This window comes from Panthera pardus, unplaced genomic scaffold (genome assembly GCF_024362965.1).
Source record: "Panthera pardus isolate Hobbes unplaced genomic scaffold, ASM2436296v1 HiC_scaffold_27, whole genome shotgun sequence".
Lineage (NCBI taxonomy): Eukaryota > Metazoa > Chordata > Mammalia > Carnivora > Felidae > Panthera > Panthera pardus.
The window spans coordinates 15509744-15653922 of NW_026526843.1; the positions used below are offsets into that span (position 1 = coordinate 15509744).

The 144179-nt window shown below is 39.9% G+C and overlaps 1 protein-coding gene and 2 pseudogenes across 1 annotated transcript; 1 reads left to right on the forward strand and 2 right to left on the reverse strand.

Annotated features, from left to right (window-relative positions):
- The first annotated feature begins 5324 nt into the window (after positions 1 to 5324).
- LOC109250432 (tRNA pseudouridine(38/39) synthase-like) lies at positions 5325 to 97784 on the forward strand (annotated as a pseudogene).
- LOC128774032 (U2 spliceosomal RNA) lies at positions 79358 to 79520 on the reverse strand (annotated as a pseudogene).
- Positions 97785 to 100187: 2403 nt separating the features above from the next.
- LOC109250451 (uncharacterized protein CXorf51A-like) lies at positions 100188 to 100951 on the reverse strand. The gene is made up of 2 exons (XM_019421480.2): positions 100782 to 100951; positions 100188 to 100591 (listed from the first exon to the last, which is right to left on the reverse strand). The coding sequence occupies exons 1-2, from the start codon at positions 100902 to 100904 to the stop codon at positions 100334 to 100336; spliced, it is 381 nt and encodes a 126-aa protein (XP_019277025.2). The 5' UTR covers positions 100905 to 100951; the 3' UTR covers positions 100188 to 100333.
- Between the last annotated feature and the right edge of the window lie 43228 nt (positions 100952 to 144179).

A 144179-nucleotide genomic window follows, 5' to 3' on the forward strand; every position in this document is an offset into this window, starting at 1 on the left:
CAGAAACATGTCTCTCAAGATATTCAAAACACACGCCAAAATGCCTAACAGATATGCCTCAAAGAGAACACATATTTTGGAAGCAACCCATTGGTAAACATTTAAACTGTATTTAGAAGCTCAATTGATGAGATTCTTTACATTCAAATCTGATTACAAGTACAGACCAGACTTACAACTCAAAAACAAAACAACAAAAATTTGGACGCTAATTGGGGAAAAGAGTAGTCATCTCTCACTACCGATGATGACTATAATTGGGACAGAGAACTGCCCAAATCTTACAAAGATACTGAGCCTTGCCCCCACCCTCCTTCCCCCAGCTACCAATTTTGGCTGTAAAAGATGTTTCTTCACCGAAACCCGTGGCAACTATCAGTTGATTCCAGATCACTATTCACTTGGATTCTTCAGATCCATAATGACCTGCTCCCCGTGCCCTTCAGAATGAGCCTCAGCTGGCCCCTGAGTAATGCAAGACATAGTGGGTTTCAATCTGGTTATCCACTGATATCCGAGGAGTTAAAAAAAAAAAAATCCCAATGGCTCAGCTCTACCCCAGACCGATTCAATGAAAACCCGAGTGTAGGACAGGCACAAGCATTCGTGAAAGCTCTTCAGGTGATTGTGATATGTAGCCAGAGTTGAGAATCTCTATAACCGTGTACCTTCTACGAGCCCCTGCGGCTTCAGATACTTGGAGGAATACGTCTTGCTCCCCACCATCTCCAACCGCACCGACCCCAAATCCTCGAACCAAAGAAGTCTCCGGAAGTCTCCGAAGTGCATGGTACCTTTTCCTGCTGTTTTAATGTTCTGCCACCATTAGTGCCAAATGAACAAGAACAGCTGAGTGGTCACAGGACACAGACCAGGACATAGACTCCAACACATGGAATACAGCCGGTGCTAGAGCAGATGCATATGGACGGAAGCCAAAACTTTCTCCAAAAGCGACAGCTCGGGGCAGATTTGAGAATCATCCAGCTCTGGTTACTAGAACGATAACTAGAGGAGCTCACAGATGATGATAAGCCTCCTCCGTCTCTAGGGGACAAAGTCAGGGACAGGATTAGGATGAGGCAAAGGAGGCACTCAAACCAGGCACGAAATTGTAGGGGCCATCAAAAAAACTCAATAAATCGAGATGCACATGGTTTTGATGTACCATTTTAAGAATTCTAAATCAATGAAAAAAATCCATGATGAAAACAATTTTAAATCAATACAGGATCCAATCCTGCCCTCGCATAACTCATTCATTTCCTTCATCCTAACCCAGGCCTTTCAGATACTCTCACCCTAGTCCTGGCTCGGGGACAAATTCCATCCAGGACCCATATTCACCTATAACCCAGAAGAGGAAGATGCTCCTCATACTCCTATTCAGGAAAAAGGTGATGGGACTCCTACCCCATTTTTTTTGTGAGATGACTAGGCATGAAATAACTTATACCTTAAGCTTCTTACCTATAGCAGGTCAGGAAAGCAACCCCCGTTTACCCCCAAATAAACCTCATGAAATTTCACCAATATAAAATTTAAAAGCTGTAAACAAGAAGAAAAGATGACGGACTCCAGAAACGGAATTTTCCCCAAATCCCTGCCTGGTGTATTGGAGAGGAGTGGAAAAATGGGGTGAAATGGATAGAAGGAGGCAACTATTGGTCTGTTGCTTGACCTTGCAGTCGAAACTCTTGACGGCTCTGTCCCCAGATCGATCATTCCTAAAATGATTCTCTGGTGGTTAAATTTCATGCATCCAGCAGATTTGGGAGAGAGGTAGAGATGGAAAATTTCCAAGTTCTCCCTATGGGGCACTCATTAAAATAATAGACTTAAGAATGAACAAATGAGTGAATGGATGAATGGGTGGGCACCTGCTGTCTCCGCATTAGAATAAAATCTGTTCTCTACATTTTCAAGGTCAAACAAAAAGATATGGTGGAGTTTGCAGTAAGAACCCTGGTCTATCAATTCGCTGAGGATTATTGTTCAAAAAATGTTACGTGAATAAAATTGCAGTATCGAGAAAAATGTTAATAGTAGATACACATGGGGAAAGGGGATTTTTGCTTTATATACTACGTGGTTGGAAATTTTAGGAGTATCTATTATTTTATGATTAGACCTATTTAGATATTAATAAGAAAATGGAGATGCTGATTTAATGAGTAGGGACTAAAAAGTCATGGCCATATCAAAACGTAGAAACTGAAATGATAAAATAAACATTGAAAATGATTTAAAAATAAAATGAAGCAGTGACGATATGCCATGTGTCATCTATTAAGTTATAAAAACTAACAAACCATAATGATGCTCAATGACGGTGAGGTACTATGAAACAAGCATCAAGTATTGCTGGGGCAAGTGTAACTTAGTACACATTTTGTGACTTTATGGAAAGAAACAGCAACGGACAGCAACCTTCAAACATTTTCAAGCATTATGCCAGAGAAATTACACTTTGAGGTCTATATCAAACAGAAAATCAGAAACGGGGATATATATCAGTGAATGACCACGGTCCTCCCAGAATCATTGAATAATAAGAAAAAGCTGAGGAAAATGGGAAAGATTTAACTGCAGGGGAATGGGATAAAATAAGTTACAGCACATTCACGTGATCACGTCAAATGTAGGCCTTACATTTTATTTGGGAAAATATGGGGAAATGTCGATCATGTGATGTAAATGGGAATAACGCAGAATACAGAATTGTATATCCAATTTTAGGATCTACGCTGCCAAGACGAGTCCCAGAACTGTGTATCCAATTGGCTCTAAAAGGAAGACCGAAGGGGTGCCTGGCCGGCTCAGTTAGTAGAGTGTGCGACTCTTGATCTCAGGGTTGTGAGTTGAAGCCTCACGTTGGGGGTAGAGATTACTTAAAAATAAAATCATTAAAAAAAAAATTCTTAACGGTTATCCATTTTTGAGAGACAGAGCCTGAGCGAGGGAGGGGCAGAGAGAGAGGGAGACCCAGAATCCGAAGCCGGCTCCGGGCTCCGAGCCGTCAGCCCAGAGCCCGACACGGGGCTCGAACTTTCGAACCTCGAGATCATGACCCGCGCCGAAGTCGGACGCTTAACCGGCTGAGCCACCCAGGCGCCCCTAAAAATAAAATCTTTGACAAAAGAAAAAAAAGACAGGCTGGGAAATAGTGACCCCTGGTAAAAAAGTTATCTCTGATAGTATAAATATATATTCTAAAGTGTCAACAATGAGCTTATTTAATTTTTATAATCAAACAGGTAAATAATATATAATTTTTTAAAAGTTTTAGGGGCGCCTGGGTGGCTCAGTGGGTTGAGCGTCCGACTTCAGCTCAGGTCACGATCTTGCCGTCCGTGAGTTTGAGCCCCGCGTTGGGCTCTGGGCTGATGGCTCAGAGCCTGGAGCCTGCTTCTGATTCTGTGTCTCCCTCTCTCTCTGCCCCTCCCCTGTTCATGCTCTGTCTCTCTCTGTCTCAAAAATAAATAAACGTTAAAAAAAAATTTTAAAAAAAAAGTTTTTTTCTTTGTTTTTGAGAGAGAGAGAAAGAGAGAGAGTGGGGGAGGGGCAGAAAGAGAGATAGAGAGAGAGAGAGGGAGAGGGGCAGAGAGAGAGAGAGAGGGAGAGAAAGAGAATCCCAAGCAGGCTCCACACTATCACCACAGAGCCCAATGCGGGGCTCAAACTCACAACTGTGAGCTCATGACCTGAGCCGAAATCGAGTCAGATGTTCAACCAACTGAGCCACCCAGGCGCCCCTAAATAGAATGTAATTTAATTGGATCCTCATAAGGGAATGGATTCCTAGATTATTATACCTCTGTCCTTGTTCTCTCCATACACCCTACTTTTACCCATGAAAATGTCTTCTGAATTTTGGATTTACTGCCTCTATGAAAGATAAAATATAAAGCCATAGCTGAACTACTATCTATGCTATTCTCCAATATCCTTTATCAAAATTATATCCACATGCCATAACATTGCTATTTTTTTTAGGTAAAATGGTTTTGTTCAGGCAAACATTTCTTTTGTTAGATAGTGACAGAATTTACTCAGTAAGAAGTGTTTTTTAGGGCGCTTGGGTGTCTCAGTCGGTTAAGTGTCTGACTTCACCTCAGGTCATGATGTCACGTTCCTGAGTTCGAGCCCCGCATCAGGCTCTGTGCCGAGAGCTCGGAGCCGGGAGCCTGCTTCGGATTCTGTGTCTCCCTCTCTCTCTCTCTGCCCTTCCGCCGCTCACACTTTGTCTCTCAAAAATAAATAAACATTAAAAGAAATTTAAAAAAAAGAAATGGAAATGAGAGAAGTAGGTGGATTTAAGGTACAGTTTGGAGGGAAATCCAACCGTGCCTGCTGATGGAACGGAAGTAATCGGGGCCAGGTTTGGGGTGAGCGGGGAGTCAACGTGCCTTCAGCTATCTTCTCAGCAGGCCTTGGTGGCTTACCTGGTAAAGTGACCCAAACCTTCATTCTTGAGCTCTTGGAGAACCTTTTGGTCGGGGATTGCTGCACTTGTCCATTCACAGTGACAAGGCGGGGGGCGAGAGGGTACCAGGAAGTACCAGGAGATACCAGGAGGCCACCTGGGACCCACACATAACCCTCCTGGCCCCAGTGGAGAAAAAGCAGCCCTGCGTCCACTTGGTGATCAGGACCAGTTACACATATGTGCAAGTATATGGCTGTTCCTCTCACCTGCTGGTCCTTGGACATAAGAAATACAAAAGGCCCTGGGGGCAGCCATAACTTGCCATTACTCATGTCCCCTGGCAAGAGTGTGGGCTCTTTGTAAACTAGACTTCCCAACCCTGCAGAGCCCAGGACTGCGAGGGCAGGCAGCACAAAATTCCCCAGGGGGTTATGGGGAGTGTCAGTGTGGGACCAATTCGACTGCCAATCCTTGGTTCCCAGCCACATGGACCTTCATAAGCGAGACACAGTGCCGTATAGAGCCCTATGATTTAATAAATACACTCTTTTTTTTGAATGTTTTTATTTATTTTTGAGAGAGAGAGAGAGAGAGCAGGGGAGGGGCAGAGAGAGAGGGAGACAGAGGATCCGAAGTGGGCTCCGTGCTAAGACTGGACATCCCCATGTGGGGCTCGAACTCGTGAGCTGTGAGATCATGACCTGAGCCAAAGTCAGACGCTTAACGGACTGAGCCCCCCAGGCACCCCGGTAAATACACTCTTGTACACTGCATCTCAGTGTATAAGATGACACCCCATCCCATCCTTTCAGAGCATGTCTTTTGATCTGGCACTTTGGTTGTGTCTTTAGAAGACAGTTCCAGCGTTCTATGAGGCCAGCTGCTTCTGCACGGCATGGCGTGGGGTATGGCTAGTGGAACCCCACTCCTGCACCTGCTCTTATGTGAAGTGGGTCCTCCGGTGAGATGCTACGTCCTGTGGCCCACAGTCCAGGAGTTCCATAAGCCCACAGACAGTGTCACTGACGAAGGCTCGACAAGCAGGAAAAATGAACTCCTGCCTGGATAAGTATCTGTCCCTGTGAAAATGAAATGCAGGCCCTTCCAGAATAGACGGGCCCAGAGTAGTCGCCGGGGTGGCGTGTGGCCAACGGGTCTCCCTGTGGGACGGTGTCATGCCAGGGGCTCAGCCTTGGTCCGGGTTGCTGACATTTGGCACATTCAGAAGTAGCAGTAGCTAGATCAGTGAAAGTCCATGCTGTTGGGCCCACACGGAGCCTCCGTCTCTGTCGCCATGGACACTCCATTCAAATGCCCGTTACGGCCTTCTGGGATGGCTGAGGAGAAAAGCTGGCAACGTCAACTGGCTGAGTCATTCTGTCAACATCGTCTCGGGGACTCTCCGTGATGAACGCTTTCTGGTGAGCACTGACATGTGATATAAATGTTTTCACACTTCATGCCTACTCCCATATGTCTATCCACATGCCACTTCCTTAGACCTCTTTGTCTTTGCCTTCCAGTCCTTGTCTTTTCAGGCCCTAGGTTAGAAGGCCAGGCCATTGACCACTGCCCAGGAATCTATTCTTTTCTCACCTCAGGCTCTTTCTCCCTCTACACGAAGTAGATAGCCAGGTGCACGACTGGGAGCTCTTGCCATTGGGGAGATTTTGCTCCCCGCTATCTTATAAGGTTGCCCCTGACTGTGACTATAACGCAGCCAGTGCCCAGTTTTGCTTTGCATTCCCATAGCATGCCAATCCATCCATAAATCAAGTTCAGGGTTTTTCCTCATTTTTCGGTCAGTCACACAGGGACCCCCATAGGTCCATAGGTGCAAGCCATGGAAGGGCTCTGGTGCGACTTTTTGGCGACAGGAGTTCTAGGCTTCCAGCTCACGTAGTTTACTTGTTCCCTCTTGTCTTGCTCAGGTTCAATTCGAGATGTACATTTCCATTTCACGATAGACTGCTGTTAGGCATGTCTGACCGTATAACTCGGGGCATCCGACAGAGGATACAGTTCTGGATGCATGTGTACTTGACACGTGGTGAGATGTTGTCTTTCGACTACAGCACAGTAATACTTAAGAAGCTGTTTCTTAGAAGTCATAAAATGTCTGCTATGAATGACATAGCCTTGTGACAGAATCCCCAGGACTTACACTGTGAGTATTCCACTGGAGCATATGCTCCAAACTGGATTCTTTTCCAACACTGTAGGGTTTATTGACTTCTATGGCCCACGTGACAAGGATGATGGAATTGTGGCTTGAACCTGCTCCCATTGCCTTTTCCTGCTTGAGCCCTAAAAAGCTGGCGGATTTCTATGGCAGCAGGTATATGTGAAGCAATATTTCCAGCTATGGAAGTCTAAGCCTCCAGAATCCAAAGATGGCTACCAGATGCTATGCTTCCTTTTTTGTGATGAGGGATTCATGATAGATCTAGCAACGCGTCTTTTGCTTTAAAGGGAATATCCCGGCATGCCCCTGACTACTGGAAACCTAAAAATTTCACTGAAGTTGCAGGTCCCAATAACTTAATAGGCTTTATCTTCTACCTTCTGGAATGTGTCATAACAAGACCTCCACTCTGGCTGTCGCTATTTGCCTGCCCTGTCAAGCCAGCACAATGTTATCAATGCAATGGATCAGTGTGAAGTTCTGTGGGTTGTCCAGGTGGTCCGGAGATTTCCAGACTACATTATGACAGAGGGAAAGAAAGCTAATATAGCCACGACACGTTATAAATGAATACTATTGATCCCACGTGAAAGAACGATTTCTTACACTCTTTGCTAATTAGAACGGAAAAGAATGCATCCACGAAATCACTGGTGACGTGCGATGCTTCAGATGGCTTATTCCTAGGCCCTACCAATCACGCCGTGCACAGCAAAGTATTTGCAATCGGGACTGTCACTATATACACGGTGGTGGTATATAGTCGTTCTTCGGGATTCATCCATTTTCTGCAGGGGCCAAATTGGAAAATTAGAGACGTAAGGACTACCACTCCGGCATCCTTTAGATATTTAATGGCGACACTGACCTCCACCATACCCTCCCTCGTGATGATATTATTTTGATTTAGTGTCATTTTCAGGTGGTTTCAGGGGTTTTCATTTGGTCTTCCTGAATATGATACCTCTTACTTCACAGACAAAAGGCCCAATGTGAGGTTCATTCCAACTTTCAACTATATCAATTTCAATTGTTCAAGTGGAGCCTGGAGAAATGACCCTGGGTGTGTTTGTAGACCAGTGGGCCCAGTATTAGCCGCATGTTAGCCAATACTCCATTTAGCGCCTGGCTTCTAAGTTAACCACTCCAGTGGGAGAGGGGATTGTGAAGACACTGTGAGTCTCTTGTATCAATGTCAACTATGATTAACAGTCCTAGACATGTCTTATTATTCCCCTTTCCTCACTGTATAGTCACCTAAGTCAATGACCCACAGTCCTTTAGGGGAAGGACTTTGGGAACCATCATGAAATATACTTGACATGGTGTTTAAGGGGTCTTCTTCCTAGAGACCTGGCCATCTCATCAGTCATGGATTCCAGATCTGAAAACTCATTCATGTCTAAGAACTGAGCAAGAGACATGACTTTTTAAAAATTTTTTTGAAGTGTTTTTATTTATTTTTGAGCCAGAGAGAGACAGAGCACGAGGAGGGGAGGTGCAGAGAGAGAGGGAGACACGGAATCCGAAGCAGGTTCCAGGCTCCGAGCTGTCAGGACAGAGCCTGACGTGGGGCTCGAACTCACGGAGTGTGACAGCATGACCTGAGCTGAAGTCGGACGCTTCACCGACTGAGCCACCCAGGCACCCCAAGACATGACTTTTTATTGTGTCAACCACCCTCTGCTGTAACTTGGTCTCTGTTATTTTGGGGCCCCGTCATCTTCATGGATATTAACAACTTAGCTCCATGACTGCCTTTCTTATCATCGGTCCTGGCCTGCAGAAGAAAAAAACCCACTGAATTCCTTAGTGATGCTGGGGCCCCTCTCACCAGCACATTCCTGATGGCTTTGTCTTCTTTTGTCCTTTTTGCCTTCTTTTTGTCCTGATGGTATGTCTTCTTGATCCTTCCCTGGATCCTAAGCCTCTGGCCTTCCAGATTCACACAGTCGGTTTTAACAGTCTCTTTTTCCTTCTGCTACTGTTTTCCAGAGTTAATCAAGCATTTCCATTAAGTATTGACCATCAATTTTTCTGACTTCCAAGAGCCACGCCAACAGTGAATTTGTTCCATCCTCTGGGCCCTTGCTAGGGTGTCCCATGTCCTAGTAATTATTCTCAGTTGATAAATTATTACTGATCCAGTCTTGCATTCTGGCCTCCTTGATCAAGTACCTTCAAAATCCAATCCTAGGATACATCCCTGAGCCTGCCAGTACTTACCAGCTAATTATTATAATTCTTTACATGTATGATACCTTCTCTTTCTTATATAGACTTAGCAAAATATCAGTCAGGTTATGTCAGGGTTTAAGTCCAGTTATGGGACCAGGAGCCAAGAGAGGAGGTGGGGGCAGATCCTGAGGGGATAGCAGTTGCCCTGTGAATCTTGCACCGTGGGGGCAGTGCTCGCTCTTTTTAGGGAAGGATGAGCTACCTTCCCTAGGTAGCTCCCTGCCTTCCCTGGCTCTAGGATGAGCCAGCCTAGAAGTTCTCAGGGTCAAGCTGTTGTAGAGCCAGCTTCCTCAGGGGGTGTCTCAGTCCCATGTATCAGGGGTCTCTGATCTTTGCATAACCCACCTTTCTTGGCCAAACACTGAAACATTTCTGGATCTCTGGTATTCTGACACCTGGGCCTGCAACCTGCTACTCAGTTATGTCTACTCTTGTCCTATAGGTGATAAGACTGCTTATATACCAGTGACTGTCAGCAACTTACACTGACTGCTTGTTAACATCTTGTTAACATCTTACTAACCGCTTGTTAACATCTTTCGGTCTCTCATTAGCCTTCTACAGTATATGGATACAACTTAGCATTAACTAGCCAACTGCTGCTCTGTAGGCCTTGTACTCCCCATGTCCTTCAAATGCCTACTTCATCGTACCCAACACAAAAGTCTTCTGCAATGGGATAGTTTCCCAGATCATCCCCCGAGAAATCTTTGGCAACTGAGTTATCAACTTGTGCTATGGACCACCCATGCCTTAGCTCCCAAACAGGCCCCACCTTTTCATCTGCTGGGCATGGGTGAGCCAGTACCAAACCCCCATCTTATTACCTGTTTTCTCAGACCACCCTAGTTTTGGTACCGCTGTTATTAATCTGAGTCCTCTAAAAGGCAGACTCCAAGGCAGTACTAAACGTGCATGGATTTTATTAGAGCAAACACTTATGAGAGGAAATGAGGAGGATGCCAGGAAAGGTTGAGAGAGTTATCATATCCAAGTGTAGGTTTGCCCTGGAGTAGAGGACAGAAGGAAGTGTGAGTGAAAGTATATCACACAATCTAGTCTGGGGAGGGTTCGGCAAGGTCACCGGGGAGTCCTTGAGCCAAAGTCGGTTATATATATCCCCACAAATACACATGCCTTCGTATCCGCTGCTCTCAGTCGTTGGTTGGGAGCAGTCTGTGGGAAGTGTAGACTCTCCACAAATGTGTGGGTGGATTTCAGGGTTCAGTATCTGGACACGTGGTCCTCAGGTTACATTACAGTCCCTGTGTTTAGAGGTCTGTGAGGAGCATTCTCGTGGCTGCTCTGATTGAGAAGATTGGGGTGGGGGGGGGGAAGATTTGGTTGGATGAACACCACAAACTGGTGTCCCATGTTGAATGTTGGACGGTTCTTTTGAAATAAACATTAGATATTCAATTGGAGATACAGGTAGACAATGGGATCGTTGACTCTGAAATTCAGAGGAGAGATGTGGACTATATTTATACCTTTGAGATTTTTGGACATAATTGATGCTGAAAACTATGGGAATAAATGAGATCACTTATGGAAAGAAGCACAGATTGGGGAATGTGGCCCAAGATGCAGCTGAGAGGAATTCTAACCTTTATAAGGAGGGGGAAAGTAACAAAGACCGAACAAGAGTCACCAATCAGGTAGGGGGAAAAGCAAGACAGTACATTGTCAAGAACTTGAGAAGAGAGTGTGTCAAAAAAAAGGGGAGGTGATTCCCTCTGTGTCTGGCTCTGAAAGATCAAGTAAGGATACACAGAACAGTGTCTTCAAATTTTATAATTCACTATGGCTCCTTTATTTCTTCACTGTCGAGAAACTTAGGGTCTGTTTTTGTGTCCACTTATAACTGCAAGCGGCTATTTACTAAGTCCTCAGTCCAAGCCAAGCACTTAGCAAGGTCGGTTTACTTGCCACAGAATGAGTAGCATACCCCGAAGCTTCCAGGGGTATCCAACCTTTAAGAGACACGTGCTACTATAGACGGGAGCCTGGGGTCTTATGGAAAGACGAAAGAACAGGTACCTAACTCAACCTTAAGAGCAGAGAGGGAGCAGGGTCAGGGAACACTTCCTGGAAGAGACAAAACGTGAACTGAGTATTAAGACCATCTCCGTTCTAATCTTGTCTCCTTTTGCACTACTTACGTGTGAATGAGACTTAAGGTGCTTTGAAAGTAATCATGACCTTTTATCGAAAAGAACCTCTCCAGCAACCCTTAAAGCGTTGCCGGTTAGTCGGTTTCCTAAGTCGGCACCCAGGTGTTCGATGCTGGCCTGAATCTCGTTTTCGGGAACCATTTTCTCATCAAAAGCTCATTTTCATGCAGCTCAGTCAGTATCCTCATAGTCACTCCCATTGTTTCCTTCAGGAACCTTCCACCTGACCCCGCAGTGGTATGTGTCTTCACCCCTAGCTGTTCCTCCTCAGGGAAGTTAGAAACGAAAAGGGAAGTGATAAGTGATCATTGGGGCAGATTTCATTTTAGGGGAAAAAACACAACAGGATTCCAATAGTGTGAACTGCGTACAACTGGGCATTGCTGTAGTTCCCACAGATGAGGGGCACTTGATAAACGTGCCCAGAGCTCACGGGGAAACGATTTGCTTTGTTTATAAAACGCAATGGGACCTGACCCTCAATTTCCCCTTATGCTTCAAAAGTAGAAAGAAGAAAGAAACTTATTCTCAACAATTCTTGCCACCCTGCCTTAAGACTGCTATAGCTGCTCAGCATTTCTCAGAAGTGACTTTAGGCCTGAAGTCGTTGCGGGCATTATCACCTCCCCCAGCTTTGCAGGGCTGTCGATGGCAAACTTTGGCCTTCATCAGTCCGGTCCGGGTGCCCCTCTCTTGAGCTATCACAGCACTGCTCCCAACACACGCTTCTTCCTGAACGCGATCTTTTTCCTTCCTGATATTGGCCACACAGTTTTACGTCGTGGCACTTGCCACAAGGTTACCCACGAGGGCAGGACGGTTTCTTAGGCAGCTCTATCCCTTGCACCTTGCCCGGTCTGCGTACATATCGTCCATTAAGTGAAGATTTAGTCACTGGAGGAATAGAAGAGAAGAGGAAGAAACTGACGCGGAATTTATCCATTAGGACTTCCTCTCCCTGTCCATACAGAGAGTTGTCTGAATTTTCCACCGGTGGTAGGGGTCTATCTAAGTCTCTCTCCAAGAGTCCTGTCACCTGGTTATTCGATCAAGCGCTAAGCTGGGTCCTGCTCTGAAGAGATTTGGCAGATGTAATGAGGTTAGTAATCAGGTGACCTTAAATTTGGCAAAGGGGGTTTCGATTCTCCAGGTGGGCTCAATGCAATCACATGATACCTTAAAAGCAGAAGAGGCAGGCGCGAAAAAGCCAGAGAAATAAATGCATCAGAAGAAGAGGGAACGGGCGGGAGAGGTACAACAGAAAGGTAAGTGAGAGAGATTGCAAGCGGGAGAAGGATTTGGTGTTTCTTTGCTGGTTCTGAGGTGTAGTGGGCTGTGTGTGAGGAGGAAAGTCCTTATTCCTAATTGGCTGAGTTTTTAAAAAATCATGATAAGCCTTGGCTTTTGTCAAATGTGTATTCTACGTCACTTGATGTGGTCATGTGGTTTTTCTTCCGTACCTAGAGTAAAACCAAATTGCTCATGGTGGTTATTCTTTTTTGCTAGATTCAATTTTCAAATATTTTATTGAGGAATTTGCAACTATGTCGGTTAGAGATACTGGCCTATAGTTTTTTTTTTTTTTTTTTCCTCTGTGTTTGTCTGGTTTGTTATCAAAGTTAACACTAACCTCATAGAGCAGGTTGGAAAGCGATTCTTTCTCTTTAATTTTCTGGGAGAAATTGTATAAATTTGGAGTAATTCCTCTTTAAATATGTGGTGGAAGTCTCCTGCAAACCATCTGGGCCTCGAAACTTCCTTTGCAGGCGCTTTTTTTTTTTTAATTTTGTTTTAACGTTTTATTTATTTTTGAGACAGAGAGAGACAGAGCATGAACGGGGGAGGGGCAGAGAGAGAGGGAGACACAGAATCGGAAGCAGGCACCAGGCTCTGAGCTGTCAGCACAGAACCCGAGGTGGGGCTCGAACTCACAGACTGCGAGATCGTGACCTGAGCCGAAGTCAGACGTTTAACCGACTGAGCCACCCAGGCGCCCTGCAGGCGCTTTTTAAATACAAATTCGATTTCTTTAACGGCCATAAGACTGTTGCAGTCGTCTATTTCATTTTGGGTGAATTTCAGTTCATGGTGTGCAAGGGGTTAGTCCATTTCTTCTGTATGCAATTTGTGTGCACGGAGTTGTTTATAGCATTCCCTTAGCATAATACATAATCCCTTTATATTATCCTTATTATGGCTGCAGGATCTGTAATGATCTGCTTTTTCCATTCTTGATGTTGGAATTTTGTGTTTTCTTCTTTTTTTGGTTGGTCTTTTTATGGGCTTGTCAATGTTACTGATATTTTAAAAAAAAACCTGACCTTATTGGCTTTTGGTGTTCACTTTTACTAACCTGTCCTTAGGGTTAGGGTTTAGTTTGCTCTTATTTTTCTAACTTCTTGAGGCAGGAAATTCTATTGCTAATCTAAGTTTCTAAAGTAAAGATTTAGTGAAATGAATTACAATTATAGTAAATGTATAGCCTAAATCTACCTGCGTTCACTGCTTAACTGCCTCTTGTGTAAACTGATATATTGTATTTTCGTTATCATTGAGTTCCACATATTATTTCTATATTCTTTGAGAATTCCTCTTTGACCCAGGGATTCTCTGGAAGTATGTTATTTACTTTTCAAATCCTTAGAGCTATTTCTCTGTTTGTTGACTTCGGTTCAATTCCATTGTGGTTAGAGGACACACTCTGTATGACTTTGGCATTTATTGATTGGCTTTTCTCATTTGTGTTTTCTTTTCCCCTGGTTTTTGGTATGATGAGTGCCTTTTTTTCTTAACTGTATCCTGGTTCTTTGGGATGATGTTATACACTGTTTGCCTTTCTCCCCAGTTTCATATGTTGAAACCTTATCCCCCCGTATGATGGTATTTGGAGGTGGGAGCTTTTAGGAGGTGATTAGGTTCCCCCTTATAAATGAGGGCTCCGTCCTCATAAAAGAGGCCCCGGAGAGATCCCTTGCTCCTTCCTCCGGGTGAGAAACACCAAAACACTGTCCTCTATGAACGAGGTAAGCAGACCCTCACCAGACAGCAGGTATGCTGGCACTATGCTCTTGGGTTTCCCGGCCTCCAGAATTGTGCGAAATCTCTACCTATACGCCACCTGATCTATGGTATTGTATTACAGCAGTCTGAAAAGACTAAGAAAGATGTTCTACTAGGAGATTGTGGATCCTGTTGAATATTTGCTCTTAGTAGAGAGCGCCCCTGTTCGGGTGTAGTGCAAGGCCCTGGTGGGTACGTGGTTTCAACTTCCCTCGGGGCCTCACTAACACCTCTCTGGCAAAAATGGAGTCCTGACTCCTACGGCTTCGTTACCTATTGGCAGAGTAGAAGTTCAGCTCACCCCTTGGCTTTGCCGATCCCTTCACAGAGGGTACCAACTCCGTTCCCTACCCCTGGCGCAAGGGTATGGAGAAGGAGTACAGTAATGCAGACTTGTACTGCCTTATTCCCGCTTAGACCATATTGCTTAGTCTCTGTTGCTGTCAGTTGGGTATGGATGTTAGCTTCTCTCCAGCGGTGAGGGAAATCACGGTGTCCCTTCTGCTCCTACCACCTTGTTCAGTCTTGTCTCTCCAAATCGAGGATGGAGATTCAGCTATCTTCTGGAACCTGCTGGCACCTGAAGAAGAATGTGGATTTGCTCTGACTTCTGTAGGCTCCCTACATCTCACCGTTGCCAGGTGCGAGCCAAGGCTCCGCTCACTGAATCTTGCTGACTGTTGGAATACTACCCATGTCTCCTGGTGGGGGGTTGAAAGATCAGTGCCCCGCAGGGCCCCGCCTATACCAACATGCCTGGGCATCACCTGCTTTTGCTTAGCACAGGCTGGAAGATCCAATCTGTATTTGGTTTCCTGACGCTGTTCAACCGGGGGAACCAGAACACTGCTGGCTGTGTCTGTGGGGTTGGGGGGAATGTCCACTTCCTATCGGCTTCCTGCTCAGGCCAGCTGACACTAGAGAAGGGCTACGTTTTTGCCCCTGATGTTTGGCTGGAGCCAGATGGATATTTTCAAATATTCTGTTTTTAACTCATTCTTTTTCAAGTCTTTTGGCTTGGAGGAATAGGCTTTTTTTTTCCCCCCTTAAATCTGTTTCTGTTGCTGGATTGGAAGGAATGGGGATACTTCATCTTGGCTAAGACTAGAGGCAAATAGAAATCTCCAATGTTTTAAATTTGTAATTGAGTCATAAAAAGTAAAGTTATTTCTTATGTTATTGTAATTATGTTTAGGATTGCCTTTCTTTCTTGGCATGTTTATATGCCAATTTGCAGATGGCTTGATTTCTATATCCTATATCCTGTGCCTACAATTGTACCTTTCTCCCCTAGGCTTTGAGCCTACTTTCCCTGAGCATGGACGAAGTTTAGTTTCACACCCCGCCCACCCCCCCCCCCCCCCCCAAATAGGAAGCCAGGTTAGACTTGATTATCCTATTCTACAGTGAGAGCTAAAAAAAAAAAAAACAAAACAAAAAAAAACAAATTCCCTCAGCTGTCTTACAGGGAATTTGTTCTAAGCTTTCAGTAACCAGAGTGAGATCAGTGTGGTTTTCCACTGATCTAAACTTCATCTGATGAATAATTTTTAAAAAACGTTTTATTTTTGACAGAAATTGTGAACAGGGGCAGGGCAGAGACAGACACAGAGACAGAGAGACAGAGACAGACAGAGAATCCCAAGCTAGCAGCACAGAGGAGACCGATGAGGGGCTCGAACTCCTGAACTGTGAGATCATGGCCGGAATCCCAAATTAAGAGGCGGAAACTTAATCGACTGAGCCACCCAGGTGCCCCTACAATCTCTACTCTTAAACTCTACCCTATGCAAATTATTTCCCTGTCCTTTGTTCATTAGAAATGGTGCTTTGTGGATAGATTTTTGAATACTAATGAAATTTTAAAATGATTATAGCTTTCATATGGTTTTCTATTTATCTCTGAGTGATTGTTAGTAATTCATCTTTTCAGAAAACCACTCATTCTCTTGCCACTCTTTCCTCGATGTCTCCTTGTTAGGAGGACAAACTATCACAGCTACTCCCGAGAACCCTTTATCCAAGCTACTTTTTTTCTTCCTATTTTCCTCCTATGCTCTCATGACTGAGAGGTCTTTTTAGTTTTCTTTTTACATTTGATCCAAAAAAAATGCCTGTTTATTGCAAATCTGTGTTTTCTAATATTTTATAGAAACTTATTTGAGGAGTTAAAAATTTTCTTATTGGGTTCATCGTGGGTTAATAGAAAAGTTTCCTATCAGACTTAATAGGAGTGGAGTTTTTGGTTTAATAGTAAATGGTATTTGTATTTAAGTTAACCTCTGATATTAGAGAGAGATGTGTGGGTAAGGAAATGATATTTAGATAATTAAACTGAGGTACATGTATATATGTATAGCAGAAAATTTCAGTATCACTGCAGTAACACTATCAATTTGTAGAGTACAGATTAAAATCAAGTTATCTTTTTACTCTGAAACTGGGAAAAATATATTATGTAAACACAGTTAAGCAATCAATTATTTATTGCAATGTACATTCATCTAATGCTTTCAAAAAGCAGTTTATATTTATTAAAACATTTGTTCCAGAAATGTATCTCCCACAATTGACTACAAAAGAATAATTGAGACCATGGGCTAAATGGCTCTGACATTTATACGACAAAACCTGAATAGAAATTAATAGGTAACAATATTCAGTTTTATCTTTTATTTTTATTTAAAATTTTCTAATGTATATTTATTTTTTTGAGAGAGAAAGAGAGAGAATGTGTGCGCATGCGAGGGAAGAGCAGGGAGAGCGAGAGCGAGACAGAATCTGAAGCAGGCTCCAAGCTCTGAGCTGTCAGCACAGAGCCCCACGCGGGGCTCGATCCCACAAACCGTGAGATCAGGGCCTGAGCTGAAGTCGGACGCTTCACTGACTGAGCCACCCAGGTGCCCCACAATATTCAGTTTTAAAATCCTGACCCATTCATGCAGAATGATAGAGAACTGTCAAATTAGTCACTTCAAGGTTTTATATAGAAAATAGGAAAACATTCATGAAATGTTATCTTTTTACAGTGTCTTGTAACTATGTGAAGTCCCTACAGTATATTTGGCATCTATAATCTATATCTAGCATGGGGGTGAAACTAGATGTAAGCCCAAAGAAAAATTTGACGGGAGAGGAGGGATTATAAGTAATTTGTGGGGGGATTGCCGGTTTATTTAATATTCAGGATTGCCTTAATTAAGAGGGCTATTAGCCAAGCAAGAATTTAGATATTTTAATGCAGTCTTTCTTGAGCCTCTAAGAGGTTTCATTTCAGGTAAAAACTGTTTCTATTTTTATTCATTCTACACTTAGAGGAAAGCCTTTTTTCTGTATTGTCTTCAGTCACAGCCATCTGTCCGTCTGTTCCTGGGCCTTAGTTACTGCAGCTTTGTAATAAGTCCTATTGGCTAATAGGGCTGATAGGCCTCATCCCTCCCCTTTCTCAGAATTTTCCTGGATGACCTCTAACGTTTATTTTCCACATCAATTTTACTCTCACTTTGTCAAGTTCTCAAATTGTTTAAATTTCAAGTGCTATTCCGTAAAATTTATAGTTTAATTTGGAAGACTTGACACGATAACTATGTTGTCCATTCCTATCCAAAAGCAAAATGCTTCTCTATTTACTCAGGCCTCCTTTTATGTCCCTTACCTGAGTTTTATAGCTTTTTCTCATATAGTAGCAATGTGTTTCGTAATGAGTTTATTTTTTAATTTCTTAAGTTTTTTATTTATTTTTGAGACCGGGGGGGGGGGGGGGCGTGTGGGGATGGGCAGAGAGAGAGGGAGACCCAGAATCCGAAGTAGGCTCCAGACGCCGGGCTGGAACTCCTGAATTGCGAGATCGTGACCTGAGCCGAAGTCGGGCGCTTAACTGACTCTACCACCCAGGCGCCCCGTAATGAGTTTATTTCTGTTTCACATTTTGTGGCGGTTGGAAATTTCTTTAGTTTTAAGGCTGATTATCTTATCTATGGAAAAGCTATTAATTTCTGCGTATTGGTGAAAGAGCCAGTCACCTCAAACATTTTTGTTAGTTTTAGCAGTTCTTTGGTTTCTTGGGTCTGCTGAAAGACCGATCCTGTCTGAGTGTGATTTTGACTTCCTTCTGATATTCATTTTTTAAGCTTCAATTTTAATTAGTCCTTGACCCCTTGATCTCAGTAAAACCCTGTTGATCACTAAAATCACTGAATTGTAGAACACATGTTGTTATTGATGCAGTAGGCCAGACAGACCTGGGTTTATGGCCAGGGACTTGTGAAACTATACTGCATACAAACTCTAAAACGAATCTTCTGTAATTGCTCAATAGAGATGAAAAGTACACTGGGTATATCAATTTATCACGTACGTATCCTCATTTTCCATTTGGTAAAAACAAAACTTTGGTGAAATATTAGGTCAGAAATGTGCAGTAAAACTTGGATAGGACCCCGACTGTACATGTGACAAAAGCAAAAATAGACTAGTGGGACTATGTCAAACTTAAAACTGTTCAGCATAGGAAAAAACCTAGAGTGAAAAGGCAACTTACAGAATGAGAGAAAATACTCGAAAGGCATATATCTGGTAAGGGCTTAACGTCCAGAATATATAAAGAACTCCCACAACTCAATAGCAAATCAGGTAACCTCATTTAAACAATGGGCCAAGGGCTTGAATAGCTATTTCTCAAAAGATCTACAAATGGCTCACAAGCACATGAAAATAGGAAATCATTCAGCTGACAAAATCTAATTAGGTTCAACATCTTCAAGATGACTAATCATCAAGGAAATATAAATCAAAATTACCGTATCACCTCACACACATTAGGATGGCCACTATTGGGGGGAAAAAAAGCAAATGTTGGTGAGGATGTGGGGAAATTGGAGCCCTGTTGGTGGCATTGCAAAATGGTGCAGTCACCATGGAAAAGAATATGGAGGCTCTTCAAATTAAAAACAGCTATCCTATGATCCAGCAGTCCCGCTTTTTATCCAGAAAAAATCAAAATAAAAAACATTACCTTCCTATGTTCATTGCAGTACTATTCACAATAGCCACGATGTGAAAAACTAAAGGTCCGTTTGAGGGATGAATGAATAAAGAAAATGAGGTCTACGCAAACGTAAGGATCTCCCTCAGCCATAGAAAGTCTTAGGGGGGGTGCCTGAGTGGCTCAGTCAGTTAAGCGTCCAACTTCAGCTCCGGTCATGAACCCCCAGTTTGTGAGTTCGAGCCCCACATCAGGCGCTCTGCTGTCCTCTTGGAACCTGCTTCAGATCCTCTATTCTTCCACTCTCTCTCTGCCCCTCCCCCCACTCATGCTCTGTCTCTCTCAAAAATAAACATTAAAAAAGTCTTATTACATGCCCCACCATAGATGCACCTTCAGAACATTACCTTAAGTGGAATAAGCCCATTACGAAAGTACAAAACCGGTATGAATCTACTTAGATGAGGTGTATAAAGCAGTTGGACTTCTAGAAACAAAGTAGAATAGGGCTTGCTGTGGGGGAAGCTGGGACTTGTTCAGTGGACAGTTTTAGTCGTGCAAGATCAAGTTCTCAAGATCTGTCATAGGATAACGTGAATAGATTTTTTATAATGAGTGAGTTTAGTTGGATCCTCAAAGGTATTTGCAGCACCCAGGCACGCTTAGCATGGCTCTTCTCTGGCACAGAGCTAAAAGAAGTCATAATCTGTGCAGGCAGGCTAAGTTCTAACTGAGCCACTATCAAGAGTGGAATTAACCAGACGCTACAACACTAAGGATTCAAACTTGGATTTTCAGTGTTATCTAGAGTCTGATGTTTCTGATTTAATAGAAGCATAGTTAAACATGGCCAATTGAACATCCGCTTTTAACTCCTATTCGTAGCCAATAAAGTTAGAGTGAAGGAACAAGCATCTACAAATACACAAATAAACAAAATATGGGTAAGAAAATGATTCCAAAAATGGTTAAAAAAAATCTTGCAAGATGGACAAGTGGTAACTTAATTAGCACAATGCAGACAGGCGAAGACCCGCTGTGGCAAGGACTATGAACAAAGTATCTTCTTAGGTTGGTCAGTTTCCCCAGCCACACGAACATGTCCCAGCCTCCTGTTTGGGAGCTAGAAACCCGGGACAAATGGGATTAGGATTTCCTTGATAACTATGCCAATTCTCACGGATGTCGCTCGTCTTCACTGTGTGCAAAGCTGGCTTGCACAGCACATTTGTATCTTGGAAAGGCTCAGAAAATGGAAGGCGCCGGGTACTTCTGGGAGCAGAAGTACACGTGAGGTGTGCTGCGATACTACTGGTCAAAAGTCTATATTAAGGGCCACCAGATGACCCAGATGACCTCCCAAATCCAGCAGCAGAAGATCGTAGTTGGGACCTCTAGAGAGACTGAGGAGGTTGAGCCCAAAGAAATTCTGGACTCGTGGAAACAAGGTACCGTTCCGGGTGAGGTGTCGGACAGAACACGAGGTAATGGACAATAGCATATTTAACCACAAGATCCTAGTCCCGTCTCCCACTTGGAGATCAGAACACTGGCAGCCAGGCTTCTGTACTCCAGGTGAGAGGTAAAGCAGTCTCTTCCCCTACCCCATCCCCACCCGCACATAGAACATCTAATCCACATTTAAATATTTCGCCCTTAAATATAAACTGCCAGTCAAGTGTCGGTAGACATTGAGGAAAGCATTTAACCTAAAAGACAAGATTAAAATTAAAATGATACTCAGAGGAGATAATAACATATGAAGAAACTAGTGATGAAACAGACCTCATACTATTTAAAAAAAAAAAAAAAAAACAGGGGCATCTGGGTGGCTCAGTTGGTTGAGCGTCCAACTTCAGCTCAGGTCACGATCTCGTGCTTCACAAGTTCAACCTCCATGTTGAGCTCTGTGCTGACAGCTCAGAGCCTGGAGCCTGCTTCACATTCTGTGTCTCCCTCTCTCTCTGCCCCTAACCCACTCACACACACACTCTCCCCCTTTCTTTCTCAAAAATAAACCTTACAAAAAAAAATAAAAATAATTCACAGAGTAAGAGCTATTCAAAAATTTTTTGAAAGCCAAATTAAGTTGGTAACTGCAGGGTTAAGGTATAAAGGTGAGAAATCTGTCCTAAAGACCAGCAAAAATGGAAAATTCCATAAATTCAAAGATAAATTAAGAAACTCATAGAATCAATTCAAGAAGTCTGATATCAACTAAGGGGAGGAAATGCTAGAGATAGAGAGGAGAGGATCCCATAAGCTTTTAGAGCTAACATACTTAAAATAGGTCAGATTATATACAAAGGAGTAGGAATTAGAATGACATCAGCATTTTTTTTTAAGAATGAGCGCACAAGTGTGTGCGTAATTGGCAGAGGGACAGAACAATGGCAGGGCGGGGGGTTGGGGGGTGGGGGGGGGGGCGGCGAGACTATCCCAAGCAGGCTCTGTGCCAATGCAGGGCTCAGTCTCACAAACTGAGAGAGAACCAAAATCAAGAGTCAGATGCTTAACCAACTGAGCCACCCAGATACCCCAAGAGCTATGTGACATCCGAATTCTTAAAATTTGAATCTAAAGGCAATGAAGAAAAAATGGACACTTTTTTCCAAACCATAGTTCCATACACAGCCAAACTATTCATCAAATATAATGGCAGGGTGCAGATATTTTTAGGCATTCAAGATCCCAAATCTAATGTTCAAACATCCTTTCTCAGGAAGCTACTGAAGAATGTGCCACACTAAAACAAGGGATTAGACTACTAATGGGGAAGGCTTGGTATCCAGAGAACCAGAGATCCAACATAGGAAGGCTAAGGAAAGGATTTCTCTGGATGAAGTTGTAGAGAAATGCTGTGATGACAGGTTTGCTTCAATTAGATGCAGTCCAGATTGGTATGAGATCTCTGAGGGCACAAGGGGTCACTGAAGGGGAAAAAACTGGAGCTGACAGGTTATCTTACGTGTTTGACTGTAACGAAGGAATTAAACTGACAGATTTTGGGATCAGTTATAAATAGATATGCACATGATAATTAATTCCTTTAAAACAAAATGTTGCAGGGAATGTAAATGTAATTATGGTATAACCCATAGCTCATCTCTGATTATATTATGACAACTATACAGATATTAAAAGCTGACAAGTTATATATCTAAAAATTGGGGGGGGCAACTATCTTTGGGAGATGGCTGAAAAAGCTAGGTTTCCTCCTCTTCCTAGTTGGAATTTTATAGTATATACAGTTGAAAATTTAGGAAATACTAAAACATGTTTATTTAATGATGTTTATTTTTGAGAGACAGAGCGTGAGTGAGGGAGGGGCAGAAAGAGAGAGAGAGAGGGAGTCACAGAATCTGAAACAGGCTCCAGGCTCCAATCTGTCAGCACAGAACCTGACACGAGGCTCGAACTCACAAACTGCGAGATCATGACCTGACTCAAAGTTGGATGCTTAACCGACTGACTCACCCAAGTGCCCCAAGACATGCTTAGAGATAACCCTGAAAACCTTTAAAATTTCAAAGTGGCTACCTCTGGAGAGAGTAAATGAGTTTGGTGCATCATAGAGTAGACCACTGTTTTGTTTTTTGTTTTTTTTTTGACCCTTATGGTAATATTTGACCTTTCAAATTCTATTCATCTTTTAATTTGACCAAAACAACTAGAATTAGATACTTCCTAGTACAGAACAAGGCGCGCACACACACACACACACACACACACACAAATCCAAATTACCTGTGATTTTTTTCCACCCAAAAGGTAATTGGTCAATATTTTGGTCGGCTACTTTTGTGTCCTTATCTTCTGTATGAAATAGTTTTTTTTTTCTGCTATCAAAGCACATTCAAATGACTAGAATCTATTTCATCAAATATTCAGAGTATATTTGGGATGCACTGGTTTAAAATTAAGGCCACATGACACACGAAGTTCATTTGGGACATGAGCGTTTCAAAGAGCTGGGCAGATGGCTAACTAGGCTATAGAACCAAAGACCCTCAACCTCATTAGCTTTTGGGGAAACGCAAATCAAAACCACGATGAGGTACCGTTTCACATGAACTGCAATGGCTGTGATAAAAAGCAGACGATAGCAATTGTTGGTGAGGATATGGAGAATTGGAACCGTCATACCTTGCTGGTGGGAATGTAAGATAGTACAAGCACTTTAGGATACAGTTTAATGGTTCTATAAAAAGCTAGACATAGAGTTAACGTATGACCAAAAGATTCTACTCCTGGGTGCATACAGAATAGAACTGAATACCTCGATCCACACCAAACCTTGCACACGATTGTTGGCAGACACGTTATTCCTACCAGCGAATGTAACGTGTTTTACATTTAAGGTGTTTTGTACTTTTGTTCTCCTATCGTCCTGATTTTTTCTATTTTGCATAGGAGATTCATTCCGATTACAATCACGAGGTAGATTTCTGACCCATTGTTACCTAATCATTGTAACGCTGTTAGTAAATAGCGTATCTTTTTTCCACTTACTATTATTTTTTTTTTAAATCACAGACTAGGTTTGTTTCTGGATGTTCTAGCCTCAGGTTTTGCTTTTTCTAAACACGGATAAGTATGTGCAAATATGTATGTATATTTCTGGAAGAACCTGCTGATGTGATTAGACAGAAGTTCTAAAATAAATACAAATAAACAGAAAGGGAGAAATTAAATTGTTATTTGCCAATGATAGGATGATGTACATACAAAACCAGGACTATTGGAAACTAAGTGTGTCTAAAAAGTTTCCCATAGTTCTTTGGAAAATGGTTGCTTCTAGTACTGTGACAGGGGATATCCAACATGAGCCTGGGGCGTCTTGTGGTGTCAGGAAGTAAACAGATCAAAACAAATACAATCGTGGGGGTACATCCAAGGGGTATAGGAATGAATGAAAACGCCTCCCAATGTCCAAAGCCAGAACAATTTCAGCAAAAATAAAGTAGTATTGGACTAGAAACCAAATTATAAACGTCCACGGGTCCATACGAATATAAATCAATGACTGGATAAATGGGAATGAACAAATCTATGCCGAAGAATATCCTTTTACAGAGATACTCCCTGCATAACTTCCCACCGTTAATTGTGGGCTGTGCATAGTGACTTCCTTCCAAAGGATCAAGTCTGAAAAGGGAGGGTGGAAGGTAACTTTGCAGTGGGGAGACCTGACCAATGCTACCTGAGCCAGGCAACCGCAGTCAACATCAACAGTGATAGGTTCTATTGTCCGGATGTACCTTTGATCTGATAGGCGCCTTATTTCTGTGATCTTCCTCCCCAAATCCATAACTTCAGTCTGATTGTGAGAAATACTTGAGATAAACTCCAACTGAGGGACCTACTACAAAATACCTGAACAGTATTACTCAAAACTCTCCAGGTCATCAAAATCAAAGCTTGGAAAGTTGTCATAACCAAGACGAGTCCAAGGGGACCTGATGATTAAATGTGATATGGTATCCTGGAACAGGGAAAGGACCTTAAGTAAAAACTAAGGAAATCCTGGGGCGCCTGGGTGGCTCGGTCGGTTAAGCGGCCGACTTCGGCTCGGGTCATGATCTCGCGGTCCGTGAGTTCAAGCCCCGCGTCGGGCACTGTGCTGACAGCTCAGAGCCTGGAGCCTGTTTCGGATTCTGTGTCTCCCTCTCCCTCTTTCTGACCCTCCCCCGTTCATGCTCTGTCTCTCTCTGTCTCAAAAATAAAATAAACGTTAAAAAAAAAAAACAACTAAGGAAATCCTAATAAAATGTGGACTTAGTGATAACATATTAATACAGGTTCATTCATTGTGACAAACGTCCTATGATAATGTCAATTGTTAGCGGTAGGGGCAATGGAGTTACATAGGAACTTGCTGTACTATATTTGCAACTTCTCAGTAAACCTAAAACTATTCTAAAAATGAAAAAGGATGTATGATGAAACTGTGCACCAGGGATCAGCTCTGTCTATGGTGTTGAAGGCCTGTCCTGTCCTTTTGTTATTCAGTGTTTCTTTCTTTTCTGTGAGATTTAGTCTTTTTTTAAAAAAAAAAAGTATTTTGAAGTTTATTTATTTATTTTGTGAGACAGAGAAAGTTAACAGGGGAGAGGGAGAGGGAGAATCCCAAGCAGGCTCCGCACTGTCAGCGCAGAGCCCGACGCAGGGCTTGAACTCCTGAAACGTGAGACCGTGATCTGAGCCGAAACCAAGAGTTGGATGCTTAACCAGCTGAGCCACCCAGGCGCCCCTGTGAGAGCTAATCTTCTGGATGGGAGGTTGGGATAAAACCTTGCTCTCAGCTTGTGGCCTTGTAACATAAAAAGCATTTCTTTAGGTCTAAAAATTCTACTTTTAGGTCACAGCTGTAAAACTCCCAAACAGCATTTTCCATTTTCTTCCCATCTACCTTCTCCCTTAAAACTGAGTCGGGAGTTGATATTAAAAATCAAAATGACTGAGTGAGACTGGGTAGTCACTTTTGAGGCCCTATGATTACTGCCAATCTCTAATGGATGATCAGGCTCCAAAATATGGTGGTCCACACCCAACTGGGTCTCTGGCCATCCATTCTTCAAAAGTTCTTCATCTTTTTGTCTGAAGTAAGGTGGCAGACTCTGAAGCAGGAATACTTTTGTTTTGTTTTGTTTTGTTTTGTTTTTTCCCCAGTATGGTCAATTATGCATTTTATTTGACAGATGTTCTTTGAGGTAACTTCCCAGTTTTAGCGTAGGTGTTTTCTCATTTTTTTTGTTTCATTGATTTCAGTTCATTGGAGTTGAGGATTTGGGGGAGAATTGATCGAAAATGTACAACATTCTCCGGTTTGTTGACTCGCGTGGCGTCCCATCACGTGGTTCTAGCACAGTTTACTTGAGCGTTCATGTAACTTTAGACATTGAGACTAAATAAGGCTAGAAATATTCTAAATACCATAATATATAAATAATAAGATGCCCTTATAAACAAATATTTGATCACATTTCAAGGCCTTTATTCCCCTACAGGGTTGCCATATTGCCTTCCAAAATGCTATACTACTTCCAACTCTTATCACGGTATTTTGGAGGCACCTGGCTGGCTTGGACAGTAGAGCGTGGGACTCTTAATTGCGGGATTGTGAGTTCTAGCCCCACATCGGGTGGAGAGTTGACTAGAACAAAACCCCAGCATTTTGGAATTGGATACTTTATTAATAATGTTAGTTCCTCAGACTTGAATGTTACATCACTGATTTGACACTCCCCAGCATAATTTTTGCTCTTTTTTGGCTTTGGATGAAAATTCTTATTCCAGCATTTCTATGTGGCTTACTTATAAAATTCTGATCTCCATTTCCCTTCGACGCTCTGGACGTTGAAATAAGCGACCTTTGTACCTTAGTTTCTTATGGTCTTATTTCATTTTACCATTTGCTTATCTAAGTTTCTTTTCTCTTCATTTTAAGTGAGTGTGCAAAGCAGGTGACTTCTGAAATTTCCTTATTAATTAACGCTGAGTATTTCTCAAGCATACCTGTGCTTTCCTTCTCCCTTGACCATGAAATCTTTTCAAAGGCTCCATATTGTTGTTTCTGTTTCATTAACTTTGAAGTAACGAGTTTTATTTACTTTGAAATAATGAGTTTCACTCACATCTGTGGTTTTCCACTAAACAATGTAGATAATTTTGCTGATTACCCTCAGGTTCTACGTGGGTGCTCTTAGGTCCTTTTCTTTGATATTATGTTGGGGTTTTGCTTATGTATGTAGCCACTTACCATTATTTCTGAAGTCTGGGGTACTTCAATAGTGTGGTACTGCTGGACGGAGGAGGAGAGATCTTATTTCCCTCTAGCGCCTGATTATCTGATTCTACAAAGGGATATTAACTTCTAGGGCCCGGCTATCTGATTCTACAAAGGGATATTAATATCTGGGTACGTTGCAACCTTCTATAATGTTTATCTTGCTCCTCTTCCAGGGTCTGTCTAGTGGTTACATATTTGCAGGACAAGCTTTTAACTTGAGAATGCTGGGAGACCTGTCCTGTAGGTTTTGCTCTCTACCTCACTGCATTCCCAACACATAAAAAAAAATGGAAAATGTTAATGGCCATGATGGAGGCCAGGAGAAAAGCCTTTTACTTCCTCAGAAAGCAGTTGTGATATTAGAGACCGGGGGTCGCCTACTTTGTGTGCAAAGTTTCCTAGCCGGTGGAATCTGTGCTCGACAGAACAGGACTGAGAATCTTTTCCTACCCTTTCTGTTGCCCTGAAATTATGTACTAGTCCCCCATGCCTGTTTTATCTGGGCATTCTTTTTTTCTGGGATACGTCAGGGCCTTGATATTCTTGATTTGGATTTCGAATGCAAATTTAAGTATCTTTTATGTGCTTCTGTAAATGTTTCAGATGAGAATCGGGGGCCTGCCTGTCAACTTTATATGAAAGTTGAATGATTTGAGTCAACACACAGTGCATGAAGTCCTTGCAGATGCCACCACTGTTGTAACATGTTTTCCATAAAAGGTTCTCTGGACCAGAAGCAAGAGAACTAAGTTTATGGAGAAGCAAGTTGATGACTGTAGCCTCACCTATGATCTTAGGATATCTGACATTGTTGTAGAACTTGGAAAGAGGAGAGACCAGTTTTCTTGGGTCCCAGCTAAGACCTATCACAGGTGGTGCCCATTCGCGACTATCCTATTGATAAGGTGTAACAGGATTTTATAGTTTGTAGCCATTAGTCAAGTTACACTTTGATTCCCATTCTTCAGATCAAGAATCCGCTCAAAGTGAAGTCCTGGTTTGTCTGAAAAACATTAAAAAGTACATGTACTGTCTCTTGTAGACGGTTGGGATATTTTTTTAATTTTGGATGTTGGAATTCTCCTTAGTTTTAAGTAGTGCCATTCTCTAACTTGGTATATGTGAATTCTGGAACTTTGGAGACTAAGGAATTGAGTTTAGTTGTTCTGACTCTTAACTCTCTTTTAGAGACATCCACAGCCTTTTAATCACAGTACAAACTAAATCCTAGATTTCATTCAGGGCGTTACAATAAAGAAACACATTCTGGGCTTATAGGTGTAGTACGATTTTACATGAGGGTTTTAGAAATACTGTCTGCAAGAGAGGGCACACACTCTGCAAACATTTTCAAAATCTCCAGAGGGCAGCTAATTCGATTTCTCAAACCTGACCGAGTACTTGAGGATGGAAACAGATGGCCACTTCATTAAATGGCAAATGTGGCCACCAGAGAATACCTTGCACGAGAACATGCAAGGTGTAATCAGTGGTATATATTTCACGAGTGAGCCCTACTGTCCTGTCTGAGCCTTAAGACTTCAACGATGCTGCCAATTTCTCCAGGCCTGTACTTGGAACTACGGAAATGATGAGTTTTTACAGTCAGTTGGTAGCAAATAATAATTATAATTACTTTCTCCTTGATAATGCGAAATAAGACTTATTTCATAGAATAATAAGAATATTATATGTATACACAGATGTAGTTCCAATCTGTGATTTTGAACGTTAATAAAACTAGAATAGCAAAAAGTTCTACAGGACTCACTATGGCCTGGCACTATTCTAAGCACTTTGCCCACGCGAACTCCGAGTCTTTATGGTAACCTTAGTCCGCAGGGGCTGTTTTTCCTCCTGTTACATACAGATGAGAAAAATTGAGGCAGAGAGAATAAGTGGGGGAGGTGAGATTTGAGCCCAGGCACGCTGGATTGAGTTTGTAGTTAAATGTGACCTTTTGCTGCCTCTTAAAATCAAAACGGAGACCCATGGACATAAACTTGTTGAATTCTATTACTGTATCATTATTAATTATAAAAAAAAGTCGGTTTTATATTTGAAGGTACATTTTTCACATTGTACATAACATTCAGTAAACCCCACCAAATCGGCAAGACAGTCATTATCTATTTTATATGGAAGAACATAGAGGGTCCGGACCTAGTACGAAACATAAAGCCTTCACATTGGCTCCATGGCACCCAGGATATTTGACACTGGATGGAGAAATGATTCATTAAAGAGGGATAAAGAAAAAAGACCTACTCGTTATCCTTTTTAAAAATTCTGGCTTGATATCAGAATATTAGCATATATCATTTATTGGGATTTTAATGCATTACTATCAAAGGCATTACTAATAGAGATTTATACAGTGTCTTGGAGAGTTCTTTCATTCCACTTTTCCCACTTTTGTTCTTCATCACAAAGTTAATTTGGTCAAATATGACGTCTTTTTTCAGAGGCAGGCAACGGAGCCAGGATTGGAACCAAGTGTTGGATCAATTTCACTCGCCATATCCTTCCCAGTTAACAGGCAACTCTCATCCCACAGCCTTCCTTTACCTCTTTCCTCGTGGAATAGAATGAAGTAGGCCAGCTTCCTTTCAATGTTAATACTTAAATCTTGGAGGAGATCTAATTGAATTTTTGATTGCATTAATGGTACATCTTAAAGTCCATTTTATTTACAGCAGGCTATTTGGCCACATATCAAAGTGTCTTTTGTGTAGGTAATGTTCATTAAGGGCTTGAATGAATAGATGAATGAATGAATGACCGTTCAAGTTGTTATCATCTAGGCTTTCCAGCTAATGCTAAGGACTAAAGGAGCCCGAACCAGCCTTTCATCTCTTACAGTGTTAGCGCTTCAGCATTTGGCCAGCTACCTCAGTGCTTCCGACTACAGTTAATTAATAGTCATCTGTGAAGGAGGAGAACATGCATAGTTTAAAATGTAACACAAAAGTGCTTCATAGAAAATGCCAGGATTTTAAAAAGTCCTTTCTTGCCTGCAATTGGGGCAAGGGCCAATGTAATGTAGATTTGAATCTAACTTCAAAGTGCTTTTCTGAGAAGGAATTGGAAATGGCAGGTATACATATGATTTTAGACGTAAATTTCTCAACGATTACATATAAATCATGAGGAAATTCTTAACCTTTAGAGTAACAAATCAGAGCATTTAATTTCTGCATTTTGGTTACTGTTAGAATGCAATCAGGGAGTCTGACAGATGCCAACTTTGCTTTCCATCTCCACTATTGTGTAAGATGATTAAGCCTTCCACTCTATTTTCTGTTTTGTATCTGTCTTTCCATTTTTTTTCCCCACCAAATACTTCTAACAAGTCTTGGTGTTGACGTTGTTGGATCAAGGAAACTTAAATACGTCCACGATAAATCCGATTTTTATTTATTTTTATTATATCCTATGCGCTTTTGACACCCTGCCCCCTATACTTAGCCCAGGGGTTCCAGCATTACATTGAATGCCTCTCCAACTTTGTTCTGGGTTTATGATGTGTCCATTTAAAATGAATGAAAAAACACTAGATTTGTAGTAGACGTATCCTGGCACGTTAAGCCAGTTTTCCCAGTTGAAAAGGGGGTCTTTCCTATGTGTATCACAAGATTTTTAGGAGCAATAAATGCCAAGAATAACTTAGCCTCTAAAGTGCTACCAAAGTGTAATACGCAATTATTTTAAGATGAATTGGTAATTAGACGACCTTAACTCATTAAAATAAAGATTTTGTTTTTCAAATTAGTCTTACGTAAGTTTTTGTCATAAAATTAGAACAGCATAAGGAGGGCCCACTTATCCCTGATTCTATAAATCACACTGATTTTGTTTATTTTTAATTTTTAAAAATGTCTTTGTTTTTGAGAGAGAGAGTGCGCGCGTGCGCGACCAAGTGAGCAGGAGCAGGGGAGGGGCAGAGAGAGAGGGAGACAGAATCTGAAGCAGGCTCCAGGCTCTGAGCTGTCAGCACAGAGCCCGATGAGAGGCTCGAACCCACGAACTGCGAGATCATGACCTGAGCCAAAGTTGGAAGCTCAACTGACTGAACCACCCAGAGGCCCCTTAAGTTTATTTATTTTGAGGGAGGGAGGGAGGGAGAGAGAGAGAGAGCGAGCGCGTGCACGAGCCAGGGAGTGTGAGGGTGAGCATGAGCATGCAGGGGAGGGGCAGATAGGGGGAGAGGAGAATCTCAAGCAGGCTCACAAATTGTGAGATCAAGAGTAGGATGCTTAACCTACTGAGCCTCCCAGGTGCACCCACACTAATATTTTCATATTTAGAAGGCAGTGGTAAATCTGGAGCAGCTAAAGAACCACTGCTCTCAGTGCTTACGTATTCACTCCCTAGATGCCAAGAGCACTGTGTTCCAATCCTAACTCTGCACTTCTCATCTTTGTAACCTTGTGTGAGTTGCTGTACCCACCCCGAACCTCAGCTTTTTCATTTGTAAATAAGAGCAGGATTGTAACTAATAGCAGGATTGTTTTATGTCTTAGTTTGCCTGCGTGATGTCAATTCAATGCCCGCGTCATAGGAAATCCTTAATATTAATTTCCTTTTATGTTTGGATTGGCTGGGAGGAAAGTTTTGTATTGCAGTCGATGCAGTTGAGCACAGGGTTCCCCCATTGTTTCAGGATTCGTATTTCTATATTTTTCTGTTTATTCAAGAAAACAAATTCTCTTGCCAAGTATGAGAGAGCTGTGAAGGAAACCAAGATGATCACTTCAAGGAATGAAATGTTCTTTGTGCCTAAAATGTGAAGAAGCCGTTCAAGAAGTTAGTTAACCAATCAGTTGATTCAACACGGGGGATATAGCAGTGGCCAAAACAAGTCCCTGCCTTCAGATCACTTAAATTCTAGTGGTTTGGCACAACCACATAGATGAATAAACATATGGTGAATAAAATGGCGGTAGTTACTAGAACATTTAAGCAGAGTAAGGAGGTTAGAGGATGCTTGGGGCTTGGGAGCGGGGATGCTGGTTTGGGCTGAGTCTAAAAGGAAGTGAGAAAGCCTGTATCGGGGGGAGGGCACTCTAGTTAGAAAAAAACAGCAAACGGGCAGGCTCTGTGTTGAGAATGTGCTTGGGACGCTAGACAGCAAGTGACAGGTGGGCCTGGAGTGGACTGAACAGGGAAGCAGGAACATTCGCAAGTGAGAATAAAGAAATAGCCATTATAGGCCAGTCTTTTCACGTGTATTGTTACACAAGGGAGCAGGGAAGTGAAGGGGTAGCTGGTGAGTGAGTCGAGAGTTCTTTTTAAGTGTTTGTTTTGAGAGACCAAGAGAGAGCCTGTGTGAGCAGGGGAGGGGCAGAGGGCGAGGAAGAGAGAATCCCAAGCAGGCACCACACTGTTGGCACAGAGCCCAACAGCGGGTTCCATCTCGCGAGAACCGTGAGGTCATGGCCTGAGCCCAAATCAAAAGTTGGTCGCTCAACCAAGCCACCCAGGTGCCCCTGAGTTATTTTAGAATAAATAATTTTTGCGTGCTGATGAGACTGCTCCGGTGAAGAGGAAAAATTGATGTGGACAGAGAGGGGAAGCATTGTAGCAAGTCAGGTCTTCACTAAGCAAGCAAAGATGGAGTATAGTGTAGAAGGTGAGGAAGCGGTAAGTAAGTAAAGATTTTTGAAGGTACTAAATAGCTCTAAGAGTTGACGGAGGTCACCTCTGTTGATTATTTTTTTCAATTCTGCAAGCAGCTGGAGATTGGGGCATTATTGACGGCACCTTGAGAGATGAGTAGGAATTTATCATCTGGAAAAACTTTAGAAAGAGTATTCCAGATAAAAGGGACACCACGTAGAAAGACTTGGGGACATGAATGGGCCTCCTGTTTTGGAAGAAATGCAAGCTGGCAACAGATACAACTGTATAGGGAAATAGACATTGTGGGAAGTTTAAAAAGTATGACCTGCTTCTCTTTCAGCAAAATTCATTATTGGAATAAAATAGGTTTCTATTTGCAATGTTATCTTTGGACTCAGCATATTTTTTTTTTCCTGTATCACTGTGCGATTTTTTTTTTTTTGTAGCATAGTAATAGTATGAGCCTTGAGATCAGATAAATAGAGGTTTCAGCTCGAGTTCTATCACTTACTATGAATGAGAACTATGAGCCTCTATTTCCCCATCTGTAAAATTCAAACAATTATAATTCCAATAGGACCTACATTATAGACTTGAAGAATCAATGGGATTCTGCAGGAGGTCTGAGGCAGTTCGTGGCCCATAGGAAGTGATCTATAAATGGTTGTTACTCTTTCTATAGCTGTATTTCAATAGTAGTAAACACACCAATTGCATACTTCTCTTCAATGTAGACTCCTTAGGTGCATTCATTTCACTGGGAATCACCATTTTGTTGATTAAAAAAGGAGATATTACCACCCAAAGACCAGTAAAGCCAACTTGCAGTTCTGCAGTTACACAAAATGAACGGGACATAATGTCTCAAGCTATTCATTTAATTCTCTTTGTTCATGAGTCATGTACTCACAGAGCGCAATGTGTTTAACTAGAGTTGTAACAAGATCAATAAAATTGAGGTTTCAAGAAATCTGGGTCAAGAAAAAAGCTTTGTTTTTACCCAAACTTGCATTGCAAAGGTAGTCATTACGGTAACTTTCTGGCTGCGCTATTTGGGACATGTTTGATATGGTCACAAACACCAGTGATTCAAGCTATGCTACTGAGAGTTGCAAATATTACAGAACTAAATACGGCTGCTAGCATTTGTAGTTTGGTAATTCATCAAAATCGAGTATACTTGCTGTGACGAGTACTGGGTGTTGTATGTAAGTGATGAATCCCTAAATTCTCCTGAGACTAATATTACATTCTATGTTAACTAACTGGAATTTAAATAAAAAGTTGAAACTCCAAAAAAAAAAAAAAAAAATCAAGTACGACTATGATTCATCGGTTAACCTAGGATAGAACTTTTGTCTTGATATTCCAATTTAATAATGAATGACTAGTAAATAGTCAATTAGAAATTCATAAAATAACAGCTTTATTTTTATGTATTTTCGTTATAACCATATTTTACTCGTATGAATCTACATGACCATGAATTTCTTCTAGAATTTTCTCAATTTTCATTGAGGACAACAAGTACTACTTTACACTAGAGTATGGTTAAATAACTTTATCAAAGAATTTAAAGTTGTCAATATATTGAACTTATTTTAAATCAATATGTTATCTTGATACTATATAAGTATTATATGCATATGTCAAAAGCCTCCTGAAAATGAAAATATTATTAATAGGACTTCTGAATAAATTAAGACCTTCTGCTTCTGGTAACTACAAGTCTGATCTTGATCTCTTTTTCCATGAGTTTGTTCTCTTTTGTATTTGAGTCCACAAAGTCCTTTCTAGGAGTTGGTTTTGTTTCGATTCCACATATGTATCCCACATATATAGTCTTTGTCTTTCCGTAACTTAGCATAATGCCTTCGAAGTCCATGCATGCTATCACAAATGGTAGGATTTCTCGTTTTTTTAATGGCTGAATAATAATCCATTGTGTATATATACCACAACTTTTTTTTTTTATACATTCATCCATTGATGGACACTTAGGTTGTTTCCATGTCTTGGCTATTATAAATAATGCTGCTATGAACATGGGGGTGAAGGTCTCTTTTTGAGTTAGTGTTTTTGTTTCCTCTGGATATATTCCCAGGAGTGGAATTGTTGGATCATGTGGTCGTTCTCGGTTTAATTTTTTGAGCATCCTCTAGACTGTTCTCCATAGTGGCTATGTCAGTTTACAACCCACCCACAGTGTACAAGGGCTCCCTTTCTCCACATCCTTGCCAGAATTTATTATCTCTTGTCTTTGTGATGATAGCCATTCTAACAGGTGTGAGGTGATACCTCATTTTGGTTTTAATTTGCATTTCCCTGATTAGTGATGTTGAACGCTTTTTCATGTACTTACTGACCACGTACATGTTGTCTTTGGAGAAATGCCTATTCAGGTCCTTTGCCCATTTTTTAATGGGCTAATTTTTTGCTATTGAGTTGTAGGAGTTATTTATATGTATTTGGGTCTTAATTCCTCATCAGACATATGGTTTGCAAATATCTTTTGCCATTGTGTACGTTTTCTTTTCACTTCGTTGATGGTTTCTTTTGCTGTGGAGAACTTCTTTCATTTGATTTGGTTCCACTTGTTTGTTTCTTGTTTCTTGCGCTTTAGGTATCCAAAAAGTTATCACCAAGAATCACATCAAGTAGCTTTATTCATACATTTTCTTCTAGGAGTTTCATGGTTTCAGGTTGTATTAATATTTATTGATGGTATTGATTGTTATAATTTTAATTTACAGACCATGCTTAAAGTTAGAGTAGGATATTTATTAAATCTAATGTCCAAAATGAGATGCTTTTTTCACTTTGGTGCTTGTATACCATCTCTTTAATCATTCCAGAACCTTTAAGTTTATTTATCGAGAGAGAGAGCGTGCACGCAAGGGAGCACGTGAGTGGAGGAGGGGCAGAGAGAGAGAATCCCAAGCAGGCTCTGTGCTGTCAATGTGGAGCCCAATGCATGGCTTGAACTCCCAAACCATGAGATCATGACATAAGCCAAAATCAAGAGTCAGACACTTAGCTGACTGAGCCACCAGGTTCCCCAAGAAGAGTTTTTTTATTTTTTTTTTTATTTTTTTTATTTTTTTTTGAGAGATAGGGAGCATGTGCGTGCATGCAGGGAAGGAGGAGAGGGAGAGAGAGAGAACCTCAAGCAGCCTCCATGTCCAGTGCAGGGTGAGGTGGGGCTTGATCTCGACCACTAGATGATGACCTGAGCTGAAATTATGAGTCCGATGCTCAACTACCTGAGTCACCCAGGTGCCCCTCCTTCCAGAATCCTGATAGTGTTTAAGGTTGCTAGGGCTGAATTTGGTAGGAATCACATTTGTCCTCCGGAAAGTTAAAATAAGGTATGTCTGTTTCTGACCTTTCAAAATCTCTCATTTTCCCTGATAATTGTTTTTAATGTTTATTTATTTTTGATAGAGAGAGAGATAGAGCATGAGTGGGGGAGGGGCAGAGAGAGAGAGGAAGACACAGAATCTGAAACAGGCTCCAGGCTCTGAACTGTCAGCACAGAGCCCGACGCGGGGCTTGAACTCACAGAGTGAGAGATCATGACCTGAGCTGAAGTCGGACGCTCAACCAACTGAGCCACCCAGGCGCCCCTTCCCTGATAATTAAAATATCACCTATAGTAGTTAGGCAAACTCATAGAGAATAGGCATGGCTGTGGGAGTAAAACTTCACATACAAAGACAGATGGAAGGTTGAATTTGGCCCCTGCCCTATAGTTTGCTGACCTCTAGGGTGACCATGAATGTATACTGATATTACAGAGAAAATGCTAGTTGTCCTTAAATGTATTTTCTCACTACCTTCTTTAGTGGAAGGAGCCCTCTGACTTTTATTTGGGCACATAATTATCCGGAAAGAACATTACATTTCTTAGATGACTTCGGACTCAGGAATTGGCACGTTACTAAGTTCTTGCCAACAGAATGTAAGAATTATTAGGAGCAACTTTCTGGGCATGTCCTTAAATGGAGAAGGCACACTCTTAATTGCCCCACCTTTTCCCTGCTGGCTGCAATGTGGGGACATAATGGCTAGAACTGAAGTGGCCATCTCGAATCATGAGGTCGGATTTATAGGTTTAGATTGGCAGAGTGGCTGATTACCTCCACACTTCATTTATATAGAACAGAGATAAATTTGCTTACGCCATTTTGACTTGTTTGGGTCACTTGCGGCTGAACCTAAACCAGAGTAAATTGGGAACTATAAATGTACTGCGTCATATCTTTCTCATTATACTTCATATGCATTATAAACAGGGTAAATATTTGCCCCAATCCAAAGTTTAGCATGTGTAAAGTAGGCACAGAAGAAGTGTAACAGGAGTAGGGAACTCAAGAGGGTATTTTTGTATACGTATATGCTGTTGAAATCAGAAAAGTTTTCTTACAATGTCTTCTTCGAAATTTTTAATCAACCTACTTTTTTTGCTTCTCCATTTCTATGGTGATCTTAGCTGGCATTTTTCTTCTCTAGCTAGCTTCCTCTTGGGTGTAGGACATATAGGACCAGTTTTTGTTCTATAGGCATCCGTTACGGAATGTTTTCCTCTTAAGGTGTTCCATAGAACATTGCTTGGCTCTAAAAAATTTTTTTTAATGTTTATTTTTGAGAGGGAGAGAGAGAGAGAGAGCGAGCATGACTGGAGCAGGGGCAGAGAGAGTGGGAGACCCAGAACACGAAGTAGGCTCCAGGCTCCCAGCTGGCAGCGCAGAGCCCGACGAGGGGCTCAAATTCATGAGCACTGAGATCATGACCTGAGCCGAAGTCAGAGGCTTAACTGACTGAGCCACCCGGGTGCCCCCTTGCTTTCCTTTTGATATCCAAACTTCATAGAATGGATTTATTTCTCAGTTGAATGTTTTATTTTCCGGCCACAATTTTTACAGGAACTTTAAATTTAGGTCACAAACACTCAAAACAGTATTTTTCACAACTTTCTGACTTCCGTTCCAGACACAGTTTCTAGAATGTCAGAGTGACTTACAGAAGTCTGTAAAATTACACTGTCAACAAAGGGGATATGAGTCACAAAAATTGTTTGCTCAAAGAGCGGCCGTGTCACAGCATACACAGTGGCTGTTCAAAAACATTTTAATTGGTCGGGAAGGCCTATTTTAAGCATTTTACATGCCACATGATAACAGTTACTTCTATGTTTTGCCATTTTTTAATGACTTGAAAGGAAGCTGGTTAGAAGTTTGGGGTTTATATAAAAGACATTATATTGTTTTCTATTGAAAGTGATGGAAAATTAGCTCCTGATTAGTGTTTTCAGGCGAAATGTGTTTTTAATAACGGATTACTAGGAGAGGTGTATCCTTGAAGGCTTTTCATAATCATAACGCTCCCTTGAACTGAGACTTTAATTAGAGTCTCATCAGTGTTAAATCTCCTCCTTGCAAATGCAAACTCACCAGTTACTTCAGTATTTTGTGACTGAAGTTCTAGTTAATCTGTGTCTTACTGTTGATCTAGTATTCACCTGAAATTATCCTTTATGTACACAATGCCTGTAAAACCAGTTGAAACGTGGCAAATTCAGCCAAGCTTTAGCATGTTGATCATCTGCAAATCGCTGGTTGACTTTATTTGCTTACGTTTCACTGAAATGGGCGTGGTTAAGAGAGAAACCAAATGAACACAAAACGTTCAGTGCTGCCAATGGAGCCCCTCTTTAATCGGAAGTGTGGTGCAGGGCGACTGGTACCTGTCTTCTTGGGACCAAGAGAGAAGAAGAAGAGCTACTGGCAGTCTGTCTACTGACTAAGCATATGGAACGTCAGAGTATTTCTATACAAAGTTCTCGCCTGTGTCTGAACTGGAGACAGGGCTAGAAATGGACTGCAAATCTCCACTCTGACGAATAAAATGAGAAAACAATCTTTCTATTCAATTCTCAGTTCTCTTTGTGCTGGGCATAAGATATATAATAGACTATAATCTCCTACAGAGAAAATGGTCCTCAAAGTACTGTTTTTGTTTTAGCTCACAAAGAGTCTTTCACTTTGAGTTCCTTCACACTAGAATCAAATACAAAATACAAATCCTGGCATCTTCGGTGACGTTGAGGGCAAAATGAAAATGCTGGTTCTTAAAGCTATTTCACATACATGCAAAAGCACAGAATCGGCAATTAATACAGCATTTAAAGACGACCCAGTCCCACTTTGACAAATGAGACAAAATTTCTCCATTTTGGTGCAGAGACTCCTTGGATCACTAGTTCGGTTCTGTAACTACTTGAAGACTGTTTCCTTAAAAAAAATGTCTAAAGCCTGGCTCAGAGTGTAGGCCGCTATAAAATCTACAGATCAAACCATTGGAGAAATTGATCTGAGAGTCAGGAAGCCATCTCAAAAGTGGTGTTTACCACAGTGATCAGTGTTTATAGACCATTTCCTCCCAGTGAATAGCGAAAAGAGACTTCTACCTAAGAGACACATTGCAGAATTCTTGGGCTAAGGAAAAGAAAGGGACCTGCACATTATTTATATAAATAAATGTAAACAATGGGAACGGCTCCCTCCATTAGAGCCTCTATTATAAAAGTGCACAGGGGCATCATGGTCAAAGCCAGAGCTCACCGTGCAGGTGAAATGGGAACCTTATGCCTTCCGCAGCATTTGGTCTTGGCTATCAGTGTCTGACTCCCGACATGGTACTGTGGAAATAACAGAATTTCATTTCTGATTTTAAAGGCATTATGATTATTTATTATTAGGCTGTGAAGCTATAGCAATTTTTTTTAAGATGATGATATTTATTTATTTATTTATTTTTTAATTTTTTAATTTTTTTTCAATATATGAAGTTTATTGTCAAATTGGTTTCCATACAACACCCAGTGCTCATCCCAACAGGTGCCCTCCTCAATACCCATCACCCACCCTCCCCTCCCTCCCACCCCCCATCAACCCTCAGTTTGTTCTCAGTTTTTAAGAGTCTCTTATGCTTTGGCTCTCTCCCACTCTAACCTCTTTTTTTTTTTTCTTCCCCTCCCGCATGGGTTTCTGTTAGTTTTTCAGGATCCACATAAGAGTGAAACCATACGGTATCTGTCTTTCTCTGTATGGCTTATTTCACTTAGCATCACACTCTCCAGTTCCATCCATGTTGCTACAAAAGGCCATATTTCATTCTTTCTCATTGCCACATTGTACTCCATTGTGTATATAAACCACAATTTCTTTATCCATTCATCAGTTGATGGACATTTAGGCTTTTTCCACAATTTGGCTATTGTTGAGAGTGCTGCTATAAACATTTGGGTACAAGTGCCCCTATGCATCAGTACTCCTGTATTCCTTGGGTAAATTCCTAGCAGTGCTATTGCTGGGTCATAGGGTAGGTCTATTTTTAATTTTTTGAGGAACCTCCACACTGTTTTCCAGAGTGGCTGCACCAGTTTGCATTCCCACCAACAGTGCAAGAGGGTTCCCGTTTCTCCACATCCTCGCCAGCATCTATAGTCTCCTGATTTGTTCATTTTGGCCACTCTGACTGGCGTGAGGTGATATCTGAGTGGGGTTTTGATTTGTATTTCCCTGATGAGGAGCGATGTTGAGCATCTTTTCATGTGCCATCTGGATGTCTTCTTTAGAGAAGTGTCTATTCATGTTTTCTGCCCATTTCTTCACTGGATTATTTGTTTTTCGGGTGTGGAGTTTGGTGAGCTCTTTATAGATTTTGGATACTAGCCCTTTGTCCGATACGTCATTTGCAAATATCTTTTCCCATTCCGTTGGTTGCCTTTTAGTTTTGTTGGTTGTTTCCTTTGCTGTGCAGAAGCTTTTTATCTTCATAAGGTCCCAGTAATTCATTTTTGCTTTTAATTCCCTTGCCTTTGGGGATGTGTCGAGTAAGAGATTGCTACGGCTGAGGTCAGAGAGGTCTTTTCCTGCTTTCTCCTCTAGGGTTTTGATGGTTTCCTGTCTCACATTCAGGTCCTTTATCCATTTTGAGTTTATTTTTGTGAATGGTGTGAGAAAGTGGTCTAGTTTCAATCTTCTGCATGTTGCTGTCCAGTTCTCCCAGCACCATTTGTTAAAGAGACTGTCTTTTTTCCATTGGATAGTCTTTCCTGCTTTGTCAAAAATTAGTTGGCCATACGTTTGTGGGTCTAGTTCTGGGGTTCCTATTCTATTCCATTGGTCTATGTGTCTGTTTTTGTGCCAATACCATGCTGTCTTGATGATGACAGCTTTGTAGTAGAGGCTAAAGTCTGGGATTGTGATGCCTCCTGCTTTGGTCTTCTTCTTCAAAATTACTTTGGCTATTTGGGGCCTTTTGTGGTTCCATATGAATTTTAGGATTGCTTGTTCTAGTTTTGAGAAGAATGCTCGTGCAATTTTGATTGGGATTGCATTGAATGTGTAGATAGCTTTGAGTAGTATTGACATTTTGACAATATTTATTCTTCCAATCCATGAGCATGGAATGTTTTTCCATTTCTTTATGTCTTCTTCAATTTCCTTCATAAGCTTTCTATAGTTTTCAGCGTACAGATCTTGTACATCTTTGGTTAGATTTATTCCTAGGTATTTTATGCTTCTTGGTGCAATTGTGAGTGGGATCAGTTTCTTTATTTGTCTTTCTGTTGCTTCATTGTTAGTGTATAAGAATGCAACTGATTTCTGTACATTGATTTTGTATCCTGCAACTTTGCTGAATTCATGTATCAGTTCTAGCAGACTTCTGGTGGAGTCTATCGGATTTTCCATGTATAATATCATGTCATCTGCAAAAAGGATGATGATATTTAGACGTTCCCCGGGGAGTAGAAAAATATCCATGAAGATTTACATATACTGTTATGTCTATTCTTGTTTCTTTGAGAATCCAGGAGTCTCCAATGCCATCTTATTAGAAGGCTGGAACATTGTTTAAAATCTTACCAGAGAAACCATAGTTACTAGGTTGGTATAAATTATCTACAGAGTATCCCATTTCATCTTTATGAAGGCCTTTCCTGAACATTTTCTGTTACATTTTCTTAGGTCTGAAAAAAATTATAGGCCAGATCATTCGACACGTTCCTCAGCTTGGTGGACGTCTTGAGAACAAACGACCAGTTTATTGGCTGTGTGCTACCTCTCCATTGTTAACAAACCCATTCATTGTGGTCTGCAGTGCATTTTGTGTTAGTTTGTGTATATGGGGCAAGGGAGGGTTTGAGGTTCGTGTTTTTGTTTTTGTTTTTTTTCTATTCAGCCAGTGGATCCCGCAGTATTTATGGAAAAGTCTGCCCTTTGTCCATTAAATAACCTTGGCCACTTCATACAAACACTTGGATATACATAGTTGATTTTGGTTCTGAAATCTCTATTCTGTTTCAATGATTTCCTCCCCACACCCCCCGCCCCCTATACCATTACCACGTTATCCGTATTCCTGCAACGTGCTATTAAGTTTTCAAGTGGTGGAAGACTTCCAAGTCCATTAGTTTTCAAGCCACTTTGGTTATTTTAGATGCACTTCTTTCTCCTATCAATTTTATTTATTTTTAATTTTTTTAGTGTTTGTTTATTTTTGAGAAGAGAGAGACAGAGCATGAGCGGGGGAGGGGCAGAGAGAGAAGGAGATGGAGAATCCCAAGCAGGCTCCAGGCTCTGAGCTGCCAGCACGGAGCCCGACACAGGGCTCGAACTCATGGACCATGAAATGATGACCTGAGCTGAAGTCAGACGCTTCACTGATTGAGCCACCCAGGGGCCCCTCTCTTGTCAATTTTAGAACCAACTTGTTAATTTCTATAAATATTCTGGGTATTTTTTTGGGGGCGTGGGGTGGGGATGTTGAATCTGTAGATCATTTTGGGAAGACTTGGCCTCATGTTTTTGAGCTTCCCAGTATGTGAACATGTATTGTACCTTTGTGTTGAAGTCTTCTTTCCATCCAGTAGCGGTTTGAAAGACTTATTTAAGTACTTTTTAGTTCAGGTCTAGGTGGCAAATTTTCACTTATTGCTTATCCAAATGTCTTTAGTCTCAAACATTTTTGAATGGTATTTTTTTTTACCATGTGTACAATTGTGGATTAATACTTTTTACTTTTAGCACTTAAATATGTCCTTTCCTTTTCTTCCTATAACCCTTGTTACGAATGAATGAGAGCCATCATTTATATTTTTGTTCTCCTGAATATGTCCTCTTTTCACCCTCTGGTTGTCGCCAAGTTTTTGTCTTTAACTTTGGCTTTCATCAGTTTGATACAATGTGCCTGTTGGGGTTTCTTTGTGTTAATCTTGCTTAAATTTCACTGAACTTCTTGATTTGCAAGTAAATGTATTTTACCAAACTGAGAAATTTCTCAACGATTTTCTTTTCCAAAAATTTTTTTTTTACCTTACTTTCTCTTCTGATTCTGCAATGATGCATGTGTTATACTGCTTAATATTTTGTGTAGGTTTTTTTCTTTGCTGTTGGTTTCCTTCAGATTTGATAATTTTTTTTTAAAGTTAGTGTGCATACAAGTGGAGAAGGGGCACAGAGAGAGAATCCCATACAGGCTTCGTGCGATGGGCATAGGTCTTGAACTCATGAACTATGAGATCATGACCTGAGGTGAGATCAAGAGTAGGACACTCAACTGACCGAGCCACCCAGGCACCCCCAGATTTGACCAATTCTATGGTTTTTCTTCCAGCTACTGACTGCCATCAGTAATGCACTTTTAAAACTCCTTCAATGATCTTTTTAGTATTTCTGATATTGAACTTTACAGTTTTAGGATTTATGTTTAGTTTTAGTTGTTTCCATTTTTCTGATAAGCATTCCCTAACTATTCACGCATGGATATCATGTTCTGTATTATGGTTTTGGATATATTTATCAGAGTTACTTAATTTTTTAATATGAAATTTATTGTCAAACTGGTTTCCATACAACACCCAGTGCTCATCCCAACAGGTGCCCTCCTCCATGCCCATCACCCACCCTCCCCTCCCTCCCACCCCCCATCAACCCTCAGATTGTTCTCAGTTTTTCAGAGTCTCTTATGGTTTGCCTCTCTCCCTCTCTTTTTTTTTTCCTTCCCCTCCCCCATGGTCTTCTGTTAAGTTTCTCAGGATCCACATAAGAGTTACTTTAAAATCTTTGTAAATTCCAACATCTGTATCATCTTGGTGATAATATTGATTGCTGTTTCCTTGGTTATGAGTCACATTTTTCTACTTTTTCACATCTTGTAATTTTTCTTATGTGCTGGACATTGTAAATAATACACTGAAATAAACTTGAATTATGTTATCTTCCTTTTAGTGTTTTCTCTCTCTCTCTCTCTTTTTTTTTTTTTGGCTAGTGGGAAGTTAATTTGTTGTAATCCCTTCCCGATCCTGTTAGAGTTTATTTTTAAGCATTTAGGATGCTTGTGGAGCAGTCCTTGCTCCAGAGTATGTTCCTTAATCCTAAATCATGTACTTTCTAACATGTCAGCTGAATGTGTATAGTGTTAGAGATACGAAGTTCTGGCCTTTCGGAATGGAAATATCCAGCGCTATGTGAGCTTTTAAAGTCTCTGTTCCACTCTTAACCCAAGAGCAACTAAATTCTACTCAGCCTCGGTAAGTCTTGCCCTGCGCATCTGTGAGGGCACAAACACGCACAGACTCCCAGGCCCCACCCTCTGTGCAGCTCCTTCTCTCCAGTGGGATTTTCATGCTTTGCTTCGGCTCGGCTTCCGTGTGCTGTGGTTGGGGGGTGTTCATCAGCTGTGGGGCTTGGGTGAGCAGAGACCTCACTTCCTGTTTCCTTCTCTTAAATACTGTCATCTCTGCTGGCTTTGGCCCGGTGCCTGAAAGCAGTTGCTCTATGTGTTTTGCCCAGTTCTATAGCTCTCCAGGAAGTCAAATATAGTACCATATTATGACCCAGAGAATTCCAATCAGGGATTTTTAATGGACTGGTAGCAGATTTCGGTGCTCACAAAGGATGTTATGATTATGTACTCTGATGCTCTGTAGGATGTACTCCATTATTGTTTCCCAATCGACACAAACCATTACAGTAAATTAAAACGAAACAATGCCCTCTGCACGCTGCTTGCATAATACATTGAACAAATCTCAACGATTTTTAATTTCCCAGATATCACTCCACCCCCCCCCCCCCATGTTATAAAATGACATTACCACCTACCTGGAACCTCAAGCCAGGTTCTCGGTCTGCACTGTGTTTTAGTGAGGGCCAAAATCGTCTCTCCCCAGGACAATTTCAAAGCCTCCTATCTGGTCTCCTTGATTTCATTCTCTCAACTTCCCCATACTATATTCCTTATACAATACCTAAGGTAGTCTCTATTATACCCTAGCTTGCAACCTTGCCAATGGTTTCTTAGTGACCTCAGAATACATTTAACATGGCTTTTCTTGGCTTACAGGGCTCTGTAAGCCATTGGCTTACAAATTGTGAAACTCCAACTCTTTCCTGTATTCACGTTAGCTCTTTATTTTTTTAAGTTTATTTATTTTGAGAGAGAGAGCACACATGAGTGGGGGGAAGGGCAGAGAGAGCGGGAGAGAGAGAGGCAGGGAGGGAGAGAGCAAGAATCCCAAGCAGACTCCACAATATTAGTGCAGAGCAAGGTGGGGCTGGATCTCATGAACTGTGAGATCATGGCCAGAGCTGAAACCAAGAGTAGAAAACTTAACTAACTGAGCCACCCAGGTGCCCATACGTCGGCTCTTTACAAAATTATTTCAGCACAGTTCGGAACTATCTTCTGATGACGCAGCCAGAAACACATTATTACGTTTTTTTTTTTTTTTTCTTTTTTACTTTCTCTCCTGAAAAGTACGAAATTTGCAGAAAAGTTTTAAGGCTAGTGCAAAGAGTTCTTGTAGATTAGTTGCCCAGAGATCTCATTCACCTTTTACCATCTGTCCCAATGATAGCCTTTATAGCAGAAGTCTTCCAAGGTCATGAGTTGCACCCAGTTATGTCTTTTTAGTTTCTTTTAATCTGGGACAGCTTATTGTTCAGTCTTTCCTTGAAGACAATCACCTTGATACTTATAAAGAGGACAGGCTACTCATTTTGTAATATGTCCCTCAAGTTGGATTTCCTCCATGTTCCATGGTCCTTAGATCTATGTTAGGCATTTTGGCCAGGGTCTGTCATAGACTTATTTCTTCTGATTTCGAGTAAGGTGGCAAATAATATCATTTGTCTTATTTCTGGTGGTGGCAACTTTCCACTGCAGAGTTACTTTTAAGTGTTTTATGGGTAGATATTTTCAGACTGTATAAAATCCTGTTCTTAAACTTTTACCCAATAATTTTGACATCTATTGATGTTTTATGCCTGAGTTATTACTATGATTGTTACCAGATGTTGATTTTGTAATCCCATTATTTCTTCTACATTTTCTAGTTGCTGACATTGTACTGTAAGGAAGAGCTTCTTTTTGGTCTCTCTATTTTTTTTTTTTTTTGGCCCTCTCTCTATATATATTTGTTTATTTATTTAGATTTTTTTTATTTTGTTGACCTTTGTTAATTTTTTGATTTATTTTTTTTTAATTTAATTTTTTATTTTTTTAAATTTACCTCCAAATTAGTTAGCCTATAGTGAAACAATGATTTAAGGAGTAGATTCCTTAATGTCCCTGACCCATTTAACCCATCCCTCCTCCCACAAACCCTCCAGCAACCCTGTTTGTTCTCCATATATATTTTTAATATTGGTGTGGACTCATAGATTCCGTAGGTTAAAATCTATTATTAGCATTATCTATTTATAGATCCTATATTTAGCCAGTATCTCTTTAAACTAACTTTTGACATGTCTTTTTGAAATGTTCATACCTCCAATGGCAAGCTGTCTAGACTACTCAAGAGATGTCCCCCTGGATTTTATGCCTGATGAGTCATAACCTCCCAGTGGTACCAATTCATGCTACTCTGTATTAGCGGAGAGATGCCCCTCCCAACAGGTATCCTACCACTTGAGACTATATACGTAGTCAATTTTCATTCTCCTTGGGGCTATAACCATGTTCAAGTGCACATCTAGAGCACGCTCAAACTGTGTATCACTCTGGCACCTTTATTGCATCTGGAAAACTCTTCCTTCCGTTTGTTACAAGGCTAAATTATATTCATCCTTCACCTGAAGTTCTTCCAAAGTAGTGTTCATCAAACCCTACATTTAAAATAGTCCTTAGGCACCTGGGTGGCTCGGTCGTTTGAGTGCCTGATTTCAGCTCAGGTCATGAACTCAGTTTGTGAGTTTGAGCCCTGCATCGGGCTTGCTGCTGTCCATTTTGGATCCTCTGTCCCCCTCGCTCTATGCCCCTCCCCCACTCACGTTCTTTCTCTCTCAAAAATAAACATTAAAAATAAAAGTCCTTGACATCATATTCCTATTAGCACCCTCACTTTATACGGCCTCAGCCCAAATTTTAGTTGTTGTTTATGTGTTTATTTGCTTATTTTCTATTTGCCTCCTTTAACGTTCTATAATGCTAGTTGCTGGATTGGCTGTGTTCATTTCCATGTCTCTGGCAACTAGCACAGCACATAAACACATAGTAGGCTTTCAACAAATATCTGTTAAATCAATAATAATTATGATGTGAGGAAAATAACTCTCCATCATTCCTGTAACTGGAAAGTTCATTTTTTTTTTTTTTAGTACGTTCCCATTTATCCTTGGTGTCTCCTCTGCTGCATTACCTAGAAAAAGAATTGCATTATATGTTATTTGACACATTTTACATGTCCTTCAACAGTTGCCGCTATTCTAGGTTTGGAGCCTCTGTAAGACTAAGAACCACATTGGGTCCATGTTCAAGACAGCATCCCAGAACGCGAATACTTTGGTTCTTATAGCTCTGTCAGTTTCCCAGGACTGTCATGTGAAAATGTCACAAAGTGGTGGTTTAAACAACAGTTGTAGTGGATTACCACCCCTCTCTTGGGACCTCATTCAACCTTAACTATCTCTCTAAAGGCCCTATCTCCAAATATAGTCATATGGGGGGGGGGTAGGGCTTCAGCATATGAATTTTAGGGGACACAATTCAGTGGCTGTCTTTCTTTTCTATTCCGGTTTTTAAAACCATGCCTATATAGAGAATAATATTGATTTTTTTCCCCCAGTTTTTTGGTCAGATGAACACCCAGGTGGAGATAGAGGAACATCTAGGCCTTACTTAGTATCTTGCAATTGATTCTTAATTATAATCGAAGATGCCATGTTCTCAAGAACTTTTTTTCAGGCATCTTCAAATATAATTGAGTGCCCCCCTCCATTTTGCTTATTCATTAAACATTTGACAAAAGTTCACAGGTAGTATTAGCTAGTATTAGGTTTTCTCTAAGATGGTCAGAGTATTTTTTAAAAAATTACTAAATCAATTGACTCAGCTATTTATTTGAATGACCTACATGAAGAAAGTACATAGTTAAACACTGAGTCCTTATTTTGAATACTTTGAAAGGTAATAGTCAAGTGACTGCTAAAGGGTACAAGGTTTCCTTTTAGGTTGATGAAATATTCTAAACTTAGATTTGGGTAATGGCTGCACAACTTTGTTAATATAGTAAACACCGAATTGTGTACTTTGAAAGGGTGAGTTTTATAGTGTGAATTATATATCAATGAATATATTTTAAAAGGTAATTCCTAAACTGTTGTTCATCTATGTGTTAGAAATGATCATCAGATAGGGATTTACCTAGTCTACTGAATTCAGATTAGAATGATCTCTTATGAAAGTATTTTTCCATTATTTTAGATCTCAAGTTTTTCATTTATTGTCTGTCCAATCCTCACTAATTTGGGAAAGAATCTAACAGGGTTTTAAACTTTTTCCATTTACTTTAATGGACAAAATTAAAATGCACATCGGTCGAACACTAATCACATTGAAATCTGGAGCATTAGCCATAAGTAACTGAAAATCTGGAGGAAAAGAAAGGCTGACCTATGAAGGGCTCTTCAACCTATTGAAACTACGAAAACTGGGTTTGCTTTGGTTTGGTTTTGTTTGGTTTTTTTGCCTGAAAGATGAGGACCAAATCCTTGAAGTTTGAGCATGGCATCTAAAAGCCTCCCTTTTTATCAGCCACGTCCATGTCAGAAAATGTGCTATGAAAACAAAAGTGATTTTCATGTGATGGCAAGTGCAAGTTCCTACTGCTATTCCTGATCTACTAGGGATTTTTAATACTTTGCCCTTGTTTGCTGCGCATGCTTACAATGCGGTATGTGAGTCTTGATCAGGCTTTGCCTGGAACAAAAATAATGCTTTTTAACTCAGGGTGAGTTTAAACACTAAAATTCCGAGAACAATGAGTTTCTAGGCAGTTTTATAGAAGGCCTTTCATGACTTCAGTTGCTTTGTCCTGGCCAAGTAAAACATGTTCTTGATATCAAGTTGTCTTAAAAATGTTTAGTCCCAAATGATCTTTGAGAAAGCATTTTCTTTATGTTTAAGTTTTCATTTAAATTCTAGCTAGTTAACATATAGTGTAACATTGGTTTTGGGAGTAGGGTTTAGTGATTCATCACTTACAGAGAACACCTGGTGCTCACCACAACTGCCCTCCTGAATACCCATCACCCATGTAGCCCACCCCCAGCTCACCTCCCCTCCAGCAGCCCTCAGTTTGTCCTTATCATGAAAAGCATTTTATTTATTATTTTAAATGTTTATTTATTGTTAGAGAGCAAGCGAGCAGGGGAGGGGCAGAGAGAGAGGGAGACACAGAATGTGAAGCAGGCTCCAGGCTCTGAGCTGTCAGCACAGAGCCTGACATGGGGCTCGAAGTCACGAACTGTGAGATCATGACCTGAGCTGAAGTCAGACACAACCAACTGAGCCACCCGGGTGCCGCCATGAAAAGCATTTTAAGTAAAACTAATAGCATTTAACGTTTACCACTTGTCAAAGTTGCCTAAATGGCTGCTGTTAGTAAAAGGGGGAAAGCTCAAATCTGGAACTTTCAGCTTTGCCTCTCTGTAGAGCAGAAGAGTAAATGCAGCTAATGTCCACTCTCCAAATCCAGTAAGTTAAAGGTTTTTTTTTTTTCAGTGTTTGATGATTTCCTCAGTAACCTACTTATTCCAAAATATCCACATTTCCTCTGCTGGCTTCATGCAAACACAGCCTATGGTTTCCCATGCAAAAAAGGTTTGGCTATTTTGAATGATCTTTTTTTTTTTCCACAAACTTGAATTGTAGTCCATTCCTCTTTGTTCTGTCTCTGAATGATACATAAGCTTGGGAAAATGTTGCTGGATTTCTTGGAGCATAAAATGCAGAAATTCCCAGAGTTCTCGGAGCTTGGTAACAATGCCTACTTCAGCCTGGCAGGGTGCCTGAGGGGCTAAGGGCCCAAGGCTGCCTTTGAAAGGAAAGACCTATAGAAGCCAAGGAAGAAGAGAATCCGTCTATAATTTAAATAGGGTTCCACTTTGATCAGTTACACTAGCCTACTGTGTCTACGTGTGGTCACAGAATCTACTGAAAAGCTGATTAATCTAAAGTAATAATTGGTTTTTGCCTGGCCAATCACATTAGCCGTGAAATAGATCTCATTAAGTCACTATTAAAATGCATCCAATTCAGAGCCACTGCAGGTGATCGGGAGGGATATGGCATCGGAAAAAGGGGTTCTTCGAGCCGCTACGTGAAGGAAGGATGGGAGGGGAGAATTGGGGGCCTTCTGTCTCTTCCATGGTTGCCCCCACAGCTAATTAATTTTTAATGCAAGTAATGGATTCACCTCTCAATTCAGTCCCTTGGAGAACCCAGCCTAATGGCCCTGAATATGCAGTGCTCTTCGGTAAGAAATCATATTAATGTAGATTTGGGGCTTGCAGCTTAGAGGATAAATGAAATTCTCTTTGGATTGGTTCGCTCCACTTGGGTGGATAGCATGCCTTCTCTCCTGACTGCAACTACTTCTCTGATTTGTATTTAAAGCTCACTACTCTACCTTGACATATAGATATTTCTGAAAGTTCAGAAATGGGTTTTTTTGTCATATCTCTTGAGCCTTTTTTTTTTTTTGAGCCCATCACAGAATGTCAGAGTTGGAAGGAAATCTTAGAAATCCTCTATTCCTATCCTTGCACAGTACAGAAAAGATGTAGAAATCTACAGAGGGAAAGGTGAAAAGTTAAGTTGGATCAAGACGGAAGGGTCTGGTTTTGCTCGCACTAAGGAATTTGTACTTTGTCCTGGAAGTGCTCAAAGGTGGTTGAATGATCAGAAAGATCATTCTGGCAGCAGTTGGAAGGGAAGTTAGGAGACGGTAAACCTACAGCCTAAGAAGAGAAGTTAAGGGTCTGTTTTACTATTCCAGGTGAAAGGTAATGAATTGAACAAGGTCATGGAGTGTCCAGATGAAGGCAAGAGAATAGGGGAGTGCTTTTGAAGAGACGGGATTGACAGGGCTTGGAGAATGATCGACTGTGGTGGGTAAGGGAGAAAGAGGAGCTGAGCATTATCGGTTGGTGGGCAAGCTGAGTAGTCCTACCAGTCAATGTGCCTAAAGGACAACAGCCTTTAAGCCTGCAAATGTTTGGCCGTACAAGTAATAACAACATTAATCCTAGTAATGATACTGAGTCTTAGAGGTATATGAGATACCACTGGGGGATGTCTAATAGATGTGGAATTAACAGACTTCCTCACTTACAGATACGCTTGGTTTATCTTCTGATCCCATATATGATCAAATATATTTGTCTTCTCAGAGTACGTCCTTTGAATTTTTAACAAGAGTGTAGTCTTAGAAGGCGATTTAGTTCCCTTCTTGCCATGACTTTTAGCAATTCACTTCATCTCTCTGAACCTAAGTTCTCTCTCTGAACACGAGGATAACAAGAGAGGCTCATCTTTAACTCTTTGTATGGATCATATAGATTGATAGGGGAAAGTATTTTGAAAAGGTAAAAAGTGAACACACCTGTAATAGACTAATTTCCTATTGAGACGTGAGAAAGAAGGATGTGTATACTCCTATTAAAGAAACTTTAAAGGATCTTCCCTTTGTGTATTCCTTGAACATTGTGGAAATACTCAAATATGTTCAAAACTCTGGCAAAAAACATGACATTCTTACACTCTGCCAGCTGGCCATTCATGTTTCTAAGCTTGCAATGGTAAAATTTTTTGGTCCCAACTTACACCGTCAGGAACCTGAGTAGTTGCAAGTCTGTCTGTCTGTCTGTCTTTTTTTTTTTTTTAAACAAGTTAATAGGTTTGACTGGCATAATTACGAACTATACTCAAAAATTTTCCAAAAATATATTTGGGATAGCTTTCATTTTGACCTGCAGTGTGATTAGAAGAACATTTAGAAGGTGTGTTTGGAGACTCTGTGGTTTGCCATGTGTTGGTTTCTATTCCTATAAGGGAGAGGACCTGGTATTAGATTTGTAACAGGAGCATCAGAATCTAAGATAAAAAGAAGATGATACATTTTTACAGAAAAGTCCCTTTGAAGTCCTTTTAAATTAGGAGCCCTTCATTTCTCAGTACATAATGGTCCTAAAGCCTAGATAGAATGTTCACACTCTGCAGAAAGCTCATTTGGAAACTGTGTCTCTTTCTGTCTCTTTCTGTCTCTTTCTGTCTCTTTCTGTCTCTTTCTGTCTCTTTCTGTCTCTTTCTGTCTCTTTCTGTCTCTGGCTAGTATCGGGCCAAAATAATCTGTTATTTGTCTTCAGGTAGCTAGCCAGGCATTGTAGGTATTTAAAGAATCCATTTGGAGAGGAAAACAATAGCCACGTAATATTAAAGGTAACTTGATTCAAAGTGTATCCAATTGTAGTTTCAGCCAAAGGTATAGAAAAATATAGTGACTGTGCTATAGTGGCATAGTCTATTTCTCTACACTGCATTTCTAGTTAATTAAAACATTTCTCTCCTATCTGTTATTTCCTGCCTATGTTTGTTTTGTGTACAGGTGTCTCATTTTGCCAGCTAATTGTGAAGATTTAGGTGGAAATTTACCCAATACGTCCTCTTTGCCATGTGCAATCTTGACCTCCGTCCTTCTGGGGCCATGCTGGTGGGGCTCCGGAATGCTAGTTAGAAATAGGACGGGACAGTTAGCAAACAATGTGTATGAAATTCGATGACACAGGAGAGGCAGTTATGCCAGTGTCTGCACTAGGGGAATCACATGTGGTTAACGGTCCGGGTACGAATTTACAACTACGTCGATTCAATGTAGTATGGACAAGAAGATACTGCCTTAAGTTCCTCAAGGGATACCCAGAGGCTTAAAGTACAGTCTGAGTTCTCATGGAGTTTGCAGTCTAACAAATAGGACAACTGTCATCCAAGGAGAGGATGCGGAGAGATTCGCTTTCATAAGGATCGCATCGTTGTTCCGTGCCGATTTGACTGGCGTGGCTCTGTATGCCACCTCAAGCTTTCCTAAGGTACCAGAAGTCCGCTTCCAGTCAAGGGAATGTGTAGTCCCTACGCTGTCTCTGCCCACTTTCCTGTTTCAGTGGTAAACACAGTTACAAAGGCTCCCCCCCCAAAAGATAAAGTTAGAGAATTCTGAGACCGGTCTTGAACGGGCAGGATTTTGACAGGCCCGTATGATGGCCAAGGGAGAAGGAGATCAATCGGTAAGCGCGAATAGCATTAAGAAATGGAGGGTGGCCAGAAATTGAATGAGAGGAGAGTTCTGGGAAGTGCAAGTGATGTAATTTGGCCGCAGCAGCGGGAGATGAGCTTTTCTAGTTAAGGAGTTACATCATCAGTGAAGCTTAAACATGAATTCTGGCAGCGGTATAGAAGGTGGATTAAGCGTGGGGAGAGCCTAGAGGCCCGGGGAGCGGGTGAAATAATTGAGAAAAGAAATGCGAGGCTGAACAGTTGCAAGGGCTCCGGGAATGGAGCTGAGGGGCAGATGGTAAAGGCGTGGTGATGGATCTGCGACAATTGATTGGATCCGGGATGCCTTTGAAAGAGAATGAATGTCAAAGACAAAGCTGATTTATTTTGGTGCGTTTTGTGTGGCTGTAATTGTTGTACTTGTTTCTGTTGGTTTTCTTATCGACGTATCTTTTTCCATTTTTAAAAATCTCCCATATATCTTGAGGTTAGATAATGAGTTTCTGTATGCTTGTGGTATATATCTCTCCTAGCTTAATCATAAGATCTTTAAGATCTATAAATGTGAGATATCATTAATATAGATCTAGGACTTTCCAACTAGTAAGTAATTCATCTCTCACCTGACTTTTCACCTGACAGCTGGAATCCTAGATTTTATAAGGGGGATTATTACGAAGAGATGAAAACGGGTGGGAGGCTTTGATCCCATCATGCTAAACACCAAAATGACTCTCTGCTTTATATTTCCCAAAGGTAGATATGTTAGTTAATTAACCTGATCCCATGCTTGTTCAGAAGTCCTTAAGGCCCTCATCTGATATGGGGTACCGTCTCACAGCCATCGATCAACTCAAGACCCAAGTAATGGGTTGTTATCAGAGAGCACCTGGAAAATAGCACGACAGAGTCTCTAAGACAAGCACTTAGAGAAATCCCCCAACTCGTGCTCATCACCCATTTTTGTGTGTCTGTGTTTGTCATTTAGAGTAAATACTAGCAACATCCACCCAGTACACAAAGCAGAATCAATGAAGTCATTCCACTCCCCTCACGGCCAATGAGTCACCAATTTCTATTTGTCAAACTTTAATAACTCTGGAATCCATCCACGCTTTTCCGTAACCAGTGTTCTTCCTTGCTTCCGAATATCCTTTTTTGCACAACCTTGGCATCAATACCTTTCTCGTCCTCTTCTTGTCCCTCCTCCGTAGTATATTGATTTCATTAAAAAGTGCAGGCTATTTAAAATGCTGATTACATACAAAGTAGCTGATTGTTTCTGAGAGTTTAGAAAATACGGCAATCTTTTTCAACAACTTCAATGAACGAATTAAGCCCAACAGAAAATGATTGGAATAACCGTTCTCTTAGTTCTCCAAGGGCAGTGAATAGTTAGTAGCATTCTTGATGAATAGGACAGATGCATTAGAACAGGGCTGAGAAAACTGCAGCTTGTAGGCCAAATGTGACCTGCTGCCTGGTTTGTAAATAGTTTTATTGGAACAAGCCACACCCATTAATTTCATGGGTGTTTATGCCATTATCTATGGCCGCTTTCACGCTACAATGGCACAGTTGAGCAGTTGTTGTGAAAGAGACCGCATGGCCTGCAATATCTAAAATAATTAGTAGCGGGCCCTCCTTTATAGAAAAAGGTGGATAACTCCCGCTTTAGAATGTTAAAGCTTAATGGTCTTTGGTGAGCTGTAATTTGGTGAGCAATAATAAATAAACGTTGTGAGGGCTTGCCCCCCAGGGAAGTTTAAAGAGAATATGAAGGGGCGCCTGGGTGGCTCGGTCGGTTAAGCGGCCGACTTCAGCTCAGGTCACGATCTCGCGGTCCGTGAGTTCGAGCCCCGCGTCGGGCTCTGTGCTGACGGCTCGGAGCCCGGAGCCTGTTTCAGATTCTGTGTCTCCCTCTCTCTCTGACCCTCCCCCGTTCATGCTCTGTCTCTCTCTGTCTCAAAAATAAATAAACGTTAAAAAAAATTAAAAAAAAAAAAGAGAATATGAAAATACCACATAATCATACAACCCAAGTATAACCACTGATGTCATTTGAATACATTTGTAGAAGAAAAGTTTTGTGTTTATAAGTATATAGGAATATAGTAATATATTTATATATATAAATTATATAAATTTATATTATAATTTATATGTTATACATGTTGTATAATTTATACTAGAATATTTAGAAGTTATATAGTAATGTATGTAATAATAATGTAATAGTATCGTTGGGATCATGGTATTTATCACATTTTATATATTATTAGATATTCCTCAATTATAATTGCTGGATGTTATTCCAATAGATAGAATTTACCAATCCTGGTAATGTTGGGCATTGATGTGATTTCTACATGTTTGTTTCTGAAAATACACTGTTTAAAAATTATCAGATGTATTAAAAATTAGTCAAATGCAATGTGGTGTCTTAAACTGGATCCTGGAATGGTAAAAGGACATAGTGGAAAAACTGGAGAAACGTGAATAAAGTCTGTAGTTTCGTTAATAGTGGTGCACCAATGTTAATATTTTTGTTTTGAAAAATGTAACAGAATGACGTAAGATGTTAATTGTAAGAGGACCTGGGTGAAGAGGGCACAGGAACTCCATACTCTCTATGAAACTCACCTGTGAATGGAAAATTATTTCAAAATATAAAATTTAAGATAAAAAAGCTAAGGGGCGCCTGGGTGGCTCAGTCAGTTAAGCATCTGACTTCGGCTCAGGTCATGATCTCGTGGTTTGTGAGTTCGAGCCCCGCATCAGGCTCTGTGCCGACAGCTCGGAGCCTGGAGCCTGCCTCAGATTCTGTGTCTCCCCCTCTCTCTGCCCCTCCCATGCTCATGCTCTGTCTCTGTCTCTCAATAATAAAGAAACGTTAAAAAATTTTTTTAAATAAAAAACTAAGTCAAAGCCTGTAAACTTTTTTGGGAGTTTTTAATGACATAGAAATTACGTGTAAGGAAAGTATACATGCCATAAATGAATAGCTTGGCTTTAAAAATTGAACACATTGTGGGGTGCCTGCATGGCTCAGTCAGTTGAGCATCCGACTTCGGCTCAGGTCATGATCTCGTGGTTTGTGAGTTCAAGCCCCATGTCGGGCTCTGTGCTGACAGCTCAGAGCCTGGAGCCTGTTTCAGATTCTGTGTCTCCCTCTCTCTCTCTGCCCCTCCCCCGCTCATTCTCTCTCTCTCTCTATCTCTCTCTCTCTCTCTCTGTCTGTCAAAAATAAACATTAAAAAAATTAAAAAAATATTGAACACATTCTCATAACCATGACCCAGATCAATAAACAGAACATTAATCCTATCATAAATATAGCACCCCCCAGTACTATCTTCTGCTGAGGCTAACGCTATCCTGATTTCTAGCTAATATTAATTTTCCAGCTGTTGCAATTTAGAAAATAGAATCATATGGCATGTATGCTTTTATGTCCAGCATCTTTTGCTGTACATCGAGATTCACCCATGTCATTGCGTGTAGCCATAGATTGTTCACTCTTATTGCTGTATGGTATTCCATCGTATAAATATGGCACCATTTACCCATTTGATAAAAGGCATTTGGGTAATTGGCAGTTTTTGGATATTAGGAAAAATATGGCCCTGAACATTCATGTACATATATCTTTCAGTTAGCACACGGACATATTTCATAGGGCACATGTCTAGGACTGATACTGCTGGATCAGAGTATACGTTTGTTTGGCTTTAGAGGTTATCTCTAGTGGATAATAAAAAAATAGCTTTCTAAGACCCTTGTACCAGCTGTGTGTAGTCACAGTGGCATTAGAATGTTTTCTACGATAAGACTATGATACAGAAGTCAACTGAAAACTGCCCTAATAGTCCAAGGGGAAGTATTTCTAACCTAGAAATGGATATTTAGCCAAACTCTGATACAGAGGCGAGGGTAGAATTAATCCATTTTCAAAAGTACACCTTTCAAAAAATTCCCTTTTATGGACTCTGTCAGGAACTTTCTGGAAAGTGTGCTCCTCTGAAAGTAGAGGCTGTACATCAGGCGTAGAGAAAAAGTAGCTCAGAGTAGAGCAGGTGGCTGGTACCCTGTAGGAGGGATGGCTCCCCTCCAGAAAAAGTCGAATTAATGGATTACTTGATGTATTTACCCTTATTGAGAAGGACTTTTGTAGTATAGTTAGAAATGAGAAGGGGGTATAGGGATAGTTCTCTTGAAAATTATCTCGTACAAAAATAAGGCAGTTGTAAACTCTAAAAAAATATAAATAAATAAAACAATCATTGCACCTAAAGTGAGTATGCCATGATCAATACTTACGTATTTCTAATTGATGTAAATGCTGAATTGATTTAATAAAAACAAGATATATTAATATCACAGGGAAATTTTTCATGTGTGATCATGATGAAAGAAAGCAAAATCTTTCATTTTTCTAATAGGACAAAAATAGTGTTTATAATGGGGGGGGAGTGGATAAAATTGCAGGTACGTGCATATTATTTAGATAAATGGAGGAAATGATATAAGAAAAAGCAAAGAGTTGATAAAAGCTGTCAGTGGTGGGTCAGGATGGGAGGTAACTACTATTTTTTATTCTAAGCATATGCTTTATATAAAACCCTAGTCAACTTGGAATTATGTATGGTGATCTTTCTTATATTTTTTAATAGTTTAGAAATTATATAAAGAATATATAAATAACTCTTAGAATTCAGTATTAAGACAAACCTAGTTTAAACACAAGGCAAAACTTGAACAGATGCTTGACAAAAGATATATGGATAACCGGTGAGCACATGAGGTGATACTGAACATTAGTCACCAGTGAACTGGAACTTTTACACTACTCTGAAATGCAATTTCACCTCTACTTGAGTATCTAAAATTGGAAAGACTGAAAATACCAGTCTCAGAGAATGCTAAGCCACTGGAACTTTCAGAAGCTAGTGATGCTAGTATAAAATGGTTTAACTGTTTTGGAAAAAGGTTTGGCAAGTTTTATAATGTTAACATGCTTCTGCCTTTGACCCAGGAGTTCCTCTCCTAAGTATTTACCAAAAGGAAATGAAAATCTGTGTCTCCATAAAGACTTGTAGACAAACATGCATAACAGCATTATTCATAATAGTAAAAAAAAATTGGTCATCAGCAAAATGGATAGACAAACTATGATAAATGCAGACAAAGGAATGATACTTGGCAATACAAAGGAGTGAACTAGCGATACCTGGAATAATGCTGAAAAACTCCAGAAATGTCACTTTGGGCAAGAGAATTCAAGCACACCAGTACGCATACTATCTGATTCCAGTTATGTGAAGCGTAAGAAACCAGGGAATGGTTGCCGGTAGATATGGGATCAAACTGAAAGGGATGCCACAGAATATGAGGGGGAGTTGAGATGTTCTTTATCTTGTCTTGGGCGTTGGTAATTTGAGTAGATATAAATGAAATGCTATTAAACTTAAGATCTGTATATTTTTTGTATATAAATTGCATCCTCCAAAATCAAGTTCTCTGTATACAATTTTCCTTGTTTTTGTGCTGCCAAAAAGATTCTTGGATGCTCCTATTGGCCATGTAGGTGGTCTTTTCTTTTCTTTTCTTTTTTTTTTTTTTTTTTTACAGTTTATTATTTCGAGAGGGAGAGAGAGGCAGAGAGAGGGGGAGAGAGAATCCCAAGCAAGCTCCACGCTGTCCTTGCAGAGCCTGATGCGGGACTCGATCCCACTAATTATGAAATCATCACTTGAGCTGAAACCAAGAGTCGGATGCTTAACTGACTGAGCCACCCAGGAGCCCCTCTCTCTTTTTTTTCTATTTGAAGCAGTACTTGATAAGAAATATTCATTTTAATTCACCACTAATGTTCTGAAGGTAGAATCCTACCTAGGAGAAGAAGTCCCTGCCTACTCAATGCATATCTTGAAGATTTAAAAAAAAATGTTAGAAACTTATCCTCCATTTTTCTCTAGCACATAGGAGAATACCAATGGTTATATTATTCTTATATTTGCTAACTTGAAGGGGGTCAGTGTCTTATTTTTCTGGCAAGGAACTCCAATCTTAATGCCACTGGGATCTGAATTTGAATCCTAGCTCTGCTATTAACTTTGTGTCCTTGCACAAGTTAAACACTCTAAGTTCCAGTTTCCTCCTTTATAAATTGGGGCAAATAGTAGACCTAATTCCTAAGGCTGCTTATCAGGATTAAATGAGACCACACAAGTAAAGAGCCAAATAGAGTGCCGGCGGTACCTAATGCAGTTGGGTAGATTCCTGTAAATTCCTTGGTAATCAACTTACTAAGTGTGCCATTCTCTGTCAACTCAAAGACCAGAGAGTGAAATCTGGCTTCGGATGGTTCACTCCAGGCATACGTTTGCCGGGAGGAAGAGGGCTGAAGTCTACAAAAAGACTTCGTTTTTTAGGGAAATGAGGACAGAGGCAGAAGCGGAGTCTGGCAGCGGAAGATACAGTAGGTAGCACAGTGAAGAGGGCACTGCATTTGCCCTGCTACTTGAGAGAAACAACAGCAAGAGGCAGAGGCAGAAAAAAATAGAACTTATTAGGCAGGTTCATCTTGTAGTAGGTTGGATTTCAATGAATTGCTTTCTAGCAAGCAAGCCTGCTCCCCGGGCTCAATGACTATAAATTATTTTAGCTTAAACATGCATTTAGTAATGTGGACGCTTAAACTTCATTATGTTTTTATTTAAGTTCCAGTTAACATACAGTGTAATGTTAATTTCAGGTGTACAATATAGTGATTCAACTTGCTTTCACAGGACACCAGCTGCTCATCACAACAAATGTACTTTTTTAAATGTTTATTTTTTGAGAGAGAGACAGAGAGAGAATGAGTGAGGAAGGGAGGGGCAGAGAGAGAGAGGGAGACACAGAATCCTAAGCAGTCTCCAGGCTCTGAGCTGTCAGCACAGAGTATGACGCAGGGCTGGAACCCATGAGCTGTGAGATCATGACCTGAGCCGAAGCCGGATGCTCAACAGACTGAGCCACCCAGGCGCCCACAACACGTGTACTTTTTATTCCCCGTCACCTGTTTTATCCATTCTCCACCCACCTCTCCTCTGGTAGCCACCGGTGCGTTCTCTAGAGTTAAGAGTCTGTCTCATGGCTTCTCCCTCCCTCCCTCCCTTCCTCCCCCTCACCCCTCTCTCTTCTTCCCTTGCTCATTTGTTTCTTTATTCTACACATGAGTGAAATCATAGAGTATTTGTCCTTCTCTGACTTATTTCCCTCAAAATTATACTCTCTAGCTCCATCCATGTTGTTGCAAATGGCAAGATTTCATTCTTTTTATGGCTTAGTAATAGTCCATTATATATTTTATATATATGTATATATATACATATATACACATATATATACATACACACATATATGTGTGTGTATGTATATATATGTGTATATATGTATATATATACATATATATATAATGAAGAATGAAACCAAACACCATATATGTAATGGAATGTACGCACATCCCCCGCATATCTTCTTTGTTTATTCATCATCAGTGGACACTTGAGCTCTTTCCATAATTTGGCTACTGTAGATAATGCTAAAATCATTGGGGTGAATGTATCCCTTTGAATTAGTATTTTTGTTGCCACGGGGTAAATACCTAGTAGTAATTGCCGGATCATAGGGTAGTTCTATTTTTGACTTCTTGAGGATCCTCCACACTGTCTTCACAGTGGCTGCACCAGTTGGCATCCCCACCAACAGTGCTAGAGGGTTCTCCTTTCTCCACAGTCTTGCCAACACCTGTTATTTCTTATGCCCTTGATTTTAGTCATTATGACAGGTGTGAGGTGATATAGTAGTTTTGATGTATATTTCCCTGACGATGAGCGACATTGAACATCTTTCCACGTGTCTGTTGGCCATCTGGATGTCTTTGGAGAATGTCTGTTCATGTCTTCTGCCCATTTTTAAATTGGATTATATGTTTTTTGGGGGGGCATTGAGTTGTATGTTATTCATGTATTTTGGATACTAACCCTTTATCGGATATGCCATTTGCAAATATCTTCTCCCATTCCATAGGTTTCCTTTAAGTTTTGTTGATTGTTTACTTTGCTGGGCAGAAGCTTTTTATTTTGATGAGGTCCCAATAGTTTACTTTTGCTTTTGTTTCCCTTGCCTCAAGAGACCTATCTAGTAAGAAGTTGCTACGGCCAATGAGAAAGAGGTTGCTGCCTGTATTCTCCTTTAGGATTTTTGTGATTTCTTTTGTCACATTTAGATCTTTCATCCATTTTGAATTTATTTTTGTGTATGGTGCAAGAAAATGGGCCAATTTCATTCTTCTGCATGTCGCTGTCCAGCTTTCCCAACACCATTTGTTGAAGAAACTTTTTCTGATTGGATATTCTTTCCTGCTTTGTCAAAGATTAACTGAGCATATAACTGTGGGTTCATTTATGGGTCTTCTATTCTATTGATCCGTGTGTCTATTTTTGTGCTATTTTGTACCATACTGTCTTGATCATTGCAGCTTTATAATATAAGTTGAAGACCAGAATTGTGATACCTCCAGCTTTGCTTCCCTCTTTCAAGGTTGCTTTGGCTACTCGGAGTCTTTTATGGTTCTATACAAATTTTAGGATTGTGCTATCTCTGTGAAAAATGCTGGGGGTATTTTGATAGGGATTGCATTAAATGTGTAGATTGCTTTGTTTGGGTACTATAGACATTTAAAATTGTTTTTAATTTTTATTTTTAGAGAGCAAGTAGGGGAGGAGCAGCCAGAGACAGAGAATGTTTTTTTTTTTAATGTTTGAGAGAGAGAGAATGAGCGAGAGTGAGTGAGCGGGCGAGGGGGAGAGAGAGAGGGAGACACAGAATCTGAAGCAGGCTCCAGGCTCCGAGCTGTCAGCCCAGAGCCTGATGTGGGGTTCGAGCTCACGAACCACAAGATCACGACCTGAGCCAAAGTCAGATGCCTGAGCCACCCAGGTGCCCCAGAGACAGAGAATCTTAAGCTTGCTCCATGCAGGAGGAGCCTGATGTGGAGCTCTGGCTCGTGACCCTGGGATCATGACCTGAGCCTAAATAAAAAGTCAGACACGCAGCTGAGCCACCCACGCGCCCCAGGTCTTTGTTCCAATTCTCGAACAGGAGATGTCCTTCCCTTTCTTTGTGTCGTCTTCAATTTCTTTCATCAGTATTTGAGTTTTCAGAGTAGAGGTTAGGTTCATCGCTAGGTATCGTATGTTTTTTGGTGCAGTTGTAAATGGGATTGATTCCTTAATTTTTCTTTCTGAGGCTTCATTATTGGTGTATAAAAACGCAACAGATTTCTGCACGTTGATTTTGGATCCTGTGACTTTACTGAATTCATTTACTCTAGCAGTTTTTTGGTGGAGTCTTTTGGGTTTTCTATATAGAGTATCGTATCATCTGCAAGTAGTGAGAGTTCGACTTCTTCCTTACCGATTTGGATGCCTTTCATTTCATTTTGTTGTCTGATTGCTGTGGCTAGGACTTCTAGGACTGTGTTAAATAACAGTGGTGAGAGTGGACACCCTTGTCTTATTACTGACTGTAAAGGAAAAAGCGCTGTTTTTCCCCACTGAGGATATTAGCTGTAGGCTTTTTATATATGGCCTTTATTATGTTGAGGTATGTCCCCTCCACCTCTACTTTGTTGAAGGTTTTTTTCTTGAAAAGATGTAGTGCTTTGTCAAATGCTTATTCTGCATCTATTGTAATGATCATGTGGTTTCTATCCTTTTATTAGCGTGCTGTATCACGATTGATTTGTGAATACTGAGCCATCTGGCAACCCTGGTATAAACCCCACTTGATTGTGGCAAATCATATTTTTAAGGTATTGTTGGATTCAGTTTGCTAGTATTTTACTGAGAATTTTTGTATTCACGTTCATCAGGTATATTGGCCTATAGTTTTGTTTTGTTTTGTTTTTTAGTGGTGTCTTATTCTGGTTTTGGTATCAGGGTAACGCTGGACTCATAGAACGAATTAAGAAGCTTTCCTTCCTGTTCTTTTTTTTTTTTTTTTTTTTTGGAATAGTTTGAGAAGAGTAAGTATTAAATCTTATTTAAATGTGTGATAGAATTTGCCTATGAAGCCATCTGGCCCTGGACTTTTGTTGGGAGTTTTTTGATTACTGATGCAATATCTCTGCTGGCTATCGGTCAGTTCAAGTTTTCTATTTCTTCCTGTTTCCATTTTGGTAGTTCTAAGAATTTATCCATTTCTTCCACATTGTGCAATTTGTTGACCTATAGTTTTTCATAATATTCTCTTCAAATTGTTTGCATTTCTGTGGTGTTAGTTGTTATTTCTCCTCTCTCCTTTGTGATTTTTATTTACTTCGGTCCTCTTTTATTTTTGGTAAGTCTAGCTAGGGGGTTATCAATTTTATTAATTTTTTCAAAGAACCAGCTTCTGGTTTCGTTGATCTATGTTTTTTTTTCTTTTTTTTTTTGTAGTTTCTATATCCTTTATTTCTGCTCTAATCATTATTTCATTCCTTCTGCTGGCTTTAGGTTTCATTTCTTGTTATTTGTCTAGTTCCTTTAGGTGTGATTGGGTTGTTTATTTGAGATTTTTCTAGCTTCTGGAGGTAAGCCTATATTGACATAGACTTGTATGTAGGACTGCTTTGGCTGCATCCCAAAGGTTTTGGATGACTGTGTTTTTGTTTTCATTTGTTTCCATGTATTTTTTTTATTCTTTGATTTTTCTGGTTGACCCATTCATTCTCTAGTAACATGTTATTTAACCTCCATGTATTTCTGGTCTTTCCAAATTTTTTCTCGTGGGTTACTTACAGTTTCATAGCATTGTGGTCAGAAAAGGTGCATGGTATGCTTTCAATCTTTATGTATCTGTTGAGGTCTGATTTGTGACCTAATATGTGACCTATTGTGGAGAATGTTTTGTGTCCACTTGAAAAGAATGTGTATCTTGCTGTTTAGGATGGAATGTTCTGAATATATTTGTTAAGTCCATCTGGTCCAGTTTCTCATACAAAAACCATTGTTTCCTTGTTGATTTTCTTTTTACGTGATTTGTACATTGAGGTAAGTGGGGTGTTAAAGTCCCCAACTAATAATGTATTATTATCTATTAGTTCCTTTATGTTTGTTATTGTTTTACATATTTGGGTGCTCTCATGTTTGGTATGTAAACATTTATAATTTTTCTGTCTTCTTGTTGGATTGTCCCCTTTATTACTATATAGTTCCCTTCTTTGTCTCTTATTACAGTCTTTGTTTTAAAGTCCATTTTGTCTGATATAAGTCTTGCTACTCCAGCTTTCTTTTCACATCCGTTTGTGTGATAAATACTCCACCCCCTCACTTTCAATCTGCAAGTGTCTTTAGGTGTAAAATGTGTCTCTTATGGGCAGCATATAGATGGGTCTTTTTTTTTTATCCCTTCTGACACCCTATATCTTTTGATTGGAGCTTTTAGTCCTTTTACATTCAAAGTAATTATTGATAGATATGTATTTATTGCCATTTTATTGCTCGTTTTTTGTTGTTTCTGCAGATTTCCTCTGATTCTTTCTTATCTTTTTCACGTTTGCTCTCTCCTTTGCACTCAGAGTCCCCTTTAATATTGCTCACAGGGCTGGTTTAATGGTCACAAACTCCTTCAGTTTGCCTGTGTAACTCTTTATCTCTTCTATTCTGAATGATAGGCTTGCTGGGTAATAGAGTATTCTTGGCTGCAGATTTTTCCCATTCAGCACTTTGAATATATCATGCCACTCCCTTCTGGCTTGCCAAGTTTCCTTTGAGAAATCTCCCGTTAGCCTTATGGGACTTCCCTTGTAAATTAAGGACTTCTTTCGTCTTGCTGCTTTTAGCATTTTTTCTCTATCACTATATTTTGCAAATTTAATTGTAATATGTCTTGGTATCAGACTGTTTTTGTTGATTTTGATGGGAATTCTCTGTGCCTCCTGATTCTGGGTGTCTGTTTCCTTCCCCCAGATTAGTGATTTTTTTTCTGCTGTTATTTCTTGAAATAAATTTTCTGCCTCCTCTTCTCTCCCTTCTTCTGGGACTCCTATAATATGAATGTTATTATGTTTGATGGAGTCACTGAGTTCCCGAAGTCTATTCTCATGTTCCATAATTTTTCTTTCTCTCTTTTGTTCAGCTTCATTATTTTCCATTATTTTATCTTCTAGGTCACTAACCCATCCCTGTGCTTCTTCCAGCTTGCTGATCATTGCATCAAGCCTGTTTCCAATCTCATTTATTGCATTCTTCACCTCTGATCGTTTCTTTCTAAACTCTTTTATCTCTGTGGTAAGGGTCCCATTTACGTCTTCTATACTCTTCTCAAGCCCAGTGAGTATCCTTATGATTGTTGCTTTAAATTCTCCATCAGGCACGTTACTTATATCTATTTTGATTGGCTCTCTGGCCATGGCCTTATGTTCTTTCCTTTGGGATAAATTCCTCCATCTTCCCATTTAGTCTAAGTCTCTGCTGCCTTCTCTGTGTTAAAAAACCCAATTATGTCTCCTGCTCCTGAAACTAATGGCCTTATGAAGAAGAGGTCATGTAGTGCCCAGGGACTGGCACTTCAGGGAGTGTCTCAAGTGTGTACCTTGTGCGCTCTGCTGTTGTGATCTGGCTCTTCTATCCTTCAAGCTAGTCATCTGCACAAGCTCTCCTTTTCTGCTGTGGTCACCATTTGGTTGCTGGCCCGAACTGGAAAGTTTTAGTAGGTATTGTCTGGTCTGGTTGTAAAAGAGGACCTGTCACCACCTCCACCAGAACTGAGGCCCTGCAGAACTGTGTCAGGAGATGTGGTGTGTGCAGGAGTTTGTGCTGTTCTTCTGTGAGAGAGGCCTACCCTGCTGAGGTCTGAGGTCTGTGTGACTGAGAAAGGCAGTATCATCAGAGCACAGGGAGGGTGGGGCTTCCTGTGAGCAAGTTAGGCACCCAAGCTCTGTGCTCCGCTGCTTCCTGCAGATGGTTCTGTGTGTATGTGACTAGTGGGGTGAGGGGAGAAATGGCACCAGCCAGCTCCTTTGTTCTCAGAGAAGCATCTCTGTGAATGCTGCCTCTCAGGGACACGCTCTGAGAAGACCAAACAATCTCCCAACTCTGTTCCCCTGAGTTGGGCATAACCCTGTCCCATCCACAGTACCCATGATCAATTTCTCTGCCAAACCACGTGCTCTTCAGATGGCTGTTTCCACAGTGTCTGCCCCTGGGTTCTTTGCCTGCCTTCTCTACAGGAGCAGCACAGTGTCCCATAGGCTCTCTCTCAGCCAAGCCTGCTGACCTTTAAAACCCCAAGCTTTAAGCCCAACTTGTTGCAAGAACTCCTGAAATTCAGTGCCACTCATTTTTCAGGCCAATGGCTTTTGCGAAATGTTCTTGTGAGTTACCCTGTGTGCTTCGCCCTCTGGCCCTCTCCACAACCCCCTTCCCTCCACAGCACCCATGATCGATTTCTCCGCTAAACCACATCTCCACACTTCTTACCTTCTTTGATGTGGCCTCTTCTCTCTCTTTAGCTGTAGAGTTTGTTCTGTCAGTCTTCAGGCCCATTACTGGGATATTTAGGGTGATTTGATAGTTATCCAGTTGTGTTCCTGAGATGAGATGACCCCAGGATCTTCCTACTCTGCTACCGTCTTCCTCTCTTCAAGCTAAACTTCATTTTAGTTAAAATTTGTCTTTGTCCGTTATTTCTCAAATTGCAGATGGAATGTGCTTTTTTGCAATACACGAAACAACGTACTGCATCTGTATATTCCCACTCCAAAACCCACATTAATGCTCCACTTTTCTCCACATTCACGTAAGTGTTCGCACACATACGCTTGTACACACACTTAACCCTCAGGTATAGAGTTTGTTTTTAATGATTCCGTGCTTTAAACGTGGAATCAGATACTGCACGTTTCTTGGCATCTTTGCTCTCCTTACTCTGCAAAACCACAACAACATCCCACCAAGTCACCTAGCATTGCTCCCATTCACTATTTTAAAAAATACTGCATAAGAGTCTATGGTGTTAGTGCGTGTTAACGCATTGAGTTATTTCCCTTATTGGGAGAGTGGAGGGTCATTCCCCGCTTTGTGATCCCATGAGCAAAGCTACAGTAAACTGTTTTGTGTATTTGTCTAGGAACGAAAACACTTCTTTCTGTGGGATAGGGTGAATAGCAGATTATATTTTTCACCAGAGAAAAGGATACATTACTTGAGCAATTTGCAAAACATTTAAAGACTTGTTTTTCTTTAAAAATGTTATTCAACATCAATAGTGTGTTAGATTGGGTTTCTGAGAAACAGACTCTTAAGAGGGAAATTTGCAGTTAGGAGGCTGAATGGGGAGTGCAGTGGGAAACAACACCTGCGAGGGAGGAAGGGGATGGTGGGGGGTGGACTGAACAGAAGGAGAAGGTGAACAGCGATGTAGATGTCGTTGCAACAGATTCCTCATCTGATCCCACCAGAGGCTCTGGAACTGGGATGGCCCTTCACGGTTGTCCAGAATTGAGGCTAGGGGCCTGGGCCTTCATAATCCTGTACCAGTCAGTCACTAGATGCCGGCTTCCCTTGGGCAAGATACGTAACCTTGAGGGAAGCTACTTTTAGGCCAAGGGCAATTCTCAGAGAAGATTGCAGCTGTGAGCCGTCAGCAGCCGACACTCCTGGCAGCTGGGAAAATAAGTGCCCTGGTCCAGAAGAGGTATCTAGGCAGTGTACCACAGCATTGCCCACAACCAGCAATTAAAAATTCAAATGAAAACAATACCTAACATTTACTAAATGCTGGAAGGAGGCCAATTAATCAAATCTATTTGCTGGAAGCCGACTTCGAAAATGACCGATTCACCAAATTACTGAGGATTACGGGCTCAAAGAGTCTAGGTGTATTTTTATTTAAAAGATGACGCTAGACTGGTTTCCCAAACAGCGGTGCAACTTGCATTGCCATCCACAATGAGAGACGCAGAACTAGTTCATCTTGCTTTGCTCCCAGCATTTCTGTGGAGTTGTCTGGAAAATAAATGCGTCAAGGAGTTGGGTACAAGGTAGTCGGGAAGGGCCTAACCTCTGTTGGACTGGGGTATACATGCCCAATTTGAAGACCTTGAAATTCCATCTTTAAAAAACGATTTTTTAATGTTTATTTATTTTTGATAGAGACAGAGAGAGAGAGAGAGAGAGAGAGAGAGCGAGCATGAGCGGGGGAGGGGCAGAGAGAGAGGGAGACACAGAATCCGAAGCAGGCTCCAGGCTCTGAGCTGTCAGCAAAGAGCCCGACGCGGGGCTCGAACCCACAAACTGTGAGATCATGACCTGAGCCGAAGTCGGCCGCTCAACTGACTGAGCCACCCAGGTGCCCCGAAATCCAGTCCTTTAAAAGACCATGTTGGTCAGAGTATATCTGTAGGATTTGGTGGAAGAACTGGTAGGTTCAACTCCCTGCTTTTAAAGGAATGTACATTATGGAACAGAAAATTGTGTAGCTAAGGGAATGGAGACTTGTTTAGTAACAAAGAGATAGCAAGAATGATTCAGGCAGCCACCTGTGATACCAGTTTGAATTCGGGACAGGATTAGAGTTTGCAGAGTATCGATCATATGAACAGTCAGCATTTTATTTAATAAAAATATTTTCCTAAAAATCTATGGAGCAGATATCTGTTACAGTAGAACAGACACTGTAAGTAAAATGCATTCAAATGATGCCTGTAGAACTCCTGAATTATACACTTCGAGGCAAGAAGCACAACTTTTCTGCTGCACAATTTTTTAAAAAATGGAAATTCCTTTACTGTGTTTATTAAATATATTAAGTACTATGCTAAGACTTGGAGTTCAATAGTGTACTCTGGGCAAGGACCTTACATATTAGTGTGTGTCGGGGGTGGGGGGCAACTATAAAAGCCAACAAGGAAACAGAAGGATAATTACAAGTTGGAACACTTGCTACATAAAAACAGGCAAAAGATGGGAGAACCGGCAGAGTGAAGAATAATACAAGGGAGCAGGAGACAGAATGCTGTGAAAAGAAACACGTAGGCTCTAGAGCCCATCTTGACTCCGTCACGGACTAGCTTCACGATCTTGCACGAGCCATTTAGCAGCTTCCTGGCTTTATTTTCCTACGTGTAAAGTGGTGTTACCAGTATCTGCCTCAGAGGTGTGAAAGTCAAATGAGTTATCAGATGTAGAATTCTTAGGATGCTCCCTGACACACAGTAAGTACTCAGCAAGTTAGCTTTCCTGATGCTAACTTACAGTTATTGTATGAATTAGACTCACCGACTGCGAATGAAATTATAAAATGAGATGCACAGCAAGGTAACATTTTAAAGAGACCGCATGCATTTATTACACAAGGACGGTGCTTTCTGCAGGGCCATCTACCATTGTCCTCTTTATATTGTGCTATAGAAATAACAAACAAAAATATCCAGGGCACACAATGCTGTTTCAAGCCTATCTGCTATTTCCTGAACCTAGAATGCCTTCTTTATCCCACTTTTCTTACCCCCAACATTGTGAATCACCTCTGAAACGGAAGGTCTGCTATCCGTGTCCTCCAAGAAGCCACATCTGCCTCTTCTTCCTCCCGGCTTGCGTATCTCACAGGGAAGGAGGAACAAACACGTTGCAAGTCATAGAATTTTGTGCTCCGACACTGTATTCTGATTTGTTTCCGTTGCTGTTCGCCACAAGAAGTTGTGAGTGTATCAAGGAAAGGGACATTGTGTCACACTTATCTCTATTTTCAAATTTAGCTGTAACTAAGGCATAGATTTTCAATAAATATTGAACGAGTGAGTGAATAAATGAATACTTTCATTGGCCTCTCGCATGATCAGAGTCCAGAGTGCTAACCATTACACGATGGAACCATCCTCTCGCATGATCATTGTTAACTTTCCGCAATTACAGCTAGGAGTAGATGAGTTACTACTGCGGTAATGACAAAAGCAGGTAATCAAATTGCCTATGAGAAATAGTAGGAGCTCCAAAAAGTACTAGTTAGCACTGGTTCCTAGCTCTTTGTGAACCATATTTAATCTGCTTAACAATTCCATTAGATGATTCCAGTTATGCTCGTGTTTTCAGAAGTAGAAAATGAGGCTTGAAGTTAAGCTGCTTGCCACAGATCATAAGCTAACCAAGTGGGTAAAGCCAAAAATATCTCCAAGACCATTCCTCGCTTTGTTAGACTCCTTGGGCTTTTGCAAGCTACAGTAACATTGGTTTAGAATCACGTTTGAAAGTTTTCATGATAAATAGGATAGATCTGCCTCTTCCTCTTGGGGATGTGCAATATATGTTAGCACACGAAAAGCGCCACAGTCCTGTAATGAAAGGCTTAATTGCTTTCCTTAACACAGCTTAGTTCCATTGACAGAACTTTGTTTTTCATGAGAACGCTAAAAGGGGGGTTCCGGTCACTAATTTTACTGTGGAGAGGTTTCCCCACGTGTTCAACAAGCAATGTGACACAACTGGGTATCCGACAATTTGACTTAATGCTGACACGATCTGCACAGAGACAGCATCTTATCCCACAGGTGAAGGGCTCAGCTCTGCAAGACGGCCTCACACCTTAGGACACTAGTCAAAAGGCCAGGTTATCATTTGTGCTTTTGACCAACCAGCTACAAATCAGAGGTTCCTGTAATAGGCTCCTTCCTTGGGTTTGATTAATTTGCTAGATCACGTCACAAAACTCAGAGGGCTTTTATTTATTAGAACGCTGGTCGATTATAAAAGCATCTAACTCAGGAGCAGCCAGATGGAAGAAATGCACAGGGCAAGGCCCTCTGTAGGAAAGAGTATCAGTCTCCTATTTCCTCGACATGTTCACCAACCCAACCCAACCCGGAAGCTCTCAAGAACCCTGCCCCTTTGGGTTTTTATTGAGGCTTCATTACATAGGCATGGCTGATTACATCACCTGCCATTGATGATTGAGTCAACCACCAGCCCCTTCCCCCTCCTGGAAATCAGGAGGTGGGACGATTCCCACCCTGTGTATTCATGATTGATTCTCCTGGCAACCAGCCCCCATATTAGAAGCTTTCCAAAAGTCCCCTCGTTAACCTAAACCCAGTCATGGTGGACAGGAGCTTGTTATGCATAGCAAGACCTTCATGGCCCTGATACAATTTCAGGAACTGAGGGTAAGATACCAAATATTATAAGAGGATGCTCCCATTGTCCTTACTATTCAGGAAATTCCAAGAGTTTGAGGACCTGTGAGCTGGGAGCCATGGAAAAAGACCAAAAACATATAAGAAATAGATATTTGGTCATTCAGACGACCAAAGTATATTTCTCATAAATCACAATATTGCAAATACCAATTCATATGAAAAAAAAAACTAGGATTCTGAGGTATATACCTTGGGAAGTGCTCACTAATCTATGGAAATAAAGCACAAAACTTAGTCTCAAATGATGTAGTATAAAATATGCTGAGTCTGTTTAGTTCCTAAGCTCTTCCAGAGTCCAGAATGTTGCTGCCAACTGAGATCCTTTAGATAGGAATAAGGCAGGGATAAGGTCTGCCTGTATGCAAGGAGAATATGCCACTTTATATAAGCCCAATTTTGTGTGCTTTGCTGTCAGCAAGAATTTAAGTATATAGTTGACCCTTGAACAACACAGGGGTTAGGAGTGCTGACCCCCTACATAATCAAAGATCCATGTAAAACTTTGGACTCCCCCCCAAACTTAACTACTGACACCCTACTGTTGACTGGAAGCCTTACCAAGAATAGTCAACTAATACATATTTTGGACATTATCTGTATCATATACTGCATTCTTACAATAATGTAAGCTATAGAAAAAATGTTAAAATCATAAGACAGAATACATTTATAGTACTGTACTATATAGAAGAACAACACATGAGTGCATTTGCACGGTTCAAAGCCGTGTTGCTGAAGGGTCAAGTGTATATGCAGAGACACAGGATGCTTAACATATATATTATGCGTTTGGTGATCATGACACTGCAGTACTTAATGTGCCCTATCAGAAGAGTCCATTTGGGTTTTTAATATTCATTTTTCTTTAAATTGAAAAATCTGCCTCTGCAAGGAACTCATTTATAACTCCGGCTGCACATCCACGGGACAAATGACAGAATGGACAATCACTTAGAAAAACTCCATAAACGAAGAGAGCAAATCTGTGGCTATTTTGTGCTTTGCACCCTTCTGGATTTCCGGGTTAACCATCTTTTAACGGCGTGTTGCCCCATGATATCAGTGCCTGCATTTAGTTTTATAGTCGTGTTGGCACCAGGTATCGCTACTTAGCCTTGAACTACTGAGGAAAGAGGAGGTATGGGCTTCATATCTAAGTGATCCCTTTGCACCAAATAAAGGCTAAATATGCCACGGTATGTCGTACAAAGTAAGAGTTGAAAATGGCTTGACGGTAGAGAGATGATGGGGGAGAAACTGAGACCTCGGGCAGTTCTTGGTATTACAGGTACTATAGAGCCCAGAGATACGTGGGCCATGGCACCCAGTACTGTGTACGTGCTTTGGGCAGTGGTCTTGTTTCCACAGATCCTAGGGTTTTATTGTCATTTAGCTAATTTAATTTTCCTTCATAATACCCTAAGAGCTCTTGGAACAAGTTTGCACCTACAAGTTGCACTACTGTTTGATAAGTAGAAGGTGGTAAAAGATGTAAATCCCATAGTTGAGAGGTCCTCAAGGAGGACAGTTGGGAAATACGGGGAGGCACCGTGGTTGTCGCAAAGACCGGGGACCGCTGCAGTTAACTGCTTGTGATTTAGAAGACAGTGGCTACGTGTCCCGCAAATGCCCAGCATAAACTTGAAAAACAGAATTGTCTTGCCAAAAGTGCCAATAGTGCTTTGTTAGATTAATTCCTACACTGTTTTGGTCACAGTATTGTTAGGGATATGTTGTAGCCCAGCTCTAACCCTTGCGCTGGGCCACATGATCCGTGTATATTGATAAAAGTTACTTCGTATATGGGGGCCCACAAAATAGGGGCTGCCCCAGTAGCCTGGCCCACATCCCAAATCTATACCTAAGTCGGCCTGCACTTCCAAGAAACACCTGTCAAGGAGTAGTAACGTGCACCAATCACTGTCCTCCAACTCGGCTTTCGGTAGCTCGCCTTAACCTAGAAAACAGGACCTGTTGGCCTTATAAGGAAATCCCTGGTCTTTAGCCAATCATATACTATTTCCACAGTGCCTCTTCTGGCATCGCATAAAACCCGTTCTTGCCCCAAATCTTTCTAGAACAGTGTTTTGCTGCTTGGGGCACTGTGCTCCCCCAGTGCATGGATTTATTTTCCTTGAATAAGGGATATCAAACTCCTCACTAAATCGCGGTTTTGTCACTTGACAATTATTCTACCAATCTGCCTCCTTGCCCTAATATTTTCCTATTCTCTTTTCTCTTTCATTCACAATTAGTTATTTATATCTAACCTTCTCACATAAAGGATCCAAGGGTGTTGGTATGTGCGTGGGGGCTCCTGATTGGCTAAGCAATGATGTAAATTGGACTGGAATTACTTGGTTTATATCTCTATAACCACTGTCCTTTTTAACAGCGTTGATCTTTAGGTCTGTATCTGTTATTAATGCCATAATCTAGTCTGTCTGAAAGATTGACGTTTTTCAGCCTTTCACAGTACACAGCCCGGGGTTCATTCCCCACCCCCCATTTTATTTGCATACAGTACAAATTTCTTACTCATTCTTTGCTCAATTTTATTATTTATAAAATGGGAAAAAGGCACAGAGCTCATAGTTGTGAGAATTATACGAGAAATAAGTGAGTACATGGGTTAGGTCAATGACTACACATAGCAAGTGGTTAATAGGACTTAGCCACAGAAAGCTTATATGTATTTGAGCGCCTGGGTGACTCAGTCCGTTGAGCATCCGACTTCAGCTCAGGTCATGATCTCACAGTCTGGGTTCAAGCCCCACATCAGGCTCTGTGCTGACGGCTCAGAGCCTGGACCCTGCTTCGGATCCTGTGTCTCCCTCTCTCTCTGCCCCTCCCCTGCTGGCAGTCTGTCTCGTTCTCTCTCAAAAATAAACATTAAAACAATTTTAAAAAGCTATATGTATTTTTTTCCAATGAATACGTTTGGATTTTTGATAGTCTCATTAGAAAGATAACTGACATTTTACTGCTGAACAGGAACACAGAGCTATTTCTACGTGCAGCAAAATGGAGCACGGAGAGGAGAGTCACCAGTATCCAATACAGACAACTCTAGAGCGTCTTCTCATTTTCACTTGAATGTGTTCCTACTTTGCCACCCGTCCACCCTGGAGCTAATTATCTTGGAGACTATTATTTACATTTATTTGAAATTTAAATAAGAGTGGAAAAAACAGGGTGATAAGGGACCATTTATTTCTAACACTTAGAAATCAAGCCGTATTTTATAAATGCAGAAATTACTTTTTTCAAAACTAGGCTAAAAATTTATCATCTGATGTTTAAATATTCACCGTAAATTTGAAGAATAGCATGTCAAGTGCCAGAACCCATTTTTGATCGTCTATCCTGTTCAGTGGCAGTTTGGGCCAAGGAAACGTGGCTTATTTGGATTTTTTGAAAGGCATGTTTCTCCCTCCCCCAGAAATGTTTTGATACTAGTTATCATTAATCTCTAAAGAAGCAGAATTAGGTTATTTTTGTCTCAATATAGTACTTAACTCATTAAGCCATAATTTAACTGATTTTTTTTTCAAAGGCTTGTAGTACTTATCAAAGTAGACAGAATCCTTCATGTTTTAGAAATTACCTGTGGAAAAGTGTGTTTGAGATTGCTTTTTATTTTTGATATTTTTTTTGCCATGCCAATCACAGTGGCCTAGTAGCTGGGACATTTTCAGCTCTGTGTCACTGTGTTTCTTTTGCGTTGGAAAAGTTTAACCTATACCTGAACTTCGGGTATCATGCTGCCCAGCTCATTATCTTTGCTTCAACACTGTTATTAAGAAATACCGTCTTATTAGATTAACCGGAATCTTTCAAAGATTTACTGTCACTCCTTCTATGGTGTTTCTCCCCTTTGATGGGAAGGAAGAGAAGATAAAGGCAAGGGGGCAAAAGTGAGATCCCTATACAAAACAAACACCTCAGCTTTTTTTCTCATTTCCATTTTTCTCGGAGATGTATTTACAGTTTGTATTTCTGGAAAGCCTTTTTCATTACATGATGCATAAACATGAAGGATGTGTAGTGATACCCATGCTGTTTGTGGTTGGTTTGCTCTTTATGCTTCTACTTCCTTGCCCTTGGCAAGAAATAAAAAGTGATTTTGCAGTTTTCTTCACTGCCTTTTTATGAGTATAAAAAAGTACTTACTCTTAATGTTTTTCATAGATCTTCTAGTAAGGCAGTTGTCAAATAAAACCTTTCCTCTCTGGGTTGTTGATTTTTATGGTCACAACCAGAAGGTACATAATTTCAGTCATTTGACGCACGGTGGGATTAAGGCAGAAAGGATTTTTGCATGTTGTCCAGTGTGCGTCGTATGCCAAATAAAGTGGAAGGGACGCAAGCCTCGATCGGTTCCTGGTGTTTCCTCTTACACCAAAGCTCCTCTTGGAGTTGCTGGAGGAGTTGAAAAAACGGTAGACACAGAGGCTGGCGCCTGCTATTGCCCACAAGCCCAGGCATCCCCAAAGCAAATGCCTCGAATTTTACTGGGGTCTTTTTCTCGGTTGGGTATTGCATCTGGTCTCCTTCGTGGCGCTAGATGTCAGGTGATGCAGACGGGTAGAGGGAGGTGATTGAAACCTAGATTCCAAATGGCAAAGTGGGAGGCTATCCGAAAGTAGTTCACGTGTTTGTATTTGTTTCCTGAAGTGTGATGAACACAAAAGGCAGCTAGGACGGCATAAAGCATGCTCCAGTGGGGGCTGCCAGTGAGTGCTTATGGCTCTGTTCCATTGGGACCAAGTAGCAGGAACGCTGAGTAACAGTACCCATCTTCCCAACAAGCTGAATATCATTAGCAGAACGCCTTGTGATGCTCTGCGTCTTCTTTGCACTATCTGGAATTCTGTTTGGGTCCTCGTCTTTGTTTTATGTGATTAGAATTCACTGTCGCTCAGTGTTCTTCAAATTGTGCAATTCAGTGGTTACGACCCACCTCACACAAGGGGCTGTCCAATAGTCAAGGATGATGAATAGTCTCTATTAGCGTAAAGAGCCAATAATTTGTCAGAGTCATGTTCTAGATGATATAATTGTCCATGTATGCTGAGGGGATTAGAAGTGGTTAGAAAAACTGAGGGCCCAGGGCATGGGTGAGGTGGACACCAGTGGTTACGTTGTTAGTGATTCAGAGTGTTGTGTTCTAGATTCCATGTGAAAATTCTCCAGGGATATTTGGTATCTGTTTCCAATGTTTCCAATTTTACTCAGATACTTCTGTAGTAAGGGACTGCATTGGGTATATCTCCTACCATCCTGGAAAACTTGGACTAAAGTATAGGCTAACTATAATCCTATTCCTTTTTTAATATTTACTTATTAATTTTGAGAGAGAGACAGAGAGTGAGAGTGGGGGACAGAGAGAGAGAGAGAGAGAGAGGGAGGGAGAGAATCAATCTCAAGCAGGATTCCTCACTCACAGCATGGAACCCAACACGGGCCTCGATTCCAGAAACCATGAGATCACGACCTGAGCTGAAACCTCGTCAGGCATTCAATCAACTGAGCCACCCAGATATCCCACCGCAATCCTATTCTTTTTTTTAAATTTTTTTTTCCAACGTTTTTTATTTATTTTTGGGACAGAGAGAGACAGAGCATGAACGGGGGAGGGGCAGAGAGAGAGAGGGAGACACAGAATCGGAAACAGGCTCCAGGCTCCGAGCCATCAGCCCAGCGCCTGACGCGGGGCTCAGAGCCTGACGCGGGGCTCGAACTCACGGACCGTGAGATCGTGACCTGGCTGAAGTCGGACGCTTAACCGACTGCGCCACCCAGGCGCCCCTCACCGCAATCCTATTCTTGAGGGTTATTATAAGATGCATTGAATGACCCAAACAAACCCATAGTATAAACAGCAATCTCAGAAAAATAGCCATCATGTTTTCTTAGCACAGCAGGAGAAAGATTCAAATCTTTTATTATGTTGTGTATTAATATTAAGGGATAAGGCTACAGGCTCAACTCCCACATTTTATCAACTACTTAGAGTCACACAAAGTAAGGAAGATCTGTCTTTATTGAGGATTAAATCTGATTTATGTCAGAAAGCTGTCATAGAAGGATAGATGGTATTATTGGATGGCCTAGTGAAAAATCTATTTCCATTGTTGAAACCTACTTGTAATGGATCTGGGAACAAATATGATTAGCAAATGGAAACTTTCACCATTTATGTCCTCAATATCCTAGGATTACCACAGGGATACAGTGGCAAATGGTCAAAAAGTATAAAACTCCTAGGGGGGGCTCTTCCCCTGTCTCCCCAAAAATGGTGGTGGATGTGTTAATTAACTGTGGTAATCATTTTACAACGTACAGGTATATCTAATCACCACGTATACCTTAAACATAATTTTTATTTGTTGATTATACCGCAATAAAGGTAGGAAATAATTTTCAGCTCATATTTAGTGATTTTAATGTTATAACAAAAACGTTCATGAACTGAGATGTTACCTGGATTACATATACAATTTAATGATAAAGTTCACAAAATGTTTGTTGTTATTTCCCCCTTAAAGTTAAGCAGCTTTTGTGCTTCAATATAAACACTACTTGGTTTAATCCTAGGAGGCAGTCTAACTTATTTTAGAGATTCAGAGAGGTCAAATAAATATTTTTCACTTTTATATTTCTTATCAATTTCTTTAAAAAAAATTTTTAATTTTATTTATTTTTGAGACAGAGACCAAGTGGGGGTTGGAGAGAGAGAGAGAGAGATAGAGGGAGGGAGACAGAATCTGAAGCAGGCCCTGAGCTGTCAGCACACAGCCTGATGTGAGGCTCCAACTCGCCAACCGCGAGATCCTGACCTGAGCGGAAGTCGGACGCTCAACCGACTGAGGCACCCACGCGCCCCTCTTATTAATTTCTACATGAACACATGAGTGCCTATGTGCTGTGCTAAGCCTTTTTTCCTCTTATAATGTATTATGTTTACGTGCGTTTCAGAACAGGATGTTTCCTAATATAAGAAATCCATTTACATTTTTAAATATGCAACGGCAAGTGAAATGGCACTGAGTGTTTAATTTTTAAAGATTCAAAAAAATTTTTGAGCACATTTGGTACAGTGTTATATTAGTTTCAGGTGTGTAGCAGTGACTCGACTTGTCCGTACATTATGCTGTGCTCACCGCAAGTGTAGCTACTATCTGTCAGCCCACAGCACTATTACAATATCATTGACTGTATTCCTTATCCTGTACCTTCCACGTCTATGACTTATTCCACAAGTAGAAGCCTGTGTCTCCCCCTCCCCTTCACCCATTTTACCCATTTGCTCATCCTCTCCCTTCTGGCAACCACCAGTTTGTTCTCGGTATTTATAGGTCTGATTCTGCTTTTTGTTTATTCGTTTGTTTGTTTGTTTGTTTCAGATTCCACATATGAGGGAAGTTATATGCTATTTTTCTTTTTTAGTCTAACTTACTTCACTTAGCTTAATACCCTGAAGATCCATCCAGGTTGCCTCAAATAGCATGATCTCATTGTTTTTTCATGGCTGTGTAATATTTTGTTTATACATGTATACTATATATATAAATGAAATATATTTATATAAATATATATAATATATACATATGTATATAGAAATATATGTACATATAAATATAATATATAAATATATATGTAAATATATTTAGTATATATATGTATATAAACTGAAACATATATACTACACACACACACATCTTCCTTGTCCATTCATCTATCAGTGAGCACTTGGGTTGCTTCCATATCTTGGCTACTGTATGATGCAAAAAACATAGGGAACAGTCTCTTTATATATCTTTTAAATGATTTATTTATTTGTTTGTTTGTTTATTTATTTATTTTTGAAAGAGAGCACGTGTGGGGAGGAGTATACAGAGAGGGGGACAGGATCTAAAGCAGGCTCTGCACTGACAGTAGTGAGCCTGATGTGGGGCTCGAACTCAACAACCATGAGATCAAGACCTTAGCCGAAGTTGGGTGCTTTAACAGATTGCACCCCTCAGGTGCCCTGGCAACATTTCTCTTTAATAAATGGTGCTAGAAAAACCAGACAGCTACATGCAAAAGGTTAAAACTGGACCTCTTTCTAAAAGTATATACAAAAAGAAACTCAAAATGGATTGAGGACCTACACTTGATCTTAGCCAAAAGGCCGAGAAGCGATTGGATTGAGGACCTAAATGTGAGACCTGAAACCATAAAAAAAAAAATTCTAGAAGAGAACACAGGCAGTAATTTCTCTGACACTGGCCATAGCAGTATATGTCTCCTAAGGCAAAGGAAACAGAAAGCAAAAGTAAATTATTGGGACTACATTAAAATAGAAAGCTTTTACACAGTGAAGGAAATGATCAACAAAAGAAAACGGCAACCTACTGAGTGGTAGGACATATTTGCAAATGATATATATGTGACAAAAGGTTAATATCTGAGGTATATAAAGAATTTCTAGACCTCAGTGCCCCCCCCCAAAAAAAACAATGAAAAAAATGGGAGGACATGAATAGACATTTTTCCGAAGAAGACATCCAGATGGCCAACAGACACACGAAAAGATGCTCATCATCGCTCATCATCAGGGAAATGCAAATCAAAACCACAATGAGACATCCCCTTTCACCTGTCACAATGGCTCAAGTAAAAAAGACAAGTGTTGGCGAGGATGTGGAGAAAAAGGAACCTTTGTGCACTGTTGGTGGGAATGTAGAGAGGTGCAGCCACTGTGGAAAGCAGTGTGGACATTCCTCAGGAAATGAAAAATAGAACTACAGTATGGTCCGATAATTCCATTACTGGGTATTTACTGAAATAAAATGCAAACAATGCACTTATATATTTATTGCAGCATTATTTAACTGAGATATGGGTTAACCTGTTATTGATTCTCTTTTTCCTCAGAAGTACCAAATACACCGAGAACAGTGAGCCATCAGAACAGAGGTGGCCAAAGGGACCTGGAAGAGCCAGGCCTCAGGGCCTCTTCTCTGTACTTCAACTCAGGCAGTTTTGCTTTTACCCGTTGTAGATATTGGGCCTCTATGTATTACTTTTTGAGAAACAAAATTGAGCTGTTAGCAATTGTTTAAAATTCCCAGTACCTCTCATCTCCACAAACGTAGCAACGGGGGCTGGAGGCTGAACTTAGCAGCATTTGCATTCATTCCTGACTCGAGTTTTCGGGTCTGGTTTTAGGCCAGGCCTTATCAATGCTCAGGCTAAGTCATTTCAGGTGTGAACCAAGACTTAGGCAGTCACTGCGGGTTCATTTGAAATAAACTGCTGCTTCTATCAATTTTATTTCCACCATTTCGATAGTCATATTGACATCATATAGAGCTAAGTTGGCCCCGAAGTATTTTCAAGGTCAGTACTTAAGAATGGGCTGACGAACCTGTATATTTGTTGCATGCTGAGATTTATAAAGAGCTTAGTGCTTTTTACCACTCACTTCTTTGTGGGAATAAATGTCAATTTAGACTATGGAGTAAGCTGGGTCTGTCGCTCATGATTTGATGGATTTGGTGAGTGGTTGGGCATATTAGCTTGAGGGCTCAGTATAACAATGACTCCTCTTCCAGATGATGCTTAAGACATTTAAATTACTTACAAATTACATAGTGCCTAATTCTAAAAGGATTTAAGATAAGACGCAATATGAAAATAATTTTAAATGCTGTTGAAATGCAAAAAAAAAAAAAAAGCACACGTAGGTTCTCCTATGTGTATGTATTTCTAATTAAAAAGAGGGGAGAAAGAATTAGGTTAGAGCCTGGGATGAATGAAGTATGGAAACTGAACTCTGACTTTCACAGCCTAAACAAGAAGCAGAATCCACTGGATAATATTGTGTCATTTTCTGATGAAAAGAAAGAATTTGAGCTTCCAAAACTGTTTTCTTGACATAAATTCTAAGAACGGCATATAGGGGAATCCTTATCCTCAACTTCAGTGTTTTTTTTTTTTAGATTACAATTTTCTTTTTTTAAAAAGTTTATTTTTGAGAGGGAGAGACTGGGGGGGGAAGGGTAGAGAGTGAGCAGGAGGGAGGATCTGAACCATGCTCCCTGCTGACAGCAGAGAGCCAGATGCGGGGCTCGAACTCACCAACCACAAGATCATGACCTGAGGCGAAGTCTGACAACCGACTGAGCCACTCAGGTGCCCCTTAAATAACAGTCTTCAAGTGGCTGCTTCTTCAATAGATGCACTAGAAATGCTGAGTGTGCTATCACGTCAGATTTCAGTGGAGGTACAAATACTGTAATGACAGAAAAACGTGGGGCCAGGGCCTGGAGTATCTGCAGGAGGGAATCCACGAGATCCTCTGTACTTTCTCTCAAATTTGAGACCTTGGCTCATAGTGCAGGTTTATTGTGATTAATAGGGACGAAGGATTGGAGAGGACACAAAAACCCATTGAGCAATATCAGATTAAGAGCAATGGAATCTTACGTTTTTGTCTCGTGTCAGTATTTTCCGTAAAATTACAGGCCCTGTAACCTTGAAGGGTCCTAAAGATTGGTTTGAGTGTAGTTTGGGGACAGGACAGTCTCTATCCTCCTGGGAATGGGAGAAGGGTGATCTGAATAGCGACATTAAGGATTGAAGCTGAGATTAAGAATGAAACAGTTGACCAGAAGCATGAATCCAAAAGGGCTGTGGAGAGGGTCATTAGCAGGATAAGGTGACTCGATAAACACAGAGTAGGTGAGAGGAGAGCTAGCGGGGGAAGAATGGAGTGTTAGGCATTTTCTGGAGATACTGGTAGGGAGGCTTGCCAAGTTTATATGAAGCTCACTGGTACTTTCCACTTATGGGCTACCAACTCGTAAAGGAAATCAAGTTGGTTCATATACCAGGCATTAAAGTAACTCCTAAGGACTTAATAGTTGGAATGCATATATCCCCTTCTAGACTTTGAGCTCCATGAGAAACGAAACCGTTGGTAGTGTTTCCTACTAAATATCCATAAAAGACACGTGGCTTGACAATTAGAACGTACTCAAAAAACGTTTGTTGCAGGACAGAATTACAACGCCTATGTTTTCTCATTTAGTAATGGCTACTTACAGTACTGGAAAGGTGGCATTATCCCTGTGTTTTGGATAAGGATGTAAGCCTGAAACTTTTAAATAACTTACACATTCTACAGCTCATTCCCCTGCTTACTAAGTGGCCATGCTGTCATATGAACACAGCTCTGCTTTATGTCCAAGCCCACGGGCAGCACTGTCTCCTTAGCAAGCAAACATTTAAAGAATATACACAGGGCACCAATCACAGCGATAGGTATTGGAGATGCTAAAGGTCTAAAGATATTTAAAAATCATAATAGATGACAGCACAAATACGAGGCACACACATACTCCTGTCCCCTGGAGGCTTAAGTACATCTTTTAAAAGCAGGATATTGTTGAGATTTTTGTTTATTTAATATTGGAGACTCTGTCTTTTGATTGCCCCACATTATTATGGCAGGTACAGATCCATGTGTCTAGGCTTGAACACTCTTTTAGTTGTGCTGTTATTTACTTCATTGCTTTTCCCACATGTATTCTGGTTTCCTTTTTTTGCGTGGGTTCTGTCTTGTAAAGGTCCCAAGCGCTCTGAGACTTGTGCAGGGACAGTGGGTAGAAATCTAGGTTTGTAAGAGTGACTGGGAGGTACTTTCCATTTCCATGCTTGACGTGGCCCGTCTCGATCACATCTCTGCCTTGGGGCTCTCCAGCACAATGTAGAAGAAATTACAGTTTCAATGAGTCACCCCTCCCCCCATGCTGGGACCCAAACACATTTTATGCCTCTGGAAGGATTTCTCACGCATCTATTTCAGGTATGGAATATGGGAATGCGTTCTGTCAATATCTTGACTTTTCCTTTGTTTCTTCTTCGGTTGGGTTTGGGAGATGGAGCCCAGGCTAGTTTGACATCTTGTATCAAACTTCTGTTTCATAAAAGCAAGTCCATCTGGTCTTTTGAAAACATTTATAAATGCAATGGTATATTTTGCATTTGCTCTTTCGCTTAGAAAATCTAGTCACTACAAATGAGGGCAAATCGCTCTTATGCATAGCAATTTAGGGATTTTACAGCGTCATATTCATTATCTCAGTGCTCAGAACACTATGACATAGTTACAAATGAGTAAAATGAGAAGCTAAGTGACTTATCTATAAATGAAGCTAATAAGAAATCTAGTTGGAGCTCAAATTCAGATCCTCTGATTCCTCAAATTTCATTCTGTGCCATCTCAATGCTATGTTTCAGAACATTTCTCAAAGTCAAAAAAAAATAAAGAGCTAAAGATAGAGTGCTTGTTGAGTGAAGACATTTTAAAAATGAGAGTTTTAAAATATTTAAGTATAGCTATTGTGAACGAGAGAGAAGAGCAGCTTAAAATGATACATTGACTGTGTAGGTTTAGAAAACCAACGACAGAATAAACATCTATCTGGTGTACATGTTTATTTTTTAAATTTACATCTTTTTTCTATGTTGATAAAATTTCACATTTCTGCAAGCTTTCAAGTATAGTCCTAGGAATTTCTTTTCTTTACCAGATTCATCAATATTTTATTACATTTTCTCCATGTCTCTTTATTCTCTCTCCATAACCCATATACATATAGAGGTACATACGTGTTTGTGTGTGTGTGTGTGTGTGTGTGTGTGTGTGTGTGTGTGTGTCAAATATACTTCTCCTACTCCCTCACCCATTTCAGAGTTAAATCACACATATTATGAATCTTTACCCTAAATACCTTAGGAGGTATATCCTAGAACAATAAACCACAGTAAAATTACCAAAACCAGGAGATTTCATGCTTATACAATACTATTCTCTAATTTAGGGATCTGAAAACTATAGCCCTCAGGTCAAATATGGACCATTGCTGCTTGTTGTTGTGAATAAAGTTTTACTAGAACACAACTGCATTTTGTCTCAGTTTTTGAGCCACTACAACAGAGCCAAGTAGCTGCGGTAGAGACCATAGGACCCACAAGTCAAAAAATACCTACTATTTGATCCTTTGCAAAAGAAGTTTCCTGATACTTCTTTTCAAAGTCCAAGTTCAAATTTGACCATATCCGAATAGGAACCTTCATAATTAGATTTCCTCACTCAGAATCCGCCTGAGATAGCTTATTTTGTTTGTCGTGTTTCTGTAATCTCCTTCGATCCGCAACACGTCCTGATACTTTCTTTGTATGTGATGACGTTGAAAGTGTTGAAGACTTAAAGGCCACTTATCTAACAGGATGTCTTTTTTTTTAGTTGCATATGATTCGGTTTGTTTATTGATTTATTTTATTTAAATTCAAGTTAGTTAGCATATAGTGTATCTTGGCTTCAGGAGTAGCACCCAGTGATTCATCGTGGATGAATGCTCTATCGATGCTCATAGGGTGTCTCTTGATATGGGGTGATCTGTATTTCCGTATGATAGATTCAAGTTAAATACATTTTTAGCAGAAATAACACCAAAACGATGCAGCGTTCTTCTCATTGTATCCTTTCAGGAGATGCGTGATGTCTGCTTCTCCCTTTGTTGGTGATACTCACTGTAATCACTGAGTTAAGTTGGTGTTTGCTAAATTCTTCCAATGTGAAGTTACTATTTTGCCTTCGATTTCAACACATAATTTGGTGGTTGCTATGTAAGACTATAGAAATACCCTGTTCTAAGTAAATTATCCCTATCATGGTTAAAAATCATGTTTTTTTAAAGTATTGTGTGCATATTTTACTATCTTGGTAGGATGTTGAAGGCTAGGCTTATGTACACAAAGTACAGAAGAATTGTTTAAGGCCAGCACTCAGTAGAAGCCAGGATTCATACAGAATGCTGAGCCTTATCTTCAGTGCCTTTTTGAGTGTGAATAATGGATGTTGTATTGAAAATAGGGAACCTTGTTTGGCTGACAGAATATTTATGGAGTAACGTACCACAGAAGTGCTCAGAATAAGTTCTGAATAATATTCCCTCGGAGAATGCAGTACAAAAATTCAAATGTAATACTCTAAGAGGAATAGGAAACTTCCATCAGTTGAAAATGTGAGGTATGCCCGTCAGTATGAGGTCTGCCCATCTACATGCCAGAAAGAATCAGACCACACATACAGGTTTGGGTAACAGTGATTTGCAGCAGCTGACCGGGGCCAAATACATCATTTACCATGTGGGGCTGTGAGAAGCAAGTCCACTGGGCTGAGCTGAGACAGTCTCCATGCCCTTGGTTAGGGGCAATCGCTTAGACTGCCCCTTTAAAAACTGATTTCTTGAAGTAGTAGGAGCTGACATACTGAATGATTTGACCCAAGATAGAGTCAAAATGAAGGTCACATCATGGTCCTCAAAGTCGGATTTTGTTCAGGAAGTAATTGGAAGAAGGATGATTAGGGAAACAAGAACCAGAACATTTCCTTCCAAGTGTTATTGACTTAGCACTGATTGATGTTTTAGTTCTGTCCACTCTCTGATATTAAAAAAAGAAGATGAGTAGAAAGACGAATTTTGAGTACACTCACTTTCAATTTCTGTTCAATATTGGCTTAGAATAAGACAAATAGTGAAATTATAACAGTAAAGACAAGGGTGGCAGATATTTTTCTGGACGGTACCAGAGGGATTTCCCGATACAAAACAAAGGAAGTGATAGGAAAGAAATTTCATAACATATTTTAGTGGTTGGAGTGTTAGTCTCCAGTTTTCCCCATTCAGAGAATTAGATAAAACATCCCAGTCTTGTAAATGCGATTTTTTAGGCAATATCATGTGCAGTTTTAAGATCATTTATTTTTATGACATGTGCAGAAGGTATAATTTTTGGGTAGTAATAATGGTAGAACAAGTTGGTCTCAACTGTGGCATCCTAAAAAAGTGCTAAATAGTCACAATTTCTGTGCAGTGTACAAATACAAGCTCCCCACAAGAATAAGGATTAAGTGAAAAGAACGAATTATACCAGTGTCGAACCTCCCCATATCTTGGCGTGCACAAGTAAAGATAAGTGTTCCTGTTTGCTGAGTTACGAGTATTCAACCGAATTGCATGTGAACTGATTACAAATTTGTATATTCCACTGTAGATCTTTTTCCACTTGCAGAAGAGAAATGTTTTAGATGTCATTGGTCACAAAAATCTTCATTTAGCTTCTTTGGAAAGTGGTTACTTTTTGAAAGGTATAGGACCTATGTAAATCTGGATCATGAGTCTCCTCATTATCTAAGAGGGAGATTTGCTAGGAAGTTAATTTCACCAGGAAAAATGTCCAAATCATTTTAAGACTGAAAATATCTTCCCACTTCTAATCACTGACACGTTGCTTTTGAAAATTCACTTATATATTCACTTAAAATATTTGGGAGAGCCTATGGAACAGAAGTGTTTCTAGAAGCTGGCTAAAGCTACCTAAAGACATAGTGTATGTATTGGGGGTATTCAGGAAAGGTTTGGGGGTTTGTAGTACGAAGTGAGAAGTGAAGAGAAATGAAAGTTTTAAAACTAGTTTAACAATTCACTATTTTGTATTCAATGTAAGATTTCCACAAAACAGTTACTTGTGATCACACTTTAAAAGAAAGTCTTTTAGTTTCCAAATAACCAATGTTGATAGTTTCTGAGGACTCAAGGGTGTTTGCATATTGCTACTTATCTTGATTTGTGCCAGAATGACATAATTAGGCACCAAGTCCCAGTCAGAATTTTCCATCGGCAGAGGCAAACACAGGAAATGCTATCGAATATTTTCAAAATTATGATGGGTTCAGGACCGGATCTGCACGCAGATTGCCTGAATTCTAATTCTGGCTCTGCCATCTACTACTTGTGTCATTTTAGGTAAATAGGAGAAAACGTAACACCTCTGCAATGTATCCTACTCAATAAGTTTATTGGGAGGATTAAACAAATGTATGCAAGATATTTGCAAAAATGGCACATACTAAGCGCTTAATAAATATTAGTAGTACTATTAAATGCAGACAAACTGTACATATGAGAAAGTCCATAGTCCAAAGAAGTTTCATCAGTAAAGAAGAATGAGTGAAAATGAATGAACTGAGGAGGCAATTCAGAAAGTTAAAAATACAAACAAAAGGAACCATGAGAAATGAATTATTAAAGTTAGCAACACGAACTATTGCATTAAAAATGGAGATGAAAACAAATCCAAACACTGGCACATCGAAAGAATAAAAATAGACAACTTGGTAAAACCTACCTATGAATCAGTAAAAACACAAGATATACTGTCAGAAATTTGAAAGGAAATAAAACTAATAATGGTGAATTTTTTTTTTTTGTTACCAATCATCACAGTCTTGTCATTTGCCTCTGGAAAAAGTAGGTTCTTCATCTGGAGACTAAAACCAAGTCGTGTTGAAACATGGTTTCCTTGTATTTCTCTCAGGGAATGGCCATGTGATCAGCTGGCTGATGCTCCGGGAGTAGTGAATAAGAGGGCAGGCAGGTGAGAAAGTAGGGAGCCTAAAGGTCAGGTGCTGGGAAGTCGTTGCAGTCCTTAGCAATGTGACTGCCTTTGGAATAGAAACTTGGACTTGGCAAGGTTGGCAAGTTGTTGCTTTCTCAGTCTTATGTACTTCCTGTGTCCTCCCTTAATTCTGAATAAACCCTACTTTTCAAAATGCCATCCTGACTCGGCTAGATTAAGAGAACCAAAGGAATAGGGGTAGGACAGGGGCATTACCACACTTCTGAAATTGGTAGGATAGTTTTTTTTTTTAAGATTTTATTTTTAAGTACTCTCTATACCCTGCGTGGGGTGGGGCTCAACCCCACGGTCAAGAGTCATGCACTCCACCACCTGAGCCGGCCAGGCACCCCTACATATGATGGCAGTTTTAAAGAATTCTAAGGGTTTTGGTGAAATTCAAGGGGCTGTGAAGGATTCTGTTTCCTTTTAATTAGACAATTATTTGGCAGTCATTTTTGTTGTTTCCATCGCCCAGAAGAGTGCTTGCCACAAGGTAAGGGCTGAGTTCCTGTTTGCCGAAGGACTGAGGCCATTTTCCCCGGGCAGACCAGGCGACACTTCCGTCTCGCCCAGTTAATGGTTCTGCAGTGGAGACAACCTTATGGCAGAAATGAGACAAAGATGTTCCCATGTTTCTGTTGCCGTTGAGCAAGGTTACCCTACTCAGTCCATTAAATATGCCTGCTCTCAGCGCGCACTGGTCTTTTGTCTTTGGGGATATTTTCCAGGCACGTGGGTGTGACTACAGAATCATCAGTAATTGTGTACAACTTTATTTACCAAATATATTCTGTCAGAGAAGCCTCTGGCTGTAGCAACTAGTGACCAGCACCATCCTCCTGCCATGTTCCAGGCAGCAATGACTATAGCACTAAGAGCTGGATTACTAGTGCATTCACCAGTATCCAAAGCAGCAATTTCAAACCAAATGTGACATATAATGACTGATGTTTCCAGTAATAGCACACAATTATATGTGCATTCAGGCCTGCTACCTTGCCTACTCCCAGGGTTACTAGGCATGATTTCCTGCCAAAAATTAAAATGCCTAATTGCAGGTGATACAAATATGTGGGAAACATCTACCTCTTGGAGATGAGTTGGAATCTATCTCCTACAGAAGACACATAACAAGATAGTCTGCCTATCATGGAGAATATGGCCAGAAGCACTGAAGAACATGCCTCTGATGACCAACCTCATGGGGCCCACCCAAGACTCAGGTTGGACTAGAATCCAGAAAACTCTCACCATACTGCTAACTTATTGATGAATGACAATCAACAGCATTTCCAACTGGCAAAATCATGGAGAGACAGACTCTCTGTATGGAGCAGATATACAGGGACAATAAAAAGCTGAGAACAGAGCATAATCATTGAGTAAAACTCTTCGGCAACCCCAAGTGCTCAATCTCAGTACGGCGTAATGTGGAGAAAAAGGAACCCTCGTGCACTATTGGTGGCCATGTAAATTGGTACAGTCACTGTGGGAAACGGTATGGAGGTTCCTCAAAAAACTAAAAATAGGACTACCATATGATCTAGCAGTTCCACATCTGGGTGTTTATAAAAAAAAAAATGAAAACACTGATTTCAAAATATATATGCACCCCTATGTCCATTGCAGCATTATTCACAATAGCAAAGATATGGAAGCCACCCGAGTGTCCGTTGATAGATGAATGGATGAAGAAAGTGTGGTATATGTACACAATGGAATACTACTCGGGCTTAAAAAAGGAGAAGATCCTGCCATTTGCAACAACATAAATGGATCCAGAGGGTATAATGCTAAATGAAATAAGTGAGTCAGAAAAAGACAAATGCCATATGATTTCATTCATGAGGAATTTAAGAAACAAAACAAAAAACAGATTCTTAACTATAGAGGACACACTGGTGGTTGCCAGAGGGGAGGTGGGGGGGGGATGGGTGAAATAGATGAAGGGGATTAAGATGAAGGCACTGAATCATGTATCGAATTGTTGAATCGCTATATTGTACCCCTGAGACAAATATAACACTGTTAACTATACAGGAATTAAAACTTTTAAAAATTAAAGATAGCATTACTGAGTTATCCAGCAATTCTTTTGGATAAATACACGAAAGAATTATAAACAGGGTTGAAGACCTATTTGTACACCCATGTTTATAGGAGCATTGTTCACAGTAGGCAAATGGTGGGAGTAACCCAAGTGTCCGTTGATGGATGAATGGATACATAAAACGTGGTACATACATGCACGGGTATCATTCAGCCCTTAAAATGATAGGAAATTGTGACATGTTCTATAGCATTATGAATCTTGAGGGCATTATGCTAAGTGAAATAAGCCAGCCAGGAAAAGACAAACACTGTACGATTCCATTTACACGAGGTACCTAGAGTTGTTAAACTCATAGAGACAGAAAGGAGAATGGTGGTTGTCAGGCACCGTGGGAGGGGCATTGAGGAGTTATTGTTCAATGGGTATAGAGTTTCAGTTTTGCAACACAGACAGTTTTGGGATTGCTTACATAAATGGGCTTAATATTACCGAAAGGTGCACTTAAAATTGTTAAGACGGCAAATTTCATGGCAGGTGTATTTTACCACAGATATAAAGAGCAGGAATGACTGAATTATCAGATAAAGTCAACATCAGAGCAAAGAAAATTATGAAAGGCAAAGAGAGACATTACATGATTATAAAAGTATAAAAGTACAAAGATGTACCTACTCTAAATAGATATCAACCAAACAACAGAACTTCCAAATACACAAAGCAAAATCTGATAGTTGAAAGGAGACAGACCAAGCCACAGTTAACGTTGGACTTCACATGCCCGACACTCAGCAACTGATAGAACTACCAGACAAAATCAGCAAGAATAGGATGACTAAACAAAACAATGACCAACAGGATCTTATTTGTGTAAATATACTCCACTCAACAATAGCACAGTACACACTTGTTTCATGTGCCTACAGGACATATACCAAGATAGACTATATGCTGGGCCATAAAACAAACATCAACAGAATGAAAATATATCCTATAGAATGTGTCCTTTGAGTATTGTGAAATCAAACTAGAAATCTGTAAATCTGGGGGCACCTGGGTGGCTCAGTTGGTTAAGCATCCAACTTTAGCTCAGGTCATGAGCTCACAGTTTGTGGGTTCAAGCCCCACATCGGGCTCTGTGCTGACAGCTCAGAGACTGGAGCCTGCTTCGGATTCTATGTCTTCCTCTCTCTCGCTGCCCCTCTCCTGCTCATGCTTGCTCGCTCTCTCTCTCTCAAAAATAAATAAACATTTAAAAAACATTTAGAAATCTGTAAACTTGAAAGAAAACACTTAGAAATTAAACAGCACACTTCTAAATAATCCCTGGGTCAAATAAGACTCAAAGGAAATTTTTAAAAATTGAACCAAATGAAAATGAAAACAAGACAAATCAAAACCTATGGAATGTAGCTAAAGTCGCACTGAGAGGGAATTATTTTTGAATACAAAATCTATTTTTTGAAGCTTATTTATTTATTTGTTTTAAGAGAGAGAGAGAGAGAGAGAGAGCATGCACGGGGGGAAGGGGCAGACAGGGAGAGACAGAATCAAAAGCAGGCTCTGTGCTGTCAGAGCAGAGCCGACAGGGGACTTGAACTTAGGAACTGTGAAATCATGACCTGAGCCTAGATCTAGAATCAGACGCTTAGCCAACTGAGCCTCCCAGGCACCCCTGAGAGAGAAAATTCTAGCATTAAATGCTAACATTAGAAATAAGGAAAGATCTCAAATTACACACCCAAGTGTTTACCTAAAAGATATAGGAAAAGGGAAAAACCCAAAGTGAGCAGAAGGAAGTAAATAATAATGATAAGAGCAGAAATCAATGAAATTAAAAGAATACAATAAAGAAAATCAATGGGGGAAAAGCTATTTCTTAAATTAATAAAATTGGTAAGCCTCTCGCAAGACTGGCACAGATAAAATTAGAGAAGACAAGGATCAATATCAGTGATTAAATAGGAATATCACTGCAAATTCTGTAATTTCTAAGTGGATAATAAGGGAATACTGTTAATGACTGAATGCTCATAAATTTGAAAACATAGAAGAAATGGATCAATTCCTTGAGAAACCACAAATTACAACAACCCCCCAAAGTTATATAGGCAATGTAATTAATCTTATAATTGATAAAGAAATTGAATATGTAGTTTAAGAAAGTCCTGAAGGAAAAATATCCAGGCCCATGTGATTTCACTGGAAAATTCTACCAAATGTTTAAACAGCCAATTTACTGATTTGAATGCATTTTATTTCTTGTTGTCTAATTACTGAGGCTTTGACTTCCAGTACTATGTTAAATAGTAACGGTGAGAGTACACATCCCTGTCTTGTTCCTGACCTTAGGGGAAAGGCTCTCAGTTTTTCTCCATTGAGGATGATATTATAGCTGTGGGTCTTTCATATATGGCCTTTACAATGTTGAGGTATGTCCCATCTATCCTACTTTGTTGAGGGTTTTTATCAAGAATGGATACCTATATTTTGTCAAATGCTTTTTCTGCATCCACTGAGAGGATCATATAGTTCTTATCCTTTCTTTTATTAAAATGTGGTGTATCACCAGCAGCAATGAAGAAGTCAAACTTCTATTTGCAGATGACAGGATACTTTATGTAGAAAACCCAAAAGGCTCCACCAAAAAAAAAATTGCTAGAACTGATACATGAATTCAGTAAAGTCACAGGCTATAAAAATCAATGTGCAGAAATCTGTTGCCTTTCTATACACAAATAACAAAGCAGCAGAAAAAGAAATCAAGGAATCCATCCCATTTGCAATTGCACCAAAAATAATAAGATATCAAGGAATGAACCTAGCTAGAGAGGTAAAGCATCTATACTCTAAAAACCATAGAACACTTAAGAAATTGAAGATGATACAAAGAAATGGAAAAGTATTCCACGTTCAAGGGTTGGAAGAACAACATTGTGAAAATGGCTACACTACCCGAAGCAATCTACACATTTAATGCAATTCCTATCAAAGTACCTCAAGTTCCAAAGAGAAGACGAAGACTCCCTATCAACCCAGGTCCAAAGATGGAGGCAGGGTAAGGTGCACTAGTAACCCAGCTCTTAGTGCTATAGTCATTACTGCCTGGAACATGCCAGGAGGATGGTGCTGGTCACTAGTTGCTACAGCCAGAGCCTTCTCTGACAGAATATATTTGGTAAATAAAGTTGTACGCAATTACTGATGATTCTGTAGTCACACCCACGTGCCTGGAAAATATCCCCGAAGACAAAAGACCAGTGCGCGCTGAGAGCAGGCATATTTAATGGACTGAGTAGGGTAACCTTGCTCAACGGCAACAGAAACATGGGAACATCTTTGTCTCATTTCTGCCATAAGGTTGTCTCCACTGCAGAACCATTAACTGGGCGAGACGGAAGTGTCGCCTGGTCTGCCCGGGCAAAATGGCCTCAGTCCTTCGGCAAACAGGAACTCAGCCCTTACCTTGTGGCAAGCACTCTTCTGGGCGATGGAAACAACAAAAATGACTGCCAAATAATTGTCTAATTAAAAGGAAACAGAATCCTTCACAGCCCCTTGAATTTCACCAAAACCCTTAGAATTCTTTAAAACTGCCATCATATGTAGGGGTGCCTGGCTGGCTCAGGTGGTGGAGTGCATGACTCTTGACCGTGGGGTTGAGCCCTACCCCATGCAGGGTGTAGAGATTACTTAAAAATAAAATCTTAAAAAAAACTATCCTACCAATTTCAGAAGTGTGGTTATGCCCCCTGTCCTACCCCTATTCCTTTGGTTCTCTTAATCTAGCCGAGTCAGGATGGCATTTTGAAAAGTAGGGTTTATTCAGAATTAAGGGAGGACACAGGAAGTACATAAGACTAAGTGAGAAAGCAACAACTTGCCAACCTTGCCAAGTCCAAGTTTCTATTCCAAAGGCAGTCACATTGCTAAGGACTGCAACGACTTCCCAGCACCTGACCTTTAGGCTCCCTACTTTCTCACCTGCCTGCCCTCTTATTCACTACTCCCGGAGCATCAGCCAGCTGATCACATGGCCATTCCCTGAGAGAAATACAAGGAAACCATGTTTCAACACGACTTGGTTTTAGTCTCCAGATGAAGAACCTACTTTTTCCAGAGGCAAATGACAAGACTGTGATGATTGGTAATAAAAAATTCACTATTATTAATTTTATTTCCTAGCTAGAACATTCAGTCCTAAAATTTGTATGCAGCCACAAAAGACCCTGAGTAGTCAAAGCAATCCTGAAAAAGAAAAACTGGAGGAATCCCGATTCCAGATTTCAAGCTCTATTACAAAGCCGTAGTCTTCAAGACAGTATGGTACCAGCACAAAAACAGACACATAGATCAATGGAGCAGAATAGAAAACCCAGAAATGGACCCACAACTATATGGCCAACTAATCTTCAACAAAGCAGGAAAGAATATCCAATGGAGAAAAGACAGTCTCTTCAATAAATGTTGTTAGGAAAACCAGATGGTGGCATGCAGGAGAATGAAACAAAATACCTTTCTTACCCTGTACACAAAAATAAATTCACAATGGGTGAAAGACCTAAGTGTGAGACAGGAAACCATCAAAATCCTAGAGGATAACACAGGCTGCAAGCTCTTTGACCTTGACCAGAGAAACTTTTTATTAGACATGTAATTGAAGGCAAGGGAAACAAAAGCAAACATGAACCATTGGGACTTCATCAAGACAAAAATCAAAAAAACAAACTTAAGCACAGTGAAGGTAATAACCAACAAAACTAAAAGTCTATGGAATAGAAGATATTTGCAAATGATTTATCTGATAAAGTGTTAGTATCCAAAATCTATAAATAACTTATCAAACTCAACACCCAGAAAACATAACCCAGTTAAGAAATGGACAGAAGGCATGAATAGACGCTTTTCCAAAGACGACATCCAGATGGCTAACAGGCACGTGAAAAGATGCTCAATATCCGTCATCATCAGGTAAATACAAATCAAAATCACATTGAGATACTACCTCACACCTGTCAGAATGTCTAAAATTAATGACACAAGAAACAACTGATGTTGGCAAGGATGTAGAGAAAGGGAAATCCTTTTGCACTGTTGGTGGGAATGCAAACCGGTGCAGCCATTCTCGAGAACAGTATGGAGGTTCCTCACAAAACCAAAAATAGAACTACCCTATGATCCAGCAATTGCACTATTAGGTATTTGCCCAAAGGATGCAAAACTGTAGATTCAAAAGTGTAGATGCACCCAATGTTTATAGCATTATCAGCAATAGCCAAACTATGCAGAGAGCCCAAATGTCTATCGACTGATGAATGGATAAAGAAGATGTGGTGTATATATACAATGGAATAGTCCTCTGACATAAAAAAGATGAAATCTTGCCATTTGCAACGATGTGGATGGAGCTAGGATGTATTATGCTAAGTGAAATGAGTCCGTCAGAAAGTCAAGTACCATATGATTCCACTCATATGTGGAATTTAAGAACCAAAACAGATGAACATGTGGGAAATGGGGGGAAGAGAAGAGAGGGAAACAAACCACAGAAGATTCTTAATGCTAGAGAATTAACTATGAGTTGATAGAGGGAAGTAGGTGAGGGATGGGCTAGATGAGTGATGGGTACTAAGGAGGGTACTTGTTGTGATCAGCGCTGGATGTTGTATGTGAGTGACGAGTCACTAAATTCTCCTGAAACCAATATTGCTCTGTGGGTTAACTAAAATTTAAATAAAAAATAAAAAGCCAATTTACAATCTCTACCACAAAATCCAAGAGGATGGGGCATTTTATATCTCATTTCATGAATCCAGTATTACCCTAATAACAAAACCAGAGTAGAAGAATAAAGTGAAAAGAATCACCCTACTTGGTATTAAGGCTTACCGTATAGCCACTATAATGAACACAGTATAGTGTTTGCTGAGGGATGGACGCATAGATCAATACAATAGAATACAGAGCCCAGAAATAGACCCAAACCAATATACCCATCTATTTTTTGATAAAGGTGTAAAAGTATATCAATGGAGGAGGAATAGCCTTTTTAACAAATGGTCCTGGAGCAGTTAGACATCCATAGTAAAACAACTGAACCTCGGCCTAAATCTCATACCTTATACAAAACAAATGTAAAATGAATTACAGATACAAATGTAAAATTATAACATTTTGGAGGTGTCATTCCGCACTGAAGGCCAGGTGAAAAGTTCTTAGACCTGACACCAAAAGCATGATCCATGAAAAGAAAAAAATTGATACATTGGACCTCATCAAAATTGACAACTTGTGCTCTCTGGATAATGAAAGACAGGCTACAGACTGGGAAAAAATGTAAACCACATAACTGATGAAAGACATGTCTAAAATATATAAAGAGCTCTTGGAATTCAACAGAATAAAAAAATCAGAAAAAGGAGCTACAGGTGTGGCTTAGGATAAGCAGGTACGATGGACCTGTATGACTCCTTTATTCCTGGGGTTGCCATATAGTTGCTGAAAATGACATAGTGAGAAACTAAACTGAGGAACTCCTAAGAAAAAGAATGCAAGAACTGGAAAGGGACATACAATGACTTAAATAGGATCCAGCCAACAACAACAAGAACTCAAACATTAGAGAAAATTCTTCAGGAGCTGGAAAAGCCAACTGTGCATTTGATTTCAGTGCTAATGGCCAAAGTCATGTAGCCCTAAGGCTAGCCTATCTAGGCTAGGGATGCTAGGGCTTTGCCCGTCAAGAAAACACAAACAATATTATTGAAGAGAAACTGAGGCACTGAGACTTGACAATGAGAAAGCAGACATTCAACTCTCACTGATGTGGATAAACAGACAAGGGACTTAAGTGCCTTTAGACAATTAATTTCTCTTAACCTTTGCTCTCACTTTCCAAGGATTCAGGGGATTTTAACTTGAAGAAGTCAAAACTACTGCTAAAAAATCCATTATACCCACATTTTCCCTCAGGTGTTCCCTTGAGGCGTTCATATACTGGCTTGGGCTTCTGTAGAACCCAGCTTCAGTGCTAGGTTCAGCTGTTTGAGAAGACTCACTGCTCTTTTCCCCCTTATTCTGACTGAGATATTATAGTCATGAATTCTGTGGCTCGGAGTATGATGGCACATATCGTTTCAGAAATCATATGGACTTTTTTGTCTGCTCAAGGACAGCTAGTAGGCCAGAGCTTGGATGAGGGAGATGGCAAGAACCTTTCTGGTTATGTCAGTGTGCAGTGATTGACCAGAGATTCCTTTGTCGTTAAGTCTGTTGTATGATGGTTTTCTCCTCTCTGATTGGCGAAGGAATGGAGAAGCCTGTGATTATTGATAAGCTGCCGAACATAGGTGAAAAATCCCCAGAAACCTCAGTACAGAATGGGTGTAGAGTTTTCTCTAGTCTTAAATGATTTTAAGTTTGAAAATATCAAGTGGATCTATGACTGGGAGGGTCAGGAGTTCAGTGTCACCCACCTATAGCAATCTAGGCTGAAGGTAATGTTAAAACTCACATGTTGTATTGTCTTCTGCAAGGACTGGATTGTGTTGCAGTACCCAAAAGGATATTTGCAGATTCAAAGCTGGGTGGATTGATATAATGGAGAACTATTAGGCTCTCTGTCATAAAGCAGACCAGTGCCTTTGTAATAGGCGTGAAAATTCACACACAAGTCCCTAATAGATTATCATAAATGTCAAGGAGAGGAATCTCAATCCAGCATTTTATAACTAGGGATGCATTGTACATCCACATTTATTTCATTGGGAAAAAACAAAAGCCAAAAGGAACTGTAATAATACACTAGAGGAAGAAAATACTATCTTGGAGAGACCAACAAAGAGGCTCTGTGTGGATACAGAAATTAAAAGCAGCATTTAACCATAGAGAACTTCCCAGGATCTAGGAGGCAACCACAGGCTAGTGTTAGGTGGATAGAAAGGAAATATAAACAAAATATTTACTGTAAGAAGTCCTAGAAACTCAGGTGATCAACTCTATGAAAAAAAAAAGGCATAAACTCCTAATAAGGACGTTCTTGTTGCTTAAATGAGAAAGAGTTCAAGCATTTTCTTATCACTGTCCAAAAAGATTTAAGTAAAAGAAGCCAAAAGCAATTGTAAAATGGAGATATATTTATGTATACTTGGAAATGTGTGACTTGTGTTCAAATTCATTAAAGCTTGATCATGCAAGTGTCAAAAAAAGAAGGAAATGGGCTACAGACATGAATAGAAATTTCATCAAAGAAGATACGCAGATGGCAAATGAACACATAAAAAGATGTTCAACATTAACCATTAGTGAAATGCAAATGAAAACTTCAATGAGGTCTCACCACACAGGCACCAGAATGACTTAAAATTTTTTTGTTTAATGGTAACACCACATGCTGGTGAGAATGTAGAGAAACTGTGTCATTCAGAAATTGCTGGTGGGAATATAAAATGGTACAGCCACTCTGGAAAAAAGAAAAAAAAAAAAAGTATCGGTTACAAAACTAAGCTTGCCATTACCACATGACCCAGCAGTTGCTCTTGGACATTTATCCCTGAAAAATGAAAACTTTAAGTTCACAGACAAATCTATGCAGAAATTATTGTGTCAACTTATTTGTAATGAGTCCAGACATCAGAATCGAAATGTCCTTCAATAAATGAGTGGTGTAACGAACTCTGGTGCATTCCACACTTACAATATTACTCAGCAATAAAAAAAAACCACACAAAAAAACATTGATATATACAGTGACTTGAATGGATCTCGGGATTTGTGCTGAATGTAAAAGCCGATCACAAAAAGTTATATATTGAATGATTTCATTTATGTAACATACTTGTAATGGCAAGATTATGGAGTTGAAGAGCAAATTACTGGCTTCCAGGGGTGAGGGAGGGAGGTGGCCGTAGCTGTAAATTAATAGCAAGAGGGATCCTTCTGATGGAATGTTTCTGTATCTTGACTATAGTGGTAGACACAGGTAATAAAACTGCACAAAATGAGACATACACACAAACTATGCGTGTATAACTGGTGAAATTGGAATAAGGTAAATAGATCATAGCAGCTTCACTTCCCTGATTTTGATATCATAGTATAGATATGCGAGACATTACCGTTGGGCAACAAAGTTAAGGGTATAAGGCATCTTTCTGTTTCTTACAACTGCATGTAAATTTACATTGATCTCAAAATGAAAAAAACATGAAACTAAAGCAACTTTGGATTATCCTTTAAATGCTCCTAAATGTTTAAGGAAACAATCGTAACCTAAAAATGTAATATTGATGTACACAAGAACATTGATGGTTCTCATCATAACGCTGAAGTGAAAGAAGCTGGATACAAATGAGTGTGGTTTACATTTTGTAGCATTTTATACTAATGGAATCCATACAATCCAAAAAGATAGCAAGCAGACCAGTAGTTGTCTAAGGATGGGGGTACAGGGAGGGGCAGGAGGGAGAAATTACCAAGGACAAGAGGAAACTCACGGGGGTGATGGATACGTTCACTCTTAAATTTATGGGGATGGTTTAGCAGTGTATACGTGTGACCAAACTCTTCAAGCTGTCACTCTAAGCATGTGCAATTATTATTTGTCAATTACACTTCAATAAAATCATTTGCAGTGATATTCTCTTCAGAAAAAAAATAAAACTTTGGAAAGAATAAAGATAAATGATGGTCTCCACTCCAAATATGTTGTTTTAAGATTCTCTGTAGACAGTGCTCCCCTGTATTGCCTGCGCTGCACACTGCTCTTGGCCTTGGGAGGCCTCTCCTGTACCCTAAGTTTCTTAACGTGGGCTAATCAGTGTTGAGTTTGTGGCTTCCAATCACCATTTTTTTGCCCTTTGTGTGTTTTCAGTAACTTTTATTAGGGTGAGATTTTTGGCCCTTCAGAGGACTTCTAGTTGTTGACATTATTGGGTAAAATGTCACAAACACCTCTATGAGGTAGATGGCCTGGAAATTGTTTCCTTGTTCATTTTGTGGGATGGTACTGCCACCCACACACCTCACCCCTTATAGACCTGGGCAATCTGTGCTTTGCCGCCATTCCCCCACTCCTTCCCCCTACCTCCCAAAGACAGAAACACGAAGCCCTTTTTCAGCTTGCCCATTAGGTCAAGTGTTAAGGAAGGAATTATCTTCAGTGTTCAGTCCTGACCCAGTCTTTCCCCCGATGCCGCAGTACCCCATGTTTCTTCCCTTTCCCACAACTGCCTCTTCCCTTCCTTCCCTGCTCCTACCGTGAGAAAACTCACAGAAACACACAAATTTCCACAGCAGGTTGATTTTATTTCAGGTACCATCAGTGTACCCTGTTGTGTAAAATTCACAGTATACACAATTGTCCATTTCTCAACCACCAGACCTCTGGAGACTTAGCAGGTATCACTGAAGTCTCTGGCCTTGCTCTGGAGCTACTGGCTGGCCAGATCATCACTTGATGTGGTGGCCTTCTCCACATTCTCTTGGTCTTGGTCTTGGTCTTGGCCTTGGCCTTGGTCTTGATCTTGCTCACGTTGATTCAATCTCTCATTCAGTCTGTGATAGTGACCGAATAGTATTGTTCCTCTAGCTTTCTTAGGCCTTTTTACACAGTTGGTGGTTTTGTTCAAGACTTTTTTATTCAAACTCCTTTTAATTGGTCTTTTGACCTTTATGGTTGTCTTCAGGACCTGTAACAACAATGGAGAGAGGTGAAAAGGGCATTAACTTAGGGGGAAAAGATGGGATATTGATGGAAAAGGGGGCTTCATGAGAAGGTATCAGAGATGGGGAAGGAGTTTGTGCCAGGTGAGAAAGGGTAAGATTCTTGGGGGAGGGGAATCAATGAAGAAAAGAGGAGCTTGGCCAGGGTCATCTTACCTTGCTACCATCTCTGGACCTGGGTTGATAGGGAGCCGTCATCTTCTCATTGGAACTTGAGGTTGGTTGGTCCATATCTGTATCTGTATCAGGTTGTGGTAGTTTCCTGGTTACCTTACCCATATTGAAGCTTCCTAGTGGTCTACCCCAGGCGTCCTAACCTTCCTACTGTGCATACCTCTTCCCAGGATAATGAGGGGCCACACCCTTGAGTTTTGATTGGTCAGCAAGGCTCTCCCCCAGCCAATGGTGGCCAAGGCATGGCTCAGATGTCACAAAGTACTACTTATGACACTACTCTGTGTTGGAGAAGTTGCTAGGGAGGCCAAAATGTGGTTTCTACCTTTCAAAGTGCCATTCCTGACACCTCTGGTTGGGAGGGAAATGATGAGGAGGCAAAAATGTTTTGGTTAGAGAAAGGGGGCTTTTCTTTAACATCTTTTAAAGAGTTTTCCCAAGCTGAACTGTCACTGCTCCTCATATCCCCATGTTTAATTTTGGTGGTGCAAATAGTAGACAAAGAATCTTTCCTCCAGGTTATTCTCCAAGGTCACCCCACTCAGTGGTTTCTTTTGTTGTGTCCCACCCTTAGCTATTAATTAGTGTTTGGTTATTTTACCTAAAATCCCTCCAAGAGCAGTATGGCTGAATTTAAATATCAGTGGGGATATGAATCATCTTACAAACTAACAAAAACACAGCTCCCATGCTTAAGCTCCATATCTATGGCATTTGGCAGTAAAGACTGCTGATTTTGATTAAATTATTTTCTGCCAGCTCGGCAACTTACAGGCAGGGATTAGAATTAACTCTCCACCCATGACGGGTTGCTTTTATCTTTTATTCTATGTTTAGACTCTGGCAATGTTATCATCATTGAGTTTTCCAAGGTTCTGTCTCTTGTATTTTGCTTATATTTTACTTTATATTTTATCGGTTTTCCTTCCATTCTTCCTAGAGTTCAGCACTCATTTCCTTCCCACCATTAGGCGTCTACTCTGATGTGTTTGAATTATATCCTTGCATATGTTTATACTCTTGTGAAATATATGACCTTGTTAAATGTGTGTGTTTGAATGCATAGTATTGTGCTGTAGACCTTGTTGTTTCTTACCTTATACACTCAACACGATGCTCTTAACTTCAAATTATATGGCTATACGTCTCTTTAGTTCATTGCTTCACCATACTCCATTAGCATGCATGCACCAAGTTTTGCTTGTCCATCATTTCCCCCTTTAAGGAACACTTGTTTTGGCTCTCCCCTCCACTGCCACAAACAATGCTGTGATGAACATCCTCAATCATGTCCCCTTATGGAATTCTGCATATAATTCTCTGGAGTATATACTCAAGGATAGAATTTCTGGGTCCTAGATACATACGATTCTTAGTCCATTTGAGTGGCTTAAACAACAAACACTTAATTCTTCCAGTTCTGGAGGCTGGAAGTCCAAGATGAAGATGGCAGCATGGTCAGGTTCTGGATGAAGACCCTCTTCTTATGTTCTTACATGGCCTCCTTGGTCGCTAAGAAAGAGCTATCTTCTGTCCCTCTTTTTAAATAATGGCATTAAATACATTATTAGGTTCCATTCTCGTGACCTATTCTAACCCCAATAACTTCCCAAGAGCCCCACCTCCAAATACTATCACATTTGATATTAGCTTCAACATATGAATTTTAGAGGGACACGAACATTCAGTGTATAAGCAATAATTTTGCTAAATGTTACTAGATTGCTTTCTGAAACATACCAATCTACGTTCCCAATAGAACGATATTATTACCTGTTTCCCTACACTCACTAATAATTGGTATGGAAGGGAACTTCTGATATGACTCCCAGTGATCCCAGCCTTCTGATGTTCACACTTTTGTGTAATCCATTCCCCTTGAGTGTAAGATACATCTAGTGACATACTTCTAATGAATAGAATCCATAGAATCCAGCAAGAGAAATGGGATATTATTAACATGATGGGGTTTCCTCTTATTAGAACTCTTTTTTTGATGGCAATCTCTCTTGCCTTCTCGTTTTCTCATTCTGATGAAAGCATATCATGAGATAATCATTGAAGAGGCTCACATCTCAAGGAGCATCTCCTGAGGAACTAAGCCCTCAGTGCAAAAAATCACAAGGACCTGAATCCTACCAACAACCACATTAGTGAACTGGGAGGAGGGTCCTTTCCAATTGAGACTTGAGATGACGTAGCCTTATGAGAGACCCAGGATGAAGGACTCAGTTAAGCTACACCCAGGTTGTTGACCCATGGAAAATCTGGGATAATAGATCATATTGTTTTAAGCATTACATTTCAGGGTAACTTTTTTACATAGCAAATGATAAGTTATACTTAGTATCATCCAACTTTTAACTTCTAAAGAAATCTAGTAAAAAAAAAAACACAACCTCCTTTTACTTCTGTGATTACTAGTGATGCAGATGTTCACATTTTCTATTTTAAAAATTGGTTTTTGGTTATTAATATTTCTCATTATTGGATTTCTTGTCTTTTGCCTGTTGATTTCATCATTACTTTGTAATTTTGGATTTTAATTCCTTGTTAGTGAACCTTGTCTTTGATATACTTTGAACATAAATCCTTACTGTTTATCCAGTTTTGTTTTTTTCTCAACATGGTTTTCCTGTACCATCTGATATGTGGTGGTGATATCTTTATCATATGCCTCTTATTTTTAGGGTTATTGTTTCATCGATCATGACCTCTAGTACTAGGTTGAGTGTAGAAGCAATATGAGATATCCTGAAGTTCATGTGCCTAAGGTGTTACATTGATTTGGAGGTTGTTTCTTTTCTTTTATTTTTTTGCCCTGGAGACTTAATCATGTTAAGGAAGTTTCTAACTATTCTCAGTTTTTGGGAAAAGCTTTTTAAAAAATCATGTGTCTGAGATGTTCATCATCACTTACCATCAGGGAAATGCAAATCAAGACTACAGTGAGATATCACTTCATACCTGTCAGAATAACTAAAAAAAAAAAAAAAAAACAACACAAGAAACAACCGGTTTGGGTGAGGATGTGGAAAAAGGAACACTCATGCACTGTTGGTAGGAGTGCAAACTTGAGTACCACTGTGGAAAACTGTACGGACGTTCCTCAAAATGTTAAAAATATAATTACCCTATGATCCAGCAACCACACTACTGAGTATTTACGCAAAGAACTCAAAAAAACTAATTCAAAGTGGTGCATGCACCCTAAGTTTATAGCAGCATTATTTAAAATAGCCAAATTATGGAAGCAGCTCAAGTGTCCATCGATAGATGAATGGATAAAGAAGATGTGGTATATATACACAATAGAGTATTATTCAGCCATAAAAAACAAAATCTTGCCTTTTGCAATGACATGGATGGAGCTGCAGAGTATAATGCTGAGTGAAATAAGTCAGAGAAAGACAAATACCATATGATTTCACTCATGTGAAACTTAAACAAAACAAATGAGCAAAGGGGAAGAGAGAAAGAGAGACACCAAGAAGCAGACTTTTTTAAATGTTTATTTTTGAGACAGCGGAGGGAGGGGCAGAGAGGGAGACAGAGGATCCAAAGTGGACTCTGCACTGACAGCAGAGAGCCAGATGCGGGGCTTGAACTCACAATCTGTGAGATCATGACCTGAGCTGAAGTTGGAAGCTTAACCCAGTGAGCCACCCAGGCGTCTCCAAGAAACAGTCTTAACTATAGAGAACAAACTCATGGTTACCAGAGGGGAGGTGAGTGGGGGGATGGGTAAAATAGGTAATTGGGATTGAGGAGGGCACTTGTGATGAGCACTGGGTGTTGTATGGAAGTGTTTTTGTTTTGTTTTGTTTTTAAACGATGGCTTTATTTGCATTTGATCATTTAAAAGTATGAACATGTTTTCCTTTATTGTTTATATCTTTTATGAGTTGTGATTTCTTTTCTGCAAGTGGTTGGTCTATAGCTTGTTATCTTTTTTAATTTATTTTTTATTTTTTTATTTTTTTTAAATATGAAATGTATTGTCAAATTGGTTTCCATACAAGACCCAGTGCTCATCCCAACAGGTGCCCTCCTCAATGCCCATCGCCAACCCCCCCCCCACATCAACCCTCAGTTTTAATGTTTATTTATTTGGAGCGAGAGGAAGCGAGAGCATGAGTGGGGGAGGGGGAGAGAGAGCAAGAGAGAATCCCAAGCAGGCCCAACGCTCAGTGTGAAGCCCGATTCTCAGCTCCATCTCATGACTCTGAGATCCTGACCTGAGCCAAAATCGAGTTGGGCGCTTAACTGACTGAGCCACCCAGGCGCCCCATGGAAGTGTTGAATCATTATACTGTACACTTGAAACTAATAAAACACTTAAAAAAAAATAAAAATTGTCTGTATCAGATGTTTTTTCTGTACCTATTGAGATGATTGTTTGAATGAAATGTTTTCCTTATTTTATTAGGGTGGAGAATCACGTAGATAAATTTTCCTACCTTAAATCTGTCTTACATTCCCAAGGCAAACCCTATTTGACTATGATACATTCTTATCCTTATATAATTTTGTATCTATGTTTATAAGGAAATCCCCCTTTACATTTTATTTCATGGTCTGTTCTTAGTTTTGAATCCAAAGTTCTACTAGTCTTACAAAATGGTACAGTTTGGTAAGGTTTCTCTCATTTTCAATTTTCTGTCGCAACTTGTATGAGAGGGAATTGTCTGTTCCTTGAACATTTTGTAAAATGTATAAAGCCATCTAAATCTAGGGTTTTACTGTATGTGGGGCAGTAGGTGAGGGGAGTCTGATAATCATTTTTATTTCTTTAATAGTGATGTGCATTTGAATTTGTAAGAGGGCTAATTAATAGTACCCATTTCTTCCCTTTTAGAATTAAGAACCCATTGAGAGAGATCCAGATAAAGGTGACTGCAAGTTGTGACTTTAGGTCTCTAGCCAAATGGATTTGCTAATGGCTCACCTTTGAATTCGCCAGACCCTTGACTGCATATCAGACCAAACTTCACCTTTCAGCTGGTTGTCCTGTGAAAAGTGGATGGGAGGGGACAGAGTGAAGGATGCCCTGCCACTTACAAATTTACTAACTAAATCCCTGCCTCTTCCTGGGGAGAAGCGAGTGAGGTGGTGGCAAGACAGGTTAAAGGTGTTAACTAGTACACCAGAACAAAGAAGAGTCTCTCAACTTCTTGGCCTTAGGGGTTTTTTCGGCAAAATTTAGCCATTTATACTGTTTCCCCCGACAATATGTTCATTTCTTCTTGAGCTTCTGGTTTATGGGCAAGCACTTACTTGTACAAAATACCGTTTCATCACTCTTTATTTTATTTGTTTATTTATTTTCAATATAATTTGTTGTCAAGTTGGGTAACATACAGTGTGGACAGTGTGTTCTTGGTCTTGGGAGTAGATTCCTGTGGTTCACTGCTTCCATACAACACCCGGTGCTCATCCCAACAAGAGGGGAAATCGGGTGTTTCATTACTTTTTCAATTGCTGTGGTAGTTTTCCTTGTTCATATTTTGAGTGTTAGTTTTTTTTCTTCATGTCTCACTTGTGATTTATCAGTCTTTTTAGGTAATCGTTTCTTGATGTTGTAATGGTTCTTTTGGTCTACGTTTCGTCTTTATGTCTATTTCCTTCCTTCTGGTTTCTTTTGCATTTACTCTGTTACCTTTTCTTCCAGCTTGTTGAGCTGGACACATAGCTTATCAGTCCTCAGTATTTTTTTTTTTTGATTTCTGATAAAAATATTTTAGCAAATCTTCTAGTGTTAAGTAATGTTAGGAATATCTCATAATTTTTGAATTATTTCCTCTTTAATCCAATCATTATCTACTATGATCTTAGTTTCTAAGCATGTTAAATTTTTAAGCTATTCTTAAAAAATTTATTTCTACTTTATTGTATTCAAAGGACATAGTCTATACGATAATGACTCATTAAAGTTTTTAAGGCTTTCTTTTTTTTTAAAGTTTACTTATTTTGAGGGAGAGAGAGAGTGAGAGCTAGGAGGAGCAGAGAGAGAGGGAGAGAGAGATAGAATACCAAGCAGGCTCCGCACTGTCTGTGCAAAGCCCGACACAGGTCCCGAACTCATGAACCATGAGATCAGGACCTGAGCTGAAATCAAGAGGTGGAGGCTTACCTGACTGAGCCACCCAGGCGCCCCAAAGCTTTCTTTGTGAACTTGCATGCTGTCAATTGTTGAGATTATTCCTTGTTTGAAATAATGTGTGTTATTGCTTGAAAATAATGTGTGTTACTGATTCTATTATTGAGATCCTCCTTCTCTCCTTTTTTTTTTTTTTTTTTTTTTTGGCCCCTTCTCTCTTGGTTTCTAGTTGCCTGGCATAACTATTTCCATCCCTTCATTTTCACCCACCATACTTCTGATGAGGGCCTCACTTTGTTAGCACCTTACCCACTGATTACCTAGTGGGACAGATGCCTGAGTTAGCCATATCTCCATGTGATGGCCCTAGGCAGAGCTTTCTATGCAAAGCCCCAAAACATCTATGAGCATTACAAAAGGATGTAGGTCCCTGGACCCTAGTAGGTGTCAGAAAAGTCCCCCTACATTTGTACTTTTGAGGAGAAGAAATGAAACGTTTGAGACTTCCCCTAGCTGGGAAATTTTATTAAAAAAATTTTTTTAACGTTTATTTATTTTTGAGACAGAGAGAGACAGAGCATGAACGGGGGAGGAGCAGAGAGAGAGGGAGACACAGAATCGGAAGCAGGCTCCAGGCTCTGGGCCATCAGCCCAGAGCCCGACGCGGGGCTCGAACTCACGGACCGTGAGATCGTGACCTGAGCTGAAGTCGGACGCTTAACCGACTGAGCCACCCAGGCGCCCCTTAGCTGGGAAATTTTAAATCAGTGCCTTTTGATCTTTCACATCTTTACCTTCATTGTTAACATGTGAGCTTTTAGTGAACAGAAGGTATAGGATTTGTTCTCCATTCAAGCAGTGGACACATAACAGGAGCTCAGTAGGTGCTTGAATGAGTAAGTGAATGACCACATAGATGCGTGGAAAAGTGTAGAGGCAACTTATAGGCAGTGAGACTACCATTACTCTGAAGCACTAAATGTCAGCTTTCACATAGTCATCTGTAATTATTGAGAACTATCTTCTCATTTTGTTTAAACATTTATTTAATTAACCGTAATACGTATTTATACATGCCAATAAACCATTGGAGTTTTTTTTAAGTGCTTATCATGTCCTTTCCTTTGGCATTTTTGTCCTCAATTTCCCTATTTGTATAAAGAAATTACTCTTAAACTGTATAAAGTTCATACTATATTATGTAAAACTGCCTTTTGTCTGTCAAATGTATCTGTCTAATATAGTGCCCAGTTTCTCATTTGTCTTTTGAGAAATGTGTTCATCATTATTTGACATTTAGAGATGTTTAATTTTTTAATGGTTATTTATTTATTTTGAGGGGGAAGGGGCAGAGAGAGAGGGGGAGAGAGAGAGAATCCCAAGCAGGCTTCGTACTGTCAGCACAGATCCCGACACAGGGCTCAGTCTCATGACCATGAGGTCATGACTTGACCTTACGCTTAACTGACTGAGCCACCCAGGTGCCCCAACAACATGATATTTTAAAAGCTATATTGCAAGCCATAAAGAAAAAGACAAATACAGATAAAAATTGGCTACATAAAATTTGGCTAGATAAAAATTCGGGGTGCCTGGGTGGCTCAGTCGGTTAAGCAACCGCCTCTTGATTTGGCTCAGGTCATGGTCTCAACGGCTCATGGGACCGAGCCCTGCACTGGGCTCTGTGCTGACAGCATGGAGCCTGCTTGCGATTCTCCCTCTCTCCCTCTCTCTCTGCTCCCCCCGGCCACTTGCTCCCTCTCACTCTCTCTCACAAAAATAAATAAACATTTAAAAAATATCATTGGGAGCAAGTCTTGATTTGGAGACACTGAGGCTTGTTGTCCTTTCTTGTGAAACTTTTAGCAATCCTTTCTGGTATTTCCAATATCTTTTAAGTCCTTTTTTCCTTATGTACATATGTCTGTTATGGCATTTTCCACATGTTTTAATGTTTTATTTTTAGTGTCTTTCATATTAAAAACTATGTAGGTAAATGACTTTTCTGCAACCACCCCAATGCATATATGAAAGCATAGCTAATTGATCATATAATATTTTCCTGCTGCAGCCTCGGAATCCAGTTAAACACAACATCCTAGCCATTTGTCCAAATGGACAAACATTGACAAAAAATTCACATATATATATATATATATATATATATATATATATATATATATAACCTCTCTGTTCTGATGCTAGATCAGTCAGTAGTCAGTAAATGATGGCTTGTGGGCCAAACTCAGTTTGGTTGCCTGATTAGGCAAAAACAAAACAAAAAACCATATACACATTCATGTATCTATTTTCTATGGCTAATTTCATGCTATATGGACAGAGTTGAGTAGTTGGGATAAAGACCATATGGCACACAAAGCCAAAATTATTTAGTGTCTAGCTCTTTAAGGGGGTGGGGGGACGTTCTCCACCCCTGGGGTTTTTGAGGGCAGGGTTTAGGTTTCATTCATCTGTGTATTCCTGCAGGTCACAGAATATAGTTGACCATTAATATAATTAGAGGCAATAAGCAAGATGAAAGTTAGTAAAATAAAATAAAACCTTTCCAACGAAGGCATCACTGTGGAGCACTATGTAATAGTATACCATTCTCTCAAATAACATCAAACATCTCTCGTATTATTAGTGTGCTTTTCCTTCAGGCACTACTATTCTGATTTCTCAAAATAAGAACATTTCTTAAAATGAAGGTGGGGACTCAGGGTAGGATCCTAGCACTCTTGAGGCTAGCTAGGTTTCTGGTCCCAGCTGTGACTTTGGGCTACGAAATTGAGAGTTGATTTAAGCTGTTTTTGTGTTTTATTTTTAGAAAGATCAGTTACTTATTTTCACAATGAATAAGACTTATGTATCAGTGTCAATTCCATCTATATTATAAAGCAGTAAAAAGGATTCTAAATGCAAATTCATGGGAAGCCAAATAAAGCACAGAAAGGTTCGTGCAGAGGAATTACCGTCACTCTTTCAAGATAAAATACAAATATCTTGCTATATTTCTGTGTTTTCTGCTTAAAAAAATTTCCTAATATTTCCTACCAATAATTTGTGTTAAATTATGCTGTTTTGTTTGATAAGTTTTTTCAATCATCATTCAAAACTAAAGCCGTAGTAGGCACTAAGTAAATATTTGCATACAGAAAACTGTGGTGTGAGTTTCTCCCCCAGACATTTTAAGATAAAGTAGCCTAGTAAAAATAATGTGTTCTGAAAAGCAGTATGAAATGGGGTTGCTACAAAGAAGGGATATTTAGAAATGTTGATTTTACCTAACCCAATATTTACAATTAGGTCTTTCTGGAACCTGAACTAACTTTTCAGATCCCAGCAGAGCTTCTAATAGTGAAATATTAATAAGTGAAATACCCTCTTTGCAGATAGTGCCAAGAAATAGAGTCAATATGTGACTGTCAGAAATGACATGATGGAATGATTAATATTTCTTATTACTGGTGGTAAAAATATGTACTCTCTCCCTGGGAAAGCAATTTTAGGATATGAAAAACTTGTCTTACTAAATATAAACCTAAACCTGACAACAATAACTTTAAATAGCATATTTTTTTTAAAAAAAATCAATGAAAACATTTTCCTTTACAGTCAATAATGTTGTACGTCCACATTTTACTTTGTTATTGTTTGTAACACAATTAAATCATTTTCAGGTTGTGTTGCTGGGCTATACTGTCAGAGTTTTGCCCATCTATTGTAAATAATCATTAGATGAACTCTCCTTTATTATATTTTGTAGTAAGGACCGAGTGAGATTTATAGAGTACATTTAATAATTCTATATTTCTTTTGGTCACTTGTTCTGGTTTTCCTTCCCTTTTTTGCAATTTAGTATGTGAAAATTGCTATTGTGTAATTGTGAAGAAATCATCCATTTGGCTGTATTTTCCAAACTTCTTAGCTTTATAGTAATCTTTTAAGTCCTTTATATGTGTTTTAGATGTTGGTATTTAAATTCTTGCTAGAATTCTTCTTTCTTGATGACAATTATTAAAGTGTGTGCATGTATCTGTGTGTTATATATTATTTATCTATTATATATGTTTTACATATTATATGTTACATATACACACCTACATATATACATACATACATATATAATATACCGCTGTGATTTAGGGGCCAGCAAACCACTGTCCATGTGATGTCAAATATAGGCCACAGTTGTTCATTTTTACAAACATAATTTTAGTGGAATCTGGCCATACCCATTCATTTACATATTACCTTTGGTTGCTTTTGTGCTAAAGCAACAGAGACCTATATAACCTGGAAAGCCTTAATTATTTCCTATCTGAGTTTTTACAGAAAATGTTTACTGACCCGATATTTTAAAGATCAGAACACTGAATCAGAACTCAGAGAAGTTCAGGAATTTTCCAAGGTTTACACTACTATGTAAGTGACAGAGCTGAATTTTAGATGCGGTCTCCCAGATTCTAGAGCTCCTGCTTATAACTTACACATCATAATACCTCATTATATGAGAGGATGATTATTACCCTCCTACCCTTACCCGTGGTCACAGTGGTCATCTTTCTTTTCTAAAATATTGAGTATTTAATTTTATTTTCACTTTTTAGAAGTCAAATATTCAGTCAATGCAACTGATATTTGCCTACCTGGGCAATTTTTTTAGTTAGTTGCTACACGAAGTCTTAACAAAATCTCCTAGGTTTGCATAAAGAAGGCAAAAAAGCTTTCTTATGTCTAAGCCAATACAAGTCCCCCAGCTAAGGGGTTTGGCAACGGCAGGAGCCAAAGTATATGATGGATCTGTCATATACATACATTTTAAAAGTATGGCATCAGCTAGAGTTTTAATGAAGTGCACAATGGAAAAATGAATACACAAAATGCTGTCAGATAAATTTGAATCGTACATTGAAAAATCAAGATTCCATTTCGCCAAAAAACAAAAACAAAAAACAAAAACACCTCTCCCTACAAGACGTTGCTTGTGGTTTCCAGAGGTTAATTTTAAAATACATTGTCTATATGGGTGCCTGAGTGGCTCAGTCAGTTGAGCATAAGACTCTTGATTTCAGCTCAGGTCGTGATCCCCAGGGTTGTGGAGTCAAGCTCCACGTAGGGCTCCATGCTGAGTGTGGAGCCTGCTTGAGATTCATTCTCTCTCTTTCTGTCTCTCTCTCTCTCTCTCTCTCTCTCTCTGTCTCTGTCTCTCTGTCTCTTTTCCCTCCCTCCCTCCCTCCCTCTCTGCCCCTCTACCCTGCTCATGCTCTCTCTCTAAAATAAAAAGTAAAAATAATTAAAGTACACTGTATACAGATCTACATATCTGTCCAGTGATGGATACATGTTGGTGTAGATGTCCATGGAGTGATGAGGGAGGAAACCAGTGGCATAAGCATATACATAATGTGTTCCAATGTTTATAGGAAAATAAACTACCCCATACCAGGCATTGTAGTGGAATCTTCCCCTCTCTCTCCCCTGCCTTCTTTCCTCCTTCCCTCTCTGCCTCTGTCTACCCCGCCCCCAACCTGCCTTTCTTTGCACATAACAAATTTATTTGAATAAAACCTGTAAAGTAGATACTGGGGTATCTATTAAAATGGGGTGTGAAAAGAAAGCTGTGTGATGGGAGATTATTAAATGTTGCATTATAAACCACTACTGCATTTCAAGGCTTAAGCTATGACATATTTTTATGTAAAAACATAAAAAGAAAAATACAATTTTCTAAATCACTTTCTATGGGATATTGGCAAGCCTTTCAGCCTCTACAAATCCTAATGTTCCCTAGCCGTGGAAATATGATGGGTAGTACCTAGTCTTTTGTCTGTGATTATGGTAATGCTAAGAGTGTTTTTGAAGTTTTCTTTCCCCACCGTATTCTCTGTGTGTTTCCAGTATATATTTGTTTTACTTTGGTTCTGTGGTATTCTTCATTTTCTTTGCTTGAACGTTCTGTCAGATGTCTGATAACCCTTGATTATCTGCTCATAATTAAGGATAAAGGAATAAAATAATGTTTTGAAGTTGGGAGTGTGTGAATATCATTGGTTGACATTGAATTTTATTGTGCCATTATGTGAATGCTATGTTTGTTATTAAAGAATGCCACGTGTTTAGAGCTGTATATCATTCTTCTTTAATCAAATATCATTGAGAAGAATTTTCTTAACTCCTTTCTGGATGGTGAAGGTCTGGCTGGCTGCCAGCGATTTGGGAGAACCATTCAGTGAGAATTAAGGAAGGGGAGCCAGGAATTGTCAGCATTTGATATGCACATGGTTCATGGTCATTTAACATCCCTGTTTTTTAGTACACATACCCTCGACCGTGCCTTTCATGCCCAGTAAGTACCTAGTGCTAATATTTCCTGAATCTGTAAGGATTCTGTAATGTGAATCTGGTGGGTTCTCACTTTTCCTACGGCCTGTTTGAGATACAGCTTTGTTAGTTCTAAGCCAATTATCACTGGTTCATTTGCTTTCCAACTCCTAAAATGTTGTTGCTGTTTGATTCACTCACGTTCCCTCTGTCCTTGTGGATCCGAGTGGAGTTTTCAGAGGAAGTGAAATTAGATGTGTATATTCAATCTACACATGATCTTCAATCTCCATTATCTTATGCCTCTGGAGTAAAGTACCTAGGGACTTCAGACATTTAGGAAACCCAGAGTAGTCTTCATGGCAGGGATTCAAATACATAAAGGACATTTAATTTGGAAGTGAGATACATCTGAATTCTTTAAGGAATTAAATCAAAATATATATGCAATGAAAGAAAATAGTTTTTTATTGCTCCCAGATTGTCATTTAGCCTTTAATGAAATTGCGAAGGCTAAAAACATTTATTTTATATAGACTCAGTTCTTCAGATATTCAAGTAAGGAGTTTTGCCTCCAATTTATTAGGTTTATAAAATGATTAAAAAACCCTTTAGTCTCCCTTCTGGCAATAGGCTCGTCACTTCCAACAATTCCAAGTGAGGCAGGTATGATGGCAACTTGGTCCTAACGGCCTATTTTGGAATGATTTGAGATTGCTGGCATTTTCTGAAATCAAGAGAAAAATAAAGTCAAATGAGCCTGACTGTACAGTACGACTTAACAGGACAATAAGCACACATGTACAACATCAAAGGAAATTGTGTTCTGTTGGAATGAGATGACGTGGCAAAATACATTATGACCTACAAAGGAGTAATGACCGTGTTTTTGCTACCGGTGTGCTTGTTCTCTCCAGTAAGTCACTGCTGATTGAATGATGCTGGTATTTAGGAATCAAAATGATATTTCAAGCTGTCAATGGCTCTTAATGAGTTAAATTTGAGATAGCAGCAGAAACACATAAAATTACGTGCCAGAACGGGTTGTCTATCCCTCAAGTTCATAAAACATGTGTGCCCACTAGGTAGGAAGCAGTCCTATAGAACGAATAGGAATTATTTTAAAATAGGAACTAAAATTACAGTTTCTAATCTGAAAGAGTTTAAAATATAGGTCAGGTCCTGGAGACACAGCCAAAGGAGAATGTGAGAGAAAACCACAAGGAAGAGTGTAGGAAAATTAAAATAGAATGATAGTGGGTCAATTTACAAATGAGGTCTCAATTGGCCTTTTTTTGCAATTGTATTTATTCATATAACCAACATTTAATGAGTATCTTGTTCATGCCAGAGTCTGTGCTTATATATAGACATGAAAAATAATAAAAATGATCACTGTCTGCTGAATGCAGATTATGCAACAGGATTTGTGGCAGGCAGACTATTGATATGCCCTTTCTTATTTATTTCTCCCAAGAACTTTCAGTAGCAGTCACTGTTATCCCTAATAACTTCTCTAATATTTATCACTTAAGGTCTCCATAAGAAACAGAGACTCTGTTCAAATTAGAATAATTTGTGGAGCAGGGTAGGTGTTTAGAAAGAAACTATGATTATAAAGGTGTGGGTGGAATAGAAAAGAAACTCGAAGGATACTGCAGGAACCTCAATTAGTGGTGGCAAAACTGTCACCACTTCTAGCGTGAAAGGACCTGGAAGGGGCGGGGATAGAATTATGTAAGGCTGGACTCCTTGAGAGCAGCAGGGCCAGTATGTCTAGGGATACAACCAGTCTGGCAATGCCCATGTAATAAGATCTCTCTCCCCGTCCCTCATATCTTTTCCTTGGGGTTTTCCATTGACTAACCCATCCCCCAACCAATTGAGTCTGTTTATGTATTTCATAACAATCAGCCTGCCAGGCAGAGAATAGGACGGAGGACGATAGAGGAAGGATATGGAGGGAGCTACATACCTAGCACACAAGGCCACAGAGTAAGAGACCAGTGCACAATCTGACCCAGGCATAAATGGTTCCAGTGTTCATGGGTTTTTCATGAAGCATTTCAATCTCACACAGTTATGCCTCGATAAGATGATAATTTGGCAGGAGAGACATTCTTGTCAAAAACTACAGTACTTTTACAAACGAAGTGAGCAAGTTTAAGAAGATAAAGTAGTGATTTTGAAACATGCCCACCTCCAGCTTATAAATTTTCAAAGGCGTAGGTCTTGCTGTGGCCCTAGAATTGACCAGGATCCTAGAGTCTATTTTAGCTTGAAGTTTCGAGGGGCACTCTGATGAATTAGACATCTCAAGGATCTCAATGGCAAGTGTGAGTTTATATATAGAATCTGTATAATGTATATTTTACACACACATGCCCCTAACTATAACACAAGTGTCAAGATCTCTAGCAATTGAAAGACCGATGCCTTGCGGTATTACAGACAAGGACACTATTAGAATATGAGTAAAGTTTGGAGGAATAAGGAAAGATTTGATAGAAGTGGCATTAAAATAGGAATAGGAGAATCAGGAAGTACTCAAGGCCAACTAGATCTGAAACTGTAGAAACTATCAAGGAAATGTCAACTCCCAGGCATGCCTAATCTATCTTTTACCTTGCAAATCTGAGACCACAGTCTGATATCCAAGAACTTGCTCTATAGGGAGTCACAGATGGAAGAATTCTGAGAATTGACTGCATTCGGCCTCACCTAAGGTAAAGCAAAATTCGAGTGGGGGGCTTTTATTGTTTTGGGCAACATTTTCTTATCTTTAATTGAAAGCATTCATATGTTTTTCTTCTAGCAAAGATGAGATGTCATCAAGAGGTTTTTATTCCTCAAAACACATCTTAGTGAACTTTGTGGAACTAAAATGAAAGTAGGGGTGAGATGCAGTCTTCATTCAAGGCAGAGTGTAATCTTTATTACAAATTTCATTATTCATAAAAAACCTCACTTTAATTTTTCTTCGATATGCTCTTGGACCTCAGCCAAAATGTGAGATTTTAATACAGATATTAACACCCCTTCTTGTAAATCACAAGAAAAGGGAATTCTGCTTTTGACTTCTGAGACTTTGGCAAACGTTTTAGCATCGCTTAATTATGGTAGAGCAAACCTGAAAGCATATACGCACAATTCATGCTAAAAATTCTAAGATCTGTCACTCAGTGAATACTTCATTTAATTGTTCTCTGGAATAGATGTTTCACTAATGAGAGTATGTCTCTCCCATTCCTTTCCAATGATTGCTATAGTTGACAGTAGCAGAAACCAATCTGCAGCCCTGGCGATAACATTTAAGGAAATATGAAAACTGTAAATTCACTCCAAGCATTTTAAAAATAAAATCAAATTATTTCTCATCGACCTTTAGATTTGGGCATAATTTTGAAGATGACTGTTTTAACTCTTAACCACCTACTGTTAAGTACACTGAACTTAAATAGGGAAGTGATTTTACCAATGTCCTCTTGTTTGTTTCGGTTGCCTTTTGTTTCCGGACTTTAATACAACGATCTGTCCAACCCTACAGGTTCATAATTACACACCCGGCTTCAAGTCTTCCTCCTCTATTAAATCTAGTCTGCCACCTCCATACAAAAATGTGTTGATTCCACATGAGAAATACACTTCAAAATCAGCCCCTCGTTGCCTTTCCCTCTGCTAGTGCTCCAGTTCAAGCTACCGTCCTCTTTTTATATAGTTTAAAATTTCTTATTTCAGTATAGTTGACACAAGGTTACATTAGTCTCAAGCCTCCAGCGTAGCGATTCAACTTCTCCATGTTATGCTATGTTCACGATTGTAGCTACCGTCTGTCACCATACAATGTTACTACAGTATCATTGACTATATGCGCCGTGCTGTAACTTTCATCCCCATGACTTATTCATTCCACAACTGGAGGCCTGTATCTCCCTTTCCCCTTCACCCTCTTTGCCCATCCCCCACTCTCTCCCCTCCAGCAGCCATCAATTCTCTGTATTTATAGTTCTGATTCTTTTTATTTATTTATTTTAGGTTTCACATATAGTAAAATCATATGATATTTGTCTTTTTCTGTTTTCATTATTTCACTTGGCACAATAGCCTTTAGGTCCATCCGTGTTGTTGCAAATGGCAAGATCTCATCCTTTTTTATGGCTTAATAATACTCTTGTGTGCGTGCGCACACACGTACACACGCATTCACACACCCCACATCTTCTTTATCCATTCATCTTTAGATGGATACTTGGATTGCTTCCATATCTTGTCTATTGTAAATAATGTTGCGATAAACATAGGAGTGCATATATCTTTTCAAACCAGTGTTTTCATTTTCCTTGTGTAAATAGTAGTAGAATTACTGGATCATATGGTATTTCTATTTTTATCTTTTGAGGAACCTCTGTACTTTTTTCCACAATGGCTGTACCAATTTACATTCCCACCAACAGTTCACCAGGATTCCTTTTCTTTACGTTCTTGCCAACATTTTTTATTTCTTGTCTTTACGATTCTAGCCAGGTGTAAGGTGATATCTCATTGTGGTTTTGATCTGCATTTCCCTGATGGTTAGTAATGAGCATCTTTTCATGTCTCTGTTGGCCATCTGCATGTCTCCTAGGCAAGTGAAACAAAAGCAAAAATAAGCTTTTTGGACTACACCAAAATCAAAAGCTTTTGCACAGCAAAATAAACTATCAACAAAATGAAAAGGCAGCCTACTGAATGGAAGAAGGTATTTGCAAATGTCATAGCTGAGACAGGGTTAATATACAAAATATATAAAAAACTGAAACAACCCAACCCCAAAGAAACTCTCCAGAAATTATCTAAAACATGGGGCAGACTATACATTTTGTCAAAGAAGATACACAGATGGTCTTTTTGTATAGTTTCAACGGATTCCTTTCAGTTACCAGGAAGAGTCAAACAATTTTAAAATAAAACACAAAGGTCTTATTAACTATCCAAGCTTCTTTAGCCGCTCACCATCCAATACAGTTGTACTGTTAGACTTAAATGTCTAACTCTCTAACAACATGTGGTTCTCTCTTTTCTCTAAAATACCAGCTGTACACACTCTGAAAACATATTGTTCCCTCTACCCACCAGGCCTTGCTTTTGCTTGCCTACTGAATATTTGTTCCATCTTTTGAGATGCTGCTTACATTTGATTTCTTCTGCAAAACCTTCTCTACCACCCACGACAATGAAGCCCTGCTTCCCCTGTGCTTTCGGCATCATGCACAAAATTGGACCATAAGTCTTTTCTTTTGTTGCAATATCTTTGAAGGCAGGGGACATGTATTACTCAACTTTGTGTTTTTTATGGTTATTTATTCATTTAGAGAGAGAATCCCAAGCAGGCTCCACGCTCACAGCATGGGCAATACGGGGCTCTATCTTACGAATTGTGAGATAACCTGAGCCTAAACCAAGAGTCAGACGTTCAACCGACTGAGCTACCCAGGCGCCCCTCAACTTTGTATTTTTCATGTCTACAGCCATGGCTGAAAAATATAATAGAAGCGTTCATTATCTAGAGAATGAGTTTTTTAATGAATTAATCACAATCGAGGTCTGGTTATAAAGGTCAACCTCTATGGATATATTGAGTAGTAGAGACTTCCATGGAGACGTAGCTTTCTATTGTCACTTCAATTAGTATTATAAGGTCTGGCACAAATGGATTAGTAGTGAGCTGGTGAGTTTGGTCTTCTGGTTGTAACTTTGGAACACATCCCTGCATTTAACACTGTTTTTCATAAACAGCTGCCAAATGACACCAGCCAATGGAGTAATAGAATAAACGTCTTTCCAGTAAGATTTGGGGAGTCTTTTCTGGGATCGCTTGAGGCTGCTTGTCTCAGTCTTTCTACCCTAGGACTGTTAAGGGAAAACAACCCCGTTGTCAAGGTGTGCCTTCTGACCTTTAAAGTATTTCCCTGTTATAATATGCTGGGAATTGGGGAAGGGCAATATTTGAGAATCAGAATTAGTTGCTGGTGTTGCTGTCTGTACATAACTGTTGAATAAATTTTCCCATGAACGGATTCTATTTCAAATTTCAAATTCAAGTTTCCCAGATCTATTAAACCGTATGGAGGTTCCCACTTGTGGGCTTCTTCCTCAAATGTGTCTGAATAGAAAGGGCTGAATAAATGCAGTTTTCTTCAAAATTTGCATATTCAGTTATCACTGGAGCATGGTGGGATCATTCATTCACTAACCCACTGATTTGTTTAATAAATACTTTGAACCCCTACAATATATCAGACATTGGGCCTGCACTGGATATATAGTGATGTACAGGCCTAATAGGGTTTGTCCCTGCCACCATTGAGTTTATAGCCTGTTGGGAAAACCACTACATATTTATTAGGCATCCATTATGAGCCCAGACACTTCTTAGCAATCGGGGTGATTAAAAAAACATGAAGATGTAAAAAGCATACTATAATGTCTACAAGGAACTCGCAATTTAGAAGGAAGAGTAGAATAGGACACTGATCCTCATTGGTAAAATAAGAAACCATTTTATTCATGGTGTGCTTCTTGGAACAGCCTCAGCCATTCATCAACCTTTTGTGCCTGTCCCCAAATTCCTGGTACATGTAAAACTCCACTTGTGTTCACTAAAAAGAATTATTTCTTTCAAGCGCTGTTCCTTACAGGATCCTGTATCTGGAATCTATTACAGTCATTTTCACTATTTCAGACTGTACTATGAAACGTCAAGTCTGAATCATGATGGCTACATAGGGAATATCGAAATGTCTTAAAACAGTGTTTATATAATCTTAATTAGAACAAGAAAGGATGAAGCAGGTACCAGCCTGTGAATTAGGGATTTTCTTATTCAGAGTATTGTTCTCTTCCTTTTTGTCTTAAAGTTTATTTTTTATTTTTTGAGAGAGAGAGAGAGGGTATGAGCAGGGTAGGGGGAGAGAGAGAGAGAGAGAGAGAGAGAGAGGGAGAGAGAAACTATCCCAAGTAGGCTCTGCACCTTCAGTGTGGAGCCCGATGTGAGGCTCAAGCTCAAGAACTGTGAGATCATGACCTGAGCCAAAATCAAGAGTCAGGTGCTTAACCGACTGAGCCACCCAGGCACCCCTGTTCTCTCCCATTTAAAAAAGAGAAATACAGGTTGTCTAATGTTCCAAACTTGGAGAATGATACTTGTTTATATAAAATGGATCGAATATCATTTTGCTTAGGTAAGCACTAACAGGAAAGATAAATGCTTGACATCTGATATCGCCATGCCTTGTTTTTTCCCAAGCAAAGTAAACTAGTTAGTGAAATATGAGTTTCCTATCCCTGCTGTAATTGAACCTTTGAGAAGTACCTGTGAGAAGATAGCTTTACCTTATGGGAAGGAACAATGAAGAAGGCATCTTTAGACGGCCGTAATCAAGAGGAGATGTACATGGTAGTACATGTTTTAGTTCTCTAGGTGATACTTTGAGTTTCAGTTTGACCCCATCTTGAATTCTCCTGCAAAAACAAGCAAACTACAAATGGGGGCCTGGCAGTGACATGTTGGCCTAGGGGAGGTCAACAATGTAATACCCATTTCCTACTACATGAACCCTGAGGAGGTTTCCCCAGCCTATGAAAATCTTCTGTTTTGAGATCAGAGTAGGAATTAGGGGGATAAGAAAGTTGGTTCCATTTGCCTTTCCCTTCTAACTTTTTTCTTCTCTTTTCTTCTTATGTTTTTTGTTATTGTTGTTGTTGTTCTTGTAAGAACCTGTAAATATGTTTCCCACTTTCATTTCTAATGATTGAGGTTAAAAAGTGCTTAAGTTTGAACTGTGAATAGACTTTGGACAATTGAAATAGATTGCCTGTAAATTAGCAAGGTTGATAACAGAAAGCAATCCAAATAGGGTAGATACCAGTAACCTTACTTGATTTTCTTCTGGAAGCTTTCAATGAGATAGGTATCTGTGAAATTTGTAGCATTTCTGAATTACAGGCCCATTTCAATCTCATAGCTTGTACCTGGAAAATATCACTCTAGACATAATAGCCAGATTTTTTTTTGTGTGTGAAGAGTCATCCTCTGTCAATTTTTTCCCGGGATAGTGCCAAATATTTGCAAAAGGAAAATCCTTGGGTCTACCTGTTTAACCAGAACTGCGGTGTTCATACATTTGGTGAAACTTCCCTCTTCTGGAAAACAGCATATACCTCTCCCCAGTCTCCAAAACCTTTGGCTCTGATTGGCTCTCCACCCAGAGGAGTTTGGGGAAGCTGGCTAGCCTTTTCCTGTTCTGTGGACCCTACCATGTGCTTGCCCCTCCCAGGGTTTCCACGCCTTTAATCATTTGTCTTTGTAACCTTGAGTATGACAATTCATTGGCAAGGGGGAGTATCTCAGTGTCTTCCAAATAACTTTTCCGTTGACTTTATGATATACCAGTTTTGACTAAATAGAAAGTCAAGATGTTGTCAATTTGACAAAGAAAACTAAATTTTGCTTCGGTTTGGATAATGTCAGTGAATAAGGAATTGCTTTCTTTTGCCTTTCAAGTGCCTTATACAAAACAAAAGCGATTTGTTTTTGTAACATTTAGAATCTAAATAGAATGGCAATATCTTCTTTAGCATATAAATATCATGACTTTGTTAAATTGAAATGCTTTATGAGGGAAAGCCTTTTAGTTCATTCATTTGTGAAAAAGGTTTTTATTTATTTTTACTTCTATTTCTAGCATTAATTTGGGTTTAGGGTTTGGGAAATAAAATTCTCTAAACAGATTCTGTCAACTTTCATAAGCACGTATCAAAAAATGGCATTAGCCCGAATTTATAGATCTATGGTCTATGAAACCTTTCCAAAGAGGAACAAAGGTTTCCCTAAATAAAAAGAGCACTTTAAGATGCTAAGTGAAATAAACCATACAGAGAAAGACAGATACCATATGTTTTCACTCTTATGTGGATCCTGAGAAACTTAACAGAAACCCATGGGGGAGGGGAAGGAAAAAAAAAAAAGAGATTAGAGTGGGAGAGAGCCAAAGCATAAGAGACTCTTAAAAACTGAGAACAAACTGAAGGTTGATGGGGGGTGGGAGCGAGGGGAGGGTGGGTGATGGGTATTGAGGAGGGCACCTTTTGGGATGAGCACTGGGTGTTGTATGGAAACCAGTTTGACATTAAATTTCATATGTTAAAAGAAAGAGAGCACTTTAATTATGAGAGCTTTGCATTGATTTTAATAACTAAAAAATGTTAATGCTCAATTGAAAATATTAGCAAGGAAATTTTTACTACTTAGCTTTGTTATAAAATTTTTCATCTAGCAATTAAAATTGATGGCAACAAAGCCTTTGAAAGGAAAGGGTTTATGTATTTTAATAAATGATATATGGTTATAGCCATACTGGAGACTATAAGATTTCTCTAATAAAAGATCACAGGTATGATTGTGGAAATATTGGAAGCCCTCATTTTATCAGTTGTTGCTTTTTGCTTAATTTCTTTTTATTTAAAATGAAATGAATTTATCCATGAGTATAGAGCTATCCAGAAACAATTTTTATTAGCAGCTACATATGAAAGCAATCAGAAATTTTGTCTTGTCGCCTGTAACATTTAGTGATGGAAGAAACATTCTATTAGAGAATAATGAAATTGTACCAAGGTCTTATAACATAGAGAAGAATGGGCCTGAGGTAGGCTAAGTTCCTCACTAATATACTTGTAAGAAGATTGCACACGACACGTGTTTTGGAACCAAAGCGCTCATTTGTCATAAACACGTTGATCAAGAAAAATCAAAGAGATTATGCAGGAGGCCTGGAGAGTTTTCTGAAGAGGTGAAAATGGTGTTCATATCTTTAAAAATAGAAGGCAGAAGGACGCTGAAAATGTCAGATTTTTCCACTTCATTTGTATCCCTGAAAATGTACCTGGGAAATGAGTGTGCTCCCACGGTTAATTAGCAGGCACTGAATGAGGTCCCAAGGAGCACTGAGGCATAATCACAGTACCCTCAGCCTTCTTTCACGTTCTGGACTGAACAAACATCATGGCATATCACGAAGTGGAACTATCTAATGGTGTGAACATGTGTAAGTATCAGGATTTTGAAGTTACAAAGAATGTAAAAGTCTTTTGATGGACCTCATTTTGAACACGAGGCAACTGCTCAGGGATTGAAAATGCTTAGGTCAAGGTCGCCCGGTCAGTTAGAGTCAAATCCGGAGCAGATCCACATTTACCAACTCCCCAAACTGGGGTCTGGCCAAGAGCATTTGTGCTGCTTCAGATGGTGTTTCGTAGCTAGTGTTTCCCAGCTGCTCGCTGCAAGGCTCTTGGTTCTCGATTCAGACTTCAGTCTTCCACCTGAGAAGACACCTAACATTTCTCACCATGCAGTTAGCAAACAGTGGTCCGCAGCCTGACTGTGAATCCACAATGTTGCTTATGCACAGAGACTAATCTTGGCATCAAGAAATACTTTTCCCATAATCATGCATGGTGTTACCCTGTTCAATTTGGCTCGACGCGGAGCAATTTTCTCAGCATCATTTCCCATGGCCTTCACCTACCCTACACTCCAGACATGTTGGTCGACTTGACAGTTCTTAGGCTTGCCATCCACTTTCGTGCCACTTTGACGTTGCTCTGTATCATCTCCTAAGCCTGGAATGTCTTCCTAAGACTTTTTTGTCTTCTAAAGTCCTTCTCACTAAAAATAAAGAAAAACAACACAACCCGGTGACAAAATGCACAAAAGAACATGAACGGTCCATTTATAGGAGATGCAGCTTGTTATTAAGCATATAACAATATTCAACCTCACTAATGCAAAAATGCAAATTAAAATGAAATGCCATTTTTCATCTTTGAGGTTGGCAAAAACATGTTTGCTAATAAGCTCTGTTAATGAAAATATGGGGGAACAAGTAACCCCATGAAAGTGCTGGGAAGAGGGTATATTTATGCATCCTTTCTGGGTGAGCAGTTTGTATCATCTATCACAATGAAAACTGCATGAACTATTTAAATCTAGCAGAGACAATTCTAGAACTCCAAATACCTAGAAATATTCACATGCACGCTAAAGGGTTGTGCGTGAATATACGTGTATGCGTTCATAAGGATACTACGTATATGTGCGTGTGGCTTCTGTCTATGTGTGCTAAGTATATACAGGACAATTCACCTTTTGGGTCATAATGACAATTCATTGCACTTGGGCACTTGGGTGGTACCTTAGAGTATCTGAAACACATTCTTCATTTTCTCATTGGAAACTCAGGAATTGGTGTTATCTAAGAATCTTTTAAAGACTCTTTTTAAAGAAAATGTTATATTACGTTCATAAAGAGCCGTTTAAGGCAAGGGAACTGATTAGGAGGACCCCAAACAGTGCATGTACGACCAGCTTTATAACTCTCCTCATGGGTAGGGTGAGAGAGGTCGGAGGAGGATACGAGGCAGGGATGAGCTAAAGGAAAAGGTCTGTGGATGAACAAAACAGAAAATGGGCCAAAGCAGTACCTTGGGGTGAAACCCTCTTTTGCCAGACATTTTCTCCAATTCATGAAGTAATTCCCATCTACCTGTTTGGTTTTGGAAATGCTTACCCCCATGTACCCTTCCTCAGACCCAATGAGCTAAACATCTGTGGAGAAATTGGTGCCCCTTCCAAAGGCAGTATGATCTGTATTTATTCTGGACGATTCTCCTCATTAATTGTGTGATTGTGTTCTCTAATGTCATCTTATTACATTTCATTTTTAATCTGTCTCCAACTGATGAAAGGAAAACAGCATCCAGGGAATGGGTTAAATTTGGAAGTTTATGCTCGATAAAATATTTGGTATGCCAGGAGCTGAAGTTTTTTTTCCTGAACTCAGAACAGCGCTGGGAGTGAAGTCATCCTTCCATCTTCCCTCAATATCTTCTCACAAAGAAACTCTTGCCAGAACGCACAACGAACTTTCCTCTAATTAGCCCTTAAGGAATTGTTTTTAAAGTCTCAATTTCCAGGACACAGATGTAAGCCTAAGTTCTAATTATGAAAGGCATGGGCTTCTTTTCTACATTTTTTTCTTTTTCTTTCATTTGCTGACAAATGGGGCAACCCACTGAGTTTTTCTTCAAGGATAATTTTCCAAAGGCAGAGGAGAGGAGGGGTTGGAAAGCAATTGAGCTCTTTCATGAATGGAGATTGTAAACCAGAAATATAAAGCATGTAGTCCCGCCTCAGGAAATAATGCCATGTTCCTGCATGAGCTCAGAGCGGTTGGAAACACATACATGCACATATGTGTGCAGCACCCACATGCCTTTGTACAAGTGGTGAATAGAAGAGAGGATAAAAAAAAAAAGGAGAAGCGTGCAAAGGAGAGGAAAATGGCTTGGAAACACAGTGCTGACAACATACTAGACCCAAAGTAGGAACTGCAGCATTGGAGGATTCTGACAAAGCACTTGTGTGTTGACAGGAGAAAAGGAAGAGTGAAACTAGCATTGAGAGTTACGAGAGCTGGGTACCAGCTTCAGGCGAGACTTCCGATGTGGCAGATTCTTTTTTTTTTTTTTTTTAATTTTTTTTTTCAACGTTTTTTATTTATTTTTGGGACAGAGAGAGACAGAGCATGAACGGGGGAGGGGCAGAGAGAGAGGGAGACACAGAATCAGAAACAGGCTCCAGGCTCCGAGCCATCAGCCCAGAGCCTGACGCGGGGCTCGAACTCACGGACCGCGAGATCGTGACCTGGCTGAAGTTGGACGCTTAACCGACTGCACCAACCAGGCGCCCCCCGATGTGGCAGATTCTTAATTGTCTATCCAATCGGCATTATCTCCTCGTTGCTCACTGTGCCACGATTTTATTTTGGATAACAGCACGACCAACTAAGAGATTATATTTCCCACTCTCCTTTCCAACTAGAGATTGTCATGTGATCGTTCTGGCCAATGAGATATAAGTAAAAGTCACGGGGCAGAGTTTCTGAACAAAACTGTCCAAGAGATCAGAGTCTGCTGGCACACAGGTTTTTGCTGTTCTCCACTCTTCTCTCATCCTGAAAGGGTAACAAGATGGCTACCTCTTGTAGTGGTATTGCAGTGGTATTGTAGTGGTATGGCAGTGGCCATAATGAGATCATGAGATGACCCATGGGTGGAAGGCACAGACTATGGGAAGCAGAACAGAAAAGAAAGAAGCCTAGGATATTCAGGACTTCACAGAGCTACTATGTAAACCCCATACTACCTAATTGCAGACTCTGGCAAAAGAAAAATAACAAATCCCATTTGTTTCATCCACTGTTTTAAAGTTCTCTGATACTATCAACTGAATCCAATCTTTTCTAAATCCGAGCATGCAGGGCTCTGCAATAGTCCCTCCACATCCACCAAAAATCATTAATAACACCTATCAGAATTCTGGAAGGCAGGCACATCTCCCATGCACAGCAGGAGAAAGCCAACAACGGCCATATCCAGCAGCAAGTCTTTCCAGAAAGAAATGGCCGTGTACACATGCCAGCAACCTTTTTCCTCGCAATTTCTGAGGACAGCATAATTTCTTTCAACCTATTTTTACCAGACTAGTTTCCAAATGGATGAAATTGATGTGGAGTGAACTGTTCCAGGATGGCTCTGAACAGTAGCACAGAGAAATGATGGCAAAGCAGAAATCAAAATGAACTCAGAGCTGGTTAGTCCTCAAAGGAACTTCCCCTTGGCTGGTGTTTGCCCCTACTCATTTCTGCAGCCTAAGTTCCATCTTACCGACTTCCTCCTTCCCTACCCCCCCCCCCCACACTTTTGTCCAGTCACGCGTAAGCACATGTAATTAATGAATAGCATTATGCTATTTATCACCTCTAAATTTTCCCACGTGGTAGTTTCTCCGCTCATCCGTTTAACTCATGTTTGTCCTTTGGAGCTCAGTTCTCATTCCGCCTTTTCCCGAAGGCTTTCTATTTCTGTCCTTCCCATCCTATCTTCACATACTTATCTCCTTTATTTGCCTCCTGGTCTCACCACTACCACAGGCCTTACCACAGCAAGCTATCATGACTCCTCCTTTCTTCTAGATTTGTTGCAAGCATGAACTATGTATGATCCATTTCTGATTCTTAAGCCTTAATACAATACTAAGTAGTACTCATTAAATATTTGTTGAATGAGTGCATGTCATAAATAATTTAAAAATGCCTTTGATATTTTCCCACATTTACAACGCTTTTCTAGAATTCATGTTAAGTAAAATATGTCCTTAGGGTAATTTGCTGACATAAAGCCGGGCACTAATGAGATTTTATCATAATGCTGGATAAACTCTAAGTTGATTTCAGGTAGAACTCACCAAAAGAAATAATGTAGAACTTTTTCCCTGCATTTTAATGCCATGGCAAATTAGTCTGGTGGTTTATATCCCCCACCCACTCTATTTTTTCATGTTCTTGTATTTCAGGCCAAGTGGGCTCTGTGTGAACTGATTTATAATTGGGGATTGGAGGGAGATGTCAGCTAAAGAGTTGAGCATACATATTTTTTGGTTTTTATATTGCATTGAGAAGCATGGTCTCCTTGGAAATTGACAGATCAGTATAACACCCTGGAAGGATAGGGGAGTGCCTGGCATTAGCCCAACAGCACCCATGGTGGACCTAACTAACAGATCACAGCATTCTTTCACACAGACCCTACATATTCCCCCAGAGTCTTTCCTAACATTGCCAATCAACCACTATCAATTAATCAGAGTCAGCCTGCAGAATAAAAGCTCTTTGTTACATCTGGGTTAGATAAAAGATTAAGGGTGTTGAAAATCAAGATGATGATTAACCTCTAGATATGAATGGTATATCCATATCTTGGCACAGTAAAGAGTATACGAGTTAAGTATAATGAGACATGGTAGACCACAGGTTAGTCCTGAGAGATCGAACAGGCTTAACTGTATCGTCTAGAGGCATATGTTTTCAGACTGGGTTGTGTATCGGAATCACTGGGAGGGCTTACTGAAACACAGGTTGCTGTTATACCACCATGGTTTTTGATTAAGCAGTTCTGGGGTCAAGCCTAAGCATTTGAGTTTTTAACAAATTCCCAGGGATTGCTGTTCCTTTTCCTACAAGGAACATGCTTTGAGAATCACTACCCTAGGTATTTGCATTAAAGTAATTGTAGTCCATATTGGGAAAAAGTTTAGGAGATGACAGAAATAAATGAATATCCCCTGAGGCTAAATTCTGTGCAAGGGACAACATAACGAGTTAGAAGACACGCCCTTTCCCCCCCAAAGAATGAACAGTGTCCTTAGACATCTAAGTCAGACTCTCCCTGGGTGATCTCGTTCCCCTCCACAGTCTACTTGCCGTTTCCACACTGATTACTTGCAAGTATGTATTTCTACTTTTGTTGACCCTCATGAAAATCAGACTCATGTATCTAAGTGCTTACTGACTGTCCCATCTGGATGTCCAATATGTATCTTCCAGACCAGAAATGCTGAACAGGTTTATCTCCTGTACCAACTGGAATTGCCAGTAGCTGAATTGAGAAGGATTCTGAAGCCAGGACAGGTTCAAGGTGGAACCCCCCCCCCCAAAAAAAAAACCCACTGATTTGTCTGTCAGGAGCATAAGAGTATTTGGTGTTTGCCATCTAAATAGGAATCTGTAAATGTTTCTTGACCTAAACGGTGTCCTCCTCCTCTTCCTCTTTTCAGTTGGTGAATTCTCTGAAGAGAGTGGAAAGCACCTTTTGTTCCCTTTAGAACCACAGCAAGTACTATATCCCTGGACAAACAAATAATTATAACGTAAACCATCTTGCTTTAGAATTCCTGGTTCCACTCTCCTGATATTCTTTATTTTCCAAAAGGATCTGCTCTCCTACTCTCTGGGTTAGGTTAATAGGGTACTTAGGAGATTTTAGTAGTGAATTCTGAGTATCAGTTTTGGATACCTCTTCATATTCCTGTCTTGAAATTAACATCCCCCTGTGATGGATTACTTCTGCAGACCCATGATTTTCAGCTCTATGAAGCCCCCCCCCTTTTTTTTGCATTGAGCATAATAGTCTCTGGTAATGGTACCACATCACCCAAGAAACTTATTCTTCCCTCTCTTTATCCCTGCAATCAGGTTGCAGGCTTTAGTAGCATATATTACCTATCTTCTGTCCATTTCTACCACCGTCAGTGTATTATGTCACTGTCTTGGTCCTTCTTGGCTATAGGGTCTTTTTCTAAACCAAAAATGTGATCATTGAACCCCCGACCTGTTTAAAACTCTTCAGTAACTCTCCATTGCCTACAGTACTGTTTTTCAAATATTCTTATTGGAAGACCTATAATTATACAGAGGAGATGACATTCATTGTGGCTCCTAAGGAGTGAGTACCCTAGGCATAGAAGATCAAATGTTTTATTCTAGCCCCATTAAAATTGATGGGGTTGGGTGGGGGGAAATATTAAAGTGCCTGATAAAATGGCACTACAGGTACCCTTGTCCCCACTTCAGCCAGAGTTGCCTCTGTGATTTATTTTATGTTTTGAGTCCTGCATAAGTTTTCCCTTGGAAAAAAAGCTTAAGAAAAAAATCTGTAAACCTTTGGGGGTGCAAGATAAAATCTCCAAATACATTAGGTACTTAAGACTCCCTGTGATCTAGTCCCTGGTTATCTTTCCAGCCTTTAATCTTATTATATTATCTCATGTTCTCTTTAAAATAAAAACAAGTGCATCCCAATACCCCTTTCTCCGTGTTTTCACGTGTGCACATGCTGCCTTTCTTTCTACCCGGAGCACCATTTTTTTTTTTAATTTTTTTTAATCTCTCCAGCCCAGTGAACTCATTCGTTATAGCCCAGAGCAAATATCAACTTCTAGGTTGAATCAGACACAACTTCCATCCTCTGTGCTCCCACAGTGCTTTGCAAATGCTGCAATATGGCAAGTATTTAGACCCTTAAATATCATGGAGGAGGCAACATCTTGAATTGCCCCAAATCCCACCACTTTATCTGACACAGGGTAGCTGCTGTTCCGTACATGTGTTAAAATGAATGAACATACAAATAAAACGTTACTAGGGATGTGATGGATAACACTGATTTACCTTTGTATTATTTAGTATTTGAGGCATTATATTTCTGTGCCACGTAGTGGTAGCGGTCGTACCAAAGCGGTCGTATTTGGTACCCGCCTCCAGTTTGGGGATATTATAAACAAATTTGTACAAATTTGATGCGGTAGCCCCAAATGGTAGCTATATGCTGTACCAGATTCATGGCCTTTGGCAAGTTTCCTGACCCTCGCCGTATTATAGTTTCTTCGTGAGTAGGGAGCCAGTGGCTACTTGAAAAGAATGCATTATTTGACATATGTCAATCACCTAGCACAGCACCCAGCTCATCGTAAGTACTCAGCGTGTTAGTTAATACTATTAGTTAATTTGATTGAGACCTCGACTTATTCATTAAGTAAGCATATTTTAGTCTCCCATTTCAACAACTGAGCATCGTAAGGACTTAGTCGTCTCAGCTGTTAACAATCCTACGTTAATAAAAAAAGAATGAAATGAATCCATTTTTAGGCTATATTTAGACCTCTTGAGCAATGAAAATATTTTCTAAAATAAATCAGGTTATTAATACTTTATTTTTACTGTGTTCTCTACTTCCATTCCTAGGATATTTGCCAAAAATCCAGTATGAAAGAAAGTCATTACACATAGCCACTCACTTTTTGAACTGCTTCCTGATTGCTTGTTTAAGCTTGATTTCAATTAGGGTAGAGTTTGCAATCAATAAAATGCACAAACATGTGTTCAGTTCAATGACTTGACAAGTGTTTGAACCCCTGTAACTACCATCACAATGAAGATATCAAATATTTCCATCACCCCAGGAAGTTTTGTCATGCCTCTGCTATGCCAATTTCCACATCATCCTTACAGAGGCAACCACTTAGTAACTTATTTCACCAAAGATTAATTTTGACTGTTGTTGTAATTTATATAAATTGGATCATGCAATATGCACATTTTGTATCTGGCTTCTTTCACTCAAAGTCATGTTTTTTCCATGCATCCGTGTTGTTGCATTTATTTCTGTTTCATTGTTTTCTCTGGCTGAGAAGTATTCCATTACGCAAGTATATTTCAATTTGTTTATCCATGTTCCTGTTGATGGGCATTTGGGTTGGCTTCCAGTTTGGGGATATTATAAACAAATTTGCTAAGAATGAACAGCCTTGCACAAGTCAGTTTGTAGACATCTGTTTTCATGTCTTTTCAGTAAGCACCTAGGAATAGAATTGGTGGGTCATAGGGTAAATGTACATTTTCACTTTATAAGAAACTGCCAAACTGTTTTCTAAAGCGGTTGTACAGTTTTACACTGCCACTGGGAATACACATCCTTGCCAAAATTTGACGTAGTCAAACTTTTTATACTCTAGCCAATGTATTGAATGTGAAATTTTGCCTCATTTGGATCTTATTTTGCATTTCCCTAGTGAGTTTACAATATTAAGCACCTCATTACATGTTTTTTGACTGCATGCATATACATATATACATACACATCACATACACAAACATGTATTTATTGTTTTTCAAGAAGCTAGTGTTTTGCAGTTTTTTATAGATCAAGATATGAAACGTTTGGTCAGATAGATGTGCACAAATGTCTTCTCCCAGTCCAGGACTCTGTCAAAGATCAACCAAGCCAGACATGAAATGGTCAAAACACGTTTTCTTCAGTAGGGAGGGGGAGTGAGCAAGGACTCAAGTGAAAAATTACAAAGAGTTGATCAGTGTAAATGTGATCAGGCCGGCTGGTGATTAGAGGAGTTAGGGATTCTATCCTGCCACAGAGACGTGGAAACAGTCCCTCTCCTTCATGGGGATCATATTGCAAGGGATGGCTTTCAAGTCCTCGAGAAACACAGCGCAGATACATACATATCTGAAAGGAACAGAAGAAGGATTTGTAATTGTCAGCTCTTTGTAGTAAATGCTTTGAGAAAAGGGAGATGCGTCAGGGGCCTTGGCTGGAACAAACAGGAAATTCTTTTGATAAGCCTTGGGTTCTTCACAGGCAGGAACTTGGGGAAGGAGGTCACTCAGGGAAGCACCCTTAGGCTGCCAGAAGCCATGGTAGTGGTGGTCAAGTCCCTTAGTGCAGGAATGCTGAGAGATCTTTTGTACTTCTCACTATTCATTTTCTGAATGGTGCCTTGAATAAAACGACTTTTAATTTTTATGAAGTCCAGTTAATACTTCTTTTTTTAATGTTTATTTTCGAGAGAGAGAGAGAGAGGGAGAGCGAGTGCACAAGCAGGGGAGGGTCAGAGAGAGGGAGACACAGAATCGGAAGCAGGCTCCAGTCTCCGAGCTGTCAGCACAGAGCCCAGCGCGGGGCTCAAACTCACGGACTGCGAGATCATGATCTGAGCTGAAGTCGGACCCTCAACCGACTGAGCCACCCAGGCGCCCCAGCCCCACTACTTCTTTTTCTGATTCATATGTGTGTGTGTTCCTCTCTGAGATATCTTTGCCTACCCCCAAATTACAAAACATTCTGAAATATTTTCTTCTGGAGATTTGTACTCCTGGGATTAACATTCTGGTCTATGATCCATCTCAAATAAATTTTGTATATAGACTGATATTTCTGTTCTCCCTATATGAACATTACAATTTCCCAGCGTTTTTTTTTTTTTTTTTTAAACAGGCATACCTTTCGCCCCATCGAACTGATTTGGCATCTTGGTATAAAATCACTTGGCTGGATAAGTGTGAGTCTATTTCTGGGCTACCTATTATGTTCCATTGATCTATTATTTATCCTAATACCGATACCACACTGTCTTAATCACTATAAATTTAGATTAAGCTTTGAAGTCTGGTAGTTTGAATCCTCCATATTTAATTTCTTTTTTAAGATTGTTTTGGATGTGTTAGATCTTTTTCATGATCAGATAATTATTTTTTATTTTTTTTTAATTTTTTTTTTAACGTTTATTTATTTTTGAGACAGAGAGAGACAGAGCATGAACGGGGGAGGGTCACAGAGAGAGGGAGACACAGAATCTGAAACAGGCTCCAGGCTCTGAGCTGTCAGCACAGAGCCCGACACGGGGCTCGAACCCACGGACCGTGAGATCATGACCTGAGCCGAAGTCGGACGCTTAACCGACCGAGCCACCCAGGCGCCCCAGATAATTATTTTTTAAAAATTCATCCTGAAAGGTTGATAAGGATTTCATCTAATATAGGCACACTTGAGGAGCATGATATTCTAATAATACTGACACTTTCAGTCCATAGACGTTTTCCACATGTATTTCACTACTCTTTGATTTCTTTTAGCGATGTTTGTAGTTTCCAGTGTACTTGTATCACACATCTCATTAGACTCTTGCTTAAATATTTGCTGTGTTTTGTGCTATTAAAAATGGCAGTAATTTCGGTTTTATTTTCCAATTGATTCTTGCTAGTACATAGATCTAAAATAGAAATTTTATGTTAATTTTGCAGGATGCTGCTTTGCTAAACTAGCTGAGTACTAGTGTTTAAAAATTTTTTTAAATTTTCATTTAAAAGCATTTTTTAAGACTCCATAAAGTTTATTTCATAACAAATCTAGGAACGACAAGAATTTTACTTCTCTTTTCCTGATCTTTAAGTCTTTTAATGCGTGTCTTGCCTTATTGCACTGGATAGAAGCCTAGTGTAATGTTGCATAAAAATGGTGAAAACAAACCTCTTCGCTGGGTTCTTGATTTTAGGGGAAAAGGGTTTAATTTTTCACAGTTGAAATTACGATTACAGTTTATAATGGTAAACTTAATGTTAATTGTAGATTTTTCATAGATAACATATAAAAATGAGGAAATTTTATTATATTCATAGTCTGAATAGCCTGTAGTGTCATTCCTAATTTTTGTTATTTGTGCCTTCTACCGTTATGTTTTAATCTGACTAGAGATGTATTAGCTTTATTGACTGTGTCAAAGAATCAGTTTTTAGTCATTGGCTTTCTCTCCTATTTTATTTTCCATTTGTTATCTCTGTTCTTTTTTATATCCATCTGTCTGCTTTCTTTGACTTTAAGTTTCATGTATTTTTCTAGTTTTTTAGTGTGATAGCTTTGGTTATTATTTGAGACCTTTCTTATTTTCTAGTATAAGTCTTTACACCTTAAATTACACTTAAGACCTTCTTTTAGGGGCCCTGGGTGACTCAGTTGTTTGAGCACACGATCTTGATTTCAGCTCAGGTGATGATCCCCAGGGTTGTGGGACTGAGCCCCGCATTGGGCTCTGCGCTGAGCCTAGAGCCTGCTTGGGATTCTGTCTCTCCCTCTGCCCCTCCCCTGCTCACACACATTATCTCTCTCTAAAACAAAATAAAACGACCCAAATAAACAACAACAACAAAAATACCTTCTTTTAGCTACATCCACATAGTTTGATATGTTGTGTTTCGATTTGCAGTCAAATAAAAATACTTTCTGCTTTTTATAGTAATTTCCCTTTTGACCCCTAGGTTATTCAAGTACTTGAGTATTTTTCATGTATCATCCTGTAATTCCTTTTAGTTTAATTCTTTTTGGTCAGAGAAACTTTGTATCACTCAGTTCTTTTAAATTTGGTAATATTTGTTTTGTGCTTAACAGATGCCTTAAAGATTTTCTCTTTTTTTCCCCACAGTTTGATGCGTCTTGGTGTGGTTGATCTGGGTATTTATTTTGTATGGTGTTCTCTGAGCTTCTTGTTTACATGGTTTGGGTGTGTGTGTGTGTGTGTGTGTGTGTGTGTGTGTGTGTGTAAAATTCTCAGCCATTTCCCGTTCATATATTTCTTCTACCCCATACACTCTTTCTTTTCTACGTTGGTGATTCCAATGATGCATATTTCAGGGCATTTGATACAGTCCCACAGTTGTGGATACTTGCCCACCCCCCACCCATGCGTACTCTTTTTTTCTTCCTCTTTGTGTTCACTCTTTGGTGGTTTCTACTGACCTATCTTCGAGTTCACTGATTCTTTTCTTGGCTTCATTAATTCTAATAATGAGTCTGACACAGGAACTGTTCATTGATCTTATTGTGTTTTTTACTCTCCTTTTCCATTTGATCATTTCTTAGAATTTCTGTATTTCCGTTGAAATTTTCCATCTGATTGTGCACATAGTTTGCCTTTTCAACCAGTGATTTGATAATCAAAGTTGTTGTTGTTTTTTTTTTAACTTCCCAGTATGATAGATCCAACTACTGAATTCTATCAGTCTGGTTCTGTTAATTGCTTGATTGATTCATAATGTTTTTACTTCTTTGTGTGTCTCCTAATTTCTGGTTAAATGCTGTGCATTTCGTTTAGGACAGTAGGAACTAAGATTTATAGTATGTATGCCCAGAAAACAAGCATGCCTTGTCTTCAGTGTGAGAGACTGAGATTATCTATCTACTAAGTAGTTGAGCTGGGTAGGGGTTTGTTGTTGTAATGATGACCTTCAGTGAACCACCGTCTTCAAGTTCCTCTAGTGTTACTTTGTGTTTAGGGTACAGTCTGGTTTTCCAGATGGCTTTCTCTAATGTCTGCTCCTCCTCCAGTGGTAGGTCTTCTCTCTTGCCAATATCTCAGAGTAAGTCTCTGTTACCCCCTCTCTCAGCAGAAGATTGTTGTTGCTTGTTACTCAAAGCTCACTAGCCTGACAGAAGGTGACGAGTGTCCTCAGTTGTTCTGGCTCAGATGCAGCAGGCTCTGTGTCTCCCTCCTTGGTCTCATCGTGGGGCCTTTTTTTTTTTTTTTTTTTTTTTTGTTACATACAGTATTACATCATTTGTGGATAGTAAAAGTTTGACTTCTTCCTTGCAGTTTGGATGCCTTTTATTTCTTTCTGTTATCTGATTGCTGTAGGACGTCCTGTACTGTGTTAAATAATAACGATGAGGACAGGCATCCCTGTCTTGTTCCTACCATCGAGGAAAAGTTCTCAGCTTTTCCCCATTGAGGATGATGTTAGTATGGCCTCTAGGATGTTGAGGTATGTTCCCTCTATCCCTAATTTGTTGAGGGTTTTTGTCAAGAATGGATGCTGTACTTTGTAGACTGTTTTTTCTGCATCGGTTGAGAGATTCATTTGGTTCTCATCCCTTATTTCGTTAATGTGGTGTATCGTGTTGATTGATTTGCAAATATTGAACCACCCTTGCAGTCCAGGAATAAATCCCATTTGATTGCGGTGAATAATTGTTTTAATGTACCGTTGGATTTGATTTGCGAGTAGCTTGTCGAGAATTTTTGCATCCATGTTCATCAGAGATGTTCGTCTATAATTCTCCTTTTTAGTGGGGTCTTTCTTTGGTTTTGGAATCAAGGTAATGCTGGCCTTGTAGAATGAATTTGAAAGGTTTCCTTCCATTTCTGTTTTTTTTTGGAACAGTTGGAGAAGAATAGGTGTTAACTCGTTTTTAAATGTTTGGTAGAACTCCCCTGGGAAGCCATCTGGCCCTGGACTTTTGTTTGTTGGGAGATTTTTGACTAGTGATTCAATTTTTTTTTTTGCTAGTTATGGGTCTGTTCAAATTTTCTGTTTCTTCCTGTTTTAGTTTTGGTAGTTTCTATGTTCCCAGAAATTTATCTGTTTCTTCCAGTTTGCCCAATTTGTTGCCATATAATTTTTTATCACATCCCCTTATCATTGTGGGGCCTTCTTATTGATCCTGTTCCTCCAGCAGTAATTGTTCTGGGACAAAGCTGTGTTTCTTCCCTTTGCCTAGTTATGGAGAGATTTTTTCTGTTTCTTTCTCCCAGCTGTAATTGGTTTTCATCGGTGCCTCAGAGTGATGAAGTTTATTGTTATTCCCACAGTGAATTAATACTTTTATTCCATATGGGCGATAGAGAAGGCTGATTCCTATGGAGCTTCATAAAGTGCGATCGTCTTCTCCCTGGCCTGTACCATAAAGGGGGATTTCTCAGCCTCTGCCCAGCCTCTATTTCTCACGAGCAAGAAATCAAGTGGATGTGAACTCCTCTTGCGTGCGGCTCAAAGGGTTCTGTCCTCTCACGTTAGGTCTCTTAATAATGAATTGTCTGTCTGTTTTCCAATGTACTCATTTAAAGTTATAATCACCCTCTCAATATTGCTTTGATTGTACTTTAAAGTCTGATAAGCACTGTTTCGTTAGCATTCACGGCAAACTGTTTTCTCATTTCTTTGTGAATCCGTTGATCCATGTCTGTTTAGAAGTATGCTATTTAATTTCCAAATACATTGGATTGTCTGGATAGCTTATCGTAACTGATTTCTACTTCGACTCTGTTGTGGTTAAAAAGCACACTGTGTAACTTCAAACCTTCACATTTTGGCCAGAGGCTATACTCTACAGAATGTAGATGCTTTGGCATTTATTGGAATGTGTATTAAATCCCAGGATATGGGACTATACACCAGTCTTGTTGACCGTTTCGCGTCCGTATGAGAAGAATATGTATTGTGCTTTTGTTGAGTGTATGATCTAAAATCGCTTTGTATATAGTGTTGTTATAATCTTATATGTACTTGCTGCTTTTATTGTCTATTTTTCCACATGTTACTGAGAGCTAGGTTCTAAAATCTCTATGATTATAGGGTTTTTAATGTCTTTCTTTAGTTCTGTCATTTTTTTTTTTTTGCACCATGTATTTTGAAATTGCCTTCTTAGTTGCACAGTGATTTAGTATTGTTAAGTGTCTTTTCGTGAACTGATCTTTTTTATTGCTGTGAAATATATCTTTTTATATCTGGAAATTATCTTGAATTCTTTGTTTTTAGCATTTGCCTTCTTACATATAAGCATTTGCATGGTATAACTGTCTCCTCTTTCAACCTGCCAGTATATTTAAATATAAAGCCTATTCTTATATTATATGATTGGCTATTTCTTTATTAAGTCTGACACCTGCAATTTTATTGGACTAAGTCCATTTATATTTAACAAAATTACTGAAGTGCTTTGATTTAAATGCCAGTTGTTGGTATTTGTTTTATATTTATAGAGTTCTTTTTTGTCCCTTTCTTCCTACCTTCTTTTGGATAAATCAATTATTTTTTAGTATTCTGTTTTATCTGCTCTGAGAACTTTTTTAGGTGTTCCTCTTCCTGTGGTTTAATTGGTTCTAAAACTTTCAATGTGTATTTTTAAGTTATCGTAGCTTGTCTTCAAAAAATAAATCACTTCAAGAACAAGACAACAAATTAAAACCGTGTAATTCTATTTACCTTTCTTCCTATCTTTTGTGCTTTTGTTTTATATTTTATTTCCACACATGCTATAAAATTTACATTATTTATAGTTTTGTTTTAAACAATCAATATTTAATATATATGACTCATTTTTAGAAGTTACTGTTTACTCCTTATTTTCAGTAGTTCCTCCTGTGGGGAAAATCTTGCCCGTGTCAGTAAGGGTAGGAAAGGAAAGATAAGATTGAAACGTAGCAATAAACCGTTGTTCCCAGACTCCCTGCGATAATAGCGGAGACTTTTCTCCTATGCGTTGACAATCTTCTGACGATGATTAGTCTTTCCGCTCGCACCAGGTCCCCTTTCTCTGAGAGAAGGACTGATAGGGAGAACAATATGCCTCGTCCCACCTGCCCAGTAGATTTCACCACCCCGGACCCTTACAACACAGGCACGTAGGCTGCCCTCGTTTTTGCCACAGAAGAGGCCCTTTCTCGCTCGTGTTCATCTGCAACATGCATCATCATAGGGTCAATCCTGTTAGAAAACCAACCACAGATTGCACGTAAATAGCAGACCTGAAATCGGTTGATGCGGTGCATCTTAAACATTGGTTTTTGGAAATGCCCGTTTTGATGGGCCTGCTCTTTCCAACTTCGGGTTTATTTGGAACAACCGGGGCAGCAACTGCACTCCCACAGGAAACTCACGCTTAACCTGAGGAGCGCCGCCTCTGCGACCCGGCATGCCTCTGGAAAGGCTCCAGTTGGCACCACGGCCACGGATGCGTTTCCACACCGCTGCAGCCATCTGCCTGCTGTCCACTCCAGGATGCCTGGGGCCACATGCTTGAGACTCCAGAACTAAATTCTCATTTTGCCTTTCATCTTCCTCTATGAAAGCTGCAGAGCGCCACATGTTGACCTCTGATACGAGGGGAGTCAAAAATAGAATATTCTCCGGCGAGAGGCATCTGAGGACAAAAAAACAAAACAAACACGTACCACAGTAGACTGGTATCTTGACTGTGAAGGCCAGAGGCCCCGCCACATTCTAATTGACAGACTCTCAAATTAGATGTCTTTGCTGGATTATATAACCGCATCAATTCGCCACTTCATCTTGAAATGAGTTCATTTTTGGTGAAAGATTCATGAGGGGACTAAATAGAAGTGACAACACACAACTAAGCAAAGCTCAAAGTCCCCATTGTAATGCTTAAAACTAGGCCAAGGGGGGAAATATCATGTGGTTAATACCATCTAAAGGCTCCCTTAATTGACCACCGTTTTCTGAGAAAGCGACTTTCTATGTTTGGCCAGAGGTTCGTATTTTCTTCTGCCCTCCTAGGAGGTTCAGGAGGAAGTAAACAAGGATTAGGGGCTTTGGCACATTTTAAATATGTCAGGAGCCATCCCGTACCTATGCTCAGTCTGGGAAAGTCAGGAACCAAGAAATGAAAAAGGGTTTAGGAGAAATCCTTTCATCGTCCCGCTTGGACGTTATCTACAAATGCATCTTCCTTAAATCCCTGGTAAGGCAAGGTACTTTTCCCCCCACTTAATGGGCAAGGCGGGTATGACTGAAATTAAGAGCAGAGAAAATACATCCAATTTCAAATATACAGGAAGGAAACAGACCAAGGCTTTTGGTGAATGCTTGAAAAGATTGTCATTCCATTAGAGCTACAATTTAAGCAGAACTTGAAATTCAGTGAGGGCTCCTTGACCCCCAGTTGTGGTGGGGCTGGTACAGCCCGTCGAGGGACACTCTCAGTCGGCCCTGCAAGCAGAAAAACTCACCTGAAAGGTTGGCAACAGTATCCTCTGTTGCCATAAACCTCTCTGTGCACTTCGGTCGACAAAGTCATTGCCTTTTTGCCAGTCTTATTTGTGGCACATGTGACTTAATTACCTGTATCTTCCATCAACGTTCGTGGTCCTCATATCTTTTACTGCTAACAGAACGTTGTCAGAAACCTATTATGTGGCTGAGAATGGCTTCTTACTCAGCTGCAGGATTCTAAAAACCATAACGCTGCTCGTACCATTTCCCCATCTCAACATAAAATATTTCAGTGACAAAGTGTCAGTGGTAAACATTTCTCATTGGAAAAGTGGCTTGGAAATAGATTTTCGGGAAAAATTTCAGTTAAGAAAAAAGCTTACTGTAAATGTGGAAATTTTAAATGGCCAAGCAGCTGGTAATTACCAGCCAATTATTCTTTAGGTATGCAATCACTAATCTTTCCACGTAGAGTTAAGCTCAAAAGATTATAGCCCAACCTTCTTTATAGAAAAGATGGGTTTTTTATTAAAATTTTTTTAATGTTTATTTTTGAGAGATAGAGAGCAAGTGGCATAGAGGCAGAGAGAAAGAGAGACACAGAATCGGAAGCAGGCTCCAGGCCCTGAGCTGTCAGCACAGAGCCCCATGCGGGGCTCAAACTCACAAACTGTCAGATCATGACCTGAGCCGAAGTCACATGCTTAACTGACTGAGCCACCCAGGCGCCCTGAAAAGATGGTTTTATGAACCTAGAATAATGGCAAATCATTAGGAGAGCAAAAGTAAATAGAACAAAGTTAAAATAGTCTTGGAAAAATTTGAGTTTAGAATTTCAAATACATACAAGAGGGACTTCAAAAGTCGAAGAAAATTGGTCTCAAGTGAAATTTGTCTCAAATGTTTGGCTACCTTTCAGAAAAACAAAGCAACTTTAAGCTGGCCTTTATCTTGCATATGATCAGTTGCTATAAATAGCTAATGAACTGTAAAAAATTTCCTTCAAAATTGGAATTCATAAATTAATATTTAGTAAAGTTATTTTAAAATTTTAAATATTCAGGCCTGTAATAATCCTCTGTGCGCATTTTCAAATGCATATAAATTCTCTTAAAGGGTTTATCCCTGAATGGGGGAAAAAATAGATTAACTCCAATTTAAATGTAAAAGCAGGTGAAAAAACCAGCATCTCATAGGAACGCTTTCTAAATTAAAATTGTAAGTCTCTTTGAGAATATAAAACCTTACATTCTAAATATTACTTGGTCTGATTCTTATTCTGTGCTGTGAATCAAGGCTTTATCCAGGGAACGCGTACGCAAATAGAAACGAGTTTGTGATTTTGAGATGGTTTAAAGATGAAGGAAAACCGGGATAAGGTTTGAAAATGAGGGCAGTTTAGGTTCTAAAATGTTAAGGTCAAGTAGCAGTTTTCCGAGTTACATTCACGTTCCATTCGGGGACCCCTTCTAAGCTACAGCCCAACTCTTCCTTCCCACATTCCAGTTACAATCACTTCATTGCTTTCTGTTCTGTGGAGTAATTCCTCCTAGTGTCTTCCTAGGACAGAACATCCTTTCAGTGCACGAAGCCCTTGTCAGGAAGCATTCCCAAATTAACCCCGTTTCTCCCATTCATATCCTTCTCCTGGGTTGACTCAATCTGCTCCAAAATGGCTTCCTGTAACAACAATTCACTTGGTGCCAATTATGTGCAAAGCTTTTATAGCTAAACTATGAGATCACAAGAAAGAATCCTATCTCTCCGCTTTCTCTCCGAATGCCGCATCCTCCAGAAGGCTTTCTCTGTTCATTTCTTTGGAATGACACCCGGCATTTCCTTGTTATTCTTGTCATTACTTTGCATCTCTTGCTAACGCGTGTTTGATTCTGCTGTGTGTTGTGGTTGTTTGTATGTTTGACCCACGCGTTTCTGGGTTTATACTCGAATGGAATCAAAATAATCAGAGAACGCTATATTCTACTTTCCTAGTTTTTTTTTTTTTTTTAATCTATGAATTCCAGTTCCAGACCTCTACAAATATCCTGCCCTCAATTACCTCTGAAAGTACCAGTGGAGTAGTTCGTGGGTGCTTTTAAATGAGACCTCTGCTGCTATATGATAGCTACCATATGACTTCCTCTTCTTGTCTGGCTTTTCTCCCATCAATCACCACCGCTGCTGACATGTTACGGCTGCTCGACGTTTTCCAGAGTTCCCAGTATTCTTCCGTTTTTGTGTTAATAGCTTCTTCAGTTTCTTCTGGTAGTCTCCTCTAATTGAGAGCTCAGAAATCATTTTATTGAAATAGACTAGAAAATCAGAATTGAGACCGGAACTTTGTTATTCTCTAGGTGCTGTCACATACTCGTGACTTTCACATCATCGTGTATGTGAATTCCGTTCCAACTAGACTAAAATTCAAGCCCCGCCATGTCGGAACCCACATCGCTCTCAAGTCGTTAGAGTTTTTCTTTGCTCTCCAGTCAAAACTCTTACGAATGACCTACATTTTCTTCTCTGTGTCCTCAGATCGTATCCACTCCCAAACCCACTGTAATTTGGCTTGTGCCTTAACTATCCCACTAAAATTGTCCTTGCCTAGGTCACCACCATCATTCTAAATGCTAAATCTAACAGACATGCTTCATTCCTTGCCTTATATGAGCCCTTTATAGGAGCCAAGAAACACACTGTTCTACATTCTCCTGTTTGTTTCCTATTCTTCTAGTGCCTCTCTGTCTCCTGTGCAGGTTTCCCTTCTCTGTCCATCTTTGAATACTAATACTTTTGGGACACCTGGGTAGCTCAGTCGGTTAAGTGTCCAACTCTAGGTTTTGGCTCAGGTCATGATGGTATGGTTTCGTGAATTCGAGCTCCATATGGGGCTCCGTGCTGACTGTGTACAACCTGCTTAGGATTTTCTCTCTCTCCCCCTCTCTCTGCCCCTCTCCCACTTGTGCTGTCTCTGTCTCTCTCAAAATAAGTAATTTAAAAAAAATTTTTAACGTTTATTTTTGAGAGTGAGAGAGTGCACATGAGTGGGGGAGGGGCAGAGAGAGGGAGACACAGAATCCAAAGCAGGCTCCAGCTCTGAGCCATCAGCACAGAGCCTGACGCGGGGCTCAGACTCACAAGCTGTGAGATCTTGACCTGAGCTGAAGTCAGATACTTAACCAGTTGAGCCACCCAGGCATCCCTCAAAATAAGTACATTTTTAAAAAAATAAAATAAATATTGACACTTTTGTCATAGGTCCTCTTCCTCTTTCCAAATATTCTCATGGTTTCTATTACCATTTAAATGCTGAAAAATACAAAATCTCCAACCCAGTTCTCTCTTCTGATTTCAGATATGGTTGTTCAAATGCTCCTGGAATGTTAGGCATCCCACATTTCTTTAAGCTACTCAAACATGCATGCCATATTCTCTAATTTTGCACATGATGTTTCTGCCTACTTAGATCACTTTCCTCTTCCTTCCCCTCTCAATTTGCTACCAAATAATCTTGCCACATTTTAGCTGAGATGGCATTATACCCATAAGATTCTGAATTACTTTCAGTTTACAACATATACCATGACCTCCCTGCTTTTGGATCTTATATATAAAGATTTATGTGAGTTATACCAACATTTAGGAGCAACAATAAATTTCATTTATTTAATTTCTCTAATTCAAATTAAATTTCATTTAAACATCTATCCTGGCTACTGGGAAATTAAAAAAATTGTTTAGTTTTTGAGAGAGAGAGACAATGTGAGCGGGAGAGGGGCAGAGAGAAAGGGAGACACAGAACTGGAGGCAGGCTCCAGGGTCTAAGCTGTCAGCACAGAGCCCAACGCGGGGCTCGGACTCACGAGCTGTGAGATCATGACCTGAGCCAAAGTCGTAAGCTTAACCAAATGAGGCACCCAGGCACCCCTGGGAAATTTAATCTTA

Coding starts and splice junctions, on each gene's coding strand:
- LOC109250451 (XM_019421480.2), bottom strand. CDS start 100,904: ATGGGTAAGGTAACCAGGAAACTACCACAACCTGATACAGATACAGAT. Junction 100,592..100,781: donor GGTCCAGAGATGGTAGCAAG/GTAAGATGACCC, acceptor TTGTTGTTACAG/GTCCTGAAGACAACCATAAA.